This window comes from Hyperoodon ampullatus (assembly GCF_949752795.1).
Source record: "Hyperoodon ampullatus genome assembly, chromosome: 8".
Classification (NCBI taxonomy): Eukaryota; Metazoa; Chordata; class Mammalia; order Artiodactyla; family Ziphiidae; genus Hyperoodon; species Hyperoodon ampullatus.
This window is the reverse complement of record NC_136921.1, coordinates 92,785,091-92,906,986: the sequence shown is the minus strand read 5'-3', so window position 1 is coordinate 92,906,986 and position 121,896 is coordinate 92,785,091. Positions and strand designations below refer to the sequence as shown.

Genomic DNA, 121,896 nt, shown 5'->3' with positions numbered 1-121,896 from the left:
ACAGACTTTTTTTTTAAAACACCCATATCCATCAGTGTGACCGTTAGTCCAAGAGGAGGCAATCGGTATCTTTACCAACAAAGCACCTTCCCTTTGAAGGATTGGAACTGGCCCTCTCTGTACAGTATTGTAAAACCTGAAGGAAAAACCACAGCCAAGTGCTACTACCAGGACAAGATCGATATTTACTATACCTATTTCACAGTGAAGATACCTTTTCTGGAAAATTCCTCATAAGAAAACTGAAATTCAAGCTGCCGCTCTTTCTTCAGCCACCACTGCTCAGTCCTGCCTTGTGTGAGCCTGACGTTCTCTCCCTTTTTCAACAAAAGATGTCAGAGACCAGGACGGCCATGCTGGGGATGGGGGAGGCTGCGCGGGGTAGACCAGGCTTCCATGTATCGGGACCCTCGAGAGCTCCTTTAGGAAGGGAGGGGTCGGGTAGGACATGCAGGTGCGGGAGTCTGGGGGGCAGTAGGTCCCAGGGCGAGCCACAGGGAGCAGGCATGAACCGGGAGCAGGGCCCGGAGACTTCGCCCTCCAAGCCGACAGCAACGCTTGAGAAGGCAGCCCCAGAGTACTGCTCCTTGAGGGGCGGGGTCGCCGGGTTGGGAGGCGGGGAGGTGGGAGGGCTTTGGGACCGAGAACGAGAGGACTGGCCCAAGGGATTGGAGCGGGCGTGGCAACAGCTTGGAAATGAAGAGCTGGGAGCAGTGAGCCCCTCGGGGAACTAAAATAGTAGATGTGCAAGGGGTGCGGGATGAGGGAGGAGAGGGCACGGGGAGGAAACGTACACAGTTTAGAAATTGCTGGGGAAAGAATGAGTCTTAATAATTAGGGAACACCACCAGAAGATTAGAAATAGAAATGTACAACTTCATTCCAGCAAAATAGATTTGCACTTGTCCAATGGAAGACAGGAAAAGGGGAAAATAATTTTTTTAAATGTATGGCTGGTAAAAAATAAATAAGATAAACAATGTAATATTTGGGTTAAAGACAAAATTATAAGCAAAATCCCCAAATATTTAGTGCTGAATGACATGAAACCACATGTGAAAATTTTTGCAACACAACAAGCAGTACCTAAAGAGAAATATAACTCTAAGCATATTTGAATAAAAATACAAGAAAAATAATCTCAGAAATCAGAGATTACAAAAGGCTAACAAATAGAGCAAAGAGAACAAGGAGGGACATAAGGGCAAACAAAAAAAATCAATAAAAAGAGCAAAAATATTGGGGATTATTAGTGAAACCACAGACAATCCTACTACACAGACCTCTGGCAGAATTTGTTAAGAGAAAAACAAGCCATCCTAGAGAGAGAAGACGCAAAGAAACAAAATGTGTAATAAAAAGTGGAAAATAATTACAGACAGAAAATTTTAAGAAAAGGTAAACCAATATGAGCAACTGTGCAGCACTAACTTTCAGCACCTAGATGAAATTGACACGTTAACAACGTGTAACCCATGTAACCCCAGACATCTGAATAGACTACTAACCGTTAAAGTAATTGAACTGGATATGGAAACATCCAAAAAAATTAAAAAGCTCAGGACTGAACAATCTTAGAGATGAGTTGAATCAAAGTTTCAAAGAACAAATGGTTCCTCTTTTGTATGAATTGTTCCAAAAAATAGATGGAATGAAAACAATTCAACTACTATTTTGTAGCAACTACTATTATATAACCTTGAAATTGAACCAGATAAGGACAGTATAAGAAAAGACAGTTATAGACAATTTCTCTTATGAATACAGTGGGGCTAAAGATTTTCAGTAAAAGTTAATTATGTTGCTGTATTGTTTCATTTTAACAGGAGTTTTTAAAAAATATATTATAACTATATGGACACTATACTGTGAACTCAGTGAAGACAAAGACCAGTCCACCTTGCTTTCTATTTTAATGGCAGCACCTGGAACAGTTCCTGATAATTTGTAAGCACTCAATAAATACTAGTAGAATGAAAAAGTGAATTCCTAAGGCCCACTTTTCTGTCTAGCATGAATTTATTCAACAATCTTTAAACTTGTCTGTGGTAGGTAGAATAATGGCCCCTCAAAGATGTGCACAGGCCTGACCCTGTGAATATGTTAGGTTACATGGCAAAGGGGAATTAAGGTTGCTAATCAGCTGACTTTAAAATAGGACAATAGGGCTTCCCTGGTGATGCAGTGGTTAAGAATCCACCTCCCAGGCTTCCCTGGTGGCGCAGTGGTTGAGAGTCCGCCTGCTGATGCAGGGGACACGGGTTCATGCCCCGGTCCAGGAGGATCCCACATGCCGCGGAGCGGCTGGGCCCGTGAGCCATGGCCGCTGAGCCTGTGCGTCCGGAGCCTGTGCTCCTCAACGGGAGAGGCCACAGCAGTGAGAGGCCCAAGTACCGAATTAAAAAAAAAAAAAAAAAAGAATCCGCCTCCCAATGCAGGGGACACAGGTTCAAGCCCTCGTCCGGGAAGATCCCACATGCCGTGGAGCAACTAAGCCCATGTGCCACAACTACTAAGCCTGCGAGCCACAACTACTGAGCCCACGTGCTGCAACTACTGAAGTCCGTGTGCCTAGGGCCAATGCTCCGCAACAAGAGAAGCCACCACAATAAGAAGCCCACACACTGCAACGAAGAGTAGCCCCCGCTCACCACAACTAGAGAAAGCCCATGTGCAGCAACGAAGACCCAACACAGACAAAAATAAATAAATAAAAATAAATAGGGCTTCCCTGGTGGCGCAGTGGTTAAGAATCCACCTGCCGGTGCAGGAGACACGGGTTCGAGCCCTGGTCCAGGAAGATCCCACTTGCCATGGAGCAACTAGGCCCATGCACCACAACTACTGAGCCTATGCTGTAGAGCCCACAAACCACAACCACCGAAGCCCGCATGCCTGGAGCCCGTGCTCCACAACAAGAGAAGCCACCGCAATGAGAAGCCTGTGCACCACAATGAAGAGTAGCCCCTGCTCTCTGCAACTAGAGAAAGCCCACACGCAACAATAAAGTCCCAGTGCAGCCAAAAATAAATAAATAAATTTTTAAAAATAAATAAATAAAAATTAAAATAATAATAAAAAAATAAAATAAAATAAAATAGGACAACATCCCGGATTATCCAGATGGGCCCAATGTAAACACAGGTGTCCTTAAAAGAGGAAAGATCTACAACTAAAGACAAAAAAGAAGGAACCAAAACAAGTTGGGTAGGAGAGGTGGACTCATGATATAATCAAGTCCCATACTCCTGGGCAACCTACAAACTGGAGAATAATTATAGTACAAAGGTTCTCCCATAGGAGTGAGAGTTCTGAGCCCCATGCCAGGCTCCCCAGCCCAGGGATCCTGCACCAGGAAGATGAGCCCCCAGAGAATTTGGCTTTGAAGGCCAGTGGGGCTTGATTTTTGGAGACCCATAGGACTGTGGGAAAGAGAGACTAACCTCTTAAAGGGTACACACAAGATCTCACAGATCCAGGGCAAAGCAATAATTTGCTAGGAGCCTGGGCCAGACCTACCTGCTGGTCTTGGAGAGTCTCCCAGAGAGGTGGGCTGGGGTGGGGCTGGGGGATTGGAGGGGTAGCGGTGGGGGGTGGGAGTGAGGGGATGGGGGTGGCTGTGGCTCACCCTGGGGCACCCAGACACTGGCAGCAGCCATATTTGGCTGTGTTACACATTCTACTGTGTAACACTGATGCTGGTGGCCGCCATCTTCAGATCCTCCCTCTAGCTCATTAGAGCCAAGACCCTGCCTCACCCAACAGGCTGTAGGTGCCTCTAGACATGCCCCTAGACACGGCCCTGCCCACAAGAGGGCCAAGACCCAGCTTCGCCCACCAGTGGACAGGCACCAGCCCTGCCCTCCAGGAAGCCTACACTAACCTCTAGACCAGCTTCAACCACCAGGGGGCAGACACTAGACCCAAGAAGACTACAATCCCACAGCCTATGGACTCAGCCTGCCCACAGTAGGCCAGACCCTACTTGGGACCAGCTGGGCCCTGGCCCTGCCCACTAGCAGGCCAATACAAGCTTCAGGACACCCTGGACCTCATACCCGACCAACAAGGTGTTGGTGGGAGGAACCAACACCTCCCCACCAGCAATCTGACAGCAGCTATGGGATCGCTGGGTGCTGAAGCCAGCTCTAGGACCCGGCTCTGCGTGCCAGTGTCCAGCACTAACCCCAGGACCTGGCTCCACCTGCCAATGGCGGGGCAACAGCTCTGGAGTGTTCTGGACCCTGACTCTGCCCACCAGTGAGCCAGCACTAGCCCCAGGGCCCCCTAGGATTCCACAACCAGCTGCCTCATGACAAGGCCCCCCTAACCAGCAGCATCTGCACAAGGCAGGGCCTGACAATCAACAGGGTTAGGAGCCAACCAAACCTACCAGACCACCCACATAGTCAGCCCGCTACAACAGAAGGACGCATGCAGCCCTCTTAGGGGGAATCCCTAGAGCCTGGGTGATGAGAGGGGAGAGCACTGCTGGGATGCACAGGACGTCTCCTACAGAGGGCCCCTTCTCCAAGGTCAAGAAACATAACTAACCTACCACATACATAAAAATACAAATAGCAATTTAGAAAAAATGAGGCAGCAGAGGAACATGTTCAAGATGAAGGAACAACATAAAACCCCAGAAAAAGAACTAAGCGAAGTGGAGATAGGCAATCTACCAGAGAAAGAGTTCAGAGGAAAGGTGATGAAAGAACTCAGGAGAAGAATGGACGCACAGAGCAAGAAGTTAGAAGCTTTTAACAAAGAGTTAGAAAATATAAAGCACAACCAAACAGAGACGAAGAATACAATAACTGAAATGAAAAATACACTAGAAGGAATCAACAGTAGACTAAATAATACAGAGGAATGGATCAGTGAGCTGGAAGACAGAGTAGTGGAAACCACTGCCGCGGAACAGAAAAAAGAATGAAAAGAAAGGAGGACAGTTTAAGAGACCTCTGGGACAACATCAAGTGCATAAATATTTGCATTATTGGGGCCCCAGAAGATGAAGAGAGAGAGAAACCTTCTGAGAACATATTTGAAAACATAATAGCTGAAAACTTCCCTAACCTGCCTGGGAAAGAAAAGAGTCACCCAAGTCCAGGAAGTGCAGAGTCCCATACAGTATGGGACTGTACCTCTGTACCCAATGAGGAACACACCAAGACACACTGTAATTAAAATTACAAAAATTAAAGATAAAGAGAGAATATTAAAAGCAGTGAGGGAGGGCTTCCCTGGTGGCGCAGTTGTTGAGAGTCCGCCTGCCGATGCAGGGGACACGGGTTCGTGCCCCGGTCCGGGAAGATCCCACATGCTGCGGAGCAGCTGGGCCCATGAGCCATGGCCGCTGAGCCTGCGTGTCCGGAGCCTGTGCTCCGCAACGGGAGAGGCCACAACAGCGAGAGGCCCGCGTACTGCAAAAAAAAAAAAAAAAAAAAAAAAAAAAAAAAAAAAAAAAAAAAAAGCAGTGAGGGAAAAGCAACAAATAACATACAAGGGAACACCCACAGGCTATCAGCTGATTTTTCAGCAGAAAATCTGCAGGCCAGAAGGGAGTGGCACGATATAGTTAAAGTGATAAAAGGGAAAAGCCTACAACAAGAATACTCTACCCATCAGGGTTCTCATTCAGATTTGATGGAGAAATCAAAAGCTTTACAGACACACAAAAGCTAAAAGAGTTTAGCACCACCAAACCAGTTTTACAACAAATGTTAAAGGAATTTCTCTAGGTGAAAAAGAAAAGGCCACAACTAGAAACAAGAAAATTACAAAATGAAAAACTCACCAGTAGAGGTGAGCTCACCAGTAAAGACAGGAAACCATCCACACACAAAGCTAGTAGGAAAGTTAAAAGTAGTAAAATCACCTATATCCACAATAAGCAGTTAAGGGATACACAAAACAATTAAATGTAAAATACAATATAAAAAAACAGTGATCAAGAGGGGAGGAAAGTACAAATGCAGAGTTTAAAAATGTATTTGAAATTAAGAGATCAGCAACTTAAAACAATCATGTATATATAGATTGCTATATAAAAACCTCATGGTAACCACAAACCAAAAATCTGTCATATATATACACACAAAAAGAAAAATTAATTCAAACTTAACATTAAGATAGTCATCAAATCACAAGAGAACAAAAGAAAGGTTAAAAAAAAAAAGGTAGGAAGTCCTTCTCTCACCGCACTCTTCTAATAAATCCAAGTCTCTTAAAGTTCTAGACTTTGATTCAGGATTCAAGGCGTAGAATCTGGCTCAGAATTAAAATTTATAGAATTTAATTCATGCAACTTTCTTCACTTGTGTCAGGCATGTTAGTGGTAGTCTTAATAGAAATGGACTACGATGCACTGGGTAGCAATAATATCACATAAAACCCTCCCAAACAAGATGGCACAATACTGATTAGCCAGATCAGAAAAAACATATTCCACGGGACAAACCAGTAGACCTACTGGTCTAAATATCACTATTTTCAAACTGCCCATCTTGTGACAGTCCATAACATTTATCAACTCTTTGAAGCCTGAAACCTTATGTATAATTTACTTATTTAATATATTATTTATTAAATAAACAATTTATTTAAAGAAAGAGAACAAAAGAAGGCACACACACAAAAAAAACACCCTACAAACTCAAAACATTTAACAAGGGGAGTCCACGTGGGCGCCGGCGTGGCAGGTAGCAGCGTGGGGTCGTCATGGCGGAGCTGCAGCAGCTCCGGGTGCAGGAAGCATTGGACTCTATGGTGAAGAGGCTGGAGAGAGAGAACATTGGAAGATGCAGGGCCTCATGTTCCGGTGCAGCACCAGCTGTTGTGAGGACAGCCAGGCCACCATGCAGCAAGTGCACCAGTGCACTGAGCGCTGCCATGCACCTCTGGCTCAAAGCCAGGCCCTGGTGACCAGCGAGTTGGAGAAGTTCCAGGACCGCCTGGAATGGTGCACTATGCATTGCAACGACAAAGCCAAAGATTCAGTGGATGTGGGGAGTAAAGAGCTTCAGGTGAAGCAGCAGCTGGAGAGTTGCGTGACCAAGTGTGTGGATGACCACATAAACCTCATCCCAGTCATGACCAAGAAGATGAAGGAGTCTCTCTCATCCATTGGGAAACAGATGTTTGCTATTGGCCATCGGGGCTGAAGGCAGGAATGTATTTAAAAAGAGGAATGGGGATTTGGGTTTTCTAAGGAAAGTTTATGAATGAGGAAATTAAGGATGGCAGCAAGTTTAAGGCCTATGTCACTTGCCTCTGGACACTGGTTCCTTTGTGTTTGAATCCTACAAAGTGAAAAAACCTGGTGCTAAAATTTGGGTCAGAGATAGCACAGGAGAGTTTTTGTGAGCCTGAATTTCATGAGCTTGAATTTCAAGTGTTTTTCCTGGCAACAGGGAGCCTCCCTTGTACCAAACCAGAGCCCTCCAAGGTACCAGATTCTCTTAGTACACAGATACCAGCAGGCTGGCAGGTTCACCTGACCTGCTTATGAGCTGGTGGAATGTGAGGAGAGGTGTTTCTATTTGTTGCCAATCTCCTGTTTACCAGAAGGATCAGGACAACATTTTCCACAAACTGGAAATAAAACAAACTCCATGAGGTCACTAATTTAGAAGGGGAAAGGGGGCTTCTGGGGGTTTGTTTTGCTTGGTTTTGTTTTGTATACAAGGGCGTGACGGTACTTTTTTTTTTTTTTTTTTTTTTTTGCGTTATGTGGGCCTCTCACTGTTGTGGCCTCTCCCGTTGCGGAGCACAGGCTCCGGACGCACAGGCCCAGCGGCCATGGCTCACGGGCCCAGCCGCTCCGCGGCATGTGGGATCTTCCCAGACCGGGGCACGAACCCGTGTCCCCTGCATCGGCAGGCGGACTCTCAACCACTGCGCCACCAGGGAAGCCCGTGACGGTACTTTTAAGATGTCGAGTTGGGAGAGGTCGTTTGGATAAAAACTTTGAAAGGGTCCTTGCAGATATTCATTTCTGCCGTTAAAATGTGGATGCACATTTCTTAGAATTCTCACACATGACATTTTTCAGCCTGGAGACCCTGCAAAAATATAAGAAGTGCTATCATACTGGTAGGGGAAGCAAACCTTCCCTCTAACTGGCAGCCATGATGAGCCCTGAGGCTGACTGCAGCAGAGTCAGCTGAGTGAGAAGACAATCTTGCAGTGACACTCACCCTGGAAGGGAAGGGGGATTGTGATTGTGCGATACGCCAGTATTCAGGGATGAACGGCAAAAGAGGCATTGTTAGCTGCTTAACTAAGAGTTATGAAGTGCTGGCTTTGGAAAAATCTGGTTTTCATAAAACAAGTAGAATGAAAGCCTAAACCCAGTATTGCTTACTTTGCCGCCTGTAATAACAGAGCTCTGTTGAAACAATCCCTTGGCAACACAAAGGTCAAAGGAGAAAAAGTCAGCCACTCAGGGGCAAGCTGTGACTCCTTCAGAGCAAAAAATGGGACAGCCCTCCGTTACCAAACACCACTTGTGCGACATGCACTGTTCTTGCCCCAGTTCTGGCACCTTATCGTTTTATTAAGGACCTTGTGTTTTTACCAGCTTATTACTTGATAATATAGCCTGTCTGTTTGCTGCTTCAAGACTGTGATATATTTTCCTAGTGGTTTGGTTTTAAAAATAAATAAGACTTAATTTTTCTTCCAAAAAAACAAACAAAAAAACATTTAACAAAATGTCAGTAAGAACATTGGAGGGCATTATGCTAAGTGAAATAAGTCAGACAGAGAAAGACAAATACTGTATGATGTCACTTACATGTATAATCTAAAAAATACAAAAAACTAGTGACTATAACAAAAAAGAAGCAGACTCACAGGTATAGAGAACAAACTCGTGGTTACCAGCGGGTAGAGGGAAGGGGGGAGGGGCAAGATATGGGTAGAGGATTTTTTTTTAAAAAGTGGTTTTTTTTTTAAAAGGAAAAAAGAGTTGGTAGTTGAGACACACTGCAGCCATAACTTTTAGATGTTTTTAGATACCAGTTTGAGGGTGAGGAGACTTACTTTTTCCCAAGGGAAGTGTAAATCTTCTATCTGAATTTGGAGGGAAAAGCCTGCTGATGCAATCTGGCCTTGGCCACAGGCAATAATACCAGTTATGCCCTCACAGCGTGATACTGGGTGATATGCATGGAGAGAATCTGAGCTATGTTTTATGGTTTACGGTTGGGCAAATTAGGCATTTGACAGGCAGGGGAATATTGTTTGGAACTTTGCTCAATAGGAAGCCATCATTACCAAAGCCTCGATGCCAAAGAGAAAGCTTGTTAATTCAGCTTTCCTTGATGGCTAATAACTTCTAATAGTCATTATATGGGTTACTTGGTCCTGCTGGGTCCCAGCACATAAGCTTCTTCCTGATCAAAGTTACCCCCATGGGTAGGCTGTGATTAAACGTTTTAATCTCTGTCTCCATGAAGTTCTGTTATCCTAGTCCAAGAGATTGAATTGGCAATCTCTAACTTCCTTACCTTTTTTAAACACAAGAATATAATTTTAAGAAAACTTTTGCTTTGAAGTAATTATAGATTCACAGGAAATTGCAAAGATAGTACAGAGAGGTCCCCTGGACCTTTCACTCAGTGTCCCTAAATAGTACATCTTACATAAATATAGTACATTATCAGAACAAGGAAATTAACAATGGTTCAACTTGTGCATACATCTAATTTTTAAATTTAAAGTATACACAACATCTTAACCATTTTTAGGTATATAGTTCAGTAGTGTTAAGTACATTCACATTGTTGTGCAACCAATCTCCAGAACTCTTTTCACCTTGCAAAACTGAAAATCTGTACCCATTAAACTCTAACTCCATAGATAGCTAGTGGGAAGCAGCCTCATAGCACAGGGAGATCAGCTCAGTGCTTTGTGACCACCTAGAAGGGTGGGATAGGGAGGGTGGGAGGGAGACACAAGAGGGAGGAGATATGGGGATATATGTATATGTATAGCTGATTCACTTTGTTATACAGCAGAAACTAACACACCATTGTAAAGCAATTATACTCCAATAAAGATGTTTAAAAACAAAACAAAACAAACAAACAAAACACTAACTCCCCATTCCTCCCTCCCCACAGCCTCTGGGAACCAACCTTGTACTTTCTGTTTCTATAAATTGTATAGATGACTTATGTAAGTAGAATCAGACAGTATTTGTCTTTTTGTGACTGTTTTAATCACTTAGCATAATGTTCCCAAGGTTCATCCATGCTGTACCACGTATCAGAATGTATTTCCTTTTTAAGGCTGAATAATATTCCATTGCACATACATATTCCATTTTGTTCATCTATTAATCTGCTGATGGGCACTTGGGTTGCTTCCACCTTTTGGCTATTGTGAGTAATATTGCTATGAACATGGGTGTACAAATATCTTTGAGACCCTAATTTCAACTACTCTGGGTACTGTTAGGGGCTGAATTGTGTCCCCCTTAAATTCATGTTAAAGTCCTACCCCCCAGAATATCAGAATGTGACTGTATTTGAAGATAATTCCTTTTAAGAGGTAAGTTAAAAGTGAAATCTGGGGCTTCCCTGGTGGCACAGTGGTTGAGAGTCCGCCTGCCGATGCAGGGGACACGGATTCGTGCCCTGGTCCGGGAGGATCCCACATGCCGCGGAGCGGCTAGGCCCGTGAGCCATGGCCGCTGAGCCTGCACGTCCGGAGCCTGTGCTCCGCAACGGGAGAGGCCACAACAGTGAGAGGCCTGCGCACCGCAAAAAAAAAAAAAAAAAAAAAAAAGTGAAATCTATTCCAATCTGGCTGGTTTCCTTATAAAAAGGAACTTTGGACACACTGAGAGACATTTTCTGAAATGTATACTTTTTAGTATGGTCTTAATATTTTTCATTCTCTTTTCTTAAAATTGCCTACAATATTCTTTGAAGTTGCAGTTTACAATAAGTACATTTAGATTGTTGACATCTTCAATTGCTTCTTCCTCATAGACCATAATATTTTCAATTGAGAAACTACTTTCTCTGCAAGTGCTGAGGTACTTGGTAATTTGGGGCAAATTCTAAATGGAGGATATTCTAAAATCTAACACTGTTTTTGTTGTGAAATGTGTAAAATTTCAGCACAATATTTTCACAGGTACTGTCCCTTTGTTATCGATCCTAGTGCCTTAAGCGACAAAAAGGATTTATAAGACAAAATGTGTCCAATAAATGGTCTCTATAATTCTTTAGAAAATTTTGCCAGATTTAAATGCTGCAAAACCATTGGTTGTTCTCGTTCATTCCATTCAGATAAAAAAAATGTAAAAGTTCTTCTTACAAGTCCAGATGCTCCAAAGCTCAGTTAGAGAATTTAAAAGTTACATCTACATTGTTTGAGCTCTCAGCATTCAATTTGTTCAGTTCCTTCCTTGTGCTTGAAGGGATAAAATTCAGTGTCTTCCTGTTTGGAAGTTTTCTATTCAATAATTGCAATTCACTGAAAACTTCAAAAGCTGAAGTTTTTAGCACTCTACTCATTGAATATTTAGATTAACAATTTCCAATTGATTTTGAGCAAAGTGAACCCAAAATTTAGAGAACTTGTTATAAAAATGTTTGATACCATTGCAAGATACCTAGAATGATTTAAAAAGTAGTACTTCAAAGTACTACTCAAAAATATTAAAATTCAAATGATGATATATAGTAAAAGTAGAATGTAACCATTGGAAAACTGTGATTTTTTTTTTTTTTTGCGGTACGCGGGCCTCTCACTGATGTGGCCTCTCCCGTTGTGGAGCACAGGCCTAGCGGCCATGGCTCACAGGCCTATCCGCTCCGCGGCATGTGGGATCTTCCCGGACTGGGGCATGAACCCGTGTCCCCTGCATCGGCAGGTGGATTCTCAACCACTGTGCCACCAGGGAAGCCCAAAACTGTGAATTTTTTATTCAACATCAGTTGTGCTACAATTTTGTAATTCAGGTACTTTAACTGGGTATATATAAATATTTGTTAATTTTTTTTTTTTTTTTTGCTTTACTCGGGCCTCTCACTGTTGTGGCCTCTCCCGTTGCGGAGCACAGGCTCCGGATGCGCAGGCTCAGTGGCCATGGCTCACAGGCCCAGCCTCTCTGCGGCATGTGGGATCTTCCCGGACCGGGACACAAACCCGTATCCCCTGCATCGGCAGGCGGACTCTCAACCACTGCGCCACCAGGGAAGCCCCTGTTAAATTTTTTTTTTTAACATCTTTACTGGAGTATAATTGCTTTACAATGGTGTGTAGTTTCTGCTGTATATCAAAGTGAATCAGCTATACATATACATATATCCCCATATCTCCTCCCTCTTGTGTCTCCCTCCCACCCTCCCTATCCCACCCTTCTAGGTGGTCACAAAGCACTGAGCTGATCTCCCTGTGCTATGTGGCTGCTTCCCACTAGCTATCTGTTTTACATTTGGTAGTGTAGATATGTCCATGCTACTCTCTCACTTCGTCCCCGCTTCCCCTTCCCCATCCCCGTGTCCTCAAGTCCATTCTCTACGTCTGCATCTTTATTCCTGTCCTGCCCCTAGGTTCTTCAGAACCATTTTTTTTTAGATTCTATATAATATTTGTTAAATTTGATAACTGTTTTATTAGTAAGATTTCTCAGCTTGTTTGAACACGTTATGAACTAGTTTTGAACTACAGCCAATTCTTTGTATATTTCTACTCTGGAGGTTTTGTAATTTATTGAGAACTTTGTTTTTATCACAATACTGTACCCTCCAATATTTTCATTTTCATAGCAAAGTTGAATTTTTAAACTGAATTTATAGTATCATTCACAAAAATGGGGTCAGATATCTCAGTTTTGACATAATTAACTCCTAAATGCTTTACTTCAATTACACGAGTTGGAGGAAAAATTGAACTACTTTTGGAATTATTTCAATTGATTTTCTATGTGAAGCGTCTTATGACACTGGTATGAAGTTGTCATTATTTTGCACTATTTACAATAGCCAAGGCATGGAACAACCTAAGTGTCCATCGACAAATGAATGGATAAAGACGATGTGATACACACACACACACACGCACGCACACACACACACAATGGAATATTACTCATCCATAAAAAAGAATGAAATAATGCCATTTGCGTCAACATGGATGGACCTAGAGATTATCATACTAAATCAAGGAAGTAGGAAGACAAATACCGTATGATATCACTTACATGTGGAATCTAAAATATGATACAAATGAACTTATTTACAAAACAGAAATAGACTCACAGACATAGAAAACAAACTTATGGTTACCAAAGAGGAAGGGGGGGGCGGGGGAGAAATAAATTAGGAGTTTGATATTAACATATACAAACTACTATATATAAAATAAACAAGGACCTACTGTATAGCACAGGGAACTATGTAATAACCTATAATGGAAAGTAATCTGAAAAAGGATAGATGCATAGATAGATGTATAACTGATTCACTTTGCCGTATACCTGAAACATTGTAAATCAACTATATTTCAATTTTTAAAAATTGACATTATTTTAATTATATATAAAATTCTTTTGCTAATGGAGCCAACACACTAACAGCTATTGGTACATGTTAGTGTACATGTAAGAAAGTTGGACTCAATATGAGCAAAAGTAATTTAGAAGTAGATACACGTGACCTGAATGAAAGTTATGCTTCACATAGTGATGTGAAAATGCACCTTTTGCTGCTGCGTGTGTTAAATCATTGTCTTCAGGCATGACGTTCTTAAATAACAACTAACTTTTCAAGTGTATGCTGATGCCTTTTCAGCAGATTTGAATTTTCTGGCTTTTTTTTTTTCATATTCTGGTTTTCATGTTAAGAGATTGAATGGACAAACAGACTATGGCTATACCATATATGACAACAGAACTCTTGTCCACAACCTCTGCAGCAATCAGCCCAGAACTGCCAGGACTCAGTCAATGGCTGCCAGCTTCCTCATTTTTGCCTCGATTTCCAACTCAGGACCAACCAAAGAAAGCCAAATATACCTCCCAAGCTAAATGTGTAAGATATACTGTTTCTAGTTAGCATGCCTCCATCTTCCCCATGTCAACAGTTTCCAATCCAAGCATATCTGAAAAAAATTTTTCAATATAGAACTTTCCCACCCTCCTATCTGCCTTTGGGTTTCTGCCAAAGGCAAGTGATGGTGGCTTCCCTGCTATATAGCAACCTCTGAATAAATAGCCTTTGTGCTCATGTGGATGGTCTTCATCCATTTCCACAGTGTGGTCACTGATGTCATGGTGGATGAAATTACCAGTGGTGGATGGTAAATGTTGATAACATTTTATGCAAGTTACATATTCTTCATTAACTTTACTGAGAAACAGAAATTCAGTACTTAACTTTTAGTCCTGGTTACTGCTATACAAATCCTTTTCTATCAACCTTTCAATTCTATGAATGATTTTTCACCTAATAGTAAAATTTTCTTCCTAGTATTGAATGGTACCTACTAATTTCTCTAAACATTGATAAGTGGTCACAGCAGAACCTGAAGAATCTGTCTCGTTATGTAACATGGCAAGAAAATTCCTATTTCATGCTTTGACGACTCATCAAGGAAAGACAACTGCTTGGAATAAAGAGCCCTCACAGACAAATGCATTAATACAATGGCTATGAGCAGTAATATACAGGTGGTAAAGGTAGTGTGGATGACAAAAAATACAGATTTACATTCTCTGTTATCATTTAGAAACGCTTTTTGAAGACTCTCGCGTTGTTTGGATTTTTGCCAAGGGAAAACATGTAACAGAAAAATAAAAACCCACTATCTTTAAACATCAGTATTTTTGTTTCACTAACAGGTCATCAAAACAGAACCCACTTGGGCTTCCCTGGTGGCGCAGTGGTTGAGAGTCCGCCTGCCGATGCAGGGGACACGGGTTCGTGCCCCAGTCCGGGAGGATCCCACATGCCGCAGAGCGGCTGAGCCCGTGAGCCATGGCTGCTGAGCCTGCGCGTCCGGAGCCTGTGCTCCTCAACGGGAGAGGCCACAGCAGTGAGAGGCCCGTGTACCGCAAAAAAAAAAAAAAAAAAAAAAAAAAAAAACACAACAGAACCCACTTGTACTGGCAGAAGTGTTCAGATTTCTATTCCTGGTGGTAGACAACAGATGCCACTCACTCAGCACTAACCATTCCCAGCTCTGGCCTCAGCACAGAAGACATATTCCCTGTCAATTCCGATTTGTGTAAGAATGTCGTTAGCCGGATGTACAGGCATGTACTTGCTCCCAGGGAGTTTCCATAACATCTCTATATTCTCACTCTTAAATAAGAGCTTTAGTTCAGATTCATACAGGCTCTTTTGTGGTTTTTTGTGACATTTTCCTCCTGCTCCCCAAGGATGAAATTGACAAGAAGGTAACATTTTTTTTTTAAAAATCTCAATTGGCTCATTTAGGCAACAAGTTCACGTGCTAATGAGAATAGAAGGTGAGTTTTTTAGAGAGGAGGGTTGAGAGAAGGATTTTATGATTGACAAACAACTGGACTTTTCCATTGAAAATATTCTTCTCCTTTCAAGTTATGTTAGAGGATTCTGGTTTTCATACTGCTTTAAACCAGGGTTTAGCTGAGATAGGATTTTGTTGTTCCAAAATCAGATCATTTTAGGGCCACCTGAAATTGCTGAAGTCATCCAGGTCATTGCACTAACATGAGTCTAAATTTAAATGGTACCTTTAGTCACTCATCATTATAATAGTGACCAGATGCAGTACAGTGTGATGGAAAAACCTAAAGAAGAAGCTAGAGGCAGGCCATCTATGTGGTTTTCTATGTTCCTGCTTTCTCTGTCTTTAGAGGTATATGCCTTACTGGATGAGTCTGTGAGGAATGGAAACAACTGATTTCCCCTCCAGTTGTTACCTGTTGTATTTTCCCATTTAACTGAATTAATCATTTTCATGGAAACCTTCATTTAAAAAAGTTTCAAAACAGACTTGCTTGCATGATTTTAATGTAATGAAAAAATTCAAAGTTATTTTCTTCAGATACTTTCATTTTCTTCTGTCTGCAAGCTCCAAGTGGAGCTGTATTCATTTATTCATTCAATAAATATTTCTTGAGTATGTACAATATGCCAAGCGCTGTTTTAGGTAAAGATGACAGATTTGTAAGAATCATGTTAGATGTCTCAGCTCTAGCAACTGTCTAAATATTCAATCCCATGTTATTTAATGACCGCATTTAAACTTCCCCCACCTCTCCACTGTGCAACTCACCTCCTCCTCCTTTGTGAATACCACTGGGGTAGGCTGAATAATGGCCCCCCAAGATGTCCTTGTCCTATTCCTCAGAATCTGTGAATGTTACTTTAAATGGCAAAAGGGACTTTGCGGATAATTACATTAAGGATCTTGAGTTGAGGAGATTATCCTGGATTATCTGGGTGGGCCTTAAATGCAATCACAGCATTCTAATAAAAGAAAGGGGGCAAATTTGACTACAGAAGCAGAGATTAGAGAGATGTGGCCACAAGCCAAAGAATGCACACAGCCACCAGAAGCTGGAAGAGACAAGGAACAGATTCTACCCCAGAGCTTCCAAAAGTAACCGGCCCTGTCAACATCTTGATTTTAGCCTTGTAAAGACTCATTTTGGACTTCTGGCCTCTAATGTAGTAAAGAATAAATATCTTTGTATTAAGCCATTAAGTCTGTGGTAACTTGTTAAAGCACCAGTAAGAAACTAATACATGTACAGGCCTAGGTTTTGAGTATAATTGTACTTTATAGAAGTGGAGTCTAGGATGTATCTAAAAGCACTAATGTCATCCATGAGATAGCAGTTTTGCAAATTTCCCCCATTGACTAGAAAACAGGAAAATTTCTTTATGGTTCCCCAAATCTACTAAGAAAGCAATACAATGTGAGACGGCACGTTGGGGATAGACAGGCTTTTTCAGAATTTGTCAAATTTGAAGCGTGCATAATATACCTGCATGGATTTGTTGTCAGGATTTGTCCCAGATGCTAACAAATGAAAGATAAAGCATCTAAATCAATAACCTCAGGGCTTCTGTTGAGCTGCACCTCACAGGCCTGCAAGCCCTGTACTTGTCCAGACTCAAGGCAGAAGGGAGAGCTGGGCTCAGCAACAGAGAAACCAGTGGTTTAGTGGACGGGGGTTGGGGTGGGGTGGGGGTGTTGCTTACCTGCCTCAAACGACGTCCCCGAGAGACGCGCCACCGTGCGCGCACGTAGCGGCCATCTTTGCTCCCAGAGGGTGGGGGGAGGTTGCCTGTTATAGGCGGAATTGACGTCAGCTTGGCTCATCGGTTACCAGGGAAACTAGCAGAGGAGCCTGCCCCTCACCACGCCTTTGATAAGCTCTCCAGGTGCAGAGACTCTGATCTAAAGATTAGAACAATCACTAGCTGGGGCCTGGGGCAAGTGTGTAGGAAGGTCAATCAGGTGAGTTGGGTGTAGGTGAAGCGCAGACATTGGTGGAGCAGGGGATAGACTGAGAGCAAGAGTACAGCCATCTTGAGAGGCCTGATCATGCAGCTTCTCACATAATACTAGCTTTAGGCAATTTCACCAATTCAGCTAGACTGTGGAAAAACCTCTTTTGCACTGAACAAAATAAAAAAGTTTGGAATGTTTCACTAAGTATCGTGAACTATGTTTGGCAAAATTGTGAGGAATTTAGAAAATAGCTGACCTCTTGGGGCTGATACCGTGAATCTGAACATTACTGATGGAAGAAGCCATGCTGGGCATGCCATCCTCCTGTGTGGCCGCCTAGGTAGGTGCCTGCGTATGCAGGTACCTCTTAGAAGTAAATGTACAAAATCTAAAGGCTGGTGCACACCTACATTGGTGACACAAGTGATGGTATTTAAAAGCATCACTGAGACCCAGTCTTGGTTTTGTTACTGACAAGGGTCCTTGGACTTATTAATCAATAGAAATTCATAAGAGGCCAGACAAGGAATTCAGGCAAGGCTTTACTGGGACTCGTGCTATAGCATGAAGGAGTGAAAACAAGGAACAGGTGCCCTTGCTCGCTCCCTGAAGGGGGTCCACCTGGTTCCTTAATGGGATGAGGGTGGGGACAGATAGGTGGGTTGGTCCAGAGGGGTGGCTTAGGTAGTCCGCCTACCCCCTTGGTGGTGCTGTGAGCAGGGATCATTCACAGTACCCAGCTTTTGTTCCTGGTTCCTCAGAAGTGTCAGTTGGGTTTTGGCCTTTTTGTATCTCTTTCTTCATAATTTGCCCCAACTGTGCATGCAGGCAGTTATTTTTAGTCCCTTATAGTTTCTTTGCATTCTATTGCTGCAGGAGACATTTGCCCAGGTGGAGGCACTCCAGTAAAGGGTCCCAGGTCCAAGCCTATCTCAGTTTGAACATCATTTGCCCAGAATTGTAGCAGGGTTAATGAAGAAGCTTCTTCTGTCATTTTCCTTTACTCTGTACATCAAGGGTAAATGCCTTTGGAATACTTTAGAGAATTAACCATGGAGACCTCACAAAATGACTAGTACATTTTGAAGAGAGTATATTAATTACATAAATATAAATGTACTTTATTCCACATGGGGGAAAAAAGACTAGAGGAAGTTTTTGTTTTGTTTTTTTTACACGGGCCTCTCACTGTTGTGGCCTCTCCCGTTGCAGAGCACAGGCTCTGGACGCGCAGGCTCAGCGGCCATGGCTCACGGGCCCAGCCGCTCCGTGGCATGTGGGATCTTCCCGGACCGGGGCACAAACCCGTGTCCCCTGCATCAGCAGGCAGACTCTCAACCACTGCGCCACCAGGGAAGCCCCTTCCTACACTTCTTTATAAGAAATTAGAGACTTGGAGCTCAAGACTGATAAATCCTCTACTTACAATGCATACAAAGACCAGGATACACTATTACTACTTTATTGGAAGTGCTTTCACTTGCGAAAGAAAATATTCCCTATGAAAACTCTCTTTCTGAAGGGAGAACTTGGATGAGCGAAAGCTAATCCCTAGGGGCTTTCCCCAGAGACCAGCCATGGAAAACCCTGATCTGTGCGATACTGGGTTTCCTGCAGTCCTCATGAACTACAGCTTTACTCCTATAATCTAGAAACAAATAGAAAACTGAAACCAGTTTTCTGAGTCTCTTAATATAAATATGTTCAAAATTCAGAGAAAAGTCCTGTGTTTTGGTGTTTGATTTGAAAACAGTTTCTACATTGTTATTACATGAAAAAAGAGAGCTGGAAATGTAGTCAGAATAAGCACTCAATCTTCTTTACATGCTACTTGAAGTCTCGCTAGAGGTAAAAACATTTACTACTTCCGTGGAAAGGTCATTAGAACATACTATTCATAAAAATCAAGCCTCTTCATATAGTTTATTTCAAATTTACTGTTTTCTGTGCTCTTACAAATGTAACATTCTAGTATACAACATGCATTGAAGAGTACAACTCTTATTTTGAGGTGGCACAGAATCGACAATCTTTTTCAGTGGATAATTACTCTTTCATTAGGAAATTTAACTACAAGCTATTTTTCTGTAGATAGTTGCCTGAAATTCTATCACTAATATATGATAAAATTTAATTTTTCTATCTCAAAATGACCATATGCAAATGAACACTACATGACTAATGCCTTTATATCTTCAATTATAAGCAGAGTAATTTCACAGTGAAGTTTTTTCCAATGAAAAGTTTAAAATATATTATTTTCAGTGAAGAAGCTGATCTGGATAAAAGAATTTGCGGCTAGACCTCATTATAAAAATATCAGTCAGGTGATCAAAGCATGTTTTGCCACAGAATTTCCCTGTGGCTTCCACAGGCCCCATTAGCCAATTAAAAAAATCCTCTTAGGAAGCGGGGTGGGGGAGGGAAGGATTGGGAGTGTGGGATTAGCAGATGCAAACTATTATGTATAGGATGGCTAAACAACAAGGTCCTACTGTATAGCACAGGGAATTTTATTCAATATCCTGTGATAAACCATAATGGAAAAGAATATGAAAAAATATATATGTTTAACTGAGTCACTTTGTTGTACAGCAGAAGTTAAACACAACATTGTAAATCAACTATACTTCAATAAAATTAAAAAAATAGGGGCTTCCCTGGTGGCGCGGTGGTTGAGAGTCCGTCTGCCGATGCAGGGGACGCGGGTTCGTGCCCCGGTCCAGGAAGATCCCACATGCCGCGGAGCGGCTGGGCCCGTGAGCCATGGCCGCTGAGCCTGCGCGTCCGGAGCCTGTGCTCTGCAACGGGAGAGGCCACAACAGTGAGAGGCCTGCGTACTGAAAAATAAATAAATAAATAAAAATAAATAAATAGGGCATTCCTTGGTGGTCCAGTGGTTAGGGCTCTGCGCTTCCACTGTTCGATCCCTGGTCAGGGAACTAAAATCCCACATGCCATGCAGCGCCGCCAAAGAAAATTAAAAACAAAACAAAACTCCCCTTGGAGACATAGACCAGGTGTAAATGGGAGTGGAAGGTGCGGCAGGGGAGGTTGACCCTTGGCTTTGAAGAGTAAATTCTGGTTGCGTGGGCGGTTAGACGCCTCCAGAACACACTTGTAGAGCTCTGGATGAACACAGTCTCACCTTGTAGGTTTCAGAGTTCTGCCCTCCCCACTCTTCACCTTCATACGACAGCCCTGGCAAAGGGACAGAAGTCACAAAAGTGAGGAGAAGCCACACATGGCAGAGGGAGTCACAAGTTACTGAGCTCTAGGCAGTTTCCGGTTCTTGAATTAGACTTTCTTGGCGACTACCTGAATGTCACTATGAGAAAAACAACAAACAGGGGCGAGGGAGTGGGAGGTTAGGCCAGCGCACTCTCACTGGGGGGTCCCCGTCAGCCGCAAGATTCCCTGGGGGCTGAGGGTGCTTGTTAAAACGCGGATTCTTGGTCCACACCCTAGATGTATGGACTCAGAGTCTTTCGAGGGAAGGTCAGGAATCTGTGCATAAACAAACATCCAAGATAATAACTTGGCCCCCTGGGATCGATCCAGCCACCCGCCCCCAAGGAGCATGATCCCCGCCCCACTTAGAGAACCTACTTTTCTTTCCTAGATTCCGTTTCTCTTTTATTCATTCTTGCCTTTTCTCTTCATTCGCATTTAATGTCAATCATGCTGTATTTGACAGTCTCTGGGAGGGTTTGACTTTTGAGCAACAGGCTTTGGGGGGCAGGATATAAAGAATAAGCTTTCAACTTGCACAGTAGCCTATGGCAGGAAGTTCACTGGATTCCAGGCACTTCATTTCCATTTCTTTTTCAAAATTAGGTTTAGCAACTTTATTTCCAGATGGGGAGTGAGAAGATTTTAAGAGATGGAAAAGCAGCCTTCCTGAGCACTGGAAGTTTCAAATGTTTGTGACCTAAAAGTGGGGCTGGGGGGGTGGGCAACAATACGTAACTCAGCGTAGGCTACTTCCCTTCTCTTCCTCATCAACATGACGTTATTTCAAGAGCCATCATTCTGGATTCCCATGGCTTTGTCAGGTATTCTTTCATTACAAACAAGAGAAAACCACTTCCCAGGGCTTCCTCAGCACTGCCGGCAAGTTCAGTTTTACCATTATTTTGGACCCCTAAAAGATGGAAATGAATTAATTAACTTACATGGCTATTTTGATGTGAAAAATAGTTCATTGTTTTCTAAGTATTTCAAATCTGAAGTTTTTACTGGGTTACCAAACCTAGGACTTAATGAGCATCTCTTGCAATATATTATTATTTGATGGTGGATACTGAGGTAGGGGCATGGGAGGGGTTTGGAGGCATACTTCTACCATATGCATACAGCCTTCTAGAAAAATTCCATATGCAATTAATACAAGAAAATACACAGATTTTGAAAAGTGATGAAAGCTGATCAATGATTGCCTCGGGGTGAAGCATGGGGAGGGGGAGGAGAGAGAGATTAGAAAGGGGCAGAGGAAACGATCGGTGATGATGGATATGTCCACTGTTGTAATTGTGGTGCTGGTGTCAAGAGTATATGCATATGTCAAAAGGTATCACATTGTACAGTTCAGATATGTAAAGTTTATTGTATGTCAGTGACACCTCAATAAAACTTTTAAAATAAGCTTGAAATGACTGAAAAAAAAGTTTCTAGCAGCCACATTATTTCCTAAAGAAATAACTGAATGAAGATAATTAAAGGGGGTGGGGAATTGCTACCTAGGATAAAAGAAGTGATAGTTTTAGCATTATTCTGTCTTTAACAGTGTTAAGTTGTGCTTACCCCATTAACTAAGAGTAAGAAGAAACAGGAAGAACTCAAATAGGATTATACTTTGCTTTATGAAAACTTGATATTCCTCTTTCCAAAATTGCCCTAAATTATATTTAGAAGGAAGAAATGATAGAAAAAATTTTTTTTGCAGAAAATAAAAGCATTCCTTTTTTATGTTTTTTCCTACCAATCTGGAGATACCGAGGAAACTAATAATACATAATTATGGGGTAATTTTAAATCCATGAACATTTAATAGTGTTCCACGGAGCTAAATGCAGTGGTTCTAATATTGATATACTACCCTGCAACTGTGCATAAATGTTGCATATTTTATAAACACTCAGTGACATAGTGCAAAAGAACAGACACATGTATCTCTGCCCCTCACCATTTCAGGACCAGAGGGAAAGAGAAAATGAATCAAGTAAGATAGTTGTTTTGGAAAACAAAAGTATGCATATGACTGACAGGCCTGTAAGCTGGAAATGATGGGGTATTTTAAGTAACCCATGAGAAATAATGACTTAATTTTTTAAAAAGCCAATTAAAAACCAGCAAAATCTGAGAGTAAATTTGCACCCTGGGTAGCAGCATACTGCCACCTGTAAGCTGCCTTAATCGTGGGGCTCATTTGCTTAAGATGTTGAGAATGCTGACTTAGCACAGCAATTTTTGAAAAATTCATTCTTCTTTAGATATCATTTTGTAAAATTTAAAGCTAGTCCTTTCTTAAAGAATCTGCTATTTTCTCTAATAGCGAAGGCTGCAGCAAAGGTTTAACAATTCAGTCACAAATCTATGTTCTTACAATTATGTATTAAAGTCAGGTTTAACAGAACGTTTCATGTGATATATATTTTAGATGTATCAATTTCACAAAAGAAATTCAATTAAAACTTAGAGAATCTAATCCTAGTTTGATAAGCACTATTTCTAAATGACTGGGAAGCTTTTTGGGGAAAAAAAAAAACACCCAAACTTTTTTTTTTTTTTTTTTTTTTTTGCGGTATGTGGGCCTCGCGCTGCTGTGGCCTCTCCCGTTGCGGAGCACAGGCTCCGGACGCGCAGGCCCAGCGGCCATGGCTCACGGGTCCAGCTGCTCCGCGGCACGTGGGATCCTCCCGGACCGGGGCACGAACCCGCGTCCCCTGCATTGGCAGGCGGACTCCCAACCACTGCGCCACCAGGGAAGCCCCAAAACCCAAACATTTTAATCCTAGCTCCAATGACATTTTTTCCGTCTCTCCTCCAAAAGAATATTTCTAGAGCACAAAATAGACTCATAATTGTTTAATTAGATACTTTATATATCCTGAACATAATGGTTCCCATAGAAATAAATATTTTGTACACAAACTTTATTTACTTTGCCACAGTCATAATATACCAACTCAGTCAAGTGCAAACATTTATTACAACCCCTGGTGTGTGAGGAGTTCTGCTCCCACACTTCATTATCCGGAGGACAGAGAACAAGATTAGACAGAATGGATAATCCACAAGGTACTAACAAAATGTACATTCGATTATGATTATAAACCCTTCTCCAGCCAAGGCTGTAATCAGAACTAAGCAAAACAGTCGGATCAGTTTCCTCTTTAACTCCGCCCTCCAGTGCTCCTTGGGGGCAGGACCTAACGTAATGATTGATTAGTGGAATCGATAAAAGTCCTGGGGCCAGAATGAGGAAGAGCAGCAAAGGTTTAGAAAATCGACAACGTGGCATCCCTTGTGTGAAAAACTCCTTGGTTTCTCTTACCAAAATACATTTGGTAGTTTTTATGTCACATATAATTGATATGTAATATTAAAAGGTATCTCAAATGAGGTTTATTTTTACGACTGCCTGGAATTTAAAGTAACCCATGAAAAATAATGACTTAATTAAACAACCCGATAAAATAACAGTAAAATCTGAGAGTAAATTTGCACCCTGGGTAGCAGCATATGGAAGCAAAATAATTAGTTTCAGGTCGGCCTCTATGCATGCTGGTGTGTGCCATCGATCTGTTCTGCCTAGCCACAACCATAGGACCATCCTCACTTACTGCTTTCCTTAATGACCAGCTCAAAAACATGAAGGAGCTTACAGTAAATCACAAGGGAGGTATAAAGATATATTAAGTCCACTTCTATCCTAGATTGCTTTAGGGGAAAAAAAAAGTGCCCCTGAAATAAAAAGGTTTATATAAAATTCTAAGAAATAAGTCATGTTTTATCAAGAATGACCTAATATCTATTCTATCCTTTTGCTGTTTAAACTAGTTTCAAAAGCCCCCAAATTATGCAGATGAAAATTCCAAACAGAATAAGTGTCACAATTCTGTAGCCATCAAATAAAAAAAAAGTGAGAAAGAAATAGGGGATGGGGCCATTACATTGGTGTGAATGTTTGATGGGGAGATTTGTGAATCAGGTATTATAGGAGCGTTACCTAAAACTTAATTGCTCACTTGAACTGGAATTCTAATCGGGATATCAGAATCTCAAAATAAATTATAAATCTGGGATATTATAAAGAATGTGGTGATTTTAATTAATTTAACATTCTTCTCATTCTCATCATGAAATCCTAGTCAGAGTTTCAGGTTAGCTCTGACCAACATTCACCTACCTGATTTGTATGTTTAACTTATTAGGTAGTAAAGGTCCATTCTACTAGTTATTCTCTTTCTTAATTAAAACTCACTGTGAGGTACAGTAGTTGCTTCCCTCCTGGGTCCTCTTCCAGCTGCCTGATTGATATTCTCGTTGGTCACCTGGTGCCTTACCTTCCTACTTGTGGTGTCTTCCTATTTGTAGTATCTTTATTTGCAGAATTCTTTCCTTATCTTTAGGCTAAAATCTGGAGACTCTTCAGGGAAGTGCTAGTAAATACAGACAAGAAGCACTGTAAATAGTATCTAAAGTTTTACCAATCACGGGAGAACATACTTCTCTGAGGAAGTCAACAAAATTCTAATTAAATTCTAATTAAAATTAAAGGCATATATCTCAGGATGCAGATAAAAGAACGTCAAGATGAATGAGCAGGAAAAGAATTGATAATAAGGGAAATTTTACAACTATGGGGGAAGGCACCCAAAACTTAAAATAGGAATTAAAGACATTGAGACACCGAGGGAGGGTGTTGCTTACATGCTCAGAGCTAGTGATGGATTAGGGAGTTTGCTTGACAATGAAATTTCATTCTAAACCAGTGCATGCTGTACACATAACGTATGGACTAAGATAAAAGGAGGAATGAGTTTCAGGATAAGTAAAACTTGCTCCACCTAGTGGAGACTTCAGAGTTTTCCCTTATGCTCTCAGCAGTCTTGGTTTGATAGTGGAATAGCCATCATTAGGAATGCTTTGAGTGGGAGAAACAACACTAAAATCAACACCTCATAACAAAATGTAAGATGTTAGTAACCTTGTTATCAGAGCTTAAAATAACACGTAAAATCTGATGGTAAGAGTCTAAGAATAAAAACGTAACAGAATAAAATATACGTGATTTTATAATTCTCTAGGAAAATCTCTAAAGAGATTTTTAAAAAAATATATAGGCATTTAAATTGTTATCTATGTGCAGAAACTCAGGAATACTGATGCAAGTTACTACAAAAGCCTCTATATATTAGTGGAGGAAAAAACAAATCCTGAAGTACTCAAAACTCATTTCTGTCCCTCACCTCCCCCCATTTTTGTTGGGATGGATAAATTCCTTAGCTTAAGTTTTATATCTCTGCCAATAGCAAGGTAAACGTTTAATATGTGGTCATGTATCATACAGAAACACTTGATGATAATATGAAATATGAATTTGCATAGAACTCATTTAAACATTGCAAATAAGCTTCTAGTGGTCTCGCTTCTGTTCCTAGTGGAATTCCAACAGTACCAATGGGTTGGGCACAGGATACATGTGGGTTACACTGTGTTTCACTCAAAATTAGTTATGTTTACAGTACTCCTAAGCCCACAGACAAATTCCATATGCTTTTTGTTATTTCCTTCCAAAGTTTTAACACTGATGCCGAGTGTTCAAATCAAATACGGATATTGCCAAATAATAGGGCACACTGGGAGGTTAGGTGGAAGAGGGATGGTTTATTAACTGTAGGCAGGACAGGAAACTGACGAGCAACTGAATACAGAGATCTACCTAGCACGCCTTTTCCTTCTTGCCCTTCAGACATATGATACAGTAACCAATATATCAAAGTAAAGCACAAGTTGTTTACTTTTTTCAATCCATTTGAGTTAGTCTCAGAATTCTTCTGATCCCAGAAAGTGAATCATGCCATGATTCAAAAGATCTGTCCTTCACATAAACCTAGGAGCACACATTTAAAAAATGATTTATTGTACATCTTTGCATTTCTTAAGGCATGAACAATGGCGTACAGATGGAACAGGTTCTGAGAAGCATCACGATGTCAAAAAAGCATCGTCTTTTCGACAAGGCCAGCACACGTACACCACATCAAACAGACACACTCGACATCTGAGCTGACTGCTGTGGCCCAGGAGCTCCTGCAGTGAGGGGATGGCGCTTCCAGAAAAGGACCAAATGTGTGGTTCATATGTCATGTTGCTTTAAACTCTCTGGATCAGCTTTAAGCACCAGTTACAGTTTGTTTTTCTTTATAGACTCTTCAGACCTTGGATTTTATATTCTGCTCCTTTTATTCTGCTTTTCGAGGAGGGTGTGGATGTTTTTTAAGGAATATGGTTGCAGCAAAACAGAAAGGATCTGAAAGTGGTTAGGGGCTTTGTCTAATGCACTTCTGAAAGTCTATTATAAAGATGAATAGAAAAGCAAATGGTCAGTTTTCAGTCGACCCAGAAACCACACGGAACTCTAAGAAACATAATTGTGCATAGTTATTTATTCATTCAGAGCGTGTTATGTTGGCTAGCTCTATATTCCCAGTTTACCAAAGAACAGGGCTGTCTACTTTGCTAAACCCAGGGTCCTTTCGCAGCTCCCAGTAGGTGTCCTTAGAAACCCAGGCTTCTCTTTGATTGGCATCAATCACTTTTCTGTGAAAGTATAAAAATCAACATTAGGCACAAATCTCATTCAGGTGACCTGATAATTGGACCCTCTCCTGTAGATATGATGTGTACATATAAGCAGTACTTGGTAAGCCAGTGAGCATCCTATCTGCTGATTGATGATTTGACTATTTTGACTAGAAATAAACTCACTTTTGTTGTGAAATGTTTGAAATGGAAGTGGGTAGGGTCATGGGGAGAGGGGCTAAGAGCGGGAATAAATCACCTCAAGGCAGGACTAGAAAGTGAAGTGGCCCAAACAGGGACTTCCCTGGTGGTCCAGTGATTACGACTCCATGTTTCCAATGCAGAGGGTGCAGGTTCAATCTCTGGTTGGGGAAACTAAGATCCTACATGCTGTGCAGCATGGCCAAAAAAAAAAAAAAAAAAAAAGAAAAGTGAAGTGGCCCAAACAAAGCATGTACAAACCTTGTAACTAGAACTTCAGACCCCAGACCCACAAGAATTTTCTCTGCTTCCCTTGTGGGGAAAGTATGCAACCTCATTAGCTGTAAGAGCCTCCTCAGGGTCCATGCCCAAAGAGGGCACTTTCAACATCTAAAGGGCAAGACTGCATTTCTGCTCCAGCGCAGCCAGGAGATGGCAGCTAGAAAGGGTATGAGGTTATTCTGAGCTGATCTGTCCTGGCTCTGAAGGGCAACAGATGGATCTGGAAACTACAGCTTAGTCTGTGTGATGTATCCTGCAAATAATCCTGTAATAATCACCCACGATCACATCACAGAGGATCAAATCTGAACGGATCTAAGCTCCATGTGATAGAAATAAAATTAAATACTAAGGAAGCCAGGATGACCTTGTGGGCAGTGGGGTCCCACCTTACCTCTGGGTGAGGGAGTGGGAACAAGTTTCTACCATTTGAAAGGGGATAGCTGGAGGACAAAGAACATCTGGGCAAGACCCTCACTCTCTGTATTGCCGTCCATGAAAGGAAAAGAGATGTCGAGGAAAATTTATTTTTACGGTTACAAACTTTTCACAAGACCAAAATCTGATTCAGTATTTTCACTGGCAAAACCAGTGATGAAAATCAGTTTAATTTTCCACCTCGAAGTTTCCTGGACATAAAACTATCCCTCATTTTCTTTTTACCTGGAGTTTTTCATTGCTTGTGGCAACCACTTGCAAAACATGAAAACTGACTTACTTAAAAAATTTTGGTATATGTTCAAGGTTGTTTTCTTCCATGTATCGTCTTCGAGATCTCTGGAGTTCCTCTACTCTTTGCTTCTCTGCTGCTGCAGCTTCTAAATTTCCTTCTTCCAAAAATCTAAGCAGAAAGCAGTTTATCTTTTAATACGTTACCTTCTTCTCTGAGAACCAAATAATCTCATTTGCATAAACTTAAGTTCTGGTTGCTGTGAACATAACACAGTGAACAGTAAAGCTCTGATTGCGCCCCTTCGCCTCTTCCCTAGGCCACACTCTCTCTGTCTGCCACCAGCTAACATACTTCCTGTGTATGTGAACTGAATTATTGAATTCAGCAATAAAATGGGAGGAGTGAGGGCTTCCCTGGTGGCGCAGTGGTTGAGAGTCCGCCTGCCGATGCAGAGGACATGGGTTCGTGCCCCGGTCTGGAAGGGTCCCACATGCCATGGAGCGGCTGGGCCCATGAGCCATGGCCGCTGAGCCTGCGCATCTGGAGCCTGTGCTCTGCAATGGGAGAGGCCACAACAGTGAGAGGCCCATGTACAGCAAAAAAAAAAGGGAGGAGTGAAAAGTAAGTGGTTGGCTTTGAAGACTTTTCTGTGCTGTATAGGGTTCCAGAACTTGAGATTTTCAGGTTGACTAGAGAGTCTGGGGTTAGGACATCATGAAGTCCCCGGTTGTGCTCCTTTTCCATGTTATCATAAAGCACTTGTTAAAGGCCACAACATGGAGGATGGTACCTGACTGTTCTCCAGCTACTTTTAGAACAGATTGAGAGGGAAGGAGTTTTCCTGTTTTATTGGAGAGAGTAAAACTGATGAAAAAGGATAAGGTAACAGTTGGGGGAAATTACAAAAGGCCAAAGAAAGGAAATGAATAGTAAATGAAATTCAGAAAGGGAATACTGAAATAGAATTGAGAAGAAAAAAGCAGACCCAATGGTGATTTGCAAATATTTAAATTCCAAAATGAGAGCAAAGAAGAGGTATACAATATGATACACACTGTACAGGAAGCTTACTGATAAGTTTGAATGTCAAATAGTGAGACTGCATGTTCTAGAGAAAGAGGGGGGAATATGAGGGAACTAAATAGTAGAACATTCAATACAGGGAACATTTTGGAGGAAGACAGATAAAGCCACAAAGACACTGGGAACAGAAAATGATCTTGGATACAATTTGTATGACATGTAGAATTCTTGTAAGAAGTAAAACTAATTCTGTAGGAATGGACAACATGAGTACAGAACAATGTAAGAATATTTAAAAAAAAAAGAATCAGGGGCTTCCCTGGTGGCGCAGTGGTTGAGAGTCCACCTGCCGATGCAGGGGACACGGGTTCGTGCCCCAGTCTGGGAGGATCCCACATGCCGCGGAGCGGCTAGGCCCGTGAGCCATGGCCGCTGGGCCTGCGCGTCCGGAGCCTGTGCTCCGCAGCGGGAGAGGCCACAACAGTGAGAGGCCCGCGTACCACACACAAAAAAAAAAGAATCAGAAGGTATTAAAGGTACTGTATTTTGAGTATATCTCACACCCCAGGGGATCAAAAACATGCTGGGAAAACTCCACACTTTGACTCAAAGTATTTCTAGGTACCCCTGTATCTTATCCTCTTATTCTTCACTGAAATGGATAAAGGGGGTCAACTGTATGGTGATGGATAGAAACGAAATTTTTGGTATACACAGGTATACAGGAGTAGAAATATAATGTTGCATACATGAAAATTATATAATGTTACTATATATGTAATGTTATAATTATATAATGTAACACCAATGTTACTTCAATAAAAAATTTTTTTAAAAAGATAGTCCACGTTATAGAGTAACAGAACTATAGAAGTACAAACACCGAGATGAGGAGTGATTGTGTGAAGAGTTCAATAATTTGCAGACCTTTGGTAAATTGGTGGGGGGGCACTTTTTGTTAAAAAACGTCTGTGTTACCTTCTGCAGGGAACTTGTGTTGAGCTAATCTTCTATTATGATCATCCTCTGAATGCTCTTTACCTAGGTAGAAGACTCAGCTATTACTGAGTGAATAAGGGAATGAATGATTCCATGAATAAATAAATGATGATGGCGAAAGTCTTGATGACTTCTGTAAGCACCATGCCATGACCTAGTGTTCATTTTAAATACCACTGCCCTGCTCACCTCTGATCTGGCCGGAATCGGGCATCTGTTGGTGGAAGGAGATCTTTCAGTACAGGATCTAACTCATTAAGCTCAATAGCGAACCTTGTGAAGCCATAGTAGAGCTCATAGTTGGTCGGCATGGAACCTGGAATGAGGCCAAGGAACCACTGTGAGAGGCAAAGAGGTTTACAGAACATGCAGAAGCTGACTTAACTCGGGTGCTTAATTAATACTCACATTAACATCAAATTTATAGTCATAAACATTAGATTACAATTTTTTAAAGGATTAATGATTATTTGCACACTTAATTTAAGACACTGGGTAGGTAATCAGTATCTTCACCCTCCTCTCAAATAACTTGAAGATCACCACTTTCCAATGTAAATGCTATTCTTATTCCCTGACGGGTTAGATATTACTGTTAATTTTGCAGTCATTTTTTGTTTAGATATACCCACATATACCCAGTATGGTTGCTCACTGTTCCTTCTTGTACCTCTGACATTTTATGTGGGATGATAAAGGTGCATCTTTTGGAAATTCATTTAGTGAGGATCTGTTTGTGGTAAATATTGTTTTCTTTCTCTATAAATGTTGATATTTAATCATAGTTTTGAAAGAGGCCTCTTATTTCTTGAAATATCAAGTGCTCTTATTTTCAGAGTGTGGTAAGTCTTACTCTGCCTGGGTTCCTTTTGTGTTTTGTGATTTTTGACTGTGAGCTCTTGTCCCTTGGATCTTCATCTGTGGGAATTCTTAGGGCCTGGGATCAAGTTGTTGTTGTTTTTTTTTTTTTTTTTTTTGGCCGTGCAGGATCTTAGTTCCCCATCCAGGGATCGAACCTGCTCCCCCTGCACTGAAAGTGTGGAGTCTTAACCACTGGATCTCCAGGGAAGTCCCTACAAATTTTTTAAGTGAACTAAATTGGTTTTATTTTGCTAAATGGGAAACTTTATGTTGATTATCAGAACTGATAGATTCATATATTTAATAAAATCCAGCTTTTAAAATAAAACTTTGTACATACAGTAGTCTTCACTGGCTAATTTTTCTCTCAAGTACCCAACTGGGCAACTAAATGCTTGGGTGACCAACTATGAGCATTAAGATTTCACCACAAAACACTTAAAACTTACGTCCATTTAGAAAAGAAAAAGATTCAGATCTAAATTAATGTTTACTGGCACTTTCAAACTAAATTCGACAGCAAGATCTTTGTAGGCTCTGCTCATTAATGTGCTCCAAGCTCCTAGAACAAAGCCTGATGCTTAGTCAGTACTCAATACATAATTGCCAAATGAATGAACTAACCACTCTACTAGCAGGGAATTTAAATACTCATTGAGGAAACCAACAACTAATTTTAAAGTTAGGGATTAACTGACAAAATTCCAATGAAAATAAATGCCATGTGGAGCCTTGCTCCATTTGTACTTGATAGTCAATTATATGCTAGTGTATTACCAGAACTCTCTTGATGTCTTTTATTAAATGTCAGCATATTGCAGCTCTTTGATGCTCAAGTAAAAAGATCACTTATTCTGGTTAAATTATTGAATTTGTGGACTATGGATGTTTGCAGGCTTTCCTTTGTTTTACTAAAACAGAGAATAAATAACATGAGTAGGGATTTGAGTTTGTATATTTCAATTATTCAAATGGCTTAATAAGTATACCTAGCTTTTGAAATGCGGTTATTACATTTAGAAAGATTTTACATGAAGCCCAATCTCTGACCACACGTCAGATTTGGTCTCAATTTTACAACTCCTTACTATCAAATATTGGAATTTATTTAACTTGTGGATTGAGTATAAATGTAAATATTATTGTCTTAAGCATCTATGTTTTTAATCTATTAAAAGAAAACGTAAGGGGCTTCCCTGGTGGCGCAGTGGTTGAGAGTCCGCCTGCCGATGCAGGGGACACGGGTTTGTGCCCCGGTCCGGGAGGATCCCACATGCCACGGAGCGGCTGGGCCCGTGAGCCATGGCCGCTGAGGATGCGCATCCGGAGCCTGTGCTCCGCAACAGGAGAGGCCACAACAGTGAGAGGCCCGCGTACCGCAAAAAAGAAAAAAAAAAAGAAAACATAATGTGTACCGCATGGGATGATCTGACCTTCCCTACCTTCTGCCACTCATGGCGCCCCCCTGAGGCAGGACACTCATGCCGGTCTCACCTGGTCTCCAGATGCACTTGGCGGAAGGGGCCACACCGCAGTACAGCCCTTCATGCCACTTCCCAAACAGCCGGTGCACCACCTTCCCTTCCTGATCCATCACAATCCCCTGGACTTCATTCACATTAGAATTCCAATAATTCACCTGGAGAAACCAAACTCCAGTTAAAACACTCATCTCTTTAATAACACCAATCCCTGTAACTTCCACATGGGAAATGTTCTTAACCTTGAAGTTTCTCATGCAAACCATTTCCAGGCATCTATCTCAAGATGTTTTGCATGGAAGGATGGCTATCTAAGTGTTAGCTGGATTAACTTTTAAGAAAGGGATGACCCCACTCCATGTTAGAGCATGAGAACACAGCCCGGAGAAGGCTCAGTTTCTATCTTAACCGAATATTAATTTATAGGTTAAGCAACTTCTTCCTCCCATTGTCCTGTCTTGAACTACCCTTGGCTCATGGATTTTAATGATTTTCAATTGGCAACACTGGAGAAATAGTTTGTAAAATCATTTTCATAGTAGCTGTAAATGACTAAATTTAATCAGGAACACCTTGTTCTAGCTCTCTTCCAGCCATGCTCCTCCCCAAGGGGTCAGAAGTCTGAGGGAATTTACCCATCTGGATCCCTTGGCCCCTATTCTAGATCAGGCCCCAAGTATGCAAGACCCTAGAATTCCTTGTCCAAATGGCTCTAAGCGGGACTTCCCTGTTGGCGCAGTGGTTAAGAATCCACCTGCCAATGCAGGGGACATGGGTTTGAGCCCTGGTCCGGGAAGATCCCACATGCCACGGAGCAACTAAGTCTGTGTGCCATAACTACTGAGCCAGCGCTCTAGAGCCCGTGAGCCACAACTACTGAGCCAACGTGCCACAACTACTGAAGCCCACACGCCTAGAGCCCATGCTCCGCAACAAGAAGCCACCGCAATGAGAAGCCCATGCACCGCAACGAAGAGTAGCCCCGTCTCGCCACAACTAGAGAAAGCCCGCGTGCAGCAACGAAGACCCAACACAGCCAAAAACAAAAAACCCACAAATGGTTCTAAGCTTATTCCACAGCCTGCACAGGCCTTTCCTTGGATTTATCGTTAGGCCTGAGGGGTGGCTGTTTGAGGGAGTGTGGACTGGACTGCCTACACATGTGTTTGCGGCCCCTTGAAGCGCAGGGCAGAGCTGGGGGTGGGAAGCAAGTGTGGAAGGCCGTGGGCCAGACTGGTTCTCCTGCGCTGCCAGGTTTCCAGCTCGGTGTTCCCAAGTGTCCAACCTGGACTTGCAGGTTTTGTCAAAAAAGGTACTTTTGTCAGCGTGAAAGGATAGAACATATTTTATTTGACAGCTTGTGGGCTTGATTTACATCCTTTAAATATTTATACATATGGTATGGGGACTGCCATTTGTACTCTTGCCCTGAGCTCGGCAAATACTAGGGGCAGGCCTAAATCGAAGTTTCTCCTAGCCTAAAAAACTAAGTGCGCACAGTTACTGTCACACACGACCCAGTCAGCCCAAATGGTGATCCTGGCTTTTCAGTTCTGAGCCACCTAATCAGTCTATTAAGAGAAAAAGGAAAAAAGAAAAATATCTAACATCTTTTCTTGTTAATAAAGGTACTGCTTTTTGTTGAACTTATTTAAGATTATATATAATAATGGCAGAGTTGGATAAGCTTATAGGGACTGGAAGCTATCATCTCTATGCATCTTCAGAAAATGACAAGTGCAATATATTTAGTTCCCTAAAATAAGATCACTTGAATATGTTGTAATCAAGCAGGAATATAAATAGAATATAAACCAGGAGACTTGTTATAGGCAAGAAGTACTCTCTGGAATTTTACTTAATGAACTGGCTGCTTAAAAAGAAAATTCTTTAAAAAGAATTTTTTTTTTTCTCTTTCAAGATGGTGCCTTTGTTGACCTCTACACCGTCAGACATCTGCATGCCCAGAGCAACTCCACCAGTTGGTTCTGCTTTCTTATCTAAAACGTCCGTAAGGATCAATGATACAGAACTAACTCACTTGCTGCTGCTTAAGGTAATTGTTTTATTTCTTCCCTAGGAAGCATTTTATGTATCTTTCCTTTGCTATTGTAAGATTATTTACCTTGACAAATGTGAGTTTGCAAATGCAAACACTGCTTTTGGTATTTCTAATGGTTACTTCTCCATAATGCTCTATCCATCTCCTCCCACTCAGGATGTTGTGTATGCATGTGGTGACCTTATTCCACACATAGCAATCTCCATACCTAGTGAAGAATACAGCACTGATTAAAAACAGTGAAGGTAACAAATAAATATTACTGTTTCTACCAATGAGAATATTCTTTAGCCATAGCTTCCTTTCCCCTCATCTTTCTCTTTTTTCTTTCTTGGAAGTTTCTATGTGGTCAAGGCCATTTATGACATGATTCATTCATTTAAGGAACATTTCAGTGCTTTCTATGGGCCAGGTGCTAAGGCTACCAAGTTGAATAGGGTCTGTTTCCTGCTCTCCTGGAGCCAATAGTACGGTAGGGATAGGCGGACGCTTATAAGAGCACAGAGGAGTGTCCTTAGATCTGCCTGGAATGTGGGGCGAGTGGCAAGGAAGATTTTCTAGAGGATGCTGGGTCTGGTCTAAGCTTGGAGGGTGGAGAGGAAGGTACTACAGGCTGGGAAAGGCAGAGACGAAGCCACAGAGACCAGAGGGGCACAATGCATCCGGAGACCTGTGTGTGGCACACTTCAGGTGAGTGGGTGTGACGGGAGGTAAGGTTGGAAAGGTGGGACAAGGCAGAGCAGCCAAGGCCCTCAATGACCCACCAGAGAGTCTGGATTTACCCTACAGGCAATGGGCCATCACAGTAGGGTCCCAGGGAGGAGAGAGTAGGGTGTGCGTTCAAGAGAGGCTACTCTGAGGTCATGGTTTCATGCTGTGAGTTAAGGCCAAATATGTGAATAATTCTTTGGGAAAAGACTGATGAGCATAGATGGCATAAATCTAATACAAATTCTGGAGAGTAAGGTTGATGACAAAGTTTCTACTCACCTTTAAATGTGCACATTACATATATGTTCAAATAAAACACTGTTTCAAAATGAAATGCTTCTGGGTTTCTAAAAAATTTATGAATTGGTATGATGTAGGCACTATGGAAAACTCTCTTCCTCATGAGTTTGTAAATATTGAAAGTTTATTTTGTGGTCCTGGGAATTCCTCCCTCTCCCCACCATCCTCTATATTGAATCTACCAGCAAATTCTGTCATTCAAATAGACAAAAACAAAACAGAACAAAAATCAACCAAAGGAAGAAAGAAAGAAAAACAATCAAGCCTTTGGCCTCAATGAAAACTTCAATTAATTTTAAGATGTATAGTTTATATCCTCTAGAAAACAACCAAAAAAGGATTCTATCACTTCCTTAATGAACTAAACATTAAAAATAGTGCCTGGATCTAAGATGAACTCAAAAGTGAAAGTATAAATTATATAAAAAAGAAATGGCTAAAAGGAGCCATTTTAGTTTGCATTTTATTTTAATATAAAATGCAAACTAATGTGGTGACTGGGACAGGTAGGCACTGACTGATGATTGCAGGATGTGAAGAGATAAAAAGGAAGCTTCGACACATTTGCTAAAGTTCTCATTAGCTTTTGTCGGGGCCCAGTCTCAAAACTTCGGTGAAGTTAACAGAAACATTGGCCATACAGGGAAATGGCCCCTTGGCACCTTCTAGAGTTTCAAATACCCATTTTTGATTTAAAAAAGCAGATAAGAGACCAAAAGGAAGACAAGCGCAACCTACTTTGGAAGCATGGCATTCAGGGTTCCCACAGGCAGGATTTCCATCGACTTCCCCCAGAACTTGTTTTTCCATCTGATATCTAAATGACATAAGGCAGAGGACAAGAAATATACACTCCATATCTAATCATTTACTCTAGAAAAATGAACTTTTGTATTACACTTTATATTTTGCAAAGGAAACTTCTGTAATCCCAACTGATTCTATAGTGTTGCTTTAATAAGACAAGTGCCTGAGGATGGCCCAAGGTGAGAAGATTAACTGTGAAACCCCTCCCCAAATATCTACGTATATTTTTCCATAATATATGCTCTATATGTGTTTTCAACAAATAAAACTGGTAAAGTCTTGGAATAACCTGTGTGTGTATGTGTGCATATTCACATACACACACACATAGACTCTACTCGGTGTTAACATCTCCACAAATGTTGTTTTAAGTTTTAACTAAATGGTGGAAATATTTTATATATATATATGTATATATGTGTGTATGTGTATGTGTGTGTGTGTATGATGTATAGAAAAAGTAATTGCAGATTGTGGTATGGCAGTACGACTGATTTATATACATATTTAAAGGGTTACATGACTTGGGAGAACAGTAAAAAAATAATGCCTCTAAACACAGATAGGTAAGATTTATGAGAAAGTGGGATTAACATGTTCCTGTGCTGGCTGTTAAGATACCACCCAGGGCCCAGCACTTCCTCTCACGTGATGGCTTTATGTTTTACCTGTGGTCACTCAGGTGTATCTGTGCATTTGTAATAACTGCCCGGTCTCATTCTGATGAAATAAGGGAGCTTAGTGCTATCTCCACAAAATTTCTGACTCTTTGTTACGAACAAGAAATGATTTACTTTCTTAATCTGCAATAAAGTACAGTCACAGTGCTGCTCTATCATTTCATATCCTTTTTAGGTTGAGGAAGTACATGTGAGAAGAGTCATACTGCGATCAGTGAAGTACCCTTTTGACCTCCCCTGAAGGTGAGGGAACTATTCACACTTAATGGTAAATTTACATATATATATTTTTTTCTTTCTAGAGGGGTTTTGAAACTTTTTATTCTAGGCGAGCTTGCAACGTTCTAATTGAACAATGGGTATTGATTTAGTAGAGACTTCAATTCAAACCCCCAAGCCTCAATGAGTTAAAGACCAGAAATCACTGCAATGTATATATACCTAAATAGACTGTGACCACATATGACGTGTTCTAGAGCCTTCTTTGAGGAGTAAGATCTCTTTGCACACCCTCAGGAAGCAAGAAGCCAGCAGACACAACCTCCATGCTAAAGATGCAGACAATGAGTTGAATGAGGTAAAGAAATAGCCCTGAGCTGGCATAGTCAGCATAGAGCTCTGCTGTCCCATAGGGCTTTGCTTCCTAAATAAATAATCCCATCTCCTAGATGACATGGTTCCATCTCTATATCAGGAAATCTAATTTCTCAAACTGAACTCCACACCAGCGACCAATATTCTCTGAGTTCTAAAAGTAGAAATCTAAACTGAGTACTTTGGAAACTAGAAACTTTCTCATAGGCTCATCAATTGGATTTTGAAGTGATAATTGAAATACAAACCTTGCCAAAACACAAAATTCTTGGATTCACAGTGACAGGCAGAAATGGGTGGATGATGGCTAACCTGGGAATTAAAAACAAAAAATGACATCAGTGTTAAAACTTCCATAAATGATAATTTTTTACAACGTATATTGGCTACCTCCAAATAAAAACTACTCAACTCATCCATCTCTATTAGTGAATTATTCTCAAAATGTGTAAGTAAATTACTGAATCTTTAACTTTTACAACTTCATGCTTAAACACATTTAGAGGTTGTAGTTATATAGATAGGCTAAGTGAATTTTCTGTTAACTAGTATTATAACCCACCTCAATCAGATGTTTATCAAAAAGCTATTTTCATCATCAAACAGCACTCCTACAGTTTCTACACAGAAACTCACTGAGTCCAGTGGGACTTACCTGTTCTGAGAAAAAACGGAATCCTTTGTCCTCTCTAATGCATTCATAAGTCTCCCCAAGGACAGGGTTGAATGGCTTACTTCCTGCTCTGAAATAGGTGGAGCAATATCCTGAAACTGCAAATGCAGCAATAAGAACCTGTTAAAACATTTAAGAAAGGAAAATAATATAGGAGAGACTACTTCCAGGTCTGTTTGTCTCTTATTCCTCTAGATTTTATACACCCCCATCAGTGGGTGCTCATTTGATGGCATTTGCATTTTCTATTTTTTGCACAGACTCTTCATATACTCATAGGGAAAAAAAGATAATTGAAAATGAGGTTAAACTCTCTGCATGGGAACCAGCAGACAACTGAAGCCAAATATTCTTCATTCATCTGTCTGTCCAATTTCCTGAGTATCACAGAGTTCAAAGGTTCTGAAAGCCAGTGTATAGGTTGTGCCATTTGCACAATCTTAGCAGGAGGGTTGTGGCTGGCGGTGCTTTTCAGAGGGCAGGTCAGGTTTTCCACAATCACATGGAGTAGAGACCAGGGCAAAGAACAAACAGGAGGTTACTTTCTCAGACCTAAGTTCCTGAACAAATGGGCTCCCCTGGCATTCAGGAAAAGCTGATAAAGCAAGGCTAGGCATGTCTTAAACCTTTAAGGAGCGTGATACCTTTACATTCTAACTTTAGAACCACCCAGAACCAAGAATAAGTCACAAAGTGTGTATCTTTCAGTAGAGGTATCTGGATCTTTTTGGCCCTGCCTGGTTTATGCAAATGGATTCCTCTTACCTATGCGGTGAGAGTATTAGGCAACAACCAAATATGCTATCATAATGAATTCTGCCTTAGCCCAGGTCTAGGGTTGGCAAATCTCCAAAGGGCGCTGCTCTGTTATTTATTACCATGCGCTCATAGGGACTGTCCGTTTCCGAAGCCTTGTCCAGAAGCTCACTATACTCCATTTCTTCGCAGAGATGCTGCAGAGTGTTGAGTGGCTCGTTTAGCTCCACAGGCATGGAGACTTTAGACAGGTCTTTACCAATGTTGTTCCTTAAGATATTCCATAGGTTAATGTTACTGGTGTCAGGACAGGGAGCTGGCAGGCGTGCTCGACGTCCATTTCGGAAGGCTCCTCCTGTAAGCTCCCCGTTCAAGACTGAAAGAGGGAGAAAGATGAGAATCACAGTGAAAGAGATCTTGCTTTTCTTATTTCCCAGAACCTGGGAGGGTAGGAACCCTTTCAAATAATTCTGATTGTGATACATTTCTTAAGCCTTCATTATACTCTCTCAAGAGGGAAGAGAATTATTTCAATACAAGGCTGCTGATAAATGCACAAAACATCAATGTACAGTTTTTTTTAAACAAAGTGTTAAATATACTCAAGTATTACACAATAAAAGACAAGTCAAACTTCTAAAAATTAAATATATTTAATATGAAGGACACAAAATTTTGGTTTGCCCAAGAACTAAACTTTTTCTTTTTTTTCTGTATGTCTTTTATTATTATTTAATTTTTGAATTTTATTTTATTTATTTTTTTATACAGCAGGTCCTTATTAGTCATCCATTTTATACACATCAGTGTATACATGTCAATCCCAATCTCCCAATTCATCACACACACACACCCCACCCCCCACCGCTTCCCCCACTTGGTGTCCATACGTTTGTTCTCTACCTCTGTGTCTCAACTTCTGCCCTGCAAACCGGTTCATCTGTACCATTTTTCTAGGTTCACATATATGCGTTAATATACGATATTTAAACTTTTTCTTTTAACCATCTACCTAACAAAATTTTCAACCATTTACCTCACCAGATTATATGAGTAAAAATTTATTGAACAATCAGCTGCAAAAGGAAAAATTAGCTAGGGGGTCAAAATGATTGTTCATTGAATCATCAGCATTGTAACTTGGCATGTAGACAGAACCACCTGGAAGCTCAAAGGATGCATACTTTGCCGAGAAATGTTGTCTGCAACACTGGTGTTGTCTTCAGATATATTATCACTCACATCACTGATGTATGACTCATCATCTGAAGCCTAAGGAAGGGAAGAACGTAGAAAGGATCAGAATTCTCATTCAGTCTTGAAAGTTCAGAAAAATCAAACAATGAAAAACAACAGGATATTGCCCAAATGAGAAGCAGAGGTCACAGTGGGAACTGTATGTGGCATATGTGCAATGAACACTTGAGGGTCTCCAGTGAGCCAGAATGTAGGATTGCCAGAAAGCAGCCCTGTCTTTAAGTAGCTTTCTGTCTTAGTTGGGCTGAGACGCTGGGGGAGGCCAGTGCATAACCAGAAATGTTTCAATTCAACACAGTAAGAATGTGCAAAAAAGGAGGCCCTATGGATCCCCCTAGAGGAGTCAGGAGAGGCTGCCCGGAGGAAGTAGTATTTGAACCGGGTGTTGGAGGATGCAGGAGTTGCCCAGTTGTTAAAAAGGGGGAGAAGCACAAGAAGAAGGGATAGTGTGCAACGGCAAGGACCACGAGAGAAACATTTATTCTAGGAGTGCTAAGAAGTCGAGTGGCTGTAATAGAGGACAGGGCGAATGAGATGAGGTCCGACTGTGAAGGGCTTTTCATGTCAACATAAAGGGTTCACAATATAATCATATGAGTTATTAAATGCAAGGAAATGACAGTCATATTTAGTTCTCAGGAAGATACTCAGCAGCTTTCCCTAGGGAGGCCAGACAATAAATAGGATCCTACATAGATCTGGGTAAGAAATACTGACCAATAACACTAAGATGGCCACAGTAAGGATCAAGTAGTAAAACTGCATTTGGGAACCACATCTAAAGTATACGGACAAAATTTGGCAGATTATCTGGGGGCAGGGGAGAAGGATTTAGGGACAGGGAGAAATCGAGAATTAAGCCATTCTCTACGTGAGAGAAACATGGAACTAAAATGAAACCAAAATTCACATAAGAATAAAATTAAGGGGCAGGGACTTCCTTGGTGGTCCAGTGGTTAAGACTCCGTGCTCCCAATGTAGGTGGCCCGGGTCTGATTCCTGGTCAGGGAACTAAGATCCCACATACTGTAACTAAGCATGAGCACTGCAACTACTGAGCCCATGTGCCCTAGAGTCCGTGTGCTGCAACTAGAGAAGCCCGCGCACCGCAAGGAAGGCCCAGCACAGACAAAATAAATTTTTTAAAAAAAAGAATAAAATTAAGGGGCAACATATGCACTAAAGGGATTTAGAGACACAGCAGATAAGAAAACAGAGAAGTACTGTAGAGCCATTCAGAGGAATGGGAAAACCAATGTTTCTACTATAGGCAAGAAAGCTGTTGATACTTATTTACTTTCTTCAAAATGGAAATATGCTGTATTTTTTCTGAACATAAAAACAAAACATTCTTATCGTAAAAAATTAGAAATTACATGAAGCTAAACAGATGATATGAAAATCATCCATTCTATGACCTAAAAGAAATCACTTTCACCATTTCATAGGTACCACCCCCAATTTCAAAATGCCTATGTAAACACACTGATACGTTTATCTTTAGATACTGAAAAAGGGGATTGTTTTACATACTATTTTATAGCGTTCTGAATATACTTCCATTCTTATAAATATAGCTCTTCATCCTTACTTGGAATGGCAGCGTATTTCATTAGACAGTTATATAACACAAGGAATTTAACCAGCATTCACGTGGCTTCCAATTTTTTATTACTTATAGACATTACTTGGATGAACATCCTTGTAAACATATTTCTGTGAATCTGTCTGGCAATTTCATTAAGGTTTATTCCCAGAAGCGAAATTGCTGGGTCAAATGAGTCTCTTTTAGGCTTTAGCTGTATGTTGCCAAATTGCTCTCCTGGAAGGTTGTACTGTATTACTTTGTTCCCATCATCAGTACATGAGAGCATCCCTCTCTCACACCCACTTAAACACTATTCATTATCAATCTATATTAGTATGTATCTACCTAACACACATAAAAGATCTCTAGTTTGAATTTCATCTTTAGTGAAATTGCTGTCTTATCTTTCACACATTTTTCAGCTTGTCATATAAATTGCATTTTTTTCTGGTTTGCAATTTATTTTTTAATGTTGTTTATGCCACTTTTTTTTGGCCATGTAAGAGTTTTAAATTTGTATGTAATAAAAACCATCAGCCTTTGCCTTTAAGGTTTCTGGATTTATTGCTGATGCTTTTAATAGAATTCATGTATGTAGGGAGATAGAGTTATACTCAGAATGATTTCGTGTAAATGAATAATGATAGTTTTGCTTTTGCACCCTGAGCAATGCTATAAAGATGGCAAATTGAGAATAAAGTCTTTTTCTCATTTGTATTTTCCCACTGCAGCTGGCTTCCCGTTCTCATTGACTGCAACTAAATGGAAGGCTAAACCTTTAGGCCCATGAAAGCCACATTCTAAACCTTGATAGAAATAAAACGTAAATCAAACTCTTCCACGTGATTTCTCTGAAAAAAGCAAATCACATCCAATTATGTTAGAGAAGACAAATGCCTGCCTGAACCTAATTCATGTTGCATGCATGTTTATTACACCAACATTTAGAAGCTATAAACAGTCTAGTCCTCTTCAATTTCTAATTTCACCCAAACTAATATATGATAGAAATAGTCCAATATCCATGCCCATGTAGAAAGTTCTGTGTAGAATATAAAAGAACTCTACAATGACAGTGGGCCCTGAATAAGATCTGTATTATCGTATGTGTGAGCAGTAGCTAAGGCTGGGCAGTCTGGCTATGGTCCACTCATGTTATCCTGTATATAAAGTTAAGGCTCTGCCATATTATAATGAAACAATTAATATATATTTGTTTTCTCTCCCATGGTCAAGAAGTCTTGGAGCCAAATACTTCTCTTTAAGAGGTTTGGGATTCAAAAGAGTTCATGAAATATTTTTTTCTAACTGCAACCAGGCCTGCAGCATAGCAGAAACAAGTTTAAAAGTAGAGGCAAGGAAGTAGATCATTCTGGAAGTAAGAAGAGCATTTTTTTTAAAAGAGGTTGCACATTCATTAAGTGAAGCACATAAAGATTTTTCTCTCAGTTATGGAAAATGTTAATGTAAGAAGCTAAGGCCCAGATGTTTCTCCGATTAATCATATGTAATGAGCTATAAGCATTCTTTCCTTCATTCAGTTAGCAAATATTTACTGAGTTCCTGGTTCACCAGAATGTTCTAGTGCTGGGGACAGAGTGGTGAAATCTCTGCTCTCACTCTAGTGGGGGGAGACACACAATAAACATACGAAATATATATTTTGTTGGATAGTGATAAGCATTATGGAAAAAAAATCAGAAGGGAAGAGGCATGTGAAAGGTCAGGGGTGAGGAGGAAATGGTAGCTCTACACTGTAGGTAGGGCATCCAGGGTAGGCTTCTCAGAAGGTGACTTTTGAGTAGACTGAAGCGAGTGAGCGATTTGACTGCGTGGCGCTGGAAGTGTTCAGCCAGGGTGGGCAGCAATGCAGAGGCCCAAGAGCCTTTGGCAGCTGTCATGCAGAATATGCAGTTGAGCCCATCCTGCAGCGGCTACTAGGATTCTCACATGTACAGTAAACCAATCAGGTGGGCTTGCCAAGTCTGTTGTCCAGAGACTCAAGGAGCCTTCTGGGGGCATCTCATCACAAGGGAACTTGGAAACTTGGGCAGATGAGGTTGCCTCAGGAACAAAGTCTTAGCCTAAGGGGAAGAGCAACCTTGAAAATATGGAGGTGCCTGTCACTTGGGTTTATTTCCTGGTCCAGCCTCTTCAAATACTTAAGACTGAGTGTTGTGATAAAGGGGCAAGATTTAAGTAAAACACAAGACATTTTATGAAAACCTGTAAGATACGGTCACAAAGAGTAGATGTATAGCTTAGTTCTTTCCAGTGTGGGTTGTAGGAGAGAGTCACTTTCCTTATTTCAGCAAGGGACAAGGGGTGTCTGGAGCAAATTGACAACTGCAGGAAGCACTCCACTGGCCTCTGGAAGGCACCAGAAGAAGAGAGGTTGCAAGAAGCTGCAGCTGAGAGCAGAGACCAGATTATGAGTCTTTGTACGATAGCTAAGGAGTTTATGTTGTCATCCTAAGGACACTGGGGAATAGGGACATCATCAGATTTGCATTTTGGAAAGATGAGCCAGGCTGCCCAGTGGAAAATGGATTCGAGGGGGCAATAAAGGAGGCAGGCAAACTAGTTATGGAGATTGACAGGGTAATTTAGGTGGGGAGCTGACGGAGGATTGAACTGCAGTAGCAGCAGTGAAGCTTTAGGAAAATGTATGTATCTGAGAGTATTTAGGTGACAGAAATTACAGAACCCGATAAGTAAATCAACATGGGTGGTGGGTGGTAGTGAAGGGAAATACTGAGGCAACTCAGGTATTTGATGTGAACAACTGGGGAGAAAAGCACTTAGGAAAGCAATATGAGAAGTATGGGTAAGTTTGAGTTTTTCCCCTTGGGGTGTGTGTGTGTGCGTGTGTGTGTAAGGGGGCTGCTGATTCGTTCATTTGGACATGCTGAATTAGAGAGTCTGTGGAGCACCCAGGTGGCAATGTCTCACAGGCAGGTGGTTGGGTGGATCCTGAGCTGACTCTTGCTCTCTCTTTAGACCTGCTTTCTCCCTGAGCTGTAGACTTGAATATCCAAAAGGTTGCCAGATAACTCCACTGGGAGGTCTGATAAACTCGCAAGGCCTTAACGTGAGGATATCAACTCCACGCGCCTCTGTCCTCTACGACCTTGCCCCTCTATCGGCCACTTGGTCCACTCGTTCATGGGGGTAGCACCACCACCTTGCTTGGACTCATGCATGTAACCTGCTTCACATCCTCTTCATTTCTGCATTGCCAGTGGCTGGTGCAAGTGGCAACTGGGGGCCCAGTTGAATGTGACCCCAAGAACTAGAAATAGGGAAATTAGGTTGCTCTCATAGGGGTATGCTATAAACTTATCAGATGATGGGTCAAAGCCCAGATAATGTATAGTTAAGTTTGTCTGCTTGAATAAGGACAAAGAACTGGGTCAGCAATGGAAGCCCAGAAAAGGGAGAGTCAGAGAAAAAAATGCTGGTAGAGTGTAGAACTAGCATTTAACTAGTTCTCTGGCTTGTGAATGGGAGTTTCTGTGAATCTTTTAATGTATGACTTGGAATCTGAGAGGCAAGTGCCTAGCTTGATGTGGTAACAAATTCAGTACCTGATACAAGAATTCTGTTTTAGCTTTTCTCCATTAGAAAAGTGATGCATTCATTCTTTCTTTCTATTTTCTACTTATTTTTGTTTCTAAAATCACTCATACTTCCAAACATCCAAAAAGAACTACTACTAATTGTCAGGATTTTTCCTTTCAATCTATTTTCTATGCATATGGAAATAACACTTAGCAACTATTTCATCTCCTTTTTGTAAAAATGCAGTACAGATTTGAAATCTCAAATGACAAAATTCTTAAACAACTGTGTGGAAAAGAATTTTGGCTGCTTCTCCCATGCCAAAAATGAAAAAAAAAATTCTAAGTGTACTTGACTAAATTTCAGTAAAAGAATTTCTGCAACCTGACCAAGGAAGAGATTTCTTGTTTCCAAGACCTTGCCAAGATTCACAGGCATGACAAGCAATCCAATAAAGCTTTTATGGTAGCCAGTGGTAACCTCCAAAAATGATAATTAGCCAACTAGATATACGCTAGACATTATCCTTCTAAGTTCAAATTCTTGACTCTGGTAAACATGTGTATGGATGTGTGTGTGTGTGTATGTACAAACTGAATGGTAATTTTCTTATTTTCTCATGCTTAATATATTTATTAGCTAGTCTCCTTCTATAAAGGAGTCTGTTATCAACTATTTGTTTACCGTGAAATATGAACTGTACTGGTAAGTCAGAATAAATCTTGATTCTTTCTTTTTATTCATCAAATTTGTGACTATTGAGTTGGTGCCCAGTGTTAAGGGCTCAGTAAATGGAAACCATATAGTTTGCATGCTTTTGGCTTTGCTACTATTTGGACATCTTACTATAATATTAAAAAAAAAAAAAAGTTCCACAGTCTTACTTTCTTTAACTGAAACTCATGGTCAGAAGCAGTTAGGGTTGATGCATCAAGGAACCTTACCTCATTCTCTGATGAGCTTGCAGAGAGGAGCACTTCTTGGGCATCGAAGAACTCAGAGACAGACTCCGACATGGAGAGGCGGCTCTCATTGGCTACTGGTTGTGACAGGGGGAGACTGACATGGATTTGCTCACCAGCCTACAGAAGAGAAAAGTATATGGTGTAATCGTTTTCTTCCCTGTAAGAATGGCTATTTGTTCAAATGAGACCATGACGTACTAGCCAGATTTCTAGAAAAATTCACACTATATGTTAAAAGAGTGGTGACCACAGCTAATTTTCACTTGCAACTGAGTAATGACCACTGCATAAGTTTCCTTCCAATATGCCTAAAGAATCCAAAAGGTGCAGCTGAAAGGTGAGTTGATTTTAAATCTACGCTCAATTAATATTAAGTGGAATGTAACAGGTTGAGCCCCTATCAATACCCTGAATTGACTGTGGAGACAAGTTCCTTGTCATATGCTTAGGCTTGTCATTAACTAGCCATATTCTAACCAGTACACTACACCTCAAGCAGTATTTGTAGAAACCACTAGAGATATGCTAAGAAAACAGACTACAAGACTAATTTTTGAGACGGAATATATAAAAGTCATTTTCCAGTTTGATCATGAATTTTATCCAATGAAACATATGATTAGAGTATTGAACCTTATTTCAAATTGAATTTTTATTCAGTAAGTAATAAATATTGTTTTCAAGGATACAATTTAAGTTTCAATCAGAAAAATATGTAAGAGAACTAAAATATATATATTCTAGTACACATTTCAAGTTGCAAAGAAGATTCAAACTGAGATTGTTGACTAATTTTTGAATGACAAAATTTTAGAAATACCTCTAGATTCTGGGCAGTTGAGTAGGCATAAGTGTCATCAGAGATCACGGGACCCATGGAGGTGGATGGACACGGGGTGGGTAACTTACATCAAAGAGAAGCTGTCTGGGGATGGTATTTCCTAAGCAGTTAGATGGCAGAACACTTGCACCCACAGATTTCTAGAAAAATGTACATTTTTGGTGCAAATATGGCCTTAGTATTAGTTAAAACTCTCACCTTGTGTATTACTGTTGAAAAGTATAAATTCTCATGGCTAAAAATAATACTTTTATAAAGGATTATAAACAGAATTAAACACTCAAGTTTAGCCCCAGTACTGAATGTTCTCCTATCCTCTAACCATTTCTTCAAAAATTCTTCTGAAAAATGGAGTAATAGCACCTACCTCAGAGAGTTGCTGGGGGTGTGAAATGAGATAACATGTATAAACTGGGTTAGCATGATGCCAAGCACACAGTAAGCATTCACTTGACACGTGTTAACTATTAATTATTAGCATCATCATCAGTAGGAGCTGTAGCAGCACTAATAGTAGTATCTTAGCAAGGTCAGGTGACTTCTCTTCTTAGATAGGACTTTTAAAACAAACCTTAAGCAAACTTTTATTTAGCATCTTCTCAGCTGAAAGAGTTTGTTTCAACATTTCATGGGCCATTGATGATAAGAAATATTTCAAATGAAGAGTGAGAGAAAATTCACAAGCTGGAGTATATACAAAATAAATATTCAGTAGCATGAGATGGAATAAATAAAAATAGACAACTGATCACCAATAACCAATGATGTCAAGCTCATGTACATCCTTCACTCCAAAGAACACTGAACTGTCCGCAACACAATATTTATTCAGGGAATCGTATCAGCAGTGAAAGAACTGTATAAAAATAAATAAAAATAGGCAGTAGATTTAGATGCTATAAAATAAGTATTCTACATCTATTAAAAATGAGTCTTACCTCATCAGGGCTAGGAATAATATTTACACTGACAACCTGATCACAAATAATAGATTCTGAATGTATTCTGTTCAACCGACTCCTTAGTTCAGCATTCTGGTTGAGTGCCTTAAAATAACAAAAACCGCATATGTAATTTCAAGTTGTTAAGCAAGCACAAAGCAGAACAAGCACACAGGTACACTTTAGACAACAAAGTCTTATGATGTTCTTAGCTGAAACTTTTGGAGCCACCATAGGCCAGATCCCTCTGGTAAGAAGGAAATAAATGGCTCAGAATTAAGGCACTCATTTTTTTGCAATATAAGACTACTACTTAGTAGGTTAGTGGGTTGAAAGAGTTCATGGATTTCATTAAAATGATTCATGGACTTTTCTCTCCCTTAGAGTCAGGTCCGTTACACCCAAGCCCAGTCTACCACCACATATATATCACATTTTACACCCTAGGCTAAAAATTATTGATTCTTTCCATTTTTTTTTTGGTTTTAGTTTCTAAAATTTGGGAGTTGTTTCAAAACCAGATATCTTAAAAATTATTTGGAAATGTAATGAACAATGAACTGGCTTTATTTTATATCTAGAGCTATATTTTAGAGCTATATTTTAGTCTGGTGAAAGAAAATAGTTGTCTTTCCACTTTCTAGGAGCACATAATTAATACCTATGACAGTACCACAGAACTAACTCAAGCGTAGACCAAAGATGCCTTCCTTGAACAGTGTAAACATCGACAAGTCTAATAAAGGACATATCACAAAAAGGAAACTAACTCCAAGCTACCTGCATCTCATGACTTTTAACACACCCTAAGTCAGCATCAGTAAAACACCATCTGCTACAACCCAGTTTAGAGGGTGGGGCAAGAAGAGAACAGCTTTACATAAGCATGGGCTCCCTAACAGGGGTCCTGTGGACAGAGGCACATGGAGCACATGAGTGCATGGGAACCTGTTCCATATACTGAAGACACATGTAGCTGACTGGATTACACCAAGTCTCAAGTAAAAGACCTTTGTGAGGACAAAGCCCAGTGAAAAGCTGGACAGCTCCTTTCCTTCCCATTGAAACCAGCAATTAGAAGATGGAAGTGAATGTTTCAGAGTGAAAGATAAATGTCAGGACTTACTGAAGAGCACATCTGCCCCAGGGAGTGAGGATTCTGCTTTTCTTTGTAAAGAGTCGATGATTACGGTAAACCAATATATATACAAATGTAACAGCATAACTATAACTCTGTACCTATTATATCACCCAGGATAAATTACACAGTGGCTAAACTTCACACTTGCATTGAGTGGTGCAGAATCCTTGGGCATGGAGCACAGAACAGCCCGTCTCCCTTCATCCCAGCTTTTGCTTTTTAAGAAGAAAACTGTTCACTCACAGCTTTTGGCTTTTGTTTAAAGTCTTTAGAACCAGTTTGTAAAATATGTGTAAAACAGAACACACTTGGTCTTGTGGGCTGTCAAGTATTGATGGATTAAAGGTGGACACAGATCCTACAGTCATATTGCAGACAGGAGGAAATATGTGTCCAGTTCTCTGAGAAAACAGGGATGTGTTAGTGAGAAAAAAGATGATTACTTTTTTAGTAAATAAACCATGTGCTTCCTAATACTTTTATATTCTGCAAAAGTGCTCAGGATCATTTTTCTTGGAGCAAAATCTCGAACACTTGAAATTTGAAAAAAAAATACTGTATCATTCATATTCTTTGTGACTACATATGCTTATTTGTTCTTTTATTATTTTTCTGTCCACGAGTGTGCTGAAAGCTGTCTTAGTTATTGAAACAATTGGAACCAGATATATTTTGTTCTCTAGGAAGTAGGAGGCCTTGTTGTAGGTTGTTTGATGGTTTTAATTGAAGAATCACATTCATGACTTCAGGGTTTCACACAAACCTCAACTAAGGGTTCCTCCAGAGGGACTGTACCTTCTGTTGCCCCTGGAACAGAGTTAACAAAACAAACCCCACAAAAACTCAAGGGCAAGGATAAGTAATGTTTTTTTCAGAGGGTGGGAGTTTTATACACAAGTTTCCCATTTATAAGGAAACTTGGAGAATTGTTTGCTCTGGATGTTTAAGAAAGTTAAATTCCCATTTAAGCTCTCATCTCATCCAGTATTCATTAAATGTAATCTTGCCTACAGGTGTGTGTGAAGGCACACAAAGTAGCCTCTAGCTGATAGTATCAATAGGAAATGAGCTGAAAATTAAAGGAATATTGTATTAATAATATATATGCAGTGGTAGAAAAACGTTGTTACGTGGCACAAAAAAGCGTGGAAATAAATACTATTCCAACTCTGGCGACCCCAAGGGCAGAAAGTATAAGCAGATGCGGAGCATGCAACAGCCCATTTCTGTGTGTCTTGCCAGGACGGTTCCTCCTTTTGTCTCAATCACACACTCTGTTTTGAAGTTGGCTACAACCAAGCGCCATGAGCGCTCTTAGGGAGTTTAGGGAGTGCTCAGGACCACATCTGTTACTTCCCTCCCCAAAGCTCACCTATTTTCTCTACAATGATATTATGGAAACATCCTTGGGAACATCAAGGTATACGGATATCTTCAGTGAAATGACACTATCAGCGATAATTAACATAGAAGAGCCCAGTTGATGGCAGAAACAATATACAGAATGCACCCGAGGAGTCTGTACAGTGGTGAAGCGAGGGAAAAGGAGGCACGTCGCCAGCCACTTGCACCAGCTCATGAGCAAGAAAAGACATGGAAACTGATGAGTAATAACATTGCTCCAGGAGTAGCAGACGGGGCCAAGGCCTAGCAGGCAGGAAGCAGCCTCGGGCTCAGGAACTGTGCCTAGATTCTTTAGGAAGTCTCACTACTTGCTTTCATGAGTGAGTTCAGACCGTACTACAAACTCTCCGCAAAGTATACTCATTTCCCCACACCTCATGTCCCTCATACACATTCAAGCGTAATATATCCAAGAAACACATAATTCCTGACCCATCTATAAAAGAAGTTACCATCTTGAAGTTCTGATCCAGAAATAATTGCCCGAATCCTCACCTCCTTGGCTATTAACTACCATTCACCCTCCTAGGCAGACAATGGGTGAGAATTTACCTTAGACTGGGTAAGACTCTGGCAGAGCATATGCATTTTACTGAATGGAACTGTGGGTTCTGGGAAGGACACATAGAAGCCTGAAGGCTGGAGAAGGATATGAGACATATGGCAATATGGGATCAACAGAAGACTTAAACCCTTCAGATAAAAGCAAAACTGGTTGAAAAGGAGTGAGAATATGAGTATGGAAACTGTCAAAGCTAGAGCTATCAAGAACCTGGGTATCTCTTAAAAATCACCTTGTTTTTTATTTAAAAAATACTATTATAATGTATTTGGAAAACACAAAAAAGTAGAAAAATATTTTTTAAAATTCATACCTTACTACCCAATCAACCAATTTCTGGTAGCTTGGTATATTTCTTTCTTTCTTTCTTTTATTAAATTTATTTATTTTTGGCTGCATTGGGACTTCGTTGCTGCATGCGGGCTTTCTCTCTAGTTGCAGTGAGCGGGGGCTACTCTTTGTTGCGGTGCGTGTGCTTCTCATTGCGGTGGCTTCTCTTGTTATGGAGCACGGGCTCTAGGTGTGCGGACTTCAGTAGTTGTGGCATGCAGGCTCAGTAGTTGTGGCTCGTGGGCTCTAGAGTGCAGGCTCAGTAGTTGTGGCACACGGGCTTAGTTGCTCCACGGCATGTGGGATCTTTCCGGACCAGGGCTTGAACCCATGTCCCTTGCATTGGCAGGCGGATTCTTAACCACTGCACCACCAGGGAAGCCTGGTAGCTTGGTATAGTTCTTTCTAGCTTTTTTTTTTATGAATTTTCCACATTATTTAATGGGAACATACTCTACATCCTGTGTCTGCCACTTATTCTTTGTACACAGATATTTATTTTACGTTTCAAACTCTTCACAAATGTGATTTTTATAACTGCGGAACAAGTGATTATTTTCTACTCTTGGGCACTTACGTTGTTACTGATTTTTCTTAGGATAAATAATGCTGCCATGAACGTTTATGTGCATACAGGCTTTCTACATTCAGCATTACCCCCTTAGATTATACATATCAGCCATGAACCAAAGGGTCAAAGGGTAAAATATTTTTAAGGCTTTTAATAAATATTGCCAAATTATGCCCAAAATGACATCAATTTAAAGTTACTGGATAGCTAAAAAAAAGATGTAAAGGATTCTATGAAGAATATCTTCATATACAACAAATTTGGCCAAGTCTCAGGGAACTCTGAAATTCAGGAACAAATACACTTAAAACATTTATCCCAACACAGAATACTTATTTTGGATGTAGAAAATGTTGTAGACAGGAAGGATGGTAAACACTATGACTGGTATTTTAATTATGCTGCTATTAATTATGCTGCTATGTGCCTTAAGCCAATGTTTTTGCTTACATTCCCAAACATACCACGTTTCACTGATTCTAATATGCACAATTCCTCAAACATTAACACCTCTGAAGCACTGGTCAGTTAACTGACAGTTTTTTCTTTCTTAGTAATGCACAGAAGGATGGCACATCTAACAGTGGATGCCGTACTGATCTAATGAAATTCAGTAACTCTACACTGAGTACTGGCTCATATTCTGCTGCTCACATTTGTATGGACCCAACACCCAATGCATTTAGCACAAGCTGTGTACAAACTCTGGGGCCAGAAATCAAACTGGTAATAGTGACGGAGTGTAATGTATTGAAGACAGACTCAAGGCAAGTTGAATCTTTCGTTATAGTAATCTAGGGTGCTGAGTTTACCACAGTCTTACTATATACTATTTGATTTTGGTGTTCAGTACATAAAATTATAGCTGCTGTGAAATAAAGTCATTTACAAAGGGATACATGCCACACAAAATACCTTGTCCTACAGGTGTAAATCCAACATCTATGCTGCCTTTCAGGTGTAAAAGTTTACTTTTAAAGTCTCATGGGGTAAAATAACAGAATTATGTACATTTTTATATACATATAGATCAGGGATGAAATACTACTTTAGAAGAGAAATTTATTATACTGTTCAGCCTTGCAAATTATTACATGCCCAAGGCCGGTAAAAATTTATGCTGAGCATGCAGTGAAGAATGCTAATTTTACTTATTTTATTATGCTATCTACCTTCTAAAAGGATGATGGAATTTGCCAAGTTGATATATTTAAAAGCTTTATTGAAAAGCTGCATTTTAATCATTAGATGTATATCAAATCAGTATGTCAAATAAAAAATAAGCTTTAAAAATGTTAGACTAATCTAAAAAGTTATTTAAACAGTCTCTCTCTCTCCTTCCCTTTCTTGGGGGAGACTTGGATTGGTAACTGTTCATTAAAAAAATATCTGGGTTTTAACTGATGATACCTGAATAAGGATCAAAGATGTCTTTAGGCTACCTAAAATATATAATGTGAAGTTATATTAACATAGAAACATACGTAGAACAGCTGTCTCAATGTACTCAAGCTATTTCATATCTTGTTCAATCCTTAATGCTATATTTAAAGAGGCACAATGAAAATAATAGAATTAGCCAATCAGGATGGCTACATCAGTTAATTGTTTCCCATCTTCAATGTCTCCTTATCTGCTAGTTCCTTCCCTTCATGACACAAACAAACTTAGATGACTGCCAAATTCAAGGTTGACTTTCAGTCCATATATCATTTGCTGCTAAGTCAGACCCTGTTAACCTTTTCGTTCTTGAAATTATCAAAACTCTTTACCCTGATCTCAATGATCATAGCTACCTAAATTTGTCAGCTGTTTCCCCTAGGTTTCCATCAAAGGATCCTCATTTTTGTCCTTTAAATACTAATGTTCTCTATGGCAGCTCCGTTGGCCTCTTTTATTCTGACTGAAAACACAACTTATCAACATCTATAAATTCACCGATATACGGGGGTATCCACATCTTTCTGCCAGGGCCTCTCTCCTGAGCCCTAGAGCTCAGGAGGGAACAACCCACCCAATGGGAAGGTATGTACAGACACAAGGATGTGAACGCAGCCAAGATGCTGTGATAACACAGAACTGGAAGCACTGAATTCACTAGTGGACAGGGTATAACTATCTTTATAGTCCCAAGTTATTTTCACATTTTTTGAGTTCAAAAAAACGAAGTAAATATAACATGCCCTGCCCCTTGCAAATAACCCAACAAAAATCTATTGAGGCTCTAAGTCTAGATGCAAATAAATGTTTACACAAGAGAAGGAAACATTTAACCCAAAGCACGCAAGTTGATGTAATTTCACTTTATTTTACTTTTATCAGGTTGGTAACAGCTGCTGCTATCTCCTGAGGTCCATCAAGGACCAATTCTTCCACGAACCTGATCTCTGGGTCTGCTCACAGCTCAGGCATCTCTCATTTCTCTGAACACGCAGAGCCCTGGAAATCTGCACCGCTCATGTGCCACTGGGAATGGACTACAGCGTGGTCCATTTAACTGTTTCCTGAGTAAATACTGCTCATCTCAGTAGTCAGATCATGAACTTCCTGGGAACATGGCCAGGGCTACTTTTAACTTGGTGTCCTATACCTTGCACTGTACCTAAAGTACAGTAGTTGAATGAAACACAATGAATAAATGAATGAACAAATGAATGACTGCTTTAAAATTTCTCTTCATCACCATTTCTAATCTCACCTGACCTCCCAAACTTAGATGTGTTTACTATTCTCTGTCTTACCAACAAGCAAATAAAAGCAAGCAAGCAGGAAACAAGCATATTTTCTTATTTTTCTTAGTACAAGCTTATCTCATACCACTAAGACTTCAATCCTCAATACATCTGAAGAAAAACACTGCAACATGTAGGGGGACAAAAGTGTATTTGACACATTTACAAGATGACATACAAGATGTTTACTAACCATTATTTTGATCTTTCTGATTCATGATCCTTTCAGGATCATGATTCAGAAGATCGATTAACATGGACTAGGTGTGCAACAGATACATGACATGAGATCAGTACAGGGCAACCGTTAAAGTGTGCTTGTGAAGGAAGCCCTCTGAAGACTGGAACACAGTTGCCGCTTTGAATGCTCAGGCTCTCGAGTTCCCTAGTTTTGCACTGGAAGCAGCATATGCACCTCAACTGACAGTGTTTGATGGCAAACAGCAGAAAGTGTGGCCCAGAAAAAAGCATTCAATAATGTGAAACTTAACGCTGAAAAGATGCTGACAGTTCAGGTACATAAAACATGGTGAGACCAGTTTAAGTCTAATTTTCAGGAACTGAGGGAAACTCTTCAAGCAGGAGCTGATCCACATGGAAAACCACTTACCCAGGATTTGCTTGCTCCTTCGCTCTGATCCAAGGCACCAGGAAGTGAACAATATTTTATATAAACACTGAGTTCTCATACAAAATCAATAACAACATTGAAGTCTCAAAGGAAGTTTTAGAGGTTAATTTATAGACTAAATGAAAATATTTCAGAGGAAGTGCTCAGTGTAAGAAAGCATAAGGGCAGTTTTAAAGGATTTTTAACAGCAATTTCAACCTTGAAATACACAGGGACTTGATTAGTATTAATAAGATCAATATAATATATATTGAGTAATATTTATTATAGTGTAAAATATATACTGAAATATATATAAGAGTCTAGCTTCAGGGAGCGTAACTTAGGAAGAAAATCCTAAGAGTGCAAATCAGAATAGAAAAAATAGGTAATAGTTATCAGTAATTTTCAACAGATTAAAATATAAGTGGGAAAAAATAGTAAGTGTGGAAGATCTGGTAGATTTTGTCTATTTGACATTGGATCAAACATATTCTGGAACGTAACTGTTTAAATGTGTATGTAAATCACGTACAAATGCATGATTTTTTTTTTTAAACCAGGGACTGCCCTATAATGACTACAGAGAGGCATTAAAAGTATTCAATCAGCCAAAATAGCAATTATGTTTGCAAGCAAGTTTGGTTGATTTTCACTCTTACCTTGATATTGGTTGGAAGAAAAGTAATAAAATGTAATACTGACACTGCAATGTCTTGGGAGAATTTCAGATGATGTGCCATCCCCATGATGGATTGCCTCCACCCCCATCTTTGGCTTATAGGGTTAGGAATGTATTATGAGAGTGAAACAAACACTCTCATTTACCTGAGACAGTGACTGTCGGAGCCGTGCCATCTGCGTGCTGTGGCCTTTATTGTGATCCTGCTCAGAAACCATCTGCTTAAGCTTCTCCTTCTCTATAGCTATGCTATTAAACGCTGACTTCAAAAGAGAATGCACTGCGTGGGGAGAAAAGTAAGAAACAAAGATCAAATGGATCCAGAAAGAATATACAAAATTATAAACTTCTCAGTACTTTAACTCATGCACAGATATTTTCTGGAAAGTTTATGTTACAGTCTAATTGAAAGTCAGCCATAAAATGGAATCTACCAGAATATCTATACACAAAACAAATATAGGAATGGTAATTAATCAGGATGAAAGTTTTAGCATTTCAAACCAGATAAGCCAACAAAGACCTGGAAGCAGCATATAAAATTATCAATTTTTAAATTTCAGTATTTAGAAACTAAACTATAATTCCTAGAAGGAAAAGGGAACAAGTTTTACTCTGCCATATTTGAAGGCAATATTTGAGCAGTTCTGTGTACAATGAAGCCTCATGCAAATCATTTAGAACTATCAAAAATTATTTCCCCAAAGTGTGCACCCAAACAAGAGCATTTTATGAGTCCTTCCAATATAAATAAGACAGCTGTTTTAGAAGTTCTAACTAGTTCTCTTTGGGGTAGGAAATGATTTGGTCTTAAGAACAGCACTTGCATTACTTTCTCAGCCAAGAACATCATGATATCAGAAGTGTTTTTAAAGAGCACAAACTTCCAGTTATAAGATGAATAAGTTCTCGGGATCTAATGTACAGTATACTGTTATAGTTAATAGTACTGTACTATTTACATGAAAGTTCCTAAGAGAGTAGGTCTTAAATGTTCGCACCACAAAAAAGAAATGGTGGGACTTCCCTGGTGGCGCAGTGGTGAAGACTCCACACTCCCAATGCAGGGGGCCCGAGTTCAATCCCTGGTCAGGGAACTAGATCCCACATGCATGCCGCAACTTAGGAGCCCACCTGCCGCAACTAAGGAGCCAGCAAGCCGTAACTAAGGAGCCCACGTGCTGCAACTAAGGAGCCAGCAAGCCGTAACTAAGGAGCCCACGTGCTGCAACTAAGGAGCCAGTGAGTCACAACTAAGGAGCCTGCGAGCTGCAACTAAGGAGCCCGCCTGCTGCAACAAAGACCCAGTACAACCAAATAAATATTAAAAAAAAAAAAAGAAATAGTACGGTGTTAGCTATCACAATTATTTTCAGTATATAAGTGTATCAAATCAACATGTATACCTTGAACTTATACAATATTACATGTCAATTATATCTCAATAGAGCTGGAAATAAAATAAAACAAAATAAAAGCAACAATAAAAACAACCTCCACCACCATTTCTGCATACCTAACAACATACATTGGTAAAAATCCAAGGCAGTCTTTAATTCTGAAACACAAAAAGGTTGAATTTCCAACTCCTATCTTTACAATAACAGTTTCTATAAAATGCAAAGTCTTCTAAAATAGGGATTTCCTTATAAGAGAAAGGATTTTTTTTAAAGAAGTGGAAAAATTTAGCATAAAACAGTGGCCTGAATTAAAGGGGAAAAATAGTGAGATCATAAGGGACTCACAATCTATTGATTTATGTGCTACATTCTAGTTATCAATTTTAAGGTAATAACTTGATAGCTGAAATATGTTAACCCAACTGGCAGCTCTAAAAGCAGACTCTCACTCAATTCAAAATCCATAATTCTTCCTAAAGAGTTCATTCAATAGTCATAGAAAAGCACCCCCCCTTTTTTCTAGCACAACTGAAAAGAAAACATGTTGTTTCAACAAAGGTTTTAAAATTCTGTTGAAACTTGGATTTCCTGAAAGTCTCCGGATTGCAACCAAATACACAAAGTTTTCCCAGGGCTACCTTCAAACTTACCCATCTTCCTTTAGAAGCTGTGCTATAGTTAATTCACACATTTGCTGTCTCATTTTACCTGCTGCTATAACCTCACATTAGAAGTAAAAGCTACTGGCTTTCCTGGCCATAAATCTATGCTGTTATATAAACAAAATAACATTGCTCTAGTTTAATGACATGATTAGCATCCAGCTAAGATATGCAATAAAAATGTGCAAGGAGTAAAACAGGAGGTGAAAGAGAGGTGGCCTTACAGAATCTCAACTGAAAAATCTATAGAAAAAAAAGGTGGGGGAGATGATATAGTTTAATTGCTTCAGGATTGTGGAATTAAAGAAATCTCTCCTAGCACGTCTTTGATGATGGTTTAAGACTATAGGGCTTCCCTGGTGGCGCAGTGGTTGGGAGTCCGCCTGCCGATGCAGGGGACGCGAGTTCGTGCCCTGGTCTGGGAGGATCCCGCATGCCGCGGAGCGGCTGGGCCCGTGAGCCATGGCCGCTGAGCCTGCGCGTCCGGAGCCTGTGCTCCGCAACGGGAGAGGCCACAACAGTGAGAGGCCCGTGTACCGCAAAAAAAAAAAAAAAAAAAAGACTATACATTTTTGTTGACTTCAGCATTCCCAGAGATGTCCTCAGAGTGTGCCACTTCTTTCCTGAGTCACTAGGCTCTTGAGTATTATGGGGGGTACTTGAGATGTTCCATTTAACACACATTTTCAAGAATATTTTATAACCTATTACCAGCGGGCCCAGGGGAAATAAATGTGATTAATTCATAATAAGATGTTAGTGACTGAAAACAACATAATGTGTATCTTTCTCCAAGAGACTGCGAAGGTACTATCATAAGGCACACACACACACACACACACACACACACACACAAAGTTTCAGTGGCTGAAATTTAAATGCTATAGCAATAAGGGGAGAGAGTTAATTTGGGAGCTGAGGCTCTTCTTGGTAAACACAGACAAGACGGCCCAGTCCACCTACACTCCACTCTCCTGCTTCTTATTTATTATACTCTTACTCCCTGTGCCTGATGACAGCAATTGAACTTCTGCAACATGCCTTATTGAAAACTTAACATCAAAAAAGAGACTCCAAGGTGGGGTGGACTTCTGCTCCCCTCAAATCTGGACTGGCCTGTGAAGCTCTGACCAGTAGAGTGCAGTGAAAGGACAGTGCTTCAGGTCCAGAGCTGGCTGCTTCCGTTCCAATCCACTCCATTCTTTTGGAGCCCTGAGCTGCCACGGAGAGGGAGAAGGAGAGGACAGAGTTGTGTGCAGCCTCCCAGCGGTCCAACCAAAGTGCTAGTGAAGACACCTTGAACAATTCAGCCCAGCTTCCCGCTGAATACTGTTGAGGGAGCCCAGCCAATGCCACGTGGCACAGAAGAACTGCTTAGCTGAGCCTTCCTAAATTCCTTACCCACAAACTGTAAAGTAAAACTTATTAGGTCGTTTAATAAAAAAAGAGTTTCAAAACAGAATCTGTTTCTTTTCTTTTTTTCCCTTGCTAAGGCTAACTCACAAGTATGTATTAAATGATGAAAAACAGGTGTTGAGTAGTAGTGTCTGCTGACCTGCCTGGGATAATGCCTTTTTTTCCCCCTAAGTGTTTGATTCCGCAAATTTCAGAGAATAAATAGATAATCCCATTATCCTAATATTCTCTGAGTGAAGAAAATCAAATTTTAATTTATGATGACCTACAATCCTAGTGCCAGGCCTGAAAGCAACAGGAAGAACAGTCATCAAAGGTTAACACCTTTTTTGTCTTTCTGCCTTTCTGCCTTTTCTCACCCTCAATGCTACTTTCTTTACTCAGTCAAAACTGTAACCCTATGATGTGTGTTCTCCCAGGAGGCGGGCATCATATCCCACTGCATTTTGTTTACAGAACTGCAATAAATACATAAACCATTTGACCTTTCTACCATGATAACCTAAACAAGGATAAGAGAATAAATGGCAGCTTCCCATCAAGAAAGAGAGCTTCTCTCAAGGGCACATTATATTTATTGTTACCTTTCTGTGCAATTAGACAAAATTCTTCTTGAAGCTTTGTATAATCCATTGAACTTTCCAGAGGGTCTGTGAGATGGCTAGGGGGAGTCTGAAATTCAATATCTGCACAAAGGTTGGGGTTGGAGGAATGCAAGCGAACCGGGGACATGGTAGCACTGAAAGGAACCTGAAAGGGGAGGACACAAATTATTAGAGAACAACAGCACATTGTTCCACCCTCTCTTACACAGAAAAGATCTCTTCCAGTCTCCAGTATAATAGATTCCTCTCTGAGGACACACTCGGAGACCGTACTCATTTATTTTGCAGGTGTCTGGGTAGGAAGGAGTCTCATTTCCCATAGTTGATTTAGTACTGCCACTGACTCACTGGCTTTTCACTGTCACAGGGAGAGATGACTACACAATGACAGGAAGAACAGGCACAATCCCAGATAAGCTTCAGCTCTGAACTCACAGAAACAGTGCTGGCAGAAAGCAGTCTGAACTGTGACGTAGCTGACCTTCTCTCACAAAGTCTGGGTACTCAAGTCAGAGCACTTTTTATGCCTACTTCTTTCTGAGCCTGGAGCAGGAATTTACTGAATAGGTAAAAATTCAAGAGGTGAGTATACAGAAAGATTCACTTGCTCCATTGCCATTAGATAAAACATAAGTAAGTTTAATACTAAATATAATAATGGCTTAAAGGGACTCACAATTAAATTTGAAATTGATTTATCAAGATGTATTTGTAAATGAAATGTAAGTTACTGTAGTTTACCTTTGTATGTTACATAAACATGGCTTATGAACTGGCCAACATTGAAAAGCATTAAGTAAAAAAAGTCATATTCCTATAGATTTCCCCAAATGGCTAGAGGTACTTCCTTGCCCAGGCTGGATCTGGGCTAGGCTTCTGATGGGTGGGGGCAAAGCACCTTTCCCTCTCCTTCTAGAAGGTTCTACCTGACCATTACAAATGCTGTCAGCAAAACACTCTTGGAAAATGAGAATACCAATTCCTCTTATAAATCAGATTACCAGGGGAGGTCCCCTAAGTCTTACTGCACAGATATGCATTCAATTACCTTCAAGAATCAGACTCTTAGACTCCTCCACATGCTGAATCTTGTATAAATTAAAAGATAATTCACACCCTCTACCTAACAGAAAATATGCTGTAGGAGGAAGGAACCAATATCTTGTCTGATGTACATGTATGTCAGAACCACTTCCTTTTTTCATTGTTGTATTTAGCTTTAAACCTCATGACAGAAAAAGAGGGGAGGGAGGGAGCAAGCAAGCATGTGCCTGTGCACGGAGGTTACAGGGATGGAGGAGATGGAGACACCCCAAAACTCTAGCCTGAGCTGCAGTTGGTGGGTCTGGGTGAGGGCAGTTGAGACTGGAGAGGGTCCTTAGGATGTAGCTTTGTCTTGGCAAGGAGTTATTTATCTCAAAAGATATCCAAGGCTTACTGGGAAAGAAAGTGGGCATGAAGCTTTCTCCCCAATTCCGCTAAGCTAAGCATGTTAATATGATATGAGAAGAATCTGGTATCTGGAGTCATCAAAGTAACTCTTCCTCATCCCCCATGGGGACCTTGGCTACACTGGGCTGGGAGGTGACAACAGCTTGTTTATCTCATCAGGATGTGAATTCCTGGCTATTCCAGAGAAGAGACACAAAAGTGGCAGATAAGCCATTTGAGAAAATGGAGTTCTTGGGTTCAGTAATTTGCTGGAATCCTATCCAGGCAACTTTGTGACAGTAATGACTGAGGTTTTTTAGGATATCCATAAGGGAATGGGGTTTATGTGAAAGAATATTTAAAGATAGATAAAGAAAATTTCTGTCCTTGCCTGTGGTGATGCTAAATCTAGAAAGAGCAGTCAGCCCAAGGCCCTCTAGGAGGGAAAGAGAGAATCCATGGAAAGGTTGGTGATGAGGAGGTCATGGGCAGAGACTGTGACCTGAGGAAATGGGTAGACCAAGGAGTTTGCAGATTTAAGGATATGGTTTCAGGATGCAAGGAACTAGAAGAGCATTTGAGAAAAAAGAATGTGCATGTTCGGTGGTGGGGAATGAAATGTGTTGAGGATCAACAAAAGGGTTTTATCTGCACTCAGGTGCCCTCAACGCTCCGAGGAGGGGCATGGTGTTGGAGAGGGGTCTCCTCCCTTGAGTGGATAGGGAGGCTGGGGGAGCAGTAGTGATGGGAGGCCAGGGTGCAGTGGAGGCCCAGAGAGTCCAGTGAGGACCCAGACTTGTTCCTGAGATAATGGGCTCTTTATTAAAAGTTGGACTCAGACACTGAGAAGAAAAACATGTTACAAATTTATATTTTGAACATAATGGAAGTTTAAATTGGCAATTAAAATGGGAAAAATGATTTTGTATATAACCCACAGGGAAAGGGACTTGGAATGCTCTATTCAAACTGCAATCAAGCACTTCCCTGGGACACTGAAAACTAGTATTTATATACTTCTGACTGAAAACGTTTATATTGATTTTTTTTTTTTTGGTTAAAAGAAGTATGTGGAATGGATCATTTTAATTGAAAAATTCATGAAATGAAATGAGACTACAAATTGAGATGTATTAATCTAACTCTAACTGAATATCTCTTCAGTCTGGGGGCTTATTTACTCATTTTTTTATTTATCAATTTGAGTATTATGGGATTTGAAAATTTAAACGGTAACTAGGTTCTCTGTCAGTGATGACTGGAGTGGGGCTGTCTACAGCTCTCAATGTTTGTACGTGAGAAACCTCAGTGATGGAAATGCAGCTTCACATCCTCCTTAGGAAAGAAATCCAAGGCTTCCTTGAAATCCTGTGACAGGGAGGAAGCCTGATCCTGGAATATTCTGGTACCAGTAACTGCAGTTTGGAAGGGGGCTGTTAGGAGATGCTTTTATCACCTGTCTATAAAGAAGCCAAAAGAGGAACAGATTGACAGTGGACTACTGGCACTGAAATTTAGCAGTGGTAAACATGAATAAAAAAGAGAACACACAACAGCAAGTCTAAGGAAGATATTGAGCATATATACAACTCACGGAGCCAATATGAAAAGTCACCTGCTACTGTTACTCTGCATCACATGTACAGGGATGCTAGTGTGGAGTACTGATTGCACTGGGACTCTTGGGGTCCTTCTATGGGGAGGGGCCAGCATTTCTCCTTTCCAACCCCCTATTCTGTTGGGCCTGCCTGATGGTGCAAGTGGACCATTATGGATGCTAGTGCTAAGAATCAACAAGAATAAATCTCTGAAACATCCTGAGTGTACTGTCTTTGGGAGCAATCTCAGCTGCCCTACACACCTAAGTGGGCAAGGAGAACAAGTAGCTGGAGTCATTTGGAAGAATTCCAGACAAAAGGCAACTAGCAGGATAGGACAGACTGCAAATGTGTGGGCTAACTTTACTGTTGGGAAGAGGAAAGGCAGGGAATTAAGGGGAACCACTGCACTAAAAGAAACAGGAGGGTTGAGTCACCAGCGACAGGTCACTGAGATGTGGGCAAGGGAGCTGAGGGAGCCAGCGGAAGGTCCTGCTAGATGTTGTCCTGCTATGGTATGGAGTTAAAAGCTATAGATCCTAGAGGGTTTAGAGTAACCACTCCCTCTAATTATTCCTGAATACATGACTCAATGCTGCCAGCTTCATTCAATAGATGCTCTAAGTTATTCTTAACCTCTGTGGTCACAGCTACCCTGGAGGAGGTGAGCATTAATACCTCCATCTTTCAAAAGCTTTTTCTCTTGTACTCCCAACTAAAAAAAAAAATCAACCTATTCAAATAGGATCTAATCTCAGTTTTATTATATTCACTATATGTATCTGCAATCAAAAAATGAACACAGTAGAAACACAATCACTTCCCTGCATGCCATCTTAGAATTACATTATTTAAGGAAACATTTGTATTTTCATAAAATGACTGACCCTCCCTTTCCATACTGAGATATTGTTCTCTCTCTAATAATCATTTGGGTTTCTGAATTTTGTAAATGAAAGGTTACATTTAAGAATTTAAAAATTGATTTTACATGAATTTATGGTCAGAATCTGTTACCATGTCAGTATCAGATACTTTTTTCATCTGTATTTGAATATATGCATAAGATAGACATTAACCATGAAATCAATTTCAAAAATTTGTTGGTTCAAGCATTCACAAAACTGTGAGTTTAAGAGTCAGTCCCTAATAAATTTCATGTCACTTGTTCATTTCATAATCAAAATTATTTGTCTCTCAAACAAACCAGCTAAGTACCCAGATACAAATCAAGAGTCAGTCATTAGTTATAAAGTAGAAAACCAACAATCCATACACCAGTATCCATTCTCCTACAATGCAACCAAAATCTTTTCATACTTTTCAGCAATTCTAGTCTTAAAATACATTCCACCAGCAGCAAGAGCAACACTATGATAATTCAGGAAATCTTACGTAATAGCCAAAAAATTAATGTTTGCCATGATGAACTCAGTACTCTGTATATAAAAAGTTGATAGGATGTCATGATTAAACAAATATTATGATTTATTTTTATCCAGCATAAGGTTCTTGGTTTACATATTCTATTTTATATTCCACGTGGCAGTTCACTATTCTAAGCACCTTCTATTCAATTTTAAGTTTTAGTTATTTGCCTTATATATCTTAATACTCCCTCTAACCTCCTAACATCCATCCTATTTTCTCTTTAAAAAAAAAAAGCCAAGGGCTTCCCTGGTGGCGCAGAGGTTGAGAGTCCGCCTGCCGATGCAGGGGACACGGGTTCGTGCCCCGGTCTGGGAAGATCCCACATGCCGCGGGGCGGCTAGGCCTGTGAGCCATGGCTGCTGAGCCTGCGCGTCCGGAGCCTGTGCCCCGCAACAGGAGAGGCCACAACGGTGAGAGGCCCGCGTACCACAAAAAAAAAAAAAAAAAAAAAAGCCAAACCAACATCTAGATGTGAATTAAACACCATTTAACTTTGTGGTTTTCTCCTTTCCACACTATATTTTCTGATTTCCAGCTCAATATTCTTTCCAGAAAACAACTTTCCTTTGCTAAGTGTAAGTCTGGGTAGCCGCTGAGAGATGATATAAAAATTCACCTTTTCTTACCCTCTCATTTCTTTATTCTCACATCCTTTTCAAATAGTCACATTGCTACCAAAAAAGCACAATTTACGTCTGTAGTAACATGGCTTTTCTTAGAAAAACAGAAATCAGTTAGCAACGGTTCCAATATCAGTATGGCAAAAAAAACAAAAAAAAAAACAAAAAGAAAAATCCCCAAACCCACATCGTTTCAGGAAATCGCCCACACACTCCGTTTTGCATCCTTGAATTTAAACTGTTTCTCACACTGAGAGTAGAAGCAGAGATCTGGATCCCATGATAGTTTTCCATTGCAAACCCAAACACCTGTGTGCAAGGCCGGCAGTGCAAAGACAGCCAGAGAACATGCGAGAGCTCCGCCAACACAGGAGAGGGCTGTGCTTGATGCCATCGCACACGAGCGGCACCACTGGAACGCGGGGCAGGGTGACACTAGTACACAGTTTCTCATTCTCATTAAACATCCACTTGAGATTGAAATCCACTCACTGTTGTAGCCACTGCTGCTGCTAGCCTCTGCCGGCGCCGAGCTGTGCTGAACTGGCCCTTCGAAGATGGCCCTTCCTGACAGTGAATGAGAGAAGAGGAGGGAGGAGAAAACACGGGATGGGGGAGGGAGAAGACAGGATATGGGAGGATGGAAGATAATCAGACAAGAGAGAGGGAGAATTTTTAACTGAAAATTGACTTTTGCTAAATCTTAGCATTGAAAATAGCTTGGAGGGGCATTCATGCTGTGAGGAAAGTTTATTGTTCTCATGGTAGAACACCCAAACACTTAAATCTATTTGCTGAATATAACCCCTACCCCAAAAGGAGATGGAAAGTTATGAAGTGATGAAGAGCTTACGATTTCAAGGTAAAATAAATGTATGACTTGTTTTATTCATGCAATGCCATGTTCTACGAAGCCAAAAGGCATTTAGTAGATCAAAGCAAAAAAAAAAATGAGTTCAGGGAAAAGTGACTAAATAAATAATGTGCAAAGGCTAAAGCAAACAGGTTGTAATGAGAGCCTCCTGTTGGTCAGGAAGAATTTTTTGTTTCTTGCTGGGAGGAAAAAGTAAGGGGAAGGATACCAGGAATCCTCAACTCCCTATGTTTTCTCCTACTATAAAGGTCTCTGGGATTCAGTATTAAGAATGATATTGATTTTCAGGTTGAAGAATTTTCCAAGGAGGAAGCCAGTCCCCATAATATAGGGAAAAAATCTCAATGTCCTCAGTGTGCTGGGACATCTATAAAAACCAGCTATGAAAATCTGAAAGAATAGGCTTCATTTAGTGATGTGCAACTATGCATAAACCAGTAGAAGAATCTTAGAGCTTGCTTTCTTTCCTTCTTTCTTTCTTTCTTTCCTTTTTTTCTTCTCTTTTTGGTGGACACGATAAAGGGTAATAACACTGCCTTCTAATCAACTCAACTTTGCTGCATTTGACAGACCCTGACTCTTCAAGGTTGTGAGCAATAAATTCAGTTCCAATTAGCTGAAATGTTCTCAGGGTCACCTAACAGTCAGACTGAGAAAAAAACCAGCATGGCTGTGTTAGTCTTTTTGGAATAACAGAAAAATATTTTAAATTCTTATATCTCCAATTCTCTTTAATTTTCCAAATTATATTCACATTTCTCTCAATCGTCATAAATCTTCTGTGTACATATATGTATATGTTTATTAAACACAAACACACACACATAATCTGCTCTAGACAAAACATTTCCTATACAAAATTCCTTTATGCCTACTGTAATAAAAAAGAAAAAAAAAGGAGAAAGAATATATTTTTACTCTTCAGTGTAATTTGAACATCTGTGAGATCTAGGATAGCTGCATATGAATGACATCAGATCATTTATCTGCTACCCCATACCTCCTACTATTCCTCATTCTCTCCATTATCTACGGATCTAGTATTTAATGCATGCTATTAGCAACACAGGAAATGTAACAGCAATCTCTTCTACAGCAACCCTTATAAAATCATTCTCTTCTTGCCCTCCTCCACCTCATTTAAAACACAAGCAAACTGTTTTACTGCATGATGATGAGACTGAGATTTTTATGAGAACAAGAAATTTGAGCTTTGGGACACAGGAAGTATTTTTTCTAACAGGTAATTCCACAGAGACGTCTAGGACAACTATTGCCTCCAATTAATTACACAATGGATTCTTGAGCTAGCTTCCCAGTGGCTTCAAGGAGAAATATGGTCCAAATTTTAACATTCACATTCATATCAACAGCATAATCTAACTTACCTAAGAAGAAGCAATCAAACATGCAGTATAACATGTTCTTCATTTTTACTTCCCTAAAGTCAATTTTTAAAATGATCTATTTTATAATTATTTCAAAAATTACAACTACTGCAGAATGCTGCATACAAACTTCAGTAAAACAAGATCCATAACAACAACAGCAGGAACAATAACCACCACCACCACCAGGCATAATGCATAAATGTCTGGTGGACTAGAAGTTCCAAACGATAGAGGGGATGAAAGATGAGCCACTCACTACCAAAAAAGTCTCTCAAGTTGGCCACAACAATGAAGAAAGTGGTTCAAGTAGTGAGATGATTATGGGCTCAAAACAAATACTTGGTATCATGAGATGGGATTCTGATGGTCAAGAAACATTTAAAACAGGAGGGAAAAACCTGTGTATTAGGGTGGGAGAAAGTGGTGGGTATGTTTAATCCACTACAGTAAAAATAAATGCTGTGACTTTCTGTAGGTAAAATACTGATGAGTAATGACATTCATATTAGCCATAGTCATCCCTGGCTGATTTTAAGATTCCCCAGTCAGTTGTGCATGGTGAAGAAACTTCCAAGTAACTTCTCAGTGATAGAGAATGAGCATCCTGAGGGATTCTGGAAGGCCTGTCGGTTTGGGTGAGCAGAAAATGTCTAGGGATGGTACTAAATTCTGCAGCATTCACCCTATGATCCTTTGTTTTACCAGATCAAGTGGAAGTGAGGTTTCTCTGGGAATGATTAATAGCTTACCGCCACCTCTCAGTCTATTTATTTCCACTGGAGTTGGAACTAAATCTACTTTCGGAAGTTTAGCATTTTCTTTGAGTATGGGAAGAGATGGTTTCAATTTCCCCCCAAAATAATTAAACTAGAATCACAAGGGCCATTTTGTTACTCTTTGCCAAAACAGAAACAAGGCAAAAGAGCATAAATGAAAATTTAAGAACAAACCACCCCAAAATGTGACAGGAATATGAAATGGAGAATATTCTCCTGCTTTTTGAACAACTTCTTTTGATGACTCAGAAAAAAATCTTCATAAACTCTCCACACATTGAAAAGCACAGCCTGTGAATAGGAGGGCTATTCAGAATTACATTCTGTTTCTTCCAGAAAACACTGAGTGATATGGGGACCACGGTGGGCCTCGTAACCACAGCAGGACAGCCAGTGGCATTGCACTCATACACGTTGAGAACCAACCTATTGCAGACCACAGCTGTGAATGGGAATTTGTTCAATGGGATACCTTATAAAACCAAGACTGAAATGATATCCATCCACAAATGTATATGTTCTTATGATGCTGGCCTTCTTCAATTATTTTATTTATAATTAAGGTTCTTTTTTCCTGGCTATGATAACCATAGATGCCATGTTTAAAAAACAACAACAACAAAAAAAAAACCAACCACCACAAAACTAGACAATCATATGCTCAAAAGCAATTTTAGGCAATTTTCTTGTGAAGTCATTTGGCACATTTGTCTCTACAGTATTAATTTTCTGAAAAGAAGGGAAAACGCACAGAAACATACTGAACAAAAGACCACAAAAAATTGTGTTCATAGAATGTGGACATTCTAACTAAAAAAAACACCGATCATTAGTGCTTGTGAAAATTTATTTTCAAATATATCAGATTAGCAAGCAAAGCAACAAAGAGTTTGTTATTCATACATTCAGAATTAAAACACAAAGAATGTTATCAATAAAACCAGAATTAAGGAAGAATTATTGTTCTTATTTAAAAGACTGAAGAATTCTAAAAAGCAGTCCCTTTTACCTCTGTGTTAGAATATAGGTTGAATTATAGTGCAATAAAAAGAAAAACAAAATCATAAGTCTAATTTTGATTGTGCAGGGCAAGAGTCCTTTATAGTATATAGCTAGAATTGGAGTAGCAGAAATTCAAGCTTAAAGATCTGAAAGTAACATGAATTTTGATGTAAGAGATTTTAGGCATTTGCCATATTTTGTATCACTGCAATGCAATGACATAAAAGGATCTTACTTAAAAAATTTTAAGCTATTCACTTCAACTAAATAACTTATTTAAAATGAATTTCAAGTAAGTTTATCACAAGCCATGAAGACTTTAGTTCAAATTTTAAAAGTGATTGTTGATGGCCAATAATATTTTTGTAGAATCATAGAATTTTAGAGTCAAAAAGGAATTCAGAGATCATCAAGTAAACTCCATCACTTTACCCAGGAGTTAATGGAAGCCCCGAAAATTTAACAAAAATGCATGAGATTATACTGCCAGGAAATCACAGTGATTAGATTAGAACCCAAGTTTGTTACCTTCTAACCTACTGCAGTCCTCATCTCATTTATTGACAGATACAAGTTTGGACAGCGTTAACACATAAAAAGCCTCTTTTAAGATCTAGTATATATAAATGAATGTTCATTACAACCCATTTGTTTTTCAGTCTAGATTTTTAAGATGACTTTTTGTTAAAATATGTTTTAATGGTTCCAAGGCCATAACTGAGCATGAAAATGCCACTTTACAGACATATTACATAATTTTAACCTTAAATTCTTTTTACTTATGCCAGAATAAGAATAGATTTCTCACTACTTTAGATAATATAACTCAGTCTGAAAAGCACTAGCTTTAAAGCAGTTAAAAGCTGCTTTAAGCTTTCCAACTTCTGTGAATTGATATATACAGACTAATATTTTTAAATATATATATAAGTATAAATGAAGGAACAGTAAAGTCTGTACCTGCAGCTGTATTTTTGTATCTTTGCTGACACTTTTTGTTCTCCATCGTCTTGTGACCCGCTTGTCTTTCTTTGAAATATCTACACAGTTAGCCTACATTACACAAATAGTTAAAAGCAACAAAGCATTATTAAGTTAACACAGATGATACAGGTATAGACAAAGAGAGCACAGCAAGTTAGTACTGAATCATTGTTAGACACCTAAAGCAAACCAGCCGGGAGATAAAGGTATATCTGATGCACAGTGGGCATTAAAAGCAGAGATAAAAACTTAACCATAAAACATATTTTTCTGCTATACCAAATGAAAACAGGATTAGCGTTTTTGCTACATGAAAAGACAGTAATAATTCTGAGAGTATCTAAGTTATGTCTTCATAACTATCATTTCTAATGCAACACAAAAATGAAAGAATGATTCAGATATTTATTTCTTCCAGTTAGTTTGTATTTAAATGTAAAACATTTCAAAAAATATATCTTAACACAATGACACCAAGATTCAAAAGTATTAAGAATAACTCCAGAATATAAACCAATCCTTATTGTAGTTATTTCCCTTTAAATGTTACCTTGTATATTCATAGAACAATCCAGTAAAAATTCTGAGTGAATATCTTAAGGTCCTTTGACCACCAGCAGTAAAATGTTTACCTGCATGTCAGTAAAGTTAGGCGCTGACTGAGTTCTCTGAAGTATTTCCAAATTCTGCAGGAGTTTGCTAAGTTCCACAAGGTTTGACTGGCAGTGTGCAAGGTCTAATACAAATCAGAAATTAAAATATGTTACAACTGGGCAGGGAATGGTGGTTATGATAATAAAAGGCACTCTATCCAAATTATGGCAAATATGATGAGGCAGATCTATGTTTATAGAATGATGATACTGGCAAATGAAAGAAAACAGAACTGGTCTCCGGTTTAGAACCATACAATCACTGATTATTTATTGGATGACCTCAAAACCCACTCTTACAAATGAACAGTTATTAGTGTAGAAAGCCATTAAAATCCCAGTGAAATTGGGTGTGCTCATTTTCCTGCTGAGGTGGCCTTTGTCACATCAGAAGCATACTCAAGGGAACTTCAGCAGTTGTACAGTTTTGTTGTGAGGAATGTGTCTACCTGCTATGAAGGTCTTCACATAGGACTCAGAATCTCTGTACACTCTACAGAGAGCAGGGCAGCAGCAATACATCGGGGGCCAGGTCCCACCCAGGTCCCATCGCTCAGCAGCATCTGCCCTAGGGTGGAGCCCTAGGTGAGCTGTTCAAGTCCTGCTGTTGTTCTTCCAGGGAACTCTTGGCCATCAGTGGCCTTTAAGTTCCTCAAGAAAGGAAATCACCCAACGCAGGTGATGGAAGAGAGTACTGAGGGGGCTAGGACCCTTCCACCACCCCCTCCCCATTTCAGGGGAGGCAGCACCATTGTACTCCTCCCATGCGCCCCACGAAGAAAATAAAGTGAGTGACTTGGAAGGGTAGGAAATACTGAAGATAAACGGGAAGGAATGAGGGAGAAAATTAGTACAAAGAAAGAAGGCAGGGGTTAGAGGGAAGAGGAGAAAGGAGTTGGCTAGAAGAGACCTCTCTCTCTCTCTCTCTCTATATATATATATATATATTTTTTTTTTTTTGGTATGCGGGCCTCTCACTGTCACGGCCTCTTCCATTGCGGAGCACAGGCTCCAGATGCACAGGCTCAGTGGCCATGGCTCACAGGCCCAGCCGCTCTGCGGCATGTGGGACCTTCCCAGACCGGGGCACGAACCCACGTCCCCTGCATCGGCAGGCAGACTCTCAACCACTGCGCCACCAGGGAAGCCCAAGAGACCTATATTTTAACTTGCCTTTTAAAGAACAAAACTACATCACAGGCACCATGCTGGTAGGGACATTATCTAACACTACCTATCCATTAAAGCTTCTATCCAGTAAATATTACATTAATTCTCCTAAATAACTGTGATTATTCTACACAAATGGTGTATGTAGGTAGCGTAGGGATATAGAAATGGGGCTTAAAATCCTTTCTAACAGAATGGAAAGAGAACTTGGTGAATGAACTCGATTCAAGGCAAAAGGATCCAAAACTAAGGGTCGGGAGACATTGATTTACTTTATACTTCTCAGCCGCAGTTTTCTCACCTGTCAAGTGGTGACAGTACTATTTACTCTCTTACCTTCCTAATGAAAGTAGCAACTGAGATGGGAGGTGAGAAAATTCTATGAAAACCAGAAATGGTCTTTATGGAGTATTAACTGCACTGTGTTTAATCATTCTTCTAGGGCCTTAACTTGGAACAAGCACACCATTCCTTGACACTTCTATCATGGAAGAAATGAAACCCCTGGCAGAATTTTGCTCCTTGCTTAAGTGCCTGGTTGTATGTAAGGATTATAAGGACTTGCCCAAGACAATAAAAATACCTTTAAAAAAGAAATCTCTAGAATTTCATTAAATTAGATCTAATTTTAGAATCTGGGAAAAAGGAAATATTATGCCAAGAAAGGACTGTCGAGACAGTTTATAACAGTAAAAAATTTTAAACTTAAATATCTAGCAGTTTACTTACTTTCTCATCTTCCCTACCTTGTTCTAAAAAGAACTCTACTCAATATTCTGTAATAACCTACATGGGAAAAGAATCTGAAAAAAGAATAGATATATGTATATGTATAACTGAATCACTTTGCTGTACACCTGAAACTAACACAGCATTGTAAATCAACTCTATTCCAAAATAAAATTTAAAATTAAATTAAAAAAAAGAAAAAGAAACGTCCAATTGCAGAATAGTTAAATAAATTAAGGTCTATCCAAAGTTATCCATTTACTATTTCATTTAGGAATCACTGACTTGGAAGACACTATGCACCCAGCACAGTTCTAAGCACAGGGAATATAGCAATAAAATAAGATTCATGGAATTTACATTCTGGTTTAAAGAAAATGTACACAATAAATAATCTACGTTGAACTATTACGTACCATTTTAGTGACAGTATATACTGGTACATAAGGATGGCATATAAAATACTAATTTAATATTTTGTTTCTATGGGAAAAAGTGCTCTCCAAGAGCCAAGAAATTCCCTTACATACTTGAGATCTGGACTGACGGAAGTCCAGACCTATGAATAGCTAACCTCTTTAAGTACTGGAACTATAAATGTGCTATGTTATGGGTTCAAGAAGATGTTACTTGATGAACTTCTGAAATGCAACCAACCTCAATACTGGGATACTATGAAATGATCAAAATAGACCCCCCGCCCCGCCAAAAAAAAGTGCTGTGGTAGTTCAGGAAAGGGACAGTTACTGTGGTTTGAGGTCATCAGAGCAGACTTATAAGAGACAGTAGAACCTTTTGTGGGTCTGGAGGATTGATAAAAAGGTTTCAGCAAAACAGGAAGGTGGAGGAGGGCAAGAGGGCAGAGAGGGCACTGCAGGTTGGGAAGAGAGCCTGTGCAAAGGCATGGAGGCAGGAACATGCGAGCACGTTCAGGAAACAGCAAATAAGTTTAATTAGGCCTATGGAAGGCAAGGTTGAAAGGGTAGGCAGGGCCAGAAAGCTGAAAGCTGGATGTTAAACGCTGGGCTAAGTAGTTTGGACTAAAGCCCAAGAGCTCACGGAGAACCACCTGAAGAGATTTTTGCAAAAAGTTATTTTATGAAATAGTGGTCTTGAGGGACTATTATATGTAGTGAACGAAGAATGGCTTTGGGATTAGTCAAATGTGGGTTGGCTGGAGTCCCAGCCTCTCTATCGGGGCAGCTCTGTAATCTTGGGCAGGCTCCTTAACCTCCGTGCATTTCACTTTCCTCATCTGCAAAGTGGGGACAGTAGCAATACCTACGTCTCATAGCCGAGGGTAATGGGATAACGGCTGCTAAGTGCTGGCACTGGATGCAAACATGTCCAAACACAGTAATTTCCCAGGAGCCTCTGAGAGCGACGGAGCCACAGAGCAAGAGACTGAGGGTACGGGTACCAGTCAGAGACTGGGCAAAGGGTGAGCCTGAGTTAGGACAGCAGAAATGGAATTCTGGAGGAAGGGTAGATGAGGGGGAGAGGAGATGGGGGAAGTTTGCAAAGAAATAACAGAACTCAGTTTCAGCTGGATGAACAGGGTGGGTGAGTCAGAGATGACAGAAGTTTCAGGAGTGGTTATGAGAGCGGCACTGACAAAAACAGGGGAGCCCAGGAACTGGGACCATTTTCACAGAGGAGAATTTGGTTTTAGACAGGCTAAGGAGAAGGCGTGACCAAGTGTACAGACAGAGAGGGTCCACAGCAAGGGAGGGGGTGGGAATGTAGCACAGGCTGGATACAGAGGTCTGAAATTTAAAGAGAGTTTTCAGCCCTTTTGAGAGAAATATGGTGCAGTGATTAAGAGCCTATGCTCTGCAGGGAGATCAGCTCGGTGCTTTGTGACTGCCTGGAGGGGTGGGAGGGAGGGAGACGCAAGAGGGAAGAGATATGGGAACATATGTATATGTATAACTGACTCACTTTGTTATAAAGCAGAAACTAACACACCACTGTAAAGCAATTATACTCCAATAAAGATGTTAAAAAAAAAAAAAAAAAGAGCATATGCTCTGGAGTCAGACTGCCTGAGTTTGAATCCCAGCTCCACCATTACTAGCTGTGTGAACTGGGTCCAAGTGAGTTAACTTCTCTGTACCTAAGTTTTCTCACCTAGTGGAGTAAAGTGGAGTTGAGAGGATTAAATGAGTTGACGCACTTAAAACACCTAGAACAGTGCCTGCGGCACCCCATACCTATCAGCTGCCACCACTACCACCACTACCATCATCAAAACAGAGACTGCAGTTGAAACTAGAAGCATGCCTTTCATCTCCAAAATTCCTGCTTGGTACTATTGTGAAAATCTATAAAATACCACATATGTAAAGTGCTTAGTTCAGTGCCTGGCCCATATGAGCACGCAACAAGCTATAGTTACTATTATTGAAGCTAAAAGCAGAATACTGAATCTTGATCATCCCTGCTACCAAGGTTGGCCAGAGGAGAATCCCAATGAAACAGAGAAGAAGCAGTTGGAAAAAAAGGAAAACTTCATGGGGCCTAAAAGAGGAGGCTCATTAAAGAAGGTCTTGCAGGGCGGGTCAGAGGATGAGGCTTGAGAACACAGCAGAAAGCAGATGGCGCCCTGCTGCCAAGAATGCTTCTTCTATAGAGCAAAAAGGGCAAAGTCAAATTATGGGAGAGAAGCTGAAGTCTATGGGTAGGAATGACTGAAGTTGGAAAGGCTGAGGTTGTCCTCAAGACAGGAGATCATTACTACCCTAAATCCTGAAGGAGAACAGAATGGCAGGACGAGGACACAGGTAGAGAGATCAGGATGGGGAGAAGCAGGGTCACCCCCGAGACTGGAGAGAGGGCACAGGGATGGGCCACAGAGTATCTGAAGCACACAGGGAGTCAAAGACAACCCCCCACCAGCCAGGGGCTTCTTGGCATCAAGGTCAATGTCTATTTATTTTGGTCACATGAATGGACTCTGTCCCGGTAGACAGTCTCAATCTTTTCAGCAATGGCGGTGGCCAGGTTAAACTCCACAAGCGTGTGCAAAGTGGCAGAAATTAGAGGAGAGGCTGACTGTCTAGAACCACCGCAGAGGCAAGCCTGCAGTGTCTAGGACAGTGAGGTCAGCTTCTTCCCCAACCTGAAGTTCATAAAGGCAAAGTAACGTCTGTGTGTTCTGTGAATATACTCAAGTAAAACCCTTTTAATGGAATGTTAGCTGGACACACTTTATGAATACAACATCCCCCTTAAAGTCATATTTTTACATAAAGATTAAGTTTGGAATGTGGAGAGGGCTAATAAAAATGCTGCAGACGTTGAGTTCACACATGTGTAAAGCAAAAAAAAAGAAAAAGAACTGGTTGGGGCATGAACCCAGGTTGCCAAATTTCAATTTTTCTAAGTGAGGACATAAAATAACGTAACATCTCCATTCACCATAACTTCATAAAAGAAAAAAATTTAATATCAAAAAAGTTAGGCCCAACATCATCTCAAGATAATTTAAAAATTAAATCAATTTAGATGTATTAAATACTTGTTATGTTGTTTTTGTGTTGTTTTGCTTTGTTCATTTTTGAAGGTCAAATGAAAGCTGTCTCACAGACTGGAAATGGTCTGTGGATCCAGTTTGGACCAACGTGCTAAGGTTCATTTCAAGGAAGGAGAAAATTTCTGCAGATTAAGAGGCTGAGAGATGGTACAGTGAAGAATCATGTATTAGCTCGGAGTACTTAATAACTGATCCATAGTGGAACACCACTACCAGGTAACTGTGGATCTGAGATCAGTATAATTTTGCTGTTTACTGTTGGTTGTTGGGAAACATACACTGTTCTGTGGGCCAGATGGAGCAGCAGAGAAGGCAGCTGTGTAAGTGACCTAGTAGACTGTCAGCAGCGAGGCTGGAGGGTGCTCCCAAGGCAGCACTCAGTTGGGTGATCGCCACCAGGGTCCGGGGTGTCGGAGGCTAACGAAGCCAGAGGGAACTGCTAATGAGATGAAGTGAGAGGGTTGAAGTGGGTGGGAGTCTGGGTAAGGGAAAAACCAGATTCAGGAGTGTGAGGGTGCAGGAGAACAGACAGGTAAGAAGCCCGAGACATGGCAAAGAGGAGATCTGGGCTATAAAAATAAGAAAAAAAAAAAAAAAGCTGGAGGCAATCAAGGGGGCTTGGGGGGTGAAAGGTACAGCACCCACTCTTTGCCCCTTTTGCGCTGTTTCTTTGGCTCATCTTGAGAGCCCACAATGGGGAAGAACTAACCTTCTGCACACCTGTCCATTTCTTCCGAGTCTTGTAGCCAGGCTGCCACTTTGCTCTGCCCGGTCGTGCAGGTTGCAGGGAGGCTGCTACCGCATGGTAAAGGGGACTGCCATGGAAAGCTGTTTGGCTGCGCCTACGATGAATAAAAAAACGCGTATGGTTAGGCAGAAATAGTACATTTAAGTTACTAAAAAGAACACAAGTATACTCAAAGTGACATTAAAAAAGAGAGGAACAAAAAGGCACGCTCAAAATATGGAAGAAGCCTCTTGGCTAAATGTGGTATAAGCTCAGTAGAGCCAAAATTTCTAAGCAATAATGACATGACACTCGTTAAGCTGCCATCTCCACTAAAAAACAAAGGGAACAACATTCAAGTATGTTATATCTCATACTCGCAAGGACATGCCAACTCAAATTTTCAATAGTTTTGCATTACTCAGTAAGTTACAGCTGATACAGTGTCCTCGTTGCAGTACTCAGCTCATGAGTGAAGGCCTTTCCTTTCCGAAAGCTCTCTGTACCTTTATGATCAACTCATGGTCTCATCAGATACCTGTGATTCTTAAATACATTACCCACCAGCAAGCAACCTTGTCATGCTGTGAATGCATATTGAAAACTGTAATATATAAAATGGCAGTCTTGGCAAGTTATTATTATCTATAGCTGATAGACTTTCCATTAAAGGGATTTTATGTGAAATAAAAGTTGTATGAAGTATGTAGATACTAAAGTGAGTACAGTAGACACTGTGAAAAAAGAAGAAACTTATTTTCCCCAAAGCTGAAACAACTTTAAAACTCCATATTTGACTTTAATATTCAGTTACAACTGATTGTGTCTCTTCTAAATCATTATGAAGTGAAGGACGAACATACTTAGCAAACCCAGACTTATTTATTACCCTCACAGGGCCACAAACCAATTAACATTCAAGAGTCTCATAATTTGATGCTTAGAATTCAAGCAAAGTGATAAAAAGCTCTTTTCACTCTTTACTGCATTTGATAAATGTAACAGAAATCTTTGACTGAGTTAGATCTCAGAGGTATGTCATTTGTAACTAGAGCAATAGATCTATGAAAACCAGAGTTGAAGAGCTCTCTTATTCCAAGGCAAACAGTGGGGAGGATTTGGTTTCAGTTCTCCATTCTCGGATGTCACCCAAGTTATTTAATAAATAACACACAAGGGATGAAAATAATACGTCTTTTATCGACACTGTACCAAAGACACAGGCAGAAGCTGGAAGAACCAAAGGGTTAAACATTTATATTTTTAAAATATCCACCTGGGATACATTTCTTGTTTAATTTGGACTAACTCTGGGATTCATTCTATTCTGTGATGAGAACACAGGAGGCCCAGAGAAACCTGGGGACTCTCTTGCACATCTTGTGTTGGGTCATTCAGTAAGTGCCCTACTTCCTAATGACCCCGACCTACTGGTTCATTTCCTTTGATTTCAGAAGCAGTTAGTACTAGGGTTAACCCAATACCCTGTTCCTAGGAGAGAGATATTCCATAATGAAATAAGGTTTGAGAGCCTTGTGAAATACAGTTAACGGGATTTAACAAAAATTAGGTAAGTAATTTCCATCAAAATAGCAAAAACTAAATACAGCTGTGTTTCATTTAATCTGATTTGATGAGTCTTGCAGTTACTCCATGAGGTTTTTCAATGCTTTGCAGAGGAAACTTGGATATGTTATTCCATACATCCCTATGTAGGAAAACAGAGAAAAGCAGAGTCTTCACTGAAACACATTTGAACTCAACTCCTTGGGGCAGCTAGTTATTCACAGATGTCTCTATTCTCAGTATCAGGTGCCAAGTGAGAAACTGGAAGACCCCTGGGCAGTGCAATGTGGCTATGGTTCAGAAAACTTAATTATTGAGGCAAAGGCAGAAATAGCTGTCTCCCTGTCTATTGTCTTAACCTTGGTTTTTAACAGGCAACACCTCTAGCTTTTCAGCAACACAGAAAAAGAACTCTTAATACAGCTGAAAGAATAGCTTCAGCCTCCCTTAATCTGGTACCTGGTATAATGAAAAAGGCACTGATTTTGGAAACAAAGATGAAGATTCTGATCTTGGCTTAGCTGTTTAATGTCTATTTAACTTCTGGAAAAATTCTTTACTGTCTCTGAGCTTTGGGTATATTTAAGACTAGAGATGAATGAATGTCCAATGCTTAAACACAGTGCCTAGTCATTCAAATATATTATATTCAAATATATTATATTACTGTCACAATCTCTAGCCCACTTGAGTTAACCTCATGGGGAAATTCACTGAGCTCTCTCACGGTCATGTATATATTACAGCTCAAGGCAAAAAAACAAGTTTCACTTTAAAAACTTTGTGGTCTTCTTATTACCACCCAGGAAGACATCAATTTCTAGGTGCTGATTAACCAAATGTTCACTCTACTTTCTAATATTCCTACAAAGCCACATACAATTTAGATGTACTCCATTCATAGAAAGGAAAACTTAATTCTCTTGGTCCACATTTCCACCTAATCTATACTTGTAATTAACTTTGATGGTAAATATCACTACTGTCTTCTGAGGGTTAGTTTACAAAGCAAACCTTCTCTTTCTGGTTTGTAAAATGAGACACAGTTAACATGTTTGCATAATTTTCCAAGCAATTTCTGGGCTGACTTTCATATAACAAAGTTATACCTTTCCATCCACAACAGAAACATTAGCAGCTGGTGAGGATTCAGCTGTGGAGGTTGAAGGAAATATGTGAAAACTAGCATCTCGTGGTGATCTCACAATTTCATTCTGCCGATACAATCGATGATGGCGCAGTTTGGAGACCCATGCATCAAACCAGTCCTGGGATTTCACCTAAAACAATAAGCAACAGGAGTAGGTAATGGTGAAACCAATCTCCTATTTACCACTGATATAGGCAAGTGATTTCCCCAGATATTGGCAGAGAAACTGTTGAAAGGCAACTTTACCTTCAAATGATAGATGTGTTCTTCTGTGTCAAGGTCTATTCTCCGAGCTTTCTTTTTAATTGACATGACAGAGAGTCCGACATCGATGCTTCCGTGGACCTTCCCTTTTTGAATCTGAAATCAAAAGACTGGTAAAAAGGCTGTAAGGACATGTGATTTGATGTGCTTTTGTACTGAAGTGAGCTTAATGTAATCTTTAACTTATCTATAGGAGATGGAATATCACACCACCTCTACAAAGAGGAAATGGCTAAGGTTCTGAAGTTAAGGTCCTGAATCTGAGGACAGTTGAAGTTGCAGTGACTTCATACCAATTTCAATAAGTAAGACTATTCATCTCATTTCTGTTTTTGGCATAACTTCATAATTCTAGATTGCACAGTTTATATCCTAAAAAAGATATCTTTACTGGTTCCTAAAATAACTATGGTCAATCTCTGACCTACAACCCAGAAGATCCCCAAGTAATCAGCTAGAAGACTGCTGCTGAGGCAAAATTGGGCAGCTACTACAGAGTGCACGGAGCAGCCAGCTCTTCCTTCTGGCTGCCCTCATCTGGTCAAGGACACACAGCTGTTTCAATGAAGGAGCTGGGGAGAGAACTGAAATCTGAGCTCTGTTACTTACCCTATATACAATGATAAGAAGGAGGCATTTTCCAGTTTTGCATGCAAACAGTGACTTTTTATATTAAAGAAAAATAATTTCGAATAATTTTAGAGTTGGGATGCCCAAGATAAAAGAATGTATGAAACAGAAATGAAGTTCATAAGATAGGTCTTAAAAAGACTTTAGTAAGAACAAATGTTGCTTTAAACCTCAAAAAAAGCACATATATCATAGTTTATTGAGAGATGCAGGAAAAAAGCCTACTTGGGTTTTCTCTCTAAGACAGAAAGGGTGATTTTTATTAGTTGGTGACTTTTAGGTTTACGCTTCTGTTTTTAACAACACACATCACAATAGTTAAATTAAATCTTCGTGCACCAGTTTGAGATTTTATGCTAGCTTGAGCATAAGCGTAAAACACACCTTCCATGCAACATTTGTTAAATCTTACAGGCACAGCAATGCACAGAGCTGGTAACTATGGCACAGCACTTGTACACTGTGGTGGTTACTCACTTCAAGCAGAATTCTAAACCAATCTTTGTGTCTACTTACATCAAGTGGTGCCTTTGAATACTTTAACATTCCATTATCCAGGACAAAAAAACGCTGCAAGAACCAAAAAATCCCCAGTTATTGTCAGTATTTTGAATTATATAAAACATTCACAAGTGGTCTAACATTGCTTGGCATTTAGTAATCAGTATGTTTGATCATTTTCATGTATTTGAATTCAGTGCACCTGGCCACGGTCAGTCACATGAAATGGTAAGGAAATCTTAGCTCGAGTTCCATACTATTTACCTAGTAGGGTTCTTTTACACATAATCCAATGGGGATGAAATCTTTCACCACAGTTTTTCTTTTCTGTTTTTCTTTCTTTTCTTTCTTGGCTGTACCACACAGCTTGTGGAATCTCAGTTTCCTAACCATGGATTGAACCCAGGCCATGGCAGTGAAAGCCCTGAATCCTAACCACTAGACCACCAGGGAACTCCCCCATTACCACGGTTTTTCTTAATGGGGGTGTCAGGGGTTGAGGGGGGAGGGAGGAATCCCAGGGCCTGCAACTAAGACTTTCTAAATGAATCACGGTGGGGTGTTTTTGAAAGTGAGAAATGAAAATAACCTGAGTTAGGTCACAGTGATTCTGTGAGGAATTTGTCTACAGGGGATTTTCCACCTTGAAGATAAACTCCTGAATCTCCCTGGCTACCATAGATAATTCTGAAAATGCCCATGTCTGTTAACAGAAGCCAGTGGACTGGACCTATGAATAATGAATTATCTGCAAAGTTTAAAAAGTAGCCTTATCAATATGCTTGCATCTCCACTTAGCAAAATACTTGCAGTTCACTCTTAGTAAAAGAGATTAAAAATTATTTCTGAACTATATTAAGGGGTAAATATATATATTTGGGGCAGTTTTTGTCTCTTTCAAGATACTCATGGTCCAGTCCAAATGAAACTAGCCTTTTTTTTTTTTGCAGTACGTGGGCCTCTCACTGTTGTGGCCTCTCCCATTGCGGAGCACAGGCTCCGGACGCGCAGGCTCAGCGGCCATGGCTCACGGGCCTAGCTGCTCCACGGCATGTGGGATCTTCCCGGACCGGGGCACGAACCCGTGTCCCCTGCATCGGCAGACGGACTCTCAACCACTGAGCCACGAGGGAAGCCCAATCTAGCCATTTTTGCTCCACAAACCTCAGGAACTCTCTGCTGTTGATTTCCTTTCCATGGACAATTGACTGGAGAACAAACAGCTCCCAGGACCCAATCAAACAATGGGTCCAGTGCCCTCCTCTGGTCTCTACAGATGCAGGGAGTCTTTCTGTGGCTGGTAAATTACTCTGCTGGGAAGTTTTTATGTGACTCAGGAACTCTTAGCTGCTGAGGTGACAGGCAGTCAGGCCTGGAGCCACCCTACACAGAACTCACAGAAGGTCACTGTAACCCCTTTGTTAGAGGTTCCGGGCGGGGGGAAGAGGTAAGCCCTGGAAGAAGGAATCTCTACAGCTGAAAAACACTTGATTGCCTATGACTTGCGCAATCAAATGGGCTGATGCTTGAATATATATCTAATGGTATTAGAGACCAAGAGAAAAGGCAATGCAAGGGAGAACCTCCTACTGCTTATGTAGTAAAATGTCTAAGGGAAGGTCCAGAAAGAGTTGCTATTGAACCACAGCCAGTGCTGCTGAAACATGGACTGAGAGTGCTTAATCAAAGTTAGCAATTTATATAAAATGTGTTTCTTGACCCCTTTCTTCTGTTTGTCCATTCCTATCTATCAAAGAATTCTAGCAGGGATAACCTATAGGATGGTCACAGGGAAAGAGATAAGCAAGGCCACTGATTTGAGGAATTGCAAAGTGGTAAGGTCAGAATGAAAGGCAAAGGTGATTCCAGGACGGAGTGTGGCCAGTTGGCCAAAATCCAAGAAAGAACAAGGGTGGGGAGAGATTCCTGGCACTGGTATAAAATTATGGGTGCAGGGGAGACTGCCAAGGTTTCTGACAAGTGAGAGGGAAGAAGACTCTTTGACCGGTTTTTATTCCACCCTCAGAGATAGGGGGTTGGGGCAACATTTCCCAACTGTTAATTTTTAAATCCTTCTCTTAAATTGCAAAAAATATATTTCCTCAAGGATGTTATAATCCATAACTTCCCCTTTTGGGTCAATGGGCAGCCACCAGCCCGCCATTTGCGCCCACAAATCCATCTGCCTTGAGATGAAATCCATCAGCAGATGTGGCAAGTAATGAACCTGTTCTTTCAGTGATTTCAGACGAGATACTGGTGGTCTACCAAAAGGCTTATATTGAAAACAGAGGACAACTTTCTTCTCCTAAGCATCCAGAATTCCTGCTACTCAGGTAACTGCAACAGTATAGTGTAAAATATTTTCTCCATAATTAAAACTGGAAGATGGAAAAAGAATGTGGAGTTGGGTAGAGAGGAATAAACCATATACGTTAAAGGGCAGTAAACAAACTTCCAAGATCAGTGACTTTCCATCTTTAGTTTGCACTGGTAACAATAATTCTAGGAATTTATCCCGAGGACTTAAATGGAAATTCATGTATAAGAATGTTCATCACAACTTCATACAATAAAAAATTAGACATATGCTACATATTCAGCAATAGGGAACTGGTTCAATAATGGAATTAGTATAAATCCATCCAATGGAAGCCATGCCTGCATTTTATAAAATCTCATATTTAGAAGAATATTTAATAAGAACATATTTATACTAATTTAAGTTAAAAAAAAGCAGAGTAAACAAAAATATGTCCAAACTGGATTTTAAATATCGTGTAAAATATTTTTTCCCTGCAAACAGACATTACAGATCTCAGACTTAAATAGGTATGATAGGTTGCAGCCTGTACAGTTAAAACAAGGCCTTGAAGACTAGCTTTACACATACAACTGTACTCTTGGTTTCCCACCTAATGACTCCAAATAAGAGCCTCTATTTATGAAGATGATCTGAAGATGAATATGATGAAAAAGTTACCTTGTGCCAGCCCTTTAAAGGCCATTTTCTCTTCTTTAGCATAAAGCCTTCATGTTTGTCTGGTCTCTGGACATTGGTTTGGCCTATTTTCAGCCCTTCTATAATTTCCCAGCTGTCAGCTTCCTGAGAGAAAAGAAAAACAAATCACATGTTTCTCAGTGTTTGATGATGCACTTAAAGCAGATTCTTAAGTAGAAATTGCTTTTAAAGCAATACTCAACCCACCAGAAGTATGAACAACATTCTGGGGCAAATTCTAACCTCAGACCCAGCTATGCACTTATAATTATAGTGAGAACGAGTTTCCGGATACACCTGGAGGTATGCAGGTCCATCAGAGATGAGCTGGATGGAGTTGGAGTCTGGGGTAGAATGGACTTTCGATTGCCTGCATTCACAAGGTTTAAAATGCATTTTTCCAGGCAGTTCATCTCTGGGCACAGAGGCACTTTAAAGTTTTAAAATAAGATCATTTTGGTGAAACACGTTCAATTAGTGTGTGGGCCTGGTTTTCTGTAGAAATGAAAAGGCTGCAGCAGCTTAAGTGGCTCATGACTTCTTATGCTGAAGAGCAGCGCTGTGGGCATCTGTTTCCTCTCAGTGAGGCTGCGTGCATTTCAGAGTGAGCATAAAATGCCCCGCTTGCCAAACACCCACCAAGAAGTCCGTGCTTCAAAGACATACATCGTGAGATACACATACCCTTAGGAGCCCATGAAAGAGCCAGAAATCTGGGATTCTAGAGTCCGTATCACCCTCCTCTGTTAAAAACAGACTAAATCATGGTTTCCTCTTCCATGAGACATGTTTTGTTCGTCTACGGTGTTAAAAAAAAGTTTTAAAAATGAATTGTCAACATTGTAAACATCAGAGGATTTCAGGCTTTAAAAATCCGAATTTCTAGTGTTTTGTGAAAGCCTAAGATCTGGCAACGCCGGGCCTGCCCTGAAGGACGGCTGCCCGTCTTCAGTTTACCACAGTCCCCCTTGGGTCTGCTTCCATGTTAGATACCTGCCCCTTAGCAACATCCTGGGTTTTAAAATCCCTGGACCAGGTGATTTCTAAGGGCTCACGCAACTCTAAAGTAACCACTGACCTGGCAAACACTCATATTCTAGATCTCAGGCTTGGGGCACAATCAAGCAAAGTAGAGGCAGGAACAACGAGGTCACATCCCATGCACAACCGCTGCAATCCTGCCCACGGTGCAAGGAAGCAAAACCTCTCAGCAGAACCTGCTCGGCTGCCTCAGCTCTGGAAAGACGGATGCAGCTCCACGCATCAGGGCGGGCCCCTCTGCAGCACGCCCCAACCCAAACTGACTCAGGAAGCTGCCTTCTGACATGTTCTATCAGAAATCATCTTTAGACCACAGCACCAAGACTTCAACGGGAATGGCAGTGGGTTCCATTTCAGGACCGCTGGACTTGCTGGCCCAATGTCTGGGTGGTGGCTGCCCAGAACCTGCTGCAGGACTGTGAGGCTCTGACAGGACCCAGGGGCGAAGGGGCCGTAATGGGTTACCGATGTCGGCCACAGGAGCAGGGGCGGAGAGGGCTGTGTATTTGCCATCCACGCCTCTTTCCCGTCTTCTCCTTTCATCTCAGGAGCTGCCTGCCCTATGGTCGAGTCAAATCTAAGCCCAAATATGTGTAAATAGAGTGGGATTTTCACCGAAAATTGTTTCCAGGAGATGTGGCTGAACATTGCTTCATGCAAAACATCATGAAGCCTAGGAGATACTCCTGGCTTCTGAAGAGCCCTCTAAAGCCAGCATTGTGCTTCTACCCTATCTAAGCCCAACCCTACAACCACCACTGCCCTGAGAACTAATGTGAGATCAGTGTTATTTCTCCATCTGCTTGGTCATCCCTGAGGGGTGCCTAGTGAATGAACTACAGCCCTTACAGAAACGCACCTACCAGTGTTCATTTGGCAACATTAAGAACCCTTTGAAGGAGCTGTAAATTTCCCCTAACATAAGAAAACAACCCCCAAAGTGATTTTCTACTTGAATACTGTCAGAAACTGTGACTGGTCTGAACTGTTAATTAGATACAGTAATTTTAAAATGTATATTTCTCTATGGAATGTGTATCTAAATAAATCCACTTCTTACCTAAAAAAAAGAATATATATATTTATGTATATATATTTCTGATGAGACAGTTTCAGGCTCTATACCATGTTTTTTGGACAATAAAAGGGATTATCATCAGGAGTACAAAGCAGAGCGTTTTGGAATTTTCATTTTTTAATAATGAATTGAAATTGAATTCAGGTGAGCACTGCTTATAAATAATGTTAGAATAATAGAAGAAAATAGTAGGTTCTCATAAAAAGTCCAGTATCTTTGGCTTTTTACTCTCATCAGCGAAGTAGATAAAAATGATGGATTTTTATTCCATAAAAGTGATGGATTTCTATAGATTTCTTTTAGAAAACCTTGGTATAATCAAGAAATTAAAAGAATAACTCTCTATATATGTGTACGTATATTCATCAGTACTCTCTCTGTTCTTAGAGAGATATCAGCTGTATTTAATGATATTTCTATTTTTAGTAGCCCCATCCATAGATATCATCTCCAGAAGAATAGCATTTTTATTTTTGGCTAGATCTTATCTTATCTGAAGGCTAGTGTTCATCTTTGATTTATTGTGTGGGTGTGTGTGTTTGTGTGTGTACATATATGATGAATACTCTGGATTACTAATGAAAATGGAAACATTTAATAATAAGTACAAATGCTTTTTGAATTTTTTTCTAATTAAAATCAGAATGTAGTAGTAGCTTGTCCCTGTGGAGCTACAACTACTGATCTCTATCACAGCAGTTTTTTTTCTTCTTTGGGAATTTAACCACAGAGGGGAAAAAAATGGGGGGGTATAGATAAGTAAGATAGGAAAAGCAAGAAGTTAAAATGTATTTTTTAAACATAAATGCAGCAGCTCTGAACAAATAATTCCACTCACTCTGATGCAGAATTACTAAACCCAGCAAAAGAAATTAGGAAGAATCCTAACATAGCTTAGAGTTAAATAAACTGTCAAACAGACAAAAAGGCAAAAGATAAAGCCAGAACAAACACCTCTCTCTACTTCAATTATAAATACTGGGGACTTCCCTGGTGGTGCAATGCTTAAGAATCCACCTCCCAATGTAGGAGACATGGGTTCGAGCCCTGGTCCGGGAAGATCCCACATGCTACAGAGCAACTAAGCCCATGCGCCACAACTACTGAGCTTGCGTGCCACAACTACTGAAGCCCGCACCTAGAGCCTGTGCTCCGCAACAAGAGAAGCCACCGCAATAAGCCTGCGCACCGCAATGAGGAGGAGCCCCTGCTCGCCGCAACTAGAGAAAGTCCGCGCGCAGCAACAAAGATCCAATGCAGCCAAAAATAATAAATAAAGTAAATTTTTAAATAAATAAATAAATACTAACGATACTGTTACAGATAAGGTGTGTAAGAAATGAAATATCCCATCCCAGGACTTAGTACAATCCATCTCTATACTTAGTAGACCAGGTCTATCTTGAGAAAGCTAAAATTACTTTCTGAAAATTGAATAATTTTTTCATAATTTCAATTGATATTAATTTTCTGCTTAAAAGCCAACTTTCATAGGTTTACTTAGAAACAGAGTCAAAAGCCCTAATGTGATCACATCAGTACTTGAATCAGATTATACAAACATTTTTGCTATTACAGAAGCTTTAAAAAGACCTTTGATGTAATAACAATACCTAAAAACAGAAAGTAACCTAATTATAGCCCCAGTCTGTTCATTTGAAAAAACCAGAGACACTTCCTTTCTCAAGGGTATATTCTCTGTGCATGTGTGAGTGGGCGGGGGATACATGGAAGGCTTTAGGAGGTGAAAGCACCAAACAAAGAAACTGGAAAAATCCTGAGACAGGAGTATGTGTACTTCAAACAATGTTCTTCCACCACCAACCAGTGCCCAGGAAGCCCATCTTCTCTCAAAGGGGCTGAGAGATGGTGAGATGCTATGGTGTCTGGATTGGATGGGATTCTCTGATTTCATCGGGTCCCAAGAGATGTGTTATCTATTAACACAAAAACACAACAAGAGTATTAGTTGTACAGCAAGGTCCAAGCGGGCAGCTGCACGGAGGGGTAATGGGAAGTGGATACTGTTGGTGCCCTACCCAGATCCCTGTATCAGGCCAGTGGACCCATGTCCCAGCTGCTGTGAGCACTGTGAACTGCTAAGGCTAACAGCTTCCTTCTTCTACCAGGAATTGCTGTTTGGCCAAGCTGGGGCCTTCACCTGGGAAATTATGCTGTAGCATGACCCTCCCCCATGGCTCTCAAGGACTGAAGGACACAAGGGTACAAACAGCTGAGGGAATGAAAAGTCCTTCTTGCCTCAGGGTGAGTCCAACTCTGTGACGTAACTCATGCTCCAGAGCTCACCATGGGATCAGGCTGAGGGTGGACTCCAGCTGGAACCCCCTCTTGCTTAGCACCGACACCTATCCTAACCTCTTCGCTCACCCCTTTCCTCCTAAGGGCTCTTCCTCCATAAGTCACAGGCACCGTAAGCTCAGTCTCAGGTTGTCCTAGGGAATCTGACATAAAGGAAGAATGTGAAATAAAGTAATGAGTGTGGTAAGTACAGAGACGGGCTGTCTCTGTACAGCCTGGGGCTGAGGGAGACAATGGCCAGCACTTGAGAAAGGGTTCCTGTGGGCCTAATTTAAAAGAAGTTGGAGTTTATTTAAATTGAAGAAAGGGGAAGGGAGCAGGACAGCATTCCTGCAGGCCTGGTGCAAGAGACAGATGCCCAACGGCGGAGGAGAGAAAGAGCATGGCCGGAGGGAACTGCATGCAGGTGGCTGCAGCTGGAGTATGAAGTGAAATGCCCAAGAAGCTGGAGATGTAGCTGGTGGGCCAGGAGTGGCCAGAGCAAGTTATGTGTATGTGTCGCTCCCTACTTGTTGTTTTAATACCAGCACCTCTCCTTTCCATTTCTGTGTCTCATTCTACAAGTCTTCCTTTCTCTGTTTCCACTGCTCTAAATGTCACATACTTCACAGCTATCTGACTCTGGACAACTTACTCATACATACCCCAAGTCTCCATTTCCTTATCAACGAAATGAGAATGATATCGGTACTCACTTCATTGAGTTGGGGACTGACTGAGAGGATGTATGTACTAATCCAGTGCCTGGATCAAAGTGGGTGCTCAGTCAATGTTAGCTGCCTTCTCCATCACCCCTAAATCAATATTTATTCTCTCTGTCCTTTAGCTGTGTATAAGAGAGGACTGAGGTTTCAAAGAGATTAGTCGTCACATTTACCAAGTAGACATTCTCTGTTTGCTATAATAGAAATAAGATCATTTTTCATTTCTAAGTTTTTAAAAAATAGTTTAATAACTCCCCCTTTGTTAGTTTAGCAGTCTACTCCTGTCTGACGGAATCAACTTTATAGCTTGTAATGCCTTCAAAGCGTAAAGAGGTACACATGTCTGTATTCTACAATATAGTAGTGTAGTAGAGGGTTCTTTTCCTAAAGGATTCTGTTTAATATAGAAAAAGCAATGTGGATGGATCACTTATACATACTTAGAAGTTAACCTTTCAGGGAGATTAAAGTGCTGTTTTTATATTTGGATTCAAAATCCCCATGCGTTCTATTTTCTGAGTTTCTCAGCAGCAGAACCAACCCACCGAAAATCTCAGGGAATCGAGCAAGGGGTGGGGGGTGAGTGGGATGGTGTCTCCTTGACTTTTCTTTGTGGTTTTTGCATTTTAGACACAAATGAATTTAGATGTTCTCCTAGTCCGAGGAAGAGAAAGCTGAAGGGGAGGGGACACTGGCTTCCATGAAACAGAAAAGGTCTTCATTAGTAGTCTGCAGGGCTCTCCTCAGAGCTCACTGCTGGGAAGGCCAGATGTGAGAAGGGGACTGGAACTCTGAATGTACAACAGCCCCTCTGGCTAGGGACTGTTTTACTCTGCAGGTGGGGTAGAGCTTAAACAAGTCTAAGTTTGAATCCCTGCTCTGCTACTTAGCAGCTTTTTTGACTTTGGGCAAGTTACTAACTCTCGGTTTCCATACTTGTAAAATGTAATAAAAACCTACACTGCATGGAACTGCTCATAAGGATTATAGTAAATGCGATCATGTATCTAAGCACTTAGTATAGCACCTGGTATGCAGTGCGTGGGCAACAACTGTACCTGTTGTTGTTGTTGTTACTGCTGGACCCAGTGATTTTTTTCTACAACCTCGGTATAGAAATATTAGCTCACCTTACCAACAGGGAATGACAAAGAGTTTCTCTTGCCCTTTTTCCTTAAAATAAAGAGAATTCTGGACGTTTCTATGCATATCCCAGCAAATACACTTTCATGTCTTTCCTCCTTACACAGGGCAAAGCAACCCTACATCCTGGAGATGGAAAGAAGTGAAGGAGCAGCTCTACAATGGGCATCACAGCTACCTTAGGGGAGTCAGGTGTAAGAGGTATTGTTCAACTGGCCACAGGCCAGGCATCCTACCATCTGAGAAAGCAACACATTCTGTCACTGACCTTGGAGAGGGGGACCGGTTCCAGCAGTTGCCGACTTACAGAGGGTTCAGTGCTAGAGGAAGAAGTCCTCTCCAGTATGTGGATACTCTGAAAATACATGGAAATACAGCCTAGGGTTAGAGAACCCATTTCTCATGTCGATGGACATGGGGGTGAGACCACACAGATCACAGTAAGAACAGTGAGCTATATTAAACATCGCAAGTTCCTGAGGGGACCAAAGATAGCAGCAACTGTAAGAAAAATGCAAGGATAAGGATTTTGTTTTCTCCCCTTATGGATCTGCTGGTGAATTTCTGCTGCAACGCTGGTTTCAGTCTTAGAGAAAGAGTCAGAGAACACATATATTAAAAAAAAAAAACATGGAATATGTCTCAACATTTTTATAACTATGAGAATGGTGGCACACCTACTACTTAGACAATTAGCCTTACATAGAAATATTTGCTCATCTCTCCAATGGCAGGAGACAAAGAGAAAGGTCTACATCAAAAAGCCCAGAGCCTTGGGCTTCCCTGGTGGCGCAGTGGTTGAGAGTCCGCCTGCTGATGCAGGGGACACGGGTTCGTGCCCTGGTCCAGGAAGATCCCACATGCCGCGGAGCAGCTGGGCCTGTGAGCCATGGCCGCTGAGCCTGTGCGTCCAGAGCCTGTGCTCCGCAACGGGAGAGGCCACAACAGTGAGAGGCCCGCGTACCAAAAAAAAAAAGCCCAGAGCCTTAATACCATTTAGTCTCTAGAGTTTCTTATAATCCTTATAGGATAATTATATATTATAATATTATAATTATTATAATTATAATAATATGACAATTCTTAAATGCACAGAGAAGAAAACAATTCATCACATATAATAAGCAGTAGATGTCTTTTACAAAGACTATAAAGAGCATTCACAGATCAGTGAGATGACATTCCAACAGGAAAAGAGGCAAAGTACATGAACAGGCAACTTGTGCAGAACATTTGAAAAGATGTTCAACTTCAACCACAGAGGTTTTCAAAGAAGTGAAAACCAAAATAATAACGATTTTTTAAAAACCCATTACATTCAAGAATAGATCAGTGCTGGGGGAAAGGGAGTATAAACTGGGTACAGTTTTTCTAAAGAGGAATTTTGCAATTGTATTAAAAAAGTCTTTGGGAAAAAAAGTACCTGCCGCAATGACCTAGCAATCCCACAGCTAAGTCTTTGCCCTAAGGAAATGATCAGATTGGTATGGAAAGATATAGGAACAGATGTGCTTACTAAAGCATTATTTTATTATAGTAAAAAAAAAATCTAGGGCTTCCCTGGTGGCACAGTGGTTAAGAATCTGCCTGCCAAGGCAGGGCACACGGGTTCGAGCCCTGGTCCGGGAAGATCCCACATGCCACGGAGCAACTAAGCCCGTGCGCCACAACTACTGAGCCTGCACTCTAGAGCCCGTGAGCCACAACTAGTGAGCCTGCGTGCCACAACTACTGAAGCCCACGCGCCTAGAGCCCATGCTCTGCAACAAGAGAAGTCACCGCAGTGAGAAGCCCACGCACCGCAACGAAGAGTAGCTCCTGCTCGCTGCAACTAGAGAAAGCCCGCATGCAGCAACGAAGACCCAACGGAGCCAAAAATAAATAAAAAATTTTTAAAAATCTAATACATATGAGAATAGTACAGACTTATAAGGATATAACATGCAGTGAATCAAAGTGACAACACGAATTTCTGTTTATTGGTATGGAAAAAATAGTCATGATGTTCTGTCAACTAAAAAATCAGGCTATAAGGAGTATGTAGAATATGATGATGGTAAACATATAATCAAAATATATTCCAGAATGTTAAGAGTAGCTGTATAGAGGTGGTGGGATTATTGATGATTTTTAATTTTTTCTTAATTTTTTTCTAATTTTTTTAGTGCAAAAAATATACATTACTTTATATTTGGAAAAAATTAAGCACTTTATATGAAGGGATAAATCTGAAAGACATTAAAGGAATAATTCAATGGAGTTAATATTTAGATATAGGCTGAAAATGTAACATTTTTCCTCTAGTTATAACATTTCATTGTTTCAATAGACAAAGTTGGATTTTATTTACTTATTAAGGTCTCTTTTTAGTATCTCACTGGAAAACTATCAGATTAATGTTTGCTTTTTTCATAAAGAAAATTACACTTTAACCTGAGCCAAATTATTCTAATTTCTTTAGGTTTTCAAGCTTTTGGTTATTTCTGTTACCTTGAAAACAAGAAGTCTGATCGTAAATTTTTAAAATCCTACCTGAATGCTTTTTTAAGTCATTTATTAGAAAGAGAATAACTGAAGTGAAAGATTTAGGAATTGCTCCTATTTCTCCAACTTGTGAGGAAGCAGAAGAAATAAGAACAGACACTTTGGGGCCAAATACAAAGTTGGGCAGGGATAGCGAGAATTCCTAATCTGACAGCTCAAGTGTCCAAGGACAATTTAAGCATTAAATGGGACTCTGCTCTTTCCATTCCCAGGCTCACTTGAATTAGCAGGGAAAAATGATACAAGGGACTGAGCTTCGACATACTCAGCGCCAGCGCCTTTTGTGTGAGGCTCAGAAGCAAAGGCATACTACAGAGAGAAAAACAGGGAGTGTGTGTTCAGATCTTTAGCAGACAATGGGACCCCTATCATTTGAATGTTGGTGCATTTAATGTTGTCTCAGAGGTCTCTGAGACTGTCCTCAATTCTTTTCTTTTTAAAAATATTTATTTTATGTATTTATTTGGTTCTGTCGGGTCCTAGTTGAGGCACACGGGAACTTTGTTGCGGCATGTGGGATCCTTCATTGTGGCTCTGGGCTCAGCAGTTGCAGCGCACAGGCTTAGTTGCCCCGTGGCATGTGGGATCTTAGTTCCCCGACCAGGGATTGAAATCTAGTCCCCTGCATTGGAAGGCGGATTCTTAACCACTGGACCGCCAGGGAAGTCCCCTGTCCTCAACTCTTTTCATTCTTTTTTCTTTATTCTGCTCCGTGGCAGTTATTTCCACCATTCTATCTTCCAGCTCACTTATCCGTTCTTCTGCCTCAGTTATTCTGCTACTGATTCCTTCTAGTGTATTTTTTTTTTTTTTTTTTTTTTTTTTTTTTTTTTTTTTTGCGTTATGTGGGCCTCTCACTGTTGTGGCCTCTCCCGTTGCGGAGCACAGGCTCCGGACGCACAGGCCCAGCGGCCATGGCTCACGGGCCCAGCCGCTCCGCGGCATGTGGGATCTTCCCAGACCGGGGCACGAACCCGTGTCCCCTGCATCGGCAGGCGGACTCTCAACCACTGCGCCACCAGGGAAGCCCCTAGTGTATTTTTAATTTCAGTTATTGTGCTGTTCATCACTGTTTGTTCTTTAGTTCTTCTAGGTCCTTGTTAAATGTTTCTTGTATTTTCTCCATTCTATTTCTGAGATTTTGGATCATCTTTACTATTATTACTCTGAATGATGTGGCACATATATACAATGGAATATTACTCAGCCATAAAAAGGAACAAAATTGGGTCATTTGTAGAAATGTGGATGGACGTTGAGACTGTCATACAGAGTGAAGTAAGTCAGAAAGAGAAAAACAAATATCATATATTAACGCATCTATATGGAATCTAAAAAAATTGGTATAGACGATCTTATTTACAAAGCAGAAACAGAGACACAGACATAGAGAACAAACGTATGGATACCAAGGGGGAAAGGAGGGGGTGGGATGAATTGGGAGATTGGGATTGACATATATACACTATTGATACTATGTATAAAATAGATAACTAATAAGAACCTACTATATAGCACAGGGAACTCTACTCAGTGCTCTGTGGTGACCTAAATGGGAAGGAAATCCAAAAAGTACGGGATATATGTATACGTATAGCTGATTCACTTTGCTATACAGTAGAAACTAACAGAACATTGTAAAGCAATTATACTCCAATAAAAAAAAAAAGACAATGGGAACAAATGACCTGGGACTTGCATTATTTACTTGTTCATGTTAATATTCTGTATGGGATCCTATTTAAAACATAGCAGCTGAATATGAAATTTAGATTTCGTCTGAGATCATATAATTAGGAACTAAAATGAGAATTGTTGTTGAAGCAAAAATTGTATTACTTTCTAGGATATAATCATCTCCCCTCACACCCCTTCATTTTCTTTTTTGTGTTTAAAAATGACAAAAGTGGGCTTCCCTGGTGGCGCAGTGGTTGAGAGTCCGCCTGCTGATGCAGGGGACACGGGTTCGTGCCCCGGTCCGGGAAGATCCCACATGCCGTGGAGCGGCTGGGCCCGTGAGCCATGGCCGCTGAGCCTGTGCGTCCGGAGCCTGTGCTCCGCAGTGGGAGAGGCCACAACAGTGAGAGGCCCGCATACCGCAAAAAAAAAAAAAAAAATGACAAAAGTAATATATGCTCATTATAAAAAATTCCAGTACAGCACAGAAATATATAAAAGAAGTCAAAGTTCCCACCCCACTGTTACTCACTGTCCCCACCCCTCTAGCTTCTGCAGCAGTGCTTCTCAAAAGGTTGTCCATGAGCCCTGGAGGTCCCCAGGGCCCTTTCAGGGCATGTGCAAGGTGAAAACTGTTTTTACAACAACACCAAGATGTTATTTGCCTTTTTTACTCTCGTTCTCTCACTAACGTATAGTGGAGTTTTTCAGACGATACATAACATAAGGATCCTTCTCTATCTTCACACTTGCAGATGGCTAGGCAATAAAATACACATAACATTGCCTCCGGCTTCCCCCTCCCCCCAACAAATAAACATGGTAAGAAATGCAAAACTTGGAAAGAAACTTGACCTTAGCAACTATGCAGGCAAGAAATAAAGGATTAACTCAGGAACTCAGCCAGGTGAAAGAAAGTAAATCGCCTAATTTACAAATCAAGCCACAGAAACAGAAATCAATTTAGGATATTTCAACTGTGATAAAAAATGAGTTTTGTCTCTATATAGAGACCTGGGGATACTTAAAATGTTGCTGGGATTTTGTGGGTCAGAAGGGTTAGTGACCAAACAAACCAGGACAGCATCTGTAAAATACCTACTGCAGTACGTGTCACAAGAAACACAATATTAGTCTTTTCTCCACCCGATTTTACAAAAGTTCATATTAGGGAAGAAAAGTAAGAGGTTCATTCATTTCAAACATTTATAATATAGTACACATGTAAACTGAATGAACAATCCAAACCCCACATTTTGTTGATTTTCCAAGGAACAGAGAATTATAAAAATGTTTACTAAGATACAGTAAGTACATGAATATTTTTATTACCACAAACATACGTATATATTTTACTGAAAGAGTAAAGCATGATTTATAAAACTACCAGCTGATACCTATTATTATAAATGTAACTAGCTTCATATACCCTTTGCCCCCACCCATGCATAGCTCTCCCCCATTATCAACACCTCCAACCAGAGTGGTACCATTTGTGACAATTGATGAACTTAGGTTCATTCCAGATCAGTTTTTTAAGGAACTTAGAACACACAGAGAAGGTGGAAGTACTCACCCGTCCTTTGTTCTCCCTGCTCAGAGAGAACTGAAGCACACTTAGCTTAAAACCAGGAGTCTAGCACACATATTTCACTGCAGCTCTTTAATTTGGTAAAAGTTTGTTCCCCAGGTAGCATCCACTGATCTCAATACCTCCTCGGCAGCAAGCGGAAATCTGCCAACATGACTAAAGTCTGGTTTACCTGGTGTCAAAGATGTGGGTAAACAGACAATGAAACATTTAACAATAGCTGAACAGTTTAGTTGCGACTCCCGCAGAGAGAAACATGACTCTCAAAATGAAAGTCCACAGAACTGCTGAATGAGTCTCTTGGTTTGTCCAGCCTGTCGTTTACTTTAATTTCATTTTAAAGATGTAAAAGAACTGCTGGAAATATTTTAGGTTGTGGCTACCAACCTCTGTACTGACTCACTTTTCGTACAAATTTAAGACGTAATAAGGAGAACTGGACCATTACTCTCTGAATGTTAACTCCATTGAAATTGTTCGTCTCATTATTTTATCTAAGCTATTTGTCTATTCATGAATTACATAAAATATTTTCAAAGAAAAATATCCAAAATAATTTATAAACTTCTAAAGTATTTTCTTATTCAAGCTTCTGGCTGTTAGGCTTGTCTCTCTTCTAGTTCTACCTAATTCTGACATAGCAACACTATTTCAGTGATACTAGTAACCTTTATAGTGTTGATGATGATGACAGTGGTGAGAGTTAATATTTAGTGCTTCCTATATCCCTGTCTCTATGCTTTCCATGGATTATTTCATTCTGTCTTCATAAAAAGCCTTTAACTAATTAACTATTAAATTTATTTTATGGTTGACTGAACAGAGAGAGGCACAGTAAGGTTAATGACACAGAGTCAATAAGTATTGGAGTTGGAATGGAAATCAAGATTCTCCTCTGGACTCCAAGCTTTTAAATACTGCCCTCTACTAAAGTTAAAGCTAATGTTAGATGACAAAAAATTACAGCAATTTCAAGTAGTGTTTAACCTCAAGACTAACTGAACACATCTACCACAACCTTTCATGGAAACAGAGGGGCAGAAATGAGTAAAACAAACAAACAAAAAAGGCTACAGCACTCTTAAATATGGTACAACCTTGAGGTTTGTTTCCAAGTTTCAAAAACTAAGAGCAAGCCAGCTAGTTTTTACTTCAGGAATGCAGTGTCTGATGCAGAGAAAAGAACATGAGTTTTGCAGTCACACAGACAAGCATACCAACCCCCATGCTACTATTTACCATGTGCCTTGGGCAGATCATGAACCTTTCTCAGCCTCCATGCTTTCCATCTGTAAAATGGGGGTGTTAATGTCTAGCTTGGAAAACACTGCAAGTCACTGAGTTGGAACCCAGTGTATGGACAGTGCTGCCTACATGCTGGCACACAGCAGGCATTCCATAAATGGTAGCTAACAGCTCAGTTATAAATGCTGTAAGAATAAGTGTTCAGGAATATCGTGCATTCTTATTTCCACAGAAAGATGTGTTCAAACACCCTGCAGGTGTACCACACCTGAGTACCCGTTTGAAAGCAAAGAATCCATACCTGACATGGCCATTATGTTACTTGGTCAATCTAGCAACCATAGTCAGCACCACATCATGACCAGAGCATTGGAATTTACAGAGAAAGCTGACAAAGTGAGTAGAGACAGATGCCCTAGATACCTGCCAGTGGGAAAGCAACAGCAGCGGATGGCAATGCACATTCTGCATCCCTCTGAATGTCTACAGCAAAAGTGGTGCACGGACTTGCCTGCTGCCTTCTTAATAATGTCCTTCAAGGAATTACTTTTATTATTTTTGGAATAGCATAAAATGTTAAAATCACCAAAGCCAGAAGGCCATGACTGAAGAAGTAGTAATTCTACTACTTTCTCTATAGTAACAGTTATCTTACTCTCACTGAAAGATAGCAGAATTGCATTAATAATAAATCTCGGGCTTCCCTGGGGGTGCAGTGGTTGAGAGTCCGCCTGCCGATGCAGGGGAAACGGGTTCGTGCCCCGGTCCGGGAAGATGCCACATGCCGCGGAGCGGCTGGGCCCGTGAGCCATGGCCACTGAGCCTGCGCGTCTGGAGCCTGTGCTCCGCAACGGGAGAGGCCACAACAGTGAGAGGCCCACATACTGCAAAATAATAATAATAATAATAATAATAATAATAATAATAATAATAATAATAAATCTCCATATAAGCACCACTAAAATGAATGAAAGTAGAAAATTTTAGAAATAGTGGCTGGGAAAATTCCACACAGCACACCTGGGAAACCCTGAAGGGAGAACCAGCAGTCATCAAATTCTCCACTCTTCCTGCATCTGCAGAGAAACACAAAACTCGTTAAGAACCAACAACTATGACCCCACAGTGAAGCGGTCTGTTGCTGGAAACCCTGTATTGTAAGAAACACAGTCAGGACCCATCAAGTGGTCCATTTATAGCCAAGAGTAGTTCAGCAATCCTGACTATGAAGTGGTAAAAGGCATATGAATAAACAGCTCTTTAATTCCCATGGTTGCCTTTCAGCAACACTAGAACCAGAACTTACCTGTGGGCTTGCTCCTTACCTGTTGTACTCACAAACATGCAACAAAGCTACTGAAAACCCCAACAAATATGATCATACTTCATTACAGCGATTACAACTGAATGGCAAATAAAAGGGACAAACACTAAAAGTCACTTCAAGAGCAAAGGCTCTGGAACGTGTAAAGTTAATAGAAAAGGCAGGAGAACAGTTCTGTATGACTTGAAAAGGACACTAAAGTCAAGTTAATTTGTAATTCTCTACAAGGCTATTAAAATGACCCAGAACAGACAAAGGTTTTCAGTGTGATAATCATTCCCATGATTTTGCTAATAATGCAAGCAAAAAAAAAATCACATATAACACTTATGTATGTATATTTGAAGCAGAGTTGGTTTGCTTTGATTACACTTGTAAACTCAGAGCAGATATATCTATGACTTGCCTATATGTACCCATAAATATTTGCTGAATGAAAGAATGAACAAATATTTGCTATCAGATACATAGTGTCTAAGTTCCCACTTTCTGGATAACATGTTTAAATTACTATGAGATAAATATAGATAGTTAAGAGGGCAAAGGGTGGCCCCCGTTCTACCTCAGCACCTCAAAAATGGTTTTAAAAATTTGTTCTAAGTTTCCCATCTGGCATATCCTTCAAATTCATTTAATTTTAAATCTTATGCTTATGGAATTAAGGCTTACAATTTTATTATTAAAATAATGGCACTTAAACTGTACTTACTATATCCAAATACTGTTTTAGAGCTACATACATATGCACATTAACTCATAAAATATGACCTTTAAAAATATACATTTTTGACTACAGAAGCAATACATATCCACTGCAGAGATTTGAGGGGAGTGGACAGAAAAGAAAAAAAGAAATTAAAACCACCCACCACCAGCAATAAACTCTTCCAATATCTTGGTATATTTGCTTTCAGCTTTTTTAATGCATATATACTCTCAATTCTTAAAAACAAAATTGGAATTACACTATATTTTCAATTTAATAGCTGGGTGTTTTTCATTTAATAATATATAATTTTCCCACAGCTTTAAATATTCTTCTAAAGCATTTTTTTTTTTTTTTTTTTTTGTGGTACGCGGGCCTCTCACTGTTGTGGCCTCTCCCGTCGCGGAGCACAGGCTCCAGACACACAGGTCCAGCGGCCATGGCTCACGGACCCAGCCGCTCCATGGCATGTGGGATCCTCCCGGACCAGGCACGAACCCGTGTCCCCTGCATCGTCATGCGTACTCTCAACCACTGTGCCACCAGGAAAGCCCTCTTCTAAAGCATTTTTAACAGCTATGCAATATTCCACTGTACGGCTATGAGATAGGTTATTATAGGTTATTAAATTAACTTCTTGTTGAATACTAGGTTTTTTCTAATTTTTTAATACCATAAACATACTTTAACAAACATCTCTGCACAGAAATCTTTACATGTATCTTTGGTTGTTTCCTTAGAAGCTGAGTTACCAGGTCCTATGGTATGACTTTTTAAAAGACTTTAGATACACACTGCAAAGTTTCCCTCCAGAAAAGTGGAATTAATTAACATGCCTAGCAGTAGTGTGTGAGAGTGTCCATTTCCCTGAAACCTCACCAACACTGGCTATTGCCATTATTACAAAATCTGCCCTTAATTAGGATTTGAGGTCAAGAAGTCTGGCACTTTAAAGTATACAACATGCATGGGGCTTTCCTTTACTTTTACTTTTGTGGCAGTATTTTAATTACAGCCCAGGAGAGTTTCCGTGGATGCTAGTCAGAGGGATATTAAAATTTTCTATTTGTCCAAGTCGAAAAACAAACAAAGCAGTTTTGTAAACTTATGGTCCTTTGGGATGATGTTTTTATAGTCCTAATGAAACACCTGGAAATGTACTCTGTAAGAGCAATGATGTCCAAACCTGGGTGAATAACAGTCTCCTGCGGAAGCTTCTATAAACAACAGATTCCCAGACCTCGTCAACGACCTACGAATGAGACCCTCTGATGTTCACAACCTTGCTGCTATAAACATGCTGACCCAAACCAGCCAGCTCAAGGTAATAAGATAACTTCTTAAGTGAGAAACTAAGGCAGGCCAAGAGAGCCAAAGTGTTCTGGCAAACATACCAGGGCAAGCAGCGAACAGATTCTTTCTCAGATAATGCTGAGTTCTAAATCACTTGTGGGTAATGAGCGTCTGAGTGCCAGGTGGCAAATTTCCTTCCAGTGGTCTCAACTGCAGCACATTTGACATGGACTGAACACATACTGTAAACACCAAGCAGAAGTGGCAGCGATATCCAAATGGTGGGGAGAGCAAGAAATCTGTGGGGCTGCTCATTTGGTTTCATGGAAAAGGCTAATTGCAGTTTTCAGTAAACAAATAAATGATCAGAACTTCTCATTCCAAAAGCAATACATGTAGTGAAATACAGAAAATGTAAAATTCAGGAATGCACAAGGAACATAAAATTCACCTTTGATACCAGTACTTCACAATAATTATTAACATTTTCGTCTATGTACCTTCTGGTCTATTGTTTCCCAGGCCAATGAGGATGTGAAAAATCACTGTTATTGCTGAGTGAAGAAAAAAATGAGGAGGAAATGCATAACTCAAAAATAACTGACAAATGCTGCCTTACGAAGTTCACTTAGACAAGTACAGAAGGCCTTTCCTCCCCTAGACATTCCAGCTTGTCAAGCCCTACCACAGAGCAAATAGTGAAGTGGTCAAGAAAAGGGGTCCAGAATCAGGCTTCCAGGGAGCAAACCCTGTCTTAGCTGTTCATTAGCTGTGGCCAAGATATTTCACCACTTTATGCCAGAGTTTAGTTTTCTGAAAAAGTTGATGGTAGTTCAACCTTCCACAGTGAGAACTCATGAGATGTCAGCTGTTGCTGGTGTTGCTCTATTATTCATGAACTTTTCCTAATATTTAGACTTTTCAGAGCACCCAATTTACAAAATGTACCTAAGTCACAAAAGTTGGTCATAGTGTGAGTTTCTGCAAGTGGATGTTATTTTCCTATCGACACTGGTCCTAAGTCCTAAAAGTTAGGTTCCTTGGGATGAGTGGAATCCCCAAAAGCCTAAATTGGAAGCAAGTCAGGAATTTAAACATACGTAGCACCGAGGGCTTTATTTACCAGCATCACTATGGTGAGGACACTGCAGATTTTCATGTTAGGTTAGTATTTCTCTCTGAACTGAGAGCTGGGTCCCAGAGTCATCCGACAAATCCCTGGATCCACTGAATTCTACGATTTTTCTATTTAGATACTGGCAGATTTCAAATTATATTCCTCTTCACTGATAAGACTGAGGATGATTTAAATTGGAGGTTAGGTATAAATCAAGAATGCTTGAATTCTTCTCTCTGGAAATGAGAAAATTTTTGTTTGAGGATCATTATATTTTTCACAACCCAAAGATGGAAATAGGTTTCATATTCAGAAAATAAAGATACTGTATTTCAAAGCAGTGATTTGGTTATTTCATTTAGCAAAGCTATTTGAAGAAGATGCTTCAGAGGTTCAATTGGAAGAAAAATATTTCAAGTCAGTTCACATATATACTGGGGATATTTTTATACCTGTTTGTCTGTTTGTCTAAGAAGAAAACTTGTTATGAAAACCCTGTACATAAAGTATAGTCACTGATGAGGAACATTTTTATTTTCTGGTTTTCTAGATACCTTCTTCACTAATACTGAACATTGCAAAAATAGCAGATGCTGCTGATATCAGAACTGGGTGGTTATATGGTGGTAAACCAGCCCATGGTTACATAAGTCTCACTGAATCACTGCTTGGGACAGCCTTCACATGTTACCAGCCTTCACATGTTACCAGTCAGGACATTAACTGAATGAGCCACGGTTGGTTTTGTTAACTATTGTTGATTATGTATAGGAAACATTTTTAGATACCCATGTAATTGATATCTTCTATTAGTTGGAATGATTGACCATAATACTGAATATATATTTTATTAACAACTGGCAAGAAGATTAACTACCAGCTTCTTATGACTGATTAATAATATCATTTTTTCCTTAAAAAGTTCTTTATTTTATGATCTCTGAGCTCCTGTAAACTTTAAATCATTATAAGGAATAGCTGGTATTTTTTTTTCTTTGATTTTTCATTAAACAAAAAGATTGAGGGATTCCCTGGTGACGCAGTGGTTGAGAGTCTGCCTGCCGGTGCAGGGGACACGGGTTCGTGTCCCAGTCCGGGAAGATCCCACATGCCATGGAGTGGCTGGGCCCGTGAGCCCTGGCCGCTGAGCCTGCGCGTCCGGAGCCTGTGCTCCGCAACAGAGGAGGCCGCAACAGTGAGAGGCCCGCGTACCGCAAAAAAAAAAAAAAAAAAGATTGAGTCACTTGAGCATTTACAATGTCTAACCCGGTAGAGCTATAACAATTCACTCTAGTAATAGACACTATCACCTGGTAATTATGTGTTCCAAATCCCAAGTTCTTAGAGGAATAGTATCTGATTTTCTGAAATGACTTGATAGTGACACAAATAAAAATCATCACTGGTTCTAAGCAGGGGCCTTACTTTAAAAAATGTAGATCCTTGGCTGATCCCAAACTACTGAAACTGTCTCTACAGGGTGGCCCCAGTCTTGTATATTGTAAAAAATTCTCTAAAATATGTAATCATAAGGGTAATTATCAAAACAAACAAACAAAATCCAGTCAGCCAGCCATAAACTTAGCCAATTACATAACATTATTGTTAAGTAAGTACTATGAGAGAATGGAAACAACTCTTGTTTTGAAATAGAGTTATCTCCCACCCCACCAATATTTTTAACATCTGTGCAGAATGCTCCCAATGCTTTGCTTCTGTTTGATATCACTGCCTTCATAAGCCTCAAGCCATTTATTCTACCATACAATCACTGTGAGCAGCAAGCAGGAGGGTCTGTGCTCTCCTGGTACCTTCTGCCACCTCTGGACCATCCCTCTTCTACTCTCAAAATCCACTGTTCTTGAGAGACTCAGAATTCCCAACTATACTACTTTCTCTCCTACTAATCATCTCCCAACTGCATGATTATTCCTTCACAGCTACCAAGGCCTCTGGAACCTGGTCCACAATCTTCCTCTCCATGCCAACTCCTCATTCATTTGTTCATTCAAATATATTCTGAGCCATATCATATGCCAGGAACTGTAGGAGGTGCTAGGGATACATTATTAACAAAATAAAACCCTTGTTTCCAGGGAGTTTACACTGCAGTGATACGGAATAGAGGAAGAGGATACAAATAAAAACAGATAAATATGTAACATGTCAGGTGGTGGTTAATGCTCTGAAGACAAATAAAAGCAGGTTAAGTGTACAGTGAGTGATGTGGATACACAGGGGAGAGCAGGAGAAGGCTACCCAAAAAGGGTACATTTGGAGAATGATTCAAATGTGTGAGCACACATGGGGACACTTGGAAGAAAAGTGAGCTGGTCTGAGGGGGGCAAAGATGCAAAGGCCCTGAGGTGGCACCCTGCTTGGCACATCGAAGGAAAATGCTGGGGAGAACTAAGTGAAGTGGAACGTGGTAGGAGACGGGACCAGAGAGCTATATGCAGATCCAGATTATGAATGACACTGTAGACAATGGTCAGCAATTCAAATATTTCAGGAGAGATGGGAAACCACTGGAGACCTTGGAGCAGGTGAGAGGCTTGATCTGACTTAGGTTTTTTGTATTTTGTTTTTTTTTTTTTGTGGTACGCGGGCCTCTGTGTGGCTTCTCCCGCTGCAGAGCACAGGCTCCGGATGCGCAGGCTCAGCGGCCATGGCTCACGGGCCCAGCCGCTCCACGGCATGTGGGATCTTCCCGGACCAGGGCACGAACCCGTGTCCCCTGCATCGGCAGGCGGACTCTCAACCACTGCACCACCAGGGAAGCCCTGACTTAGGTTTTAAAGGGATCACTCTAACTACTTTGTAAAAACTGACCTGTATGTTGGTCAAAGGTAGAAGCACAGAGAGCAGTTAGAAGACTATGGCCATAGTTTGGGTGAGAAATAAGGTGGCTCAGACCAGGGTGGAAGGGGAGGAGGAGGGAAGCAGAGGTCAGATTCCAGGGACATCCTGAAGGCAGAACCAACAGGATTTGCTGAGGGTCTGGAAGTGGGGTGTGAGGAAAAGAGAGGAGTTGAGGATGGCTCCTGGTAAGGTTTCTGGCCTTACCAAATGAAAGGACAGAGTTGCTGTTTACTGAGATAAGGGGGACTGGGAAGGAGTAGATTTGAGAGTGAAATTAAGAGTTCAGTTTTGGACATGTTAAAGTTTTGTTGTTGTTGTTGTTGCTGCTGTTTGTTTGTTTTTATTTTTGGCCATGCTGGGTCTTCATTGCTGTGCACGGGCTTTCTCTAGTGGCAGTGAGCGGGGGGCTACTCTTCAGTGCGGTGCACGGGCTTCTCATTGCGGTGGCTTCTCTTGTTGTGGAGCATGGGCTCTAGACGCGTGTGCTCTAGTTGCAGCACGCAGGCTCCGTAGTTGCGGCATGCAGGCCCTAGAGTGTGCGGGCTTCAGTAGTTGTGGTGCACGGGCTTAGTTGCTCTGCGGCATGTCGGATCTTCCTGGACCAGGGATTGAACCCATGTCCCCTGCAATGGCAGGCGGATTCTTAACCTCTGCGCCACCAGGGAAGTCCGGACATGTTAAGTTTAAGATGCCTTCTTAATATCCAAGTGGAGATCACCCCCGGTCACTTAAATATTATTGTGTCTGACTTCCTGACACCCCGGATCAGGGTTTGTCAATTCAAATGCTTTCAAGGGCCAGGCAGGAAGCATGAAGTATTGAAATACAATAAGGAGAAGTAGAGACTGTGGCTGATGAGAAAGTAAATGCCCTATCTAAAGGGGAAGCTGCTCCTGAGCCCAGTCTAGTTGCCATTTGGAATCTGGGCCCTGTGTTCCTTTACCTTCCCATTTTGAAATAGAAAGAAGAATCGGGATTTTCAACAACCAAACCTTAGGGAAATAAAAAAGTTCCATGATCTATCAAATTCAAGTAATGCTCAGTTAAATCAAGTTCTGACTGCAGGATTTATCGGTGTCCTTAATTTATTAATTTAAAAAATTGCAAAAAAAGATTGTGTTCAGCATTTCTCCAATTTACTTGACAGCAGACCCTCTATTCATGCAGCATGTCAAGGGACAAGCGTTCCTTGGCACATACTTCGGGAAATGCTGGTTTATGCAAAAGTCCTAGATGTCTAATCAACCTATTTCCTCTTTGAAAATTGTAGGGAGTATATACCTTGCAGTTTAAGAGTCACAGTTGATCACACACACACACACACACACACACACAGCCAATTTTGTTATATATTCTAACATCTAATACCAGACTTGAATAAAGTGTGAACGGAGCAATTACTAAAGTCTTCCAACTTGTTAAATACTAAGTGGGGCCTTGACCCTCTCCTTGGTGAAAAAACAGTGAAATCACAGGGGCACTGAATCACTTCATTTCCCATCTCCTCTCCCTCCTTCACCTGCTGGGCTACATAATTTAGTGACAGGACGGGCTGCCAATTCCTACTATGCACTTGACAGATGTTCTTTGTTTCACTTATCTATGAGGAAGGAAGAAGGGAGAGGACAAATAAACCCGGGATGTAAAATCTGTAATAAAAAGACAAGACTAATATTGTTGCAGGTCTTTAAAAATATCCTCTAGGATACATTAAAATATTTGAGGGGCAAGGCTTGTCTCTGAAGAATTAGAGCATGTAGTCTGTTTAAAGGAGCTCACAATACAGTTGAGGAGATCAGTACATAAAAAGATAATGAATGTCAAATATTGTCAAGAAGTTCTATAAAGTTTAGAGAAGGGAAAGTTCAACGTGGGTTTGAGCGGCCAGTGAGAGTGTCACATGAGCTGGTCTTTGAAGCATAGGGAGGTATCAGGCTGAGAGGAGGGTGGTGGGAATTCCGTGCAGGAAAGACAAGGGCAGAGATGGAGATAAGGCAGGTTTGGGAACCATAAGCAGACAAGACTGTACAGGTTGGGAGGAAAATGGGACACTGAGGCTGGATCCGATCATGGTGGTCTCTGGATACTAAGTAAAGAAATCTGGCCTTAATCATGTAGGTAACTGAAAGTCTTTGAAGGATTTTGAGCATGAATCTGCCAGATTCAGGAAATTCGATCTCAGGAGGCCATAAGGAGCCAGTGAGGCAAGAGCACTCTGCAGGATCCCAGGCTGAGGTGACGAGAGTCTGGTCTGGGGAGCCGACAGTGGGACTAGAAAGAAATTATGATATTATGAAGGAGGAAATAATCAATAGGACTTGTTAACCTACTGAATGTGGGAGTGGCAAAGAAGAAAGGAATGGCTTTGACCCTGGGTCCATGAGAGAATGATTACCCTCATAGCAAACTGGTTTATACATACTGATTTTTTTTTTTAATTTTATTTATTTATGGCTGTGTTGGGTCTTCGTTTCTGTGCGAGGGCTTTCTCTAGTTGCAGCAAGTGGGGACCACTCTTCATCACGGTGCGCGGGCCTCTCACTATCGCGGCCTCTCTTGTTGCGGAGCACAGGCTCCAGACACGCAGGCTCGGTAATTGTGGCTCACGGGCCCAGTTGCTCCGCGGCATGTGGGATCTTCCCAGACCAGGGCTCGAACTCATGTCCCCTGCATTGGCAGGCAGATTCTCAACCACTGCGCCACCAGGGAAGCCCTATACATACTGATTTAAGGTGACAACGAGGAGAGATGCCCAATCAAGTAATCAGTGATCTAGGACTAGAACTTGGGAAGGACAGGCAAGAAAGGTGCAGTAAGTTACCACTGTATGGTATGCGCTGTGTGCTAGATCCTTTACCAATATGATCAACTTAGGAGAGAAAGAGGGATGGACTTTGCAATTTGGCACCATCTACACAGATATCAGTCAAATCAGGAGAATTGTAACATTCAATGAAGACTACTTCATCACTTTCCCTATGTCCCTTCACTATGAAAACAGCCATCACACAAAAATAGATGCATTAAAATACACTACATCATATTACATCCCAAGATCACTTAGAATTTCTGATTTCCGTAAGTTAATACTGGATTTTAAGAAGTGATGAGACAGGGAGAGAAAAGAACTGTAATTGTTCTTTATTCTTCTCTCCCTTGAGGGGTTTAACAGACACAAAAGAGGAGACAGGAAGGAACCAGAGGAGAAAGTATTTGGGAGAGTTTCCACCTGCTGAGATAAACAAGAATGAAAGTAAACTCTCTCCTTAAAGAATAATAACCATTTGAACAGTGTCTCTTACTTTTCCAGAATTCATTATCAATTTGCAGACGTGCTCCTTTATTCCCATCATAAAACTTTCCATCCACAAGCCAGCCAGGAGTCACACATTCCACCTTTACACGTCCTCTGGCAGACCAGGATCTCAGTTCCTCCCTGTTGTTTAGCACGCTCACCCCAGAGCTCAGGTGCAACAGCAGCTCAACAGTGCATGACAGATGTTTCTGCAGCAGTCAGCAGTCTTTTCCATTTGCCATAATTCTCCAGGGTGAACGGGGTCCATCCCTTCCTTCCCTCAGCAGCCAGAAAGGCCATGCTGCTTAAAATGTCTCTCAATTTAAATGCCCAGGGCAAGGGAAAAATGAAGAAGCCATAATGAGAAAGGACAGAGAGGCAAGTTGAAGGGTAAAGTCAAACTGCAAACTTAGAAAGCATCTCAGCATGCAGTAGGAATTTAACATAAATGTGTTTTCATTCATGGTACTCTTAATTTTTTTAAACTCTAAAAATGTAATGCAATAAACATTATAGCTGTGTGTAATCACAGATATAGTTAATGGTGTAACTGCTTCTAATGAACAGAATGTAGATATCCTCTTTGATTTCTATAACAAAAACACCAATGTCAAAAATTCCCGAGGAGAGCAAAATCTGCTCTAGAATCTGTGAAAGATATACACACAAGGAAACCCTGATTCTTACAGATTCCCTTAAAATCTCTGCTAGAAATAGGAGAGGGAGTTCTGACAGGGTTTGTAGACTGAGGGTTCCTTAAGAAACACCCCCAGAAATGCATTCCCACCATCTAAAAGAATGAATTCTCATGTGGAACTGGCTGTCTCAAGACCCAAGTCTGTACTATGGAATATCAGATAACTGATGTGTGTACTTCTAGAAACTAGGCAATATACTTTCAACATATAAAATGGGGGGAAAGAGAGGGGGACCTTCAAGATGGTGAAGGAGTAAAATGTGGAGATCACCTTCCTCCCCACAAGTACATCAAAAATACATCTACATGTGGAACAACTCCTACAGAACACCTACTGAACGCTGGCAGAAGACCTCAGACTTCCCAAAAGGCAAGAAACTCCCCACGTACCTGGGTAGGGCAAAAGAAAAAAGAAAACACAGAGACAAAAGAATAGGGATGGGACCTGCACCTCTGGGAGGGAGCTGTGAAGGAGAAAAAGTTTCTGCATGCTAGGAAGCCCCTTCACTGGTGGAGACCAGGGGTAGGTTGGGGGAAGCTTCGGAGCCATGGAGGAGAGTGCAGTAACGGGTGCAGAGGGCAAAGTGGAGAGATTCCCGCACAGAGGATCGGTGCCGACCAGCACTCACCAGCCCGAGAGGCTAGTTTGCTCACCCGCCGGGACAGGTGGGGGCTGGGAGCTGAGGCTCGGGCTTCGGAGGTTGGATCCCAGGGAGGGGACTGGGGTTGGCTGCGTGAACACAGCCTGAAGGGGGCTAGTGCACCACAGCTAGCCAGGAGGGAGTCCGGGAAAAAGTCTGGACCTGCCTAAGAGACAAAAGGCCATTGTTTCAGGGTGCACAAGGAGAGGGGATTCCCTCCCTGTCTGCCCACAGAAGGCAGAGTGCCGCCTACACGAGCTCCAGAGATGGGCGCAAGCTACGGTTATCAGCTCGGACATCAGAGACGGGCATGAAACACTAATGCTGCTGCTACAGCCACCAAGAAGCCTGTGTACAAGCACAGGTCACTCTCCACACCTCCCCTCCAGGGAGCCTGTGTAGCCCACCACTGCCAGGGTCCTGTGATCCGGGACAACTTCCCCAGTAGAATATGTGGCACACCTCAGGCTGCTGCAACATCATGCTGGCCTCTGCCGCCGCAGGCTTGCCCCGCATTCTGTACCCCTCCCTTCCACTGGCCTAAGTGAGCCAGAGCCCCTAATCAACTGCTCCTTTAACCCCGTCCTGTCTGAGTGGGAACAGATGCCCTCAGGCGACCTACACGCAGAGGCGGGGCCAAATCCAAAGCTGAACCCCAGGAGCTCTGCGAACAAAGCAGAGAAAGGGAAATCTCTCCCAGCAGCCTCAGGAGCAGCAGATTAAATCTCCACAGTCAACTTGATGTACTTACATTTGTGGAACATCTGAACAGAGCACAAATCATCCCAAAATTGAGGCGGTGGACTTTGGGAGCAACTGTAGACTTGGGGTTTGCTATCTGTGACTGACTTTTTTCTTACTTTTACGTTTATCTTAGTATAGTTTTTAGCACTTGTTATCATTAGTGGATTTGTTTATTGGTTTGGTTGCTCTCTTCTTTTTTTTAATTCTTTTTCAATTTTTTTCTTTTAATAATTTTATTTTTTTATTTTTTATTTATTTTTCTTTTTTTTCTCCCTTTTCTTCTAAGCTGTGTGGCTGACAGGGTGTTGATGCTCCGGTCTGGTGTCAAGCCTGAGCCTCTGAGGTGGGAAAGCCGAGTTCAGAACATTGGACCAACAGAGACCTCCCGGCCCCACATAATGTCAATCCGCGAGAGCTCTCCCACAGATCTCTGTCTCAGCGCTAAGACCCAGCTCCACCCAACGGCCAGCAAGCTCCAGTAATGGACGTCCCATGCCAAACAACTAGCAAGATAGGAATACAACCCCACCCATTAGCAGAGAGCCTGCCTAAAATCATACTAAGTTCACAGACACCCCAAAACACACCACCGGACGTGGCCCCACACACCATAAAGACAAGATCCAGCCCCACCCACCAGAACACAGGCACCAGTCCCCTCCACTAGGAAGCCTACACAAGCCACTGAACCAACCTCACCCAGTGGGGGTAGACACCAAAAACAACGGGAACTATGAACGTGCAGGCTGCGAAAAGGAGACCCCAAACCCAGTAAGTTAAACAAAATGAGAAGACAGAGAAATATGCAGCAGATGAAGGAGCAAGGTAAAAACCCACCAGACCAAACAGATGAAGAGGAAATAGGCAGTCTACCTGAAAAAGAATTCAGAGTAATGATAGTAAAGATGATCCAAAATCTTGGAACCAGAATGGAGAAAATACGAGAACCGTTTAACAAGGAACTAGAAGAACTAAAGAGCAAACAAACTATGATGAACAACACAATAAATGAAATTAATAATTCTCTACAAGGAACCAATAGCAGAATAACTGAGGCAGAAGAACGGATAAGTGACCTGGAAGATGAAAGAGTGGAAATAACTACCGCAGAGCAGAATAAAGAAAAATGAATGAAAAGAATTGGGACAGTCTCAGAGAACTCTGGGACAACATTAAATGTACCAACATTCGAATTACAGGGGTCCCAGAAGAAGAGGAGAAAAGGAAAGGGACCGAGAAAATACTGGAAGAGATTATAGTTGAAAACTTCCCTAATATGGGAAAGGAAAGAGTCAATCAAGTCCAGGAAGTGCACAGAGTCCCATACAGGATAAATCCAACGAGAAACATGCCAAGACACATACTAATCAAACTATCAAAAGTTAAATACAAAGACAAAATATTAAAAGCAGCAAAGGAAAAGCAACAAATAACATAGAAGGGAATCCCCATAAGGTTAACAGCTGATCTTTCAGCAGAAACTCTGCAAGCCAGAAGGGAGTGGCAGAGCATATTGAAAGTGATGAAAGGGCAAAACCTACAACCAAGAATACTCTACCCAGCAAGGATCTCATTCAGATTCCATGGAGAAATTAAAAGCTTTACAGACAAGCAAAAACTAAGAGAATTCAGCACCACCAAACCAGCTTTACAACAAATGATAAAGGAACTTCTCTAGGCAGGAAACTCAAGAGAAGGAAAAGACCTACGAAAACAAACGCAAAACAATTCAGAAAATGGTAACATATCAGTAATTACCTTAAATGTAAATGGATTAAATGCTCCAACCAAAAGACACAGACTGGCTGAATGGATACAAAAACAAGACCCAGACATAAGCTGTCTACAAGAGACCCAATTCAGACCTAGGGACATATACAGACTGAAAGTGAGGGGATGGAAAAAGATATTCCATGCAAATGGAAATCAAAAGAAAACTGGAGTAGCAATTCTCATATCAGACAAAATAGACTTTAAAGACTATTACAAGAGACAAAGAAGGACACTACATAATGATCAAGGGATCGATCCAAGAAGAAGATATAACAATTGTAAATATTTATGCACCCAACATAGGAGCACCTCAATACATAAGGCAAATGCTACAGCCATAAAAGGGGAAATCGACAGTAACACAATAATAGTAGGGGACTTTAACACCCCACTTTCACCAAGGGACAGATCATCCAAAATGAAAATAAGGAAACACAAGCTTTAAATGACACATTAAACAAGATGGACTTAATTGATATTTATAGGACATTCCATCCAAAAACAACAGAAAACATTTTCTTCTCAAGTGCTTATGGAACATTCTCCAGGATAGATCATATCCTGGGTCACAAATCAAGCCTTGGTAAATTTAAGAAAACTGAAATCATATCAAGCATCTTTTCTGATCACATGCTATGAAACTAGATATCAATTACAGGAAAAAAACTGTAAAAAATGCAAAGACATGGAAGCTAAACAATACACTACTAAATAATCAAGAGATCACTGAAGAAATCCAAGAGGAAATCAAAAAATACCTACAAACAAATGACAATGAAAACACAACGGCCCAAAACCTATGGGCTGCAGCAAAAGCAATTCTAAGAGGGAAGTTTATAGCAATAAAATCCTACCTCAAGAAACATCTCAAATAAACAACCTAACCTTACACCTAAAGCAATTAGAGAAAGAAGAAGAAAAAAAACCCAGAGTTAGCAGAAGGAAAGAAATCATAAAGATCAGATCAGAAATAAATGAAAAAGAAATGAAGGAAACAATAGCAAAGATCAATAAAAGTAAAAGCTGGTTCTTTGAGAAGATAACCAAATTGATAAACCATTAGTCAGACTCATCAAGAAAATGAGGGAGAGGACTCAAATCAATAAAATTAGAAATGAAAAAGGAGAAGTTACAACTGACACTGCAGAAAAACAAAGTATCATGAGATTACTACAAGCAACTATATGCCAATAAAAAGGACAACCTGGAAGAAATGGACAAATTCTTAGAAAATCACAACCTTTCGACACTGAACCAGGAAGAAATAGCAAATATAAACAGCCCAATCACAAGCACTGAAATTGAAACTGTGATTTAAAATCTTCCGAACAAACAAAAGTCCAGGACCAGATAGCTTCAGAGGCGAATTCTATCAAACATTTAGAGAACAGATGACACCTATCCTTCTCAAACTCTTCCAAAGTATAGCAGAGGGAGGAACACTCCCAAACTCATTCTACGAGGCCACCGTCATGCCGATACCAAAACCAGACAAAGATGTCACAAAGAAAGAAAACTACAGGTTACTATCACTGATGAACACAGATGCAAAAATCCTCAACAAAATAGCAGCAAACAGAATCCAACAGCACATTAAAAGGATCATACACCATGATCAAGTGGGGTTTATCCCAGGAATGCAAGGATACGCAAATCAATCAATGTGATACACCATATTAACAAACTGAAGGATAAAAACCATACGATAATCTCAACAGACGCAGAAAAAGCTTTTGACAAAATTCAACACCCATTTATGATAAAAACTCTCCAGAAAGTAGGCATAGAGGGAACCTAAGTCAACATAATAAATGCCCTATATGACAAACCCACAGCCAACATCGTTTTCAATGGTGAAAATCTGAAACCATTTTCTCTAAGATCAGGCACAAGACAAGGTTGCCCACTCTCACCTCTATTATTCAACATATTTTTGGAAGTTTTAGCCACTGCAATCAGAGAAGAAAAAGAAATAAAAGGAATACAAATCAGAAAAGAAGAAGTAAAACTGTCATTGTTTGCAGATGACATGATACTATACACAAAAAATCCTAAAGATACCAGCAGAAAACTACTAGAGCTAATCAATGAATCTGGTAAAGTAGAAGGATACAACTTTAATGCACAGAAATCTCTTGCATTCCTATATACTAATGGTGAAAAATCTGAAAGAGAAATTAAGGAAACAATCCCATTTACCACTGCAACAAAAAGAATAAAATACCTAGGAATAAACCTGCCTAAGGAGACAAAAGACCTGTATGCAGAAAACTATAAGACACTCATTAAAGAAATTAAAGATGATACAAACTGATGGAGAGATATACCATGTTCTTAGATTAGAAGAATCAACATTGTGAAAATGACTATACTATCCAAAGCAATCTACAGATTCAATGCAATCCCCGTGAAACTACCAATGGCATTTTTCACAGAATTAGAACAAAAAATTTCACAATTTGCATGGAAACACAGAAGACCCCGAATAGCCAAAGCATCTTGAGAAAGAAAAACAGAGCTGGAGGAATCAGGCTTCCTGACTTCCAACTCTACTACAAAGCTACAGTAATCAAGACAGTATGGTATGGGCACAAAAACAGAAATATAGATCAATGGAACAGGAGAGAAATCCCAGAGATAAACCCATGCACATATGGTCACTTTTTGTTTGATAAAGGAGGCAAGAATATACAATGGAGAAAAGACAGCCTCTTCAATAAGTGGTGCTGTGAAAACTGGACAGCTACATCAAAAAGAATGAAATTAGAACACTCCCTAACACCATACACACAAATAAACTCAAAATGGATTAAAGACCTAAATGTAAGGCCAGGCACTATAAAACTCTTAGAGGAAAACATAGGCAGAACACTCTATGACTTAAATCGCAGCAAGATCCTTTTTGACCCACCTCCTAGAGAAATGGAAATAAAAACAAAAATAAAGAAATGGGACCTAATGAAACTTAAAAGCTTAGCACAGCAAAGGAAACCATAAACAAGACAAAAAGACAACCCTTAGAATGGGAGAAAATATTTGCAAACGAAGCAACTGACAAAGGATTAACCTGTAAAATATAAAAGCAACTCATGCAGCTCAATATCAAAAAAAGAAACAAGGGCTTCCCTGGTGGCGCAGTGATTGAGAGTCCGCCTGCCGAGGCAGGGGACGCGGGTTCGTGCCCCGGTCCGGGAGGATCCCACATGCCGCAGAGTGGCTGGGCCCGTGAGCCATGGCCGCTGAGCCTGCGCGTCCGGAGCCTGTGCTCTGCAACAGGAGAGGCCACAACAGTGAGAGGCCCGCGTACAGCAAAAAAAACCCCAAAAAACAAATAAACAAACCAATCCAAAAATGGGCAGAAGACCTAAATAGACATTTCTCCACAGAAGATATACAGATTGCCAACAAACACATGAAAGGATGCTCAAAATTACTAATCATTAGGGAAATGCAAATCAAAAGTACAAGGTATCACCTCACACTGGTCAGAATAGCCATCATCAAAAAATCTACAAACAGTAAATGCTGGAGAGGGTGTGGAGAAAAGGGAACCCTCTTGCACTGTTGGTGGGAATGTAAATTGATACAGCCACTATGGAGAACAATATAGAGGTTCTTTAAAAAACTAAAAATAGAACTACCATATGACCCAGCAATCCCACTACTGGGCATATACCCTGAGATAACAATAATTCAAAAAGAGACATGTACCACAATGTTCACTGCAGCACTATTTACAATAGCCAGGACATGGAAGCAACATAAGTGTCCATCGACAGATGAATGGATAAAGAAGATGTGACACACATATACAATGGAATATTACTCAGCTATAAAAAGAAACGAAATTGAGTTATTTGTAGTGAGGTGGATGGACCTAGAGTCTATCATACAGAGTGAAGTAAGTCAGAAAGAGAGAAACAAATACTGGATGCTAACACATATATGGAATCCAAAAAAAAAAAAACTGGTTCTGACGAACCTAGGGGCAGGACAGGAATAAAGATGCAGATGTAGAGAATGGACTTGAGGACATGGCGGGGGGAAGGGTAAGGTAAGCTGGGATGAAGTGAGGGAGTAGCATGCACATACATACACTACCAATTGTAAAATAGATAGCTAGTGGGAAGCAGCTGCATAGCACAGGGAGATCAGCTCGGTGCTTTGTGACCACCTAGAGGGGTGGGATAGGGAGGGTGGGAGGGAGATGCAAGAGGGAGGGGATGTGGGGATATATGTATACATATAACTGACTCACTTTGTTGTACAGCAGAAACTAACACACCACTGTAAAGCAATTATACTCCAATAAAGATGTTAAAAAATAAATAAATAAAATAAAATAAAATGGGGGGAAAAAACTCTTCAAGAATGTTCAGTAATTGAATATCCCCCAAAAGGAAAGTTTTCATAAGAAGTTAACCTCTGCTTATTGTGCATTTCCAGTTACACAAGAAATTCTTCTCAATATTATAATGGCAAATGATAATATTCAGACAAGTGCTGGGCAAAACAATCACCTGTTTTGACAATGAAGAGAATTCATATGCCTAATCCCCATATAACCCTGTCTGTAGAATAGGCACTGAAGTAGTAATAAAGTAACTGTGTAAACAAAAATAATTTAAAGAATGGGCTCAATGGGATAATTAAGCACCAATAATTTATTTTGTCTATTGATTTTAATTCCCTTAATTCCCTGATTCTACAATTTTATTTGTAACCTGATTCCTGAATCTGCCTGTTACCAGATTCCATGAAACTCCAAACAGAAGTTAGGGCTTGGCAGACCAGTGAGAGACTTGGAGGAAGAAGACTGTTCAGATCCCTTTCCACCTCCAGGAATGAGGAGGGAAGAACAGAACATTCATGTTCCAGAAGCTGCCTCTTGCCTCCAGGTACAGATGTGAGGAGAACACTGCAGGGCTTCACTTAGCTACCCTTCCTGTAGTTTGTACTCTGAAAAAGGATTCTAAATCACAGAAAAGCAAGAGCAGGATCTTCACGACATCATCACGTAGATCTACAGAAAACAGTGAGTTTTCCTGTGGAATAAAAATCTTCACAGCAAAAATTTCAGACTTAATTAGCAATCCCATCATACCCTAATGGTACTATAGTTGCATAACATAACAAAATGCACTTTACACTGTTATCTTACCTGCCTACTGTCCCTTTGAGAGGATGCCGAAGAGGAGGCACTTCTATGGGTGGGGGTGGATGTTCTATGAGCAGGGGATATGCCCTTCTCATCTGAACTCATAGCTGCAGTTTGAATCTAGTTGTATGCACTGAAGACCATCCCAATCGTGTCTCAAATTCACAGACAAAGAAGCAGATGATTTTTCAGCTTTAGTCCATTTCATGAATCAGGTTTGACTAGAAAAGATGAGGCAAATATTGAGGGTGTCCAAAACACCTAAAAGCAAAATGAACAAACAAAAAAACCTCATGTGAATGATTTAAAAATCATTAAATTAAAAATCATTTTTTCTAGGCAACAGTACTAAAAGGTGAGAGGAAGAACTCTGACACATTACAAAATACTATTTCTTCTTCTAGATTTTAAGGTAGAGGATAAAAGCATTAGTATGTAGCAAAAGTTTGTCAACATGGAAAACAGGAAGAAACCACACATTAAAGTGATATTCTTCCCTTGTATTGTTGTTATTTTAAAGCAGATTACAATGTTATGTTCTGGACCCTCATGCCAAAGTATATCAGTTTCTTCCCTTGAAATTTAATTTCCCCTGCTCAGTGGATTATAATAAGAGCTCCATCCATGTCTGTCATCAGCTTAGTTCAGTCATGTCATGCATGTGATGGTTAAATCTGACAAAAAGCAGTCAATGACAAAAGGCAAAAGAGTTGATGTACTTTATGCATCATATGATCCAGCATTTGGGAAGGATCAAGGAATACACATATGTACTGTTATCTGTACTTCAAGACCACAGCATACCTACATATGACTCGCAGCAACCAGCAGGCTCACAAGTATCTACAGACTGCCAGGCATGTCCCGGGACTGGGGTAATGATGGAGTTGCTTCACTTATCCACAGCCAAGAACCATTTCATTTTTCATTTGGATTCATATAAGGAAAGTCTGCATTGTAACTAATAGGGCTAAAAGCTTGTCCCCAAGAGAAGCATTGTTCAATTGGCAACACAGGTTGCTAGAAAAAAAATTTTTTTAAAGGTAAGCATGATAGTGTAAGATGAAAAGCATACACAACAAACAATCTGTGTCCCAAAACACTGACAACTAAAGTGAACTTGTCCTCTTCTAAGAAGGTGGAAGGCTAAGTTCCAGGCCCAATCTTAATCATAATACCTTGAAGGAAGCATAGAACCCTTGGGTAAGTACTTTAGCACAAATTAGAAAAGAAAGCTGCTGGTGATGAAGAGAAATCAATCTTTAGGCCAAAGAAAAGTGAGACCTAAACTTTTCCGTCCAGAGGGAGAGACAGTCAATGAAAAAAATCAAAAAAGGATGAAGATGCATGGAGTATTAGGAGGACACATGGCGAGGGCAACTCACTAGGTCTGGAGGTCAGAGGTATCCCTGTGCAAGCGGGTTTGAGCTGAGATCTGAAGGATACGAAAGAGTTAACCAGGTGTCTGGTTGTCCAGCTGGGTGTGATCAAGGAATTCATGCTGGTCAATATGATCAGAGCACACAGAGACAGTGCCATGATGGTCAAAGAAAGGCACAGGTCAGTTTCTACAGGGCCTTGTAGTCCATGGTGAGCATTTCGACTTTTATCATGAGCATAGGAGGCCATAAAGAGGTGAGGTATAACCAGATTTGTGTGTTTCAAAGATCACTTTGGCAGCCATGAGGAGAACCAAACTGGGGAAGTAAAGAAGATGAGGGAGGCCTGATCAGGAAACAAGAGATAGTGAACTAGAGAGGTGGCAGGAAACTCAGCAGCTAGTCCTGTCAGTTGTGAGTAGATATGGAGGAGGAAAAGCGGTGTTGAGGATGGTTCCCAGGTTTCTGGTATTCCTAGCGAGCGCTGGCCAAAGGAAATCCACTACTGACAGCAGGTCATGAATATGGTTTCAGACGTGTTAACTTTAAGGTACAAAGGAGGCATTCAAGTGGGGACAAACACATGGAAAGGTGGGTTTGGAGCTCTGAGGAATTTAGGCTGGAGACAAATGTTTAATAGACTATGTTAACAGTACAAATGTATCGAATGACTTATGTATAGATCATGTAAACTCTGCAAGTGCAAGCAAATTAAATTTTATACAGGCCTATAGTTATATTTTTAAAATCTGCAACATCATGTTAACGGAGTATGTGACCCTGAATATAATCAGGATTTTAATGGTTAATACGTTATAGAGAATATTCGAAAGAACAATCCCAATAATTAAAAGGCAAATGACTAAAAATTGGAAAAACTTGGGACTTTCTAGTGAATAGAACTTGTGCTCCTTTCATAAGATTTTGACATCACCTGTCACCACAGGAAAAATAAAAGCTACTTACTCCCAAATTCGAAGACTTGCTCTTGAAACAAAACTAGTGTTTGGGCTAATAGAAATGTAAAGAGCTGTGGAGCTCTTTCTTTGGCTTGAGATCAGGTTTTGTTTAGTACTGGCAAGAGACAGTAATAAGCTGACACTTGCTAGGTGGTCAGCTAATCCTTCTGTTTTATGAAGGTAGTCTAATAAGTGTAAGTAAAGTTTCTCAAGCCAAACTCTGGTGCCAGCAAACAGAAAGCAAGAACACTGCTCAAATTCTTGATGTGATGAAGTACTTTGCTTTCTGGTCCAAGATGCTTTACAAGTATATGCTGATACTTGAGCTAAAAGTATGGAAGTTCTGTGATGTGCTCAAGTGCCCCAAGGGATGAGGCTGAGACAACCAAACTCATCAAACTCTCATCCATTTGGAAGTAAATTTAATCCAAGCTACATCAAGGGCCAACATTTCTTCTGATGTACTTTTTCTTTTCCCTAACAGCATCCACCTGCACTTTCCTCATTAACATCAATGCTAACACCTTGGTTTTAATTTAAAATGATATTTTCAGGGCAATCTGTCTTTGAAGAAAGGGCAGCATTTTGGTTGAATTATGAATATATTAAATAATATCAGAAATGTGGAAAAGGTGAGAGAATTTAATTCATTCCAAGAGTTGTTTTTGAGGTTACTGTTTTCGTTTCTATTATTTTTTAAAATCTCTTTTAACAAAAAGAGGTCAGGTACCTAATATAAGGTTGAATGAAATGACCTTTAAAGATCATTCCAATTTGATTATAAATCAAGTGTCTGATCACTGCTCTATTTCAAAATGCATTACAAAAGTAAGTCTAGAACTCTGTTAGTAGGTTGCAACTATTTATTCATTACTCCTAGAATGTAAGAATTGCTGTGACATTTTAAAAAGGACTTATTTCATCTCTGTCAAAGCACATTTTCAGAAATCACTGAAACAAAATTCTAAACCTATTTTAGACCATAGATTTTAATGTCAACACCAACATAATTCCTCTACTCAATGAGAAAAGTATTGTGGCTGAAAACAGCAATATGAGAGCCTAACACCTAATTTCCCTGTTTCGTTCCTCCTTCACATCAGTGGGATCACTACAATTGTTTCTAAGTACCGTAACATTTGCATTTACACTGAGTGACATAAAATTCAGATTTATGACCTAGGGACCTAACTAAAGCAAGAAGTGGCAGGAAAGACTTCTACAACTTGTTGTTTACAGGCATCGTACATTGTGTGTGTTCAGAAAAACATCTGAAACTGGGGACTACTTAGCCTGGGCTAAGTTGTGATATGGTAACACACAACTCCAGAATCTCAAGGGCTTACAAGAAAGGTTTATTTCTTACCCATTTACTTGGAGGTCGGCTGCTGCCCTGCTCTATATCCTCTTCATTCCAGGCCAAAGGAGAAACCCCCATGTGAAAGAGGAAAAGAGCCATAGCAGGACCACTCGACAGTTCTTAGAGCTTTTGCTTGTAGGCGGCACATGCCACTTACACTCATGCTTTATTGGCCAAAGCAAGTCACATGGGCAAATTGAAGTCCATGAGGCATGAAAGTATAATCCTCCCAGAGGAAGAGGTAGTGATTACTTGGGCACAATAATATGATGTACTACATTTACCACAGGAAAAGATTAAAAGTACAGATGAAAATATTTAAATTGACTCTAGTTTCATCACCTAGAAATAATCCTGGTTAACATTTTGGTTATACTTTAACCAAAGTAGAAGAATAATGTCCATACTCTCTGCAATATGCTTTTTTCAATCAACAATACATTGGTAACAGCCTTCCTTGTGAACAAAAAAACTTTAGTATCACCATTCTTAATCACTATATATAAGGCCACCACACAGATGTAACACAATACATTTGACCATTCTTCTAGTGGGACATTTAG

At 40.5% G+C, this 121,896-nt stretch overlaps 1 protein-coding gene and 1 pseudogene across 8 annotated transcripts; one reads left to right on the top strand and one right to left on the bottom strand.

Moving 5' to 3' along the window:
- The first annotated feature begins 6,723 nt into the window (after window positions 1-6,723).
- Window positions 6,724-7,166, top strand: LOC307057530 (protein FAM136A-like; annotated as a pseudogene). The gene has a single exon. The product of its transcript is annotated as a protein FAM136A-like (transcript).
- A 19,971-nt stretch (window positions 7,167-27,137) lies between these two features.
- Window positions 27,138-117,755, bottom strand: OSBPL6 (oxysterol binding protein like 6; the record flags this gene model as incomplete). Of its 7 annotated transcripts, XM_079710149.1 has the most annotated exons (25): window positions 27,138-27,297; window positions 28,481-28,603; window positions 30,647-30,773; window positions 32,813-32,957; window positions 34,925-35,069; window positions 36,611-36,689; window positions 38,202-38,265; window positions 38,609-38,746; window positions 39,505-39,758; window positions 40,567-40,654; window positions 46,733-46,870; window positions 48,533-48,640; window positions 55,886-55,909; window positions 56,714-56,847; window positions 60,630-60,795; window positions 66,223-66,297; window positions 70,734-70,826; window positions 71,390-71,493; window positions 77,554-77,686; window positions 80,247-80,417; window positions 80,534-80,647; window positions 81,698-81,751; window positions 84,666-84,788; window positions 91,237-91,323; window positions 117,639-117,740. In XM_079710149.1, the coding sequence occupies 25 exons, from the start codon at window positions 117,738-117,740 to the stop codon at window positions 27,189-27,191; spliced, it is 2,898 nt and encodes a 965-aa protein (XP_079566275.1). In that variant the 3' UTR covers window positions 27,138-27,188. The 7 variants fall into 7 exon arrangements, with proteins under 7 accessions (XP_079566275.1, XP_079566274.1, XP_079566276.1 ...); XM_079710148.1 differs by lacking the exon at window positions 55,886-55,909 and having other exon boundaries at window positions 117,639-117,755; XM_079710150.1 differs by lacking the exons at window positions 55,886-55,909; window positions 66,223-66,297 and having other exon boundaries at window positions 34,925-35,087.
- Between the last annotated feature and the right edge of the window lie 4,141 nt (window positions 117,756-121,896).